The sequence below is a fragment of the Natator depressus genome, chromosome 10 (assembly GCF_965152275.1).
Source record: "Natator depressus isolate rNatDep1 chromosome 10, rNatDep2.hap1, whole genome shotgun sequence".
NCBI lineage: Eukaryota > Metazoa > Chordata > Testudines > Cheloniidae > Natator > Natator depressus.
Window position 1 is genome coordinate 33,331,725 of NC_134243.1, and position 125,714 is coordinate 33,457,438.

Sequence of the window (125,714 nt, forward strand, 5' to 3'; positions counted from 1 at the left end):
CCTCGCCCCTAAAGCTAAGATGATCCACTATGCCATGTGTGGGGAGCTATGAAGAGAGCTCTCCCCTTCTCTATGGCTCACTGGGAGGGTGTGGGTCCAAAACATCCTTCTTTTGTAACATGGGATTGCGGTATGGCAAAGGCTGAAAGCTGGGTGTTCTCATGCTTCCCTATTCCACCATCATCTCCCCGTCCAGTTTGGGCACTGCTCTATGCTTTCTGTTAGCAGCGTGAACGTTAACCAGAGCCACCTGTGTGCATCTGAGGGCAACATTTCATTTCCCTTTGGAACTCAGAGGCGCAATCTGGGATTCTGTCCTTTCGTCCCCTGGTTTTGTATAAGCATCGCTCTACTGCATGGGGCCCAATCCTGCTCCCTTTGAAGCCAATTACAAAACTCCCATTGACTTCAAGAGAAGCAAGTCCATGGTTCCAGCACCTCTGTGGACAGGCAAACAAAGCAAATATAGCCGTGGAATGTGTTTGAAAAATACTGATTTTATTAAATGGGTTGATGTACAGGACCAACAATTTTATCCAAATGCACATTATCATGAACACCTAATTGGGAATATATTACAGCATGTAATTCCTTATAATGTGTCTGTCCAGATTCCTGTTAAAAAAGAAGCACACAACAGTGGGTTTAGGGATGTTGGGTTTTTTAGCAAAATTAAAAAAAAGTCTTCAGGCTCCCTGTTTTCATTCCTGATGCATTTCCTGTAACTCAGAGACACATCACTCATGTCATGCTTTATATTTTGTTTCTAATCAAGTTAATTTTGTTTCATAGAACAGAGACAGTCAGATTGATGGTAGGAGCCTGCTTTGTAATCAGACTGGGCCAGGTAAGGTGGGCTTTGAACTACAGTCCTCCTTAGACTAACAATCACTTGCTGTGGCCATGCAAGTCATTTCAAGTGTCAAGGGGCTTGGGAAGAAAGGCCATCAGAAATGTGTCAGATTCCCAACAAAGGCTGTGGCAGCCAACCAGAGCTGAGAGTGGGCCCAGCTAGATGTGCAGTTAAACAAATGCACAAAAATATCTCTTCAACTTCTTAGGTCCATTGTTTCTTAAGGGTCACCTTATGTCAGGCCACAGGGGGGTTAAAGTTGGAGCGCCAGGAGTGCTTTTAAGAAGAGAATCCTAGTGTAAATTTTCAGTTGGGAAGGTAGTTACGATCAGTGCATGAGCCTCTATGCTGGGCTTTTGAGCCAGTACTGTGCTTGTGTCAGTTGCATGTGAAAAGGTGAACTCATCCAATTACAGGAAATTTTCTTGAGTATATGCAGAGATCTTCATTGTCAACGAATGCTTACCCAACAGGACGTCAACCAACAGGCCCAGTACCTGTAGACAACTATGCTTTACATCCTCCATCCTCCTCAATGCTGCCACCATTCCTCCGTCTATATCGTGTTGGTAACACCAGCCACACCATAATCCTCACCTACACCAACACCCAAAAGGAGAGCAGTAGCTTTATGCCCGGCAGGATGCTAGTGACCTAGAGGGAACTAGGAAGGAAGGACCTGGGTATAGTGAAAAGAGGATGGCAAGAAACGGAGGAAAGAAAAGGCAGGAGAAAGACTGAAGAAAAGGGGAAGACAAAAAGAAGATGACAGCACAGCAAAGAGAAACAAAAAGGCAAAGAACAAGCAGGAAGAATATGGCACAGAAAATTAGAAAAGTTTAACAGACTTATTTGCTTATGGTGACAATAAAACAATGTGATGGCAGAAGCAGTGGCAAAATTAGCACAGTTTTGACAGTTTCTTTTTCATTCACTCCTAAGAAAACCATGCAAACTAGGCCAAGTGACAGGAGCAGCCGGTAAGCTTAATGGAGAACAATGAGACGTGAGAAAGAGTGGGTGACCAAGACAAAGAAGGATGAGGAGGAGGAGCAATGGGGTAACATAAAAGGAAGTGAGCAAAAGAAGAATAGAAGTGAATGGAGGAAGCAGCTCCAAGGCAGTCTGAGACCTCACTATATATTGACTCACCAGCATGTCACTTTTCTTTGTGCTATTTTGGATGCCAGTTTCTCTGACGCCTCTTTTTGCCTTCATTAGCTGCCCCTGTTCCTTTCGGTGCTGTGCACAAAATCCCTCAGCATGTAACCTGCCCTCTTGCAGTACTCATCGATGTACTTGTTTCTTCTCCAGCACCCAGCCTTTGGGGACGCGTTACCCATCGGATGTGTCCTCCAGGGTGACACATTTGGATCAAGTCAAGCACCCATGAAACAATGTCCACTAGAACTCACCTGGATTGCTTTAAAAGACCATTTCTTTTAAACTCAAGGTTTCAGCAGCAAGGAAGCTGAATTCCAGACCAGTGCTAGATACGTTTGGTTCTCCTGTAGCGACAGCTCCATCTCTATTCTCACATGTGAATCAGAGAGGTGCTGCCTTTCGGACCCCATGCCAAGCTCTCAACAGGCTCTGGTCAGCACCTTCCGCTTTCGTATCTGCTCAAGTTTCTTCTTTAAAAAGCCAACATATGGCTCTCTTATTTCCTATTGTCTTTCTATCTTTGCCTTGCTTTGCATTTCATTGTATTCTTGACCCCGAGCAGATAAGGCCCATAGGCATGTTACAGTGAGTACTTCCACTCAGAAGGTTCTCTGAAGACCAGCCTCTGGTCCATTTGACAGGGAGAATAGTGAGGAAAGGCTATTTACCAGGTCTCGTACACCATTCACCGTTCAGGGCAATATCCACCTTCTTCTTCAGTTAGTGCTTAGCTCAACCACCAGCCATGCTGGGTCATTACAACCAAACAACACCTGCTTGGTGAAGAGGGCTCCCATACTTCCCCTGTGCCTTAGTTGCCATCTACAATGAACTATGTCCACAGAGAGGCTAGAACTGGTTCTGATGGCATCATTTCCTGCAACTCACAATTTTGGGTGTTGGTGTGTTGGGGCAGGTGAACAACATGGCAACGCCAACAAATAAATATGACTGCTTGGTTCAGCCCAAATAAGATAGGGCCCAGACACCTTCGACTGCCTAACCTACAGCAAAAAGTTTGGAAGAGAAAACAGGCAACAGCTGTGAAACGGCGGGTGTTCCTGTCTTCCTCCAAACTGAACAACAACACAGGGATCTGACTTGGAGAAAACATGCAACACTGGCATAAACAAGGTCAAAATGCAAATCGATTAACCCTCTGAGCCCTAACAAGGTTTGTGCTTGACTTGCCAACAACTGCATGACGCTAACGGCAAATGCATACACTAAGCTCCCTGCCTCTTCTCAGGCACAGGGACAGACCGGTGCTTTCAAAGGCTTTCTTCTGAACTTTCTTGAGTTACAGCCACTGTCTTTCAAATGTAACTCAAGTGCCATTGCTCTTTCAGCTCCAGTCCATTTCTCCTTCTGAGCCAGACTTCCAAATCCCACCTGGGATATGCATTTGGTGCTAACAATGCCATATGTTTCCAGAGATTGGACCGAATCCAGTCTAAACACAGACAGGGGGTCTTTCTTTCCCTACCCCTGGGGATAGGAGAGGGCTAATACCTGGGTGAATGCTAAAGATTCTGAGTTATAGCTCAACTGTCATCCAAACGGAGCTCACAAAGAACTGAACCTGATGGCCTACAAGTCTTGGAAAGAAAAAAAAAAACAGATTATTTATGTATCTGTGGTCCTCATGCCTATATACAGCCACCAAAAGCTGACATTTACTCTGCTGGATCTCTCTCTCCCCAGTGGTGACCCTCTCCAGTTCTCCAGGTCAAGGTGTCGGAGCCTTTCTCCAGGTTATCATTCCAGAGTCTGCGTTTCCTACTCCCTGTCTGCTTAGTGTATGCAAAGGTTGAACTTCTTGTTCCACACTCATGAACTTCAGTACCAGTGAAAAAGCAGCTAAAGCTTTAGTTCACCATTTGTTGCTTTTACTTACAGCTTAAACATTGCTTTCTATTTAAAATAACAAAGATAACGTCAGGAATTCACAGTTCTTTATTCTCTTTTCTATGCCCACCCTGCTTCCTCTGCCATTAATGTCAATGACTCAAAGTCCTCGTTGTACCGTAGCTCTTGCCAGTGTGGCACTCAAAGGGTTAATAAACCATGGCTTCTTGGACAGATAAGACATAAGCTCATTCACCAACAGGAAAACATGAATGGTTATGTTAGTACATAGCATGTTATGGTTTCCTATAGCGGTTCCTTGGGGTTTCACCACAGCCAGTTGTGTCACAGGAGAGAACACTGGGCTTCTTCCCCAAGCCAATACTCCCCAAGAGATCAGGAAGCTCATGAGTAATGGCCCTTTCGATCTTCTCCAGGTAACATCCTCCCATGTAGGAACACTGCTGAGCTAGCAGCTTGAAGCTGCTGATGGGATTGATGCCGAAGAAGTCCTTATAAGCCTCACGGTTGGGGAGATCAAACTTGCTGACATTGGTCTTTGCCAGGATAGACTTGAAGATGTAGAACTTGTCAGGGTCTTCCACAATGTCCTTGAATACCAGCTCCCCATCACTGAAGAAAGTCATTTTGTCCTTGTAGGTTTGCAGATAGCGGTCAACCAGGAGGGCGTGGATGCGAACCCGGATGGCATGTTGGCGGATGAAGGCAATCTTATTCTCCAGCCTGTTTTCAATAACCTGGTTAAGGTCTTCTAGGAGCGAGATCTCTTCTTTAAGGAACAGATCCTTGTGGGTTTCAGGGTGATATTCCGGGGGCCAGAAGGAACTGACATAGACCCTGGGAGGTTCAGTGACATTGATCAGAGGAGCCAAGCTCCAGAACAAGGCGCCATAGACTCTCATAAGCTCCTGGGTGGCGAGACTGTCCGCTTTGTTCAAGATTATTCTTATCTGAGACTCCCGGCCCTTCAGCTGACGAAACAGCATCTCCAGCTCCAGACCCACATCCAGCTTTGTAGGGTCAAAGACGACAAAGATGAGGTCGGCTCTGTCGATGAACCACTGGCACACGTCATTGAATGGGTAACCTTTGGGAAAGGAGAGAGAAAAATCAACCAGAAATGTTCAGCTCCCCACATCTAACACAGGACCAATCCATTCAGTCACCAGCATAGATACGACACAGGCCTACCATGTCTCAGACCCCTTCAGACTTAGACCTCATGCAGTGGGAAATCTCGTTTCTCAGCTACTAAAACCATCGCAGAACAGCTTGGCGCCAATGTCCACAATCAGTCTATATTCACTTAGCACTGGTGCCTTAGCTGGCATTCTCTGATAAAATCCTGGCCCCAGTAAAGTCAATGGGAGTTTTGCCATTGGGACAGGATTTCCCCCTGGATTTAAGGTAGATATTGAGAGAACGGAGGTGGGGATGCCGTGTAATTAATGCACTGATGAGCATATAGGTAAATAACAGATTTTAGTAGACAATTCAAACATTTTATTAATATGGTGGTACTGCCTTTCACCTCTGGGCCCACTCTGATGTACACACTGCTGCCTCCTAGTGGTTGGGGGTGTGTTTTGCTTCTTCTGGAATTAAATTCCTTCCAAGTCACTTCGAAACTTTCCTTTTCTCTGTAGCCTGCTGTTGATTATCTGTGCTCTGATTGTTTTCTAAGGCTATGCTTTGGCCACTCCAATGCTGCCTAATGTATCTAGTCTATGGGGTGACAAACCCCAGCAGTGCTACCCCAGTTGTGAGATACGTTATCCTGGAAGTTGTGGTGTTCCAGCATTCCATCGTGTCCTGCTCTAACACAGAGGTTTTGGCAGGGGCCTGGATCAAAGATTTAAGAATATGATAGAAAATAATTGGCAAAGTGCAGCCCATAGGCTAAATACAGCCCAAAGGCCACAAACACCCCCTTCTTGCTTAAGTCTCTGAACATTGCCCCTCCATATTAAAGAGGAAGTATGCCCTATCTGCTCTATTTTATGAATATTGGGTGTGTCCCTGAGGCCTGTGTCAGGTGGCCATTATAAACACAGGCGGGCAAAATTTTGATGCTTCTGCAATATAAAAATAAACGCCCAGCAACACCTCCTCACTGGCCCTTTGTTGTGTGTGACCTAATAAATACAGCCTCATCTGGGCCTCAGGAGACCTTGGTTCTCTTCCTGGATCAGCCACTGTCACTTTTTTCTCTCACCTGTAAAACAGGGAAAATACTACAGCGCTTTGAGATCTACTGATGAACAGCATTGTAGAAGAGCAAGGGACTGTTATTATCTCACATTTATAATGCTCCTTCTTTTCTGGTCTTTCTTACAATGAACAAAGCAGGTTACTACCTCGTTCCTGTTGCTTGCGGTTTTCAATGATGCCCGGTGTGTCTACAAAGGTGACCCGCTCTAAAAGCTTATGAGGCACCTCTATCCCGATCAGCTTCTCCAAGAAGTTCTGCCCAAACTTTTCGAGGGGAGAGAAGGAGCGTGCACTGTCAGCAGCCATCACAATGCCCTCGATGGTCTTCAGCTTTGGGCCGTGCATGATGACTGTGAACTCAGAGGTGGTGGGTTCAGCCCCTGTCCAGTAACAAGAGAAGCAGAGAAGGTGAGCTGTAAAGTCTAAGCTCTCCTGCTGGAAATGAGTCAGACTCGGTGTCTGAGACTATCTGGGGAGGATACTGCTTACTCATGAATATACAGAGGGTGATCCAAAGCAACAGGTATGGTCAGAGAGCATCTTGCAATATCATGTACCTCATGCCTTGTAGAATGTCTTGAGGAAACGTAGGGCAAGTCTACACTACAAAATTAAGTCAACCTAAGTTAGTTTGTACAGCCACCACAGTAATTAAATTGCTTTGCATGTCCACGCTACACTCCTTGTGTCAGAGGTGCGTGTCCTCACCAGGACTGTCAGTGTGGAGCATCGTGGGACTGCATCCGAAAGGCAGCAAGTGTCAATGTAAGTGACATAGTGTCTACACTGACACTGCATTGACCTAACTACATCAACCTACGGGCTACGCCTCTCGTGGAGGTGGAGTTGTTAAATTGGTGTAGGGGGTGGATTACACCGGTGGCAGCTACATTTTAGTGTAGACGCTTACAGAGTTAGGTTGACATAAGGCAGCCTATTTGACCTAAACTCTGTAGTGTAGACCAGGTTGTAGCTATTTCATGGATGCACGAGTGCAATTTTTTCCTGCAGTGGTTAATCTACACTGAGATATCACGAGTGTGAAAAGCATTATAAAGGACCAGCTCCTGCTCTGCTTTCTAGTGCCTTGATTCTCCCTATGCCCAGAGCTCAGTACAGGTTTTAATTCAGCAGTGCTACGCTCAGCGGTGTTCAGGGATAAAAGGGAGTGGGAGCTGAGAAGAGGAGATGGGAAATGTCATGCCTGTTGTTAAAGTAAATTAATTGGCTCCATGCATGGAGGGGACGGATAGAAGAAAAGGGCAAGTTCCCCTTGTTAGAAGATTGTTACTCTGCTGGCCTGGAAAGTGACCTGCAGTGCAATGCCCTATCGGGATGGAAGATCTCAGTCCTGAGCCTCTGGACTGCAGGAAGTAGGAATGCTGCTTCGGCAGATGCACAGCTTGATCCTGGGGGGTGAAGAGGAATCTCATCTGTCTTTCTCTGTACCAACTCCTCTGACTCTTACAGGGGCAGGGTTGCAAGGATTCAAGCCCTCCCTGACCAGAGTGATGGCTGTCACCTAACAGCCTGGGAGGTTGCAATGAGTAAAAAGAGAGGTTCAAAGAGCAGCTGGGGACAATGTTTACCAGCCAAGCTCTGGCTGGAATTGACTTGAGAAGTGAATGTACGAGTGACAGTGCCTGCTTGTACCCTTTGCACAGCACATTAAGCAGAAACAATGGGCGAGCCGGAGCACACATTACCTGTGTACAGCTGGTAGGGCGTGTCGTCCAGCCCTAGGAGGTAGTTTATCATGGTGGATTTGCCAACGCTCCACGGTCCCAAGAACAGCACCATTGGCTTGGACGTAATCTCCCCATCTGCAGAGAGGGGAAATAACAAAAGGAAGTGAACAAGCACTAGAATTTGAGCTCCCCGCTGTAACTAATGTCCCAGCTGAAGAGTGAACAAGAGCTGCCCTGTCCCACACAATTAGCTAAATGTTCCGAGCTCAGGGAAACTTTCCAACGTTGCTTCAGCCATTTGCAAGAGCAGGGCAAAGCGACAGAATCGCGCTGGGCCAGGGTCATGGATATGCAGGTGCACACATGCTACTTATGCTGCTAGGGTTGTGCTTAGCCTTCAGAACCCCTGGTACTGAATATGTGGAACAAAACAGTCCGGTCTGTGACTGACCCAGGTGCCCAATGTTAACTAAGTCTGAGTTGGTGCTAGACAGGCAGGAGACTCCCTCAGTCAGATCATTCATCTGTGAGATGGAAGAAATTATACGAACTTGATTGCTGCCCTCCTGACTATACCCAGAGTGGAACGAGCCTCACCCTTTGGCTGCCTGATTATGTACGGCCCTATGGCTGGACCTCTGTCCACATGGTGCAGTGGGCCACCCCACCAAATGTGCATTGCTTGTGGTGCACAATAGGGTTAAAGTCCTGATCCAACTTCAACTGAAGTCAACAGAAAGACGCCCATTGACTACAGTAGGAGCTGGGGCAGACCTCACTGAACAGTGGTTCTGTAGGAGCTTCACACCCGGATGACCACACATGTCCCAGTGGATATTGTGCTTTAGAATTCTATTAAGTGGTGATGGACAAATTCGGAGTAATTCCAGGATCTCCTAGTACCTCATATTCAAAGCACCACAAAGCCATAAGTATTTAACCGATTCCACCCTTCCTGGTCATCTTGGATTATTACATAAAAGTCCCCTCAGACTGACCCTACCCAAATTATGCAAGGTCTTGAAAGGAATGTTTTTCTACTCCATTTTGAAGACATATTTGCTTAGTGAATTTTGAGTTAGTTTTTCCAGGCATCTTTTTACAGGCAGTAGTGTTTCCCCAAAAATGTGCATGCCTCCACAAAAACATGCCCTCACACACTCCAAGCAGGCCATTGTGACTGCAATTATTTCTTTTGTGCAAGCAAATTGGCAATTTGTGTGGACACGGGCAAGTTTTTGCATGTGGAATAGACGTGCTTGCATTTTTGCAGGTTCCCCTTTTACAACTTCTTTTAGAACACAAATCAATTGGAGATTTTGCCATGATCCCCATGATATACATGGGCAAGCTGAGAGGTGCAAGGCCAGGTTCAGAGACTGGGCAGACTGGCACAACGGGGCTGGCAGCAGGGGAACATTACATGCCCCAGCTGGTAGGGACAGTAGGAAACTCATCAAGGGCCTGATCTTGCACCATTACAATCAATGGGAGTTTTGCAGTGGACTTTCATGGGATCAGGGCATAAGGGCCTGATCCTGAAGCCCCTTACTCAAGTGAGGAATACTTCAAGTGAGGCTACTCATGTAACTAGCCCTCCTGAAGTCAATGGCAAAGATTACTGAGGTGAGGTTCTGCAGGATCAAACCTGGAGCCATCTGCTGAGAAGCATGGACAACTGATATCACCAAGAGGCCACAGGGAGGAGTTGTGTTCAGCATGTCCCAGGATTCAGGCCTGATCCACCTGGCACTTAGAAAGAGACAAGCAACCCTCCCAGCTGCAGAGGACGCTGCACAAAGAGCCCATGAAGAGACACATGGAGAGTCTGGGCCTCAGGACAACCACTGTGAGGGAAAGATGTGTGGGAAACATCTCCGCACAAGCGATCAGGCACACTGCCAGTGTAACCCACTCAGTGCAGTGCCCTGTCACCCTCCAGTGGCACAGTGGCTGGGCCACAGAAACACAAAGGTTGATGAGCCTGCTACAGCCTGGTTCCTCATTGCTGTGTCTTGACTGCCAGAAGCTGGGACTGAACAACAGGAGATGGATCATTTGATGATTGCCCTGTGTTGTTCATTCCCTCTCAAGCATCTGGCACCGCCACTGTCAGAAAACGGGAGACTGGGCTAGTTGGACCATTGGCCTGGCCCAAGATGGCTGTTCTTATGTTAGTTCGGGCAGTAAAGGCTCATGTTTTGAGAGCTACCCATCCCAGGTTCGGTCCTGGCTCCTGATGAGCTGCTCAGGGGTGCAGTGTAACACTAACATTTAAAGAACTGTTTCCATGTTCTAAAACTGAAACCATTGCATACAATGGGAAAGGGCGGGAATATGCTGAAAACAGCCATGTATTTTATCGCATTTACTCTGAATAATAATTTATTATACCTATCGCTTTACACTGAGTAACTTCAATCCTATATCATATGCTGTATAATGTCATTATAGAAACAAAGTAAAATGTATAATTGGTACAAATATATATAATACAGGCAATATGTTCATCTGGAAATAATACATTATTTGTAGATAGAATAATATATTATCCATATATAAAGCAAAACATATCACCGGCAATATGGGTTATACTTTTGCACCTGGGTCTCAAAATGCTTTACAAATAAGAATGAATTAATCCCTGCAATCTCTCTGGCTCCAATTTAGGGCACCACTTACACATTTGCTTAAAATCAATGGGGTTTAGAGCTGGGCAGGAAGTGATTTTCCCATTCTAGGAAGATATTTGAGATTTAAAAAAAAACGGTTTGGATCAACAAACATTTTGCTTTAATTTCAACTATTTTTTAATTTTAAAAGTTGGGGTTTTTTACTATAATGAGCTCAAATTTTGAAACTAAAATTTGTTTCAAACCGGGAAACTAGAATTTTTGGTTTAAAAAATGTCAAAACAGGACATTTTGACAATTTCAGAACTTGCTTTTCAACATTTCTTCGAGTTGAGAATTTTGGCCAAACTTATCCTTTCCTGTTTTGATTTTGATTAATCAACATTTTCAACAAGAAAACAGTTACCAAGAAATTCCTGATCAGTGCTAGTGGGATTTAAGCAGGTGCTTCAGTACTTTCCTGGGTAGGACCCTTGTGAGGTAGGGAAGTCGTCGTCTTCTTCTAATGTTATAGATGGGGAAACTGAGGCACACAGAGGGTATGAGAATGGCACAAGGTTACCCAGAGACTCTGAAGCAGATTCAGGAAGGCAATCCAGATCAACCAGCTCCCAACCCCTGGCCTTACCCCCACTCTGAGCAGAGAATTCCTATGGCTTCAGTCTGTACAAGCTAGCTGAATATTGTATAAAATGGTGCCAATTGGGTAATATTTCAAACATACTTTGCATGGGGAAATGGTGTTTGACAGCAATGGGGAGGAGGGTCTGGGGGGGCTTTGTGTGTGCTGCCAAGAGCCACAGGGATTTCTGCCATGGTGAGAGAGGCAGCTTTACATCATATCCCTGCCAGGAGTCACGTTTTGTCTCTGGGCACCACCCCTGAATTGCCTCAGAGACTTTCCCCCTGATATTTCCTGTTTTGACCCCATCCCCCTTTCCAGTTGCTCGCCCTTTTCTGAACTCTAGAGGTGAAATCATGCCCCATTGAATTCAATGGGAGCTTTGCCCTTGATTTCAGTGGGGCCAGGATTTCACCCTACGTGGCCTTCACCCCCTTTTGCACAACCTGTGAATTAGTCATTGGTGCAACTTCAGACACTTAGCCATGGAGCTCAGATTCTTAGCACCCCCCATGCAGCATTCACCGAGGACTGTGATGTTGAGTCTAGCGGTGTTCCTTGAAGTCAGGTGGAAGGGATGCTGGTGAGCGAAATGAGGAACTCCTTTCTCTCCCTCCAGCCCTGAGGCTGAGCTCTCTGCCTGCACAGTGGTCCCAGCTCAGGGAGTGAGAGGTCAGAAATGGCATGTTGTCACCAATCATCAGGGGCAAGTTGTCAGTCTTCAGCTTTGTCCCTGGGCTTCCTTCTCCCCTTCTCTGACTTCAAACCCTCACTTCTCCCTGCATGGGAGCTCAGACAAGAGCTTTAATTTGGAGTGGCGCTTTTCTCTCCTGGGGTTGTCAACGAGGAAAGAAAACAGCTCTGGTCACAGAGAACATAAAAACGGCTATACAGTGTCAGACCAAAGATCCATCGAGCCCAGTATCCTGTCTGCCAACAGTGGCCAATGCCAAGTGCCCCAGAGGGAATGAACAGAACAGGTAATCCTCAAGTGATCCACTCCTGTCGCCCATTCCTAGCTTCTGGCAAACAGAGGCTAGGGCAGTGGTCACCAACCTGGATTGATCCTGGAGCCTCTGCCAGTCGATCGCGATCTCCAGGCTGCTAAAAGTCCAGCGACACAGCAGGTCTCAGGCAGGTTTCCTGCCTGCCCTGGCCCCACGCCACTCCCGGAAGCGGCTGGCTGCTGGCACATCTCTGCGGCCCCTTGGGGGTGTGAGGTGTCTCCGCATGCTGCCCCTGCCCCCAGCACCATCCCCGCAGCTCCCATTGGCCAGCAACCGGCCCATGGGAGCTGTGGGGGCAGTGTTTGTGGGCAGCAGATGGAGAACTGGTACCCCCATTCTCCCCAGGGGACACAGAAACATGTCAGCAGCCAGCTGCTTCCAGGAGCAGCGTGGGGCCAGGACAGGCAGGCAGCCTGCCTGAGCCCCACTGTGCCTCCGACCGGGAGCCACCCGTGGTAAGCCCCTCCTGGTTGGAGCCTCCACCTCGCCCGCCCTCCTCCCACACCCCAACTTAACTATCTTGAGCAATTTTGTATCATCTGCAAATTTTGCCACTTCACTGTTTTCTCCTTTTTCCAGATCATTTATGAATACATTGAATAGGACTGGGTCCAGTGCAGACCCCTGGGGACACCACTATTTACCTCTCTCCTTCTGAAAACTGACCATTTATTCCTACCCTTTGTTTCCTATCTTTTAACCAGTTACCAATCCATGAGAGGACCTTCCCTCTTATCCCATGACAGCTTACTTTGCTTAAGAACCTTTGGTGAGGGGCCTTGTCAAATTTGTTCTGAAAATCTAAGTACACTATATCCACTGGATCCCCCTTGTCCACATGCTTGTTGAACCCCACAAAGAATTCTAGTAGATTGGTGAGGCAGGATTTCCCTTTACAAAAACCATGTTGGCTCTTCCCGAACATCTAGGTGTCTGACAATTTTGTTTCAACAAGTTTACCCGGTACTGAAGTCAGGCTTACTGGCCTGTAATTTCTGGGATCACCTCTGGAGCCCTTTTTAAAAATTAGCATCACATTAGCTATTCTCCAGTCATTTAGTGACTGATGTGCAGACAATGCCCACGTGACAACAAGGAACCTATAAACAGCAGATCGGGGGCTCTAGCACCAACGAAGGGATCTTGTCCTTAATCCATTGCCACTGGGTTACCGGGAATCAACATTTCTTGTGCCAGGGTGCCCAGCCAGGACACGTGGGGGAGTGCTCAGCTGGCGCTCCGGACCTGCTACCACCCACCTGCAGTTAGCACAGCAGGTGCACCCTGGGCCTTCCATGGCACCAGGGGATTGCAGCTGGACAGACATTTTAGGCTTGGTTTTCAGAAGTGCTGAGTACCCGCAGCTCCATCTGAAGGCATGGGTGCCACAGAACAGCAGGCAGTAAAACTCTCCTGCCTCCCTGTCTTATCTTTCTTCACTCCCTTCTCCATGTCCTAGCTCAGCACCTTCCCCTGCTCTCTCTCGCTCACTGATCTCTTTCCCTTTCCCCTTCCTTAGGGGATGTCTACGCTGCAGCCCGGGCTGTGATTTGCAGCTCGTATAGACATTCCTGCACTCCAGCTAGCTCAGGACAAAGAACAGTGAGGACACTGCAGTGCTAGCATCAGCCTTGGCTGTAGAACATACCAGGAGAGTCAGGTGGGCTTGTGAAACCCATGCTGAAGCCCGCACGGCTGCCTTGTCACTGCTAGGTTTAGTGAGCTAGCTAGAGTACAGCTAGTGCGGGTATGTCTGCGCGAGTGGCCATTCACTCCCTGCCCGCAGTGGAGACATGAGGAAGTGAGAAAAACAGCCCGTGTCACTCAAATATTCGGCATCCTCTACTCGAATGCTGTGAAGTCCTAGAACGTGGGGATTTTTACTCTTCACTAAACACAGCTGGTAAAACAAAACAAAGAATATTTTCATTTTACAAGCCCCCCCGAGTTGGTTCTCTGCTGATCACCATGTAGAGTTCAGACCCTTGCTTGGGGTCTGGCATTTCTTCTCTCTATTGCCATGTTTTTGTTCTGTGGACCTACCAAAGCTAGAGGTTTTCACAAGATGAACAGGGTGCTAGAGCGTTGCTATTTTCTCTTCTCTTGCCAAGATTTAGCATAACTAAACCTAAAGAGTACAACAGTGGGATTCAGAGCCTCTCCAGTTACAGGTCCGATGTCAGCGAGCAAAAGAAATGAATCCTATCCAGCCAGAAGCAGGAACAGCAGGGAAGCAGACAGCAAAAGTTACCTCCTTCTTCCCAGCAAGAGCAATAAGACTTCTCAATTCAACTGAAAATCCTTTTCAAAAGTGCAGCATCACCAATCAGGAGTCTCCTGGTGTTTCATTTAGTTCTCAGTGCTGTAAATGTGTGACCCTCCAGCTAGTCTCTGTGTTGGCTTGTGCCATGGGAGCTTCAGCTCAATGGCTTAGACATTGGAGTGCTATGGTTCCCAGCAGATAACAATTCGTGGGAGGGGGCAGGGCCGGCTGGCCACAGATGACCTATATTGCATGCCTGGGTGACTCTGATTGGTGGACACTGAACTTTGGAGGCTGAGCCTTTGCCAACAAGAGGGATGTTGCATCTTATGAGAGAAAAGGTTCATTCCAGACTGAAGCAGCATTCATGAGCAACTGCACAGTACAGGCCCAGAGACCTGTTCACTGCCCTCACACCTTGCCAGGAGGCAGGACGGACCGAGGCTTAAAGGGACAAGCAGGTGCATGGTGTGATGTGTGTTGTTTTAGTACCTGTGATGTTTGCATGGAGAAGGGGGTGAAACAAGAGTGCTGCAGAAGCATCTCCAACAGCAGCATTCTATGCGATGTTCTAGGATGTGGGAAGGAGAGATCATACAAGTGGAGGGGAACATGATTGTATGATGGCAGCCAGATAGTCCAGCTCACTGCTTTCCTCACAGCCTTCCTAGCTTGGTGTCTTTCCTTACATAAGAGATCCAGGTTAACAGTTGGGGTCTTAGGCCACAGGGTCTCCCAGTCCATCTGAGATAACTGTTTAAATACACAGGCCAAGTTCTAGGATCCTCCCACATGCTCATCTGAGGTCAGAATTTGGCCCTTGGATTAGAGCCTTGAAATGGGAATTTTAAAGACGAGGCACATTAGAAGATAAGCACAGCTGTAGCGGGTTCATCTAGCCCAGTATCTTGTCTTCTGACAGTGGCCAGTGACTGAAACTTCAGGGGGAGTATATAGAACGGGGCAATTTTGAGTGATTGTCCATAGTTGTCCACTCCCAGCTTCTAGCAATTGGCGGTTTAGGGACACCCAGAGCACAGGGTTGCATCACGGATCATCTGGGCTAGTAGCCATTGATGGATCTATCCACCATGAACTCAGTTAATTATTTTTTGAACCCATATCCCCTGCCAATGAGTTCCACAGGGTGTATTGTGTGAACAAGTACTTCCTTTTGTTTGTTTTAAACCTGCTGCCTATTAAGTTAATCAGGTGACTTATAGTTCTTGTGTTATGTGAAGGGTAACTAACACTTCCCTATTCACTTTCTCCACCCCATTCATGATTTCACAGACCTCTGTCATAATCTCCCCCACTTCCCCCTTAGTCATCTCTTTTCTAAATCCAACAGTCCCCATCTTTTTAATCTCTCCTCAGCTGGAGAGATGTTCCATCCCCCTCATAATTTTTGTTTCCCTTCTCTGTACTTTTTCCAATTCTCATATTTTTTTGAAATGGGGTGACCAGAACTGCATGCAGTATTCAAGGTGTGGGCATGCCTGGGGTTTATATAGAGGGGTTACGATATTTTCTGTTTTATTATCTGTCCCTTTCCTAAGGCTTGCTAACATTCTTAGCCTCTTTTTTTTTTTTTGACTATTGCTGCACATTGAGTGGATGTTTTTAAGGGAACTATCTGCAATGACTCCACACAAATGAGGTAGGTTCACTATTTGTCACTAACCGCTCCCTTCCACAGACAGGACCAAACACCCACAATAACCCTCACCAAAGGTAACTCAGCTCTGTAGCTAGTTCATCCCTGGAGCTTGGGTGAGACCCAAATTCATGTCCTGTAAGTGTCTTCTCACCCACACAGATCATGTGGCAAGAGTCTGGCCATCTCCAGGGTAACCTCTCCCCCCTTAGCATCTCAGGATGCGTCTCCAAAGGATTTAAGCATGTGGTTATGATCCGAAAAGTGGCAAGAGGATACTGTGCCTGCTGCTGTTTCCCTCAGCCCAGGAGATGTATTCACTGAGCTTACTGGTAAAAATACAATTTTATTCCTGCCAGCCCTGCAGAGCCAATAAAGCTGTGGGATGGTAAAGTGTGGTCCATTCTGCTCTGCCCCATACATCATCAGCAGAATCAAAAGCTCACTGCCAAAAATTTCAGCTGAGAATTTGGCTTTGAACAGACATTTAGTGCTGAACTACAGCCACAAGTCTTATACTTGGGTTTGTCCAAATAGTTGTTTAAGTTGCTGCTTGAAGCTAAATAGCTCAAAGGAGACTGTAACCCCCACATGATGGCGCCTGCAGCATGGCTAGTTTGCAGCCTTCTCATCCTCAAGGCCTGTGCTGATCATGGCTCAGAATGGACCAGCAGACAGGAGAGAAGCAGAGGGTTTGAAGAGGTTCCATTGCATTCTGGTGGCTTCCTACAGCACTGAGTGCTTCTTATCCTCATTATATCAGAGCCTGTCTCTGCTGGTCTTTCCATCCCCTCCTCCTTGGCCATGAACTCAAACCCTGTCAGGATGCTGGTTTGAGGGCTGGGGAGAAGGGCTGTAGAGCTTGTCCAAAAAAAAAAAAAGCCACCCCACAGCGCCCCCCCCCCAAAAAGGGTGACTTTGGACAGAAATTCAAAATTTTTTGGCCAAAACGGACCCCCAAAAAAACCCAAAACAAACCACACACCAGTTTGGAAATGCTGCAGTGCTTCATGGGAGTTGCAGTATGGGTACCTCATGCTCCCCTTCTCCTCTACAGGCTATGTTCCTTGGTCTGATTATTTCCTTCATGATGCACCACACTCTTTCTGCTTGGGGAGGGGAGGCAGAGCATCATGGGAGTACTTTGCTGTGGTGGATCATGGGAGATGTAGTCTGGGCATGGAGATTGGCCCATAAAGGAGAATGGGGACAGGAGGTAACTGAACTACAAATCCCATGAGCCACCACGGGAGCATTTCCAAATTGAAATATTTTGGTTTTCAAGTGTTTGGTTTTTCAATGGAAAATTTAAATTTTCCATGGAAAGCAGACAATTCTCATAAAAGACTTTATAGAGAGTTAAAATAAATTTCCATCAAAAAGCAATTTGTGAGAAATTTTTGCACAGTGCTTGTTTATATTGTGAAGGGAAGCCATTTCGTCTCATTTCTCACTTGTGAAATCTCAGCCAAATCCTCTGCTGGTATAACTCTACAGCCCCATTGACTTAAACTGAGCTTAGCCAATTTACACTAGTCACAGATCTGACCCCATATTTTTAAAACAATTACTTTGAACTCTCTACCAAGTCAATAATATAAGCAAGAAGCATTCACAGTAAGGTCTTTAACTGGTCACGAGTGTATTAGTCCCATTTATTTAAAAAAAAAAAATCAATCTTTTGAAAATAAGAGAAAGTTGTTTCCAGGATAGATTATTGCTAAAATGTCTTCCTAGAAAGAGAGACATCTCCACCTTTAAAAATGATCAGCGCTGGAATTCCTGTATAGTAACTTTACAAGTTATTAAAAACAATCTGAAGAGTGTTCTGTTCTAATGTGTTCTGGTTTTGTGGGGTTAAGAGTTTGCTTAGCCAGTGGTATTGGTTCTTATTCATAGCAATAAATGATCACATATACTACATGCAAATAGAGTTGGTTGGAAAATTTCAAACAAAACGTTTTCCCATTGGAAAATATGGTTGTGTAAATTTCCCGGGGGGGGGGGGGGGGGGAGAAAAAAAAATTTTGGTGCATTTTCCATCAAGAAAAAAAAATGAAAAATGTTTCATTTCAAATGGGGTTGACATTGCTCTCATCATCATCTGCCTGAGCCACCATGATGCCTCATGGGGGGTTGTGGAGAAACCAGAACTACAACTCCATTCTCTCCTGTAGGCCCTAAACTGCATTTGACACTCTCTCCTTGTGGCTGACCTGCCACAGTGCCTAATAGAAGATGTAGCCCAGCCAGTTTTGTTCCATAAAAAGTTTTGATATTTTGACTTTGGGATAAAAACAAATATTGAAACATTGGTATTTCCTGCAGGATAGTCGTTCTGGTTTTTGATCAGCTCTGCATACAACTGCTTCATCTAGTTCTCTATTCACTTTCACTCTGGCTTTGTATTAATATTATTTAGTATTTGACTGAATCTACATATAGATACTCAATAGTTTTGAGGCCAGAATATTGATGAGGATGGCGAAAGAATCAGCAGCTTGACTCTCAGATCCCACTTGCAGAGCTGGCAACTGAGAAAAAAAAAATCTCAACATTGAGTGCATTAGATCTGGACATTAAAGAGGGACAATGAACACGGAAGGGTAGAGAATCTCTTTTCTAACCATAACTGCTTTCTGAGCTTGAAGATAAGGCCTGAGTTTCCAGTAGTGAGAAGTCTCATTAGGTGGAAGGTGAGAACAGGGTTGCCGCCCAATTTTCCAGGCTTGCTTCTGACTTTGTGGGTCCTTCTGGCCTGCAAAACTAGTTAACAAACAGCCTGAATGTCCAGGCATCATCATGACCCCACCTGACAAGGTCACCAAGTTGCTATGCAATGAAGACTGACTCTTTTGTCCAGTAGGAGCCTTTCCCAAAGATGACAGCTCTAGCTGAAATAGCAGCACCTAAAGCCATCAGAGTAATTTCATCCTTCCTACATAAATTCTCCCTGGGGTTTCAATAGACCATAATTTACTTCTTCACTTCCTGTCCTAACTAAGGAGGAGTACTTGTGGCACCTTAGACCAAATTTATTTAGGCATAAGCTTTCGTGAGCTAAAACCCACTTCATTGGATGCATGCTGTGGAAAATACAGTAGGAGATGTGTGTGTATATACACACACAGAAAATGAAAAAAAATGGGTGTTGCCATACACACTATAATGAGAGTGATCAATTAAAGTGAGCTATTATCAGCAGGAGACATGCATCTGATGAAGTGGGTTTTAGCCCACGAAAGCTTATACTCAGACAAATTTGTTAGTCTAAGGTGCCACAAGGACTCCTCGTTCTTTTTGCTGATACAGACTAACACAGCTACCACTCTGAAACGTGTCCTAAACTAATGAGTATGTTACTGTGCATTAATACACTGACATGTTCTTCTCCAGAAGTGGCCATTTAATAACAGGGCCCAAAGTGATCCATGTAGCTCTAGAGTTCATAAAGCACTTTGGAATTTTGTCAGTATGACAAGGGCCATATTTACCTCCAGTTACAGTCTCTGACCTGTGTCATGTGACAGTGGGGAGAGTTTGCATTTCCTTGCTCCCAGCTTCAGGGTCTCTGCAGACAGTCACTGCCCCCAGCTTTCAAGGGGAGCCCTGCTCATTGGGTCCAGAGTATGTTCTGCTACACCAGTCTCTCTGTCTAGCTCTTCCCTCGCTCTGGGGAGCAGCAGGACTGGCACCTTGGGGCTGGTACTGAGCACCAAGGGCAGCAGGACCCTCACTGGTTCTTCATTAACCAGGCTGTTTTGCTTCCCTTGGGTGTTTAAGGAGGCCCATCTCACTGATTGTGACTCCAGCCAGGAGGCCCCATGCACACAGTCCTTGCCTCTGTAGCCAGTGCAAGCTATGCATTCACCAGGTAATCTACCTGGCCCTGCAGGGCAACTGAGCACTATCCTGGGCTTCTCTAGCTTTGGGTGAGGGCCTGTCTCCTTAAAAGCCTCTTTACAAACTGCAGTCACCTTTGCCCCCAGTCTGAATCCGACTGTATTGCCAATGCTGAGATCAGTACCCCACAGTTGTGGCTAACACTGCTTGGCTCTCCCTTGAGCTATCACAGACCTGCCCCCAACATCCTTCCTCCTTACATTTCCTGCATGGGCTTCCAGACCCAGCAGACCTCAGCTGCCCTGTGTTCTCCTATGCTGCATCTGTAGGACCCTACCAAATTCAAGGCCATGAAAAAAAAAAAAAAAAAAACCAAACACGCATCATGGACCATGAAGTCCTGTCTCCTCCCGTGAAATCAGGTCTTGTGTGCTTTTACCCTATACGGATTTCACAGAGCAGACCGATGTTTCTCAAATTGGTGGTCCTGACCCAAAAGGGAGTTGCAGGGGGGCCACAAGGTTATTTTAGGGGTGTTGCAGTATTGCCACCCTTACTTCTGTGCTGCCTTCAGATCTGGGTGGCTGGAGAGTGGTGGCTACTGACTGAGGGTCCAGTTCTGCAGGCAGCAGCAGAGAAATAAGGAGGGGAATACCATCCCATCCCATCCTTACTTCTGCGCAGCTGCTGGCGGGGGCTCTGACTTCAGAGCTGAGATCCCAGCCAGCAGCTGCCGCTCTCTGGCTGCCCAGCTCTGAAGGCAGCGCCATTGCAAGCAGCAGCACAGAAGTAAGGGTAGCAGAACCATAACCCCCCGCAATAACCTTGCGACCACCCCACAGCTCCTGTTTGGGTCAGGCCCCCTACATTTACAACACCATGAAATTTCAGATTTAAATAGCTTAAATAATTACATTTATTATTTTTAAAATCCTATGGCCATGAAATTGACCAAAGCGGACCGTGAATTTGGTAGGGCCCTACTCATCTGCCACATTTCTGCCCAGAGAACTCCAGGCTCCTAAGAGGGATTTTAATGGGGCATCCCGGTTCTGCAGGGGATCTCCTTTACTGGTTCTTGCTCCAGCTTCCTTGCTGGGTGATTTCCATTTTCATAGGCTCACTGTGGTGCTTGCCCCTTGTGTTCCAGGGATGAAGTGATCACTCAGCAGTACCTTACTCTGGGTGTAGCCCATGTGTGGGGTAAGGCACTACGCAGCATGAATAAGGATGGTGGAGTGTGGCCCTTTGGCAACAGCATGCCCATGCCCATTACATTCCTGTTTGCATTGAAACAGTCCTCAGACACCAGTTATCTGCTTCCTCTGCAAAGGCAAATGATTTATAAAGGTTTTCAACTTTGCTTCGCACTGCAGGACTGTGCTGACCTGTGCTTCGCGGCTGGCTGTGTGATGGTTCATTGCTGTTCAGCATCCGGGGAGGTAGTCCTTCCACTCGCCACCTCCACACCTCAGCAAGCTGAAAGGCTGCACTCTGGCACTTTCTTTGCCTCTTATTTCTGTGGGCTCAGAATGCGTCCACACCTGAGGCCATGTGACAGTGGCAGCACCTCACAGAGAGGGTCACTTTCTTCTAGCCCCACTCCAGAGACTTTTCTCCAGGCAGGGAAGCCGGGCTAGTCCTACAGTCCCTCCATCCCCAGAGCAGAGGTCTGGCTAGGACCTTCTTCTGGTCCCCCCGGCTTGGCTTCTTGCTACAGATTTAAAGCAGCAGCACGCTCCCTCCTCACCCCATGCAGGGATGCTGGAGTGACACTACCAGCGGGATGGGTCAGAACTGTCTGTTCTCAACCCTGGGAAATCAGGAGTCTTCCTCCTACTTCATGTCTTCTCTTGGTCCAGAGATTTATGTGGTATGAAAACGTGCTCTCATATGCAAGCTTGCTTGCCCTACGCTGGCCTAGTCCCACCAGTCCATATCAGGCGGCATCACTGTCATCTACACATCAAGGCAGCTCCATAACTGGCTGCTTGTGCAGGGAGCAGTAGTAGGTGGGCATCTTGGTTTGGGTGTGCAGACTATGGCAATTTAAGACCTCCTCCCCAAGCCTCATCCTGATGGATACCTAGGTCCTTCCAGGCAGTCCATCCTGCTGTGGGGCTGGCTCAACCCATCGGGTCTCATCTCTGCTCACTTTGAAAACAGTTGCCTGGGTGTTTTCCATCCTGAGTACTGCTGGCTGTGTGCATATTGCCTTCCTCTCTCCTTTCCCCAGGGTGGGTGTATGACCCCTCCCCCATTTGCTTTTAGCAGTTTTGAATGTGAAGTGGTCAGTTGTTTTATTCTAATTTGATTATATAGGGCACTTGGTCTCAAAGGAGGTCAGTATAAGCTCATTTCACAGATGGGGAAACTGAGGTACAGAGAGGGGAAGTAACTTGCCCAAGGTCATCCAGCAGGCCAACAGCAGATCTGGGAAGACCCCAGGTTTCCTGAGTGCTAGTTCAGTGCCCTAACCACTAGGCCACACTGCCTCCTGAAGTATGTTTGTTTGCATTGTGGGACTTATACATACACCCATCAAAAGGGGCAGCAAGCTGAAAAATATCTTACGCTGTCATGCTGTGGAGCACACTTAGGCTGTAGTTTGGAAACAAGGTCTCAGCCTGCAACTGGGCAGTTGCCGTGTGGCAGGATTCTAAGGGTATATTAATGGGCATGCTCACCCAGAGAGGTGCCCTTGTTGCAGTGGGTTAACATGGGTGGTGCCATTTTGCTTCTAAAGTCAAAGCTCTCCTTAGAGGTTGCTTATTTCTGGAGCTCGCTCTAGCCGTTGGGTAGAGAGGTTTGTGGTTAGGTCCGTGGTGTATATGGTACATGCCAGGCCTGCCCCACAGCCGGTCTCTGTTTACAGTAGAGGAGCCGCTTGGTCTCCATTCGTTTGGGAGAAGAATTTCTTCATTCAGTGTTTGAATTCAAGAAGTGACTGTCTCCCAGACACATATTACAACCCAAGGAGTGGGGGTAACAGCACAGCTAACACAGACTGACTGTAATGGGGTGCACTCACCTTATTCAAGTGACCCCTGTCTCAGTGCATATGCCTGTTCTCTCTGTTCATGGTGGGTCCTGGTGACTCAGCCCTCCGGCTGAGTCACACACAGTCAGTATGTGAAATAAAAACAAAGCAAACGCTTTAGGGTACAAATCCAACAGGGGCCTCTCTCAGGGCCCTCTGTATCATCTCTCACAAGCTGTCCCTGCTCTGGTATAGAGTGATGCCCCAGAGCTCCCTCCCTGGGGGCAATGTCTTTGCCCTCTCAGGGCCCTTCTGGCCACAGCTCACCAGCTGGGCCACTACAGGTAAGTTCCCCTTCTGGGGTGCCTCAAAGTCCAAGCCACTTTCCCAGTGGCTGGCAGGGGGACCCAGACCCACACCCTCTACTCAAGCTCTCAGCCCAGGGACCCTATAGATAGCAGCCATGCTACATCCCTTTATCTAAGCTGCATTGCTGCTCTAATTCCCTGGGCCACTTCCCCATGTGCTCCAGCACATTCTTCACTCTCACCTCAGAGTTTTGTCCTTGTGAAGTCCCAGCAGCTAGCCCGGAGCTCCTTCTTGCTCTCCCAGGCTTCTGGCAGCACTGCCCTGTCCGAGGTCCTGCAGCTCCCTCCACCAGCCAGGCACACCATCCACTCTCCTCTAGATCTAGCAAGAAACTGATCTCACTCTGTCTAGCCCTGCAGCATTTCTTATACTAGCCTGCTGGGCCCCAATTGGCTGCTTCCCATGCAGCCACTCTAGGCAGCTTGGAGGACTTCTTTATTGCCCTTTTCTGGGGTGGGGTGTGGCATGGCTGCAAGGCCTCCAGAAGGGGACCTCCGGACTTGTCCAGCCTGTCACACTGACACTGTCATCTCTCCCAGGGGGGCCTTGCTCCCTAGGAACCACAGAATGAACTAATCTCCCACTTGGGCAATTCTGAAGGTTCGCTGCTGTGGGCAATACTGAGCTTTAAGTCTATAGTGCTTTACCACTGTCAACCCTACAACACACCAGCCATGGACAACAGGTAAATACATATCCTGAGAATTATGCAATCGTCTCCATACTGCAGGTGCGCCAAACTCATTTAACCCTTAGAGTTCTGGCCTGTTCATTCACCACCTAAATGAATCCTTAGGCTGTTATATAATTACATACATTCCATATCTATAGCTATATGCACTGTATATGCATACATACACACATTTGTGTTATATATACATAATTTATACATATGTTTATAGATCTAGATCTGTAAACATACACATTTATACAGATGTGTATGTATATATCTATATCTATATGGGCTGTATTTATAGATAGATACATGTAACTATAGGTAACTCTATCTGCATATATATACAGATATCTCCAAAGTCTCTGGAGGGTTAAATAAAATTCAATAGGAAAGCCAGAGTGTATCTGGCAGGCATGCTAGTGTAAGGGGGGGTTGAGGTGCTCAGCGCTCTGGTGCTATGATGTCATTGCGCAGTCAGGAACCAGCGACTCTGGAAGGACGGCTGCTCTTCCAACAGCAGGCCCCGTGCTTTGAGTGTGTTGCGAGGGACGGGTTTAAAGGAACGGCGGCAATTTCTTAGCATTCTGCTGGCTGATCATGTGGCTGTGTCCTTGCCAATGGCACCAACCCAGCCACCACTGCTGCTACCTGTATGGCTCTCTCAGCCGTACCTATATGGCTGACCGGCTGGGAGAGACTCAGGAACCTCCAAGCACCAGGATTTCTTGCCAACCCAACTGGGAGTGTGCGGTACTGGGTAGCCACCTCCTTACCTTTCCCTGGGGCACCATCCTAGAGGGGCCCTATTTCAATTTAACTCCCATCACCCAAATATGGTCCTCATGGGAGTGACACAGATACCCTGGCAACACCATTCTAAGCAGACTACATTAGGGCTAGAGCCAGTTCTGCCTCCTGAAGGGGCCAAGGGACGCTGTGTTCCTGGGAGGGTGCTGCTGGGCACTGGAGGGGACAATACCCACCCGTCACCATCAAAGGGGGTGGAATTGTAGCTACCGTCATGTGCACTGCTGCACCGTCAGATTTCATCCAAGCGGGCAGGCTTGCAATGTTCACTCTGCAGGCCTGTGCAGAGTGGGGGACTGCAAACATCTGACACTGACCGGGACCAGTTCTCTTGTCACACAGGCTATGCCTCTGCTACAAAGTGGTGCTGTGATTGTAGTGCGGGTAGGCTAGCTCTATCTAGCACGGGTACCAACAGCAGTGATGACGTGGTGGCCCAGGCTAGTCCTTGGGCTAGTACCTGAGTACAAACCAACTGGGGACCTTGGGTATGGAGTGGTAGTTGTTACCGATCCTAGCTAGATTGAACCCAGCACAGAAATGCCTACCCATGCTGCAGCCTCGCCTTCACTTGCAGTGACGATGTACCTGTAGACTAGTGTCCATTTTAAGATGTTTATCTAAGGATGCCATGAATGTGTGGCCTGCTGGACAAAGCCAGCCACTGCAAAATAATAAAGACACCTATGTATATAACTAGTACTGGCTAGTGCACGGGGGGCCCTGGGCATATGGCTGTAGCTAGTGCACATGGGCACTGGGCGTATGGCTGTGGTTAGTGCACGGGGGACACTGGGCGTGTGGCTCTGGCTAGTGCACTGGGGGCACTGGGCACATGGCTGTGGCTAGTGTATAGGGGGCACTGGACGTATGGCTGGGGCTAGTGCACAGGGAGCATTGGGCATATGGCTCTGGCTAGAGCAGAGGGGGCACTGGGCATACGGCTCTAGCTAGTGTATGGGGGCACTGGGCATATGGCTCTTGCTAGTGCACAGGGGCACTGGACATATGGCTGTGGCTAGTGCACGGGGTGCATAGGGCGTATGACTTTGGCTAGTGCACAAGGGCACTGGGCATATGGCTGTGGCTAGTGCACAGGGGGCATTGGGTTTAAGGCTTTGGCTAGTGCACAGGAGGCACTGGGCGTATGGCTCTGGCTAGTGCCCAGGGCACTGAGTGTATGGCTGTGGCTAGTGCATGGGGGGGCACTGGGCGTATGGCTCTGACTAGTGCCCAGGGGCCCTTAGTGTATGGGTCTGGCTAGTGCACAGGGGCACTGGGCGTATGGCTCTGACTAGTGCCCGGGGCACTGGTTGTATGCCTGTGGCTAGTGCATGCGGGGACTGGGCATGTGGCTCTGGCTAGTGCCCAGGGGGCACTGGTCAAATGGCTCTGGCTAGTGGCTATCTGGAAAGATGAAGACGGCTAGGATTTTCAGTGCCTTTGACCAATGACAGTTAAGAGGCAGTGAAGAGGTTGCCTGGCTGCTAGTAGCATGCAGGCTGCAGGCAGCAATACCAACCTGTGGCTGAGGAGCCCAGGGTACGTCCGTGGTAAGCTGTTAGCAGGGAGAGGCCAGGGGGAGAGAGAAAAGGCAACATGAGTAGAAGGAAGGAAAGGAGGTGATTGATCTGGTAGGACCCACAGAGAGAGCGAGAGAGCTGATGGTCGGTTCAGCCTTCTCCTAGGCAGAGAGCAGAACCAATGAGCAATGCAAACACTCCAGGAAGAATGACATAATGAATGACCTGCAGGAACGGAGGGCACATGCACTAAGAGAGTTATAATTACTGGGATTAGAATAAAAAACCCATTCGTTGGTCTCCGAGATTGTGGACCTGGATTGGACGCGAGGTCTTGACCAGTCTTTTGGGAGTGGCCCAAGGACAGGTTTCCTCCTTCACTGACATCCTTCTGAGATACCCTCTGTGCCCCCAGGATACTGGAATTCAGCTCCAGCAGCAGGTCCAGTGAGGGCCAGCTGGGAGCCCCATTGAATAGTAACAACTTCACACTAAGGAATTGCTTGCTCCTACAGAGCAAATGAGTCGGCTGAATTGCCTGTAACAAGCCACAGTTAGGGTCTGTTCAGCTGAACTGCAGGAACAGTCACAAACGCAACGTCCTACACCCTTTCCATCGGGCTATGGTTACCTGTTTCCCCTCCTATGATGCCAGATTGTGGAAGATACTTTGGTTAGGAGCAAGGCAGTCCCTGGTGCAGGCATGTTAGTCTGCATGTACACATACATGGTTTAGGGTTGCCAGCATGTACCGCAATTTGGTGTGACATCTCTTCAGGCCCCTGTCGTTGGACCAGGACATTCCCCAACCAGGCAGAAGTTCTTCTGAGGATGGAACCAGGAGAACAATCCCAGCATGCTAGAGAGAAAACTGGCACCCCTAACTTAGAGAGAGTGCATACGTATACCATGGACATAGACACACTCACATGCATGGAGACATCCATTGCTCTGCAGCCTGCACGCCTCTATACAGGATGTGTAAACACAGTGTCTTAGTGTACACACCAGAGAGGTGTCCAGCATGGAAAGAGAAGGCACAGCTCAGACTGACACATGAGCACACTTTAAAGAGAGGGTTTCTATCTGCAAACACATTCCAGAGAAGTTGAACACAGCCTGGATAAGGAGCCTCCAGACTTTTTAGAAAGAGACTCCAGGCCTGGCCAGTTGTAAATAAAATCTGCTATGTTGCTGATGATCAGCCAGGAGTTGCTGAGTGATCTAGGATCCTGGTGAGCTACAGCAGAGAGCACTAATAATCCTACAATACCCAAATTACCCGAGCACTGGTGCTAGGCACAGCAATGCTGCTCAGCTCTGCTACCACTGTAGATGGGCGCAAGCTGCAGCCATGTAACTGAGGGCAGAACTGGTCCCATGGATACAAAACCCTCGGAGGGCTGCTGTATAATGGAGAGGGAAAGAAGCGGATAGCTAGGAACAGAAAGAGAACTTACCATGGCATATTGGTTTGACCCTTGGAACATAACCCCTGTTTCTTGATATTCCTGTTCCACATTTTCCCTAACCTGTATGATCCATCATGAGTCCTGTCAGCCTGGGGCCCAGCCTGGGCCTGCTATTGAGCTAACGGCCACCAGGGGGGTCAGAGACAATTCCACATATCCTCCCCACCCCCTTCCAGAGAAGAGCCGTGATGGCATTCAGGACACACCTGGGACGCATTCAGACCTTCCCTGCTCAGGGATGTCACCGTCAGCTTATTAATGTGGCAGAAGGAAATGGAACCAGTCAATGCAGCCTGTACTGTCCACAGCCGCAGCAGCAGCAGCAGCTTGCCATGCAGAGAAACTCTGGCAGTGAAGCCAAAGGAAGTGGGAGGCAGGTGTGACCACTCACTCACCACTGCAGTGTGCTCACGTGGGCTGCTGAGTCACAGGGGCTCCCTGACACATGGTGCAAACTCCTTGCTGGGCTACACAGTCATCACCACCCCTCTAACTACAGATTGCTCTATTTACTCTCAGTGGGCATGCAGGGGAGATGCCTTTGCTTCAGGTATTCCAGGCAAACGTCCCCCATTCTGCCCAGTCCAGGAGCGTGGAGGTGCATGGCAGAAGGAGCATTTGGCATCAGGTGTATTGGTTTAAGTGCTGGCATTGCTGAGTCAGATGTGGGAGAGGGCCAGTGGTCTGAGAAGTGGTGGCAGGTGACAGCACTGGACCCCCAGGAGTGACTGCAAAGCAGCTACAGAATTGGCCCTTTACCATGTGCTGTAGAAAAGGCAATGGTGGAGACGCTGGTTTCCAATGGAACGGGGTGTGGCCACGGACACGTGACTCGGGAGACAGTGGTGCCAAACGGAACACCGAGATGCTGCATCTTCAGTTCCAAGCCCTCCTGAAAATGGGAAGTGTGTGCACAAGGCACCAGCTATCTGTTACGGCCCAGGCTAGCCATGGAAGAGCGCCTGAAAGTGTGGCACCGAGAACCAAGAGTGAGGTGGATAAACTGTGATCTTGACAGAGTGTGTCTGCACTGCCTGGATATCTAAAAAGCATGGGCTACACTCCCAGAGCTCTGACCCAGCATGCACTGGGGTCGGTGTAAACCCTGGGGCGGTGTCTCTGGTCATTTCAGCTGTTCTATAGTCCAGGCTAGGAACTTGGAGGGGCTGTCCCCAGGACATTACATCATCCACAAAGAAGTCCCTGAAGGGATGCCCTGATGCCAAGGTGAGCATTCGGGTTGGTTCCTGGGAAGCCATGTGGCGCCCCCCACTCTCCATGTCAATGCCTGCGGGTGCCATTGCTCCATCGCGCTAGGACTATCACACACTGGCTAATAGCCTCCGTAGGGGTCACTGCCATGGTGTTGGCATGGCTGGGGGGCAAAGGCCTCTGCAGAGACTGGTGAAAGGTGCAGGGTGAGCATTTCACTGTTCTCCTTGGCAATATCAATTCCATGGGTTCACGCACATGAGACCAGAACGCTATCCAGTGGCATAGTCTGGACAGCAACCCCACAGGATGGAAAATGGTAATGCTCCCGGGGCCAGCCCCCAATCCACTCCAGCCAGGTCAGGCCCTGGCACAGATAATGCGCATTGCGGTCAGCCAGGTGGCGGGCTCAGCACTCCCCTTGCAAGAGAGAGGAGAAGAGGCAGGGCTGGATTTCTGTGCCCACGCTTGCCGAACCCCACGCACGATGGGTCTGCATGGGGAGGGATTAGCTGTGTGTTTGGGAGGCGGGGGAGGGCGAAATCCCTGTTTGGCGAGTCTGAGGCCTAGTCTATGCCTAAAATGCAGGTTGATCTAGCTACGTGACTCAGGGCTGTGAATAATTCCATACCCTGTGTGACCCTTCCCCCCGTGCCACTGTAGATGCAGCTAGGTTGATGGAAGAATGCTTCTGTCGATGTAACTACTGCGTCTCAAGGGGGTGTAAAAATCCCCTCCGTTGCTGCACCATGTGTCTACACTACAGCGACTTAGCTGTGTAGACATTCCCTGAACAACACCCACCTTTGCTGTTCTGTGGCTCTTTTGGAATTTGTGTTAAATTCTCTGGCTTGGAAGTGAAAGCTGGATAGTGTCAATAACAAAGAGACTTGTCTATGCATAATCGAGCATGTTCCTCTAGCTGGAATTCTAACTGGAATTCCCTTTCCCGCTCCCCTGGATCCCAGCTCCAGGCGATCCCAAAGTGAGGATCATATCGCTGTCACAAGCATCCTGCAGTGCTGTGTGCCTTTCTACACCTTGGAGGAGATGGTATGATGGGATAACATGATTGTGGCAATTAATTGACCTTTAAATATTCATGGTAAATAGGCCCAATGGTCTGTGATGGGATGTTAGATGGGGTGGGATCTGAGTTACTACAGAAAATTCTTTCCTGGGTGTCTGGCTGGTGAATCTTGCCCATATGCTCAGGGTTTAGCTGATCGCCATATTTGGGGTCGGGAAGGAATTTTCCTTCAGGGCAGATTGGCAGAGGCCCTGGAGGTTTTTCGCCTTCCTCTGTAGCATGGGGCACGGGTCACTTGCTGGAGGATTCTCTGCTCCTTGAAGTCTTTAAACCACGATTTGAGGACTTCAATAGCTCAGACATAGGTGAGAGGTTTTTCACAGGAGTGGGTGGGTGAGATTCTGTGGCCTGCGTTGTGCAGGAGGTCAGACTAGATGATCATAATGGTCCCTTCTGACCTTAATATCTATGAATCTAAGGACTGGCATGCACAAGATCGCAGCACTCACAAGCACGCACATGGAAGCGAGGTGAAAAATCAGAGAACAAAGGCTGGGAATTATTAAATTTCAAGCGATCTCAGAGCAAACCGTCTGCAGTGCCCAAATATTAATCAGAGCTGAGCACAAGCACCGGCTTATGCAGCACTTGCAAAAGGAAGCAGCTTTGGAGGAGCTGAAATGGAGCCACCATGCTTCAGGGGTAGGAGTGGAGGAGGAATGGGGCATGGATGCAGGGAGTTCGTAGCATGTGATGGGTGTGTCTTTCTGCTACAGCCCACGGAGCACTGAGTATGCACTAAAGTGTTTTGTTGTTGGTCTGTTTTGCACTGGCGGTTTTGAAATATTGAAGATCCAACTGAGACTACCTCAGAGAACATAAAACGGAGACGGGTGTGTGTGTGTGTGTGTGTGTGTGTGTGCGTGGTTAAATATGGGGAGCTGAATGCTTGCCATAATCCCCTACAAGCCAGCCAGCCACCCAAACAAATAGGATGGGAGTCAGAACCTATGTGAGCCACGGACGATCCTGACCAGGAGACATGGCCCCTTTGGAGGCAGGAGCTCCGGAAGGACCTGCTGGATGACGACCCTTTTCATCACTTCGCAAAATAGAGTTATACAAAAATAATGTTGCAGATACGAGGTGTTGAGCTTGGTGTAGAGTCCTACCAGGCCAGTAAACCTGTAGCTTCTTAGGGAACCGGCATGTCTGATTGAATCTTTAAAGGCAAAATATGGATCATGGGCTAGTTAAATTGCTGGGCTATAGTAGCTCAACTGAGAACAGCTGCAATGGCAGATGTGTGTGGGATACAGAGTAATGCTGACCCAGGTGAGGGGAGGGTAGCACCAGGAGGAGGGGCAGATGTACCATAGTAATGTGGGGACCTGCAGTGTGGTGAATGGAATTTGCATCTTGAGTGGGATTGAGGGTGTGCATGAGTGGAACTGTGGGGAGCAGAGATGGGAAGGCAGGGAGGGCGTAAGCCACAGATTAGCCCCTTGCAATAAGGATAAACTCCAGGACTCTGCTATGGAGTAACCCCGCCCCCATTCCCAGAGGCTAATTATCTTTTCTGTAGCATGAGTAAAAAGCCCAGAGGGCAGGTGTAGCATGGGCAGCAGCAGGGCAAGCATCACCGGCCCACCCCGACTGATGTGCCTCACCCCAGTCTGGTATGGCCGGCTCTAGAGCAGAGAGGAGCATTTCGTCTCCGCGGTTCCATCCAGGCCCCAGTTCAGCGAGGTACACGTGTCTAACTTTGAGCACCTGAGTTTTCCTGTTGAACTGGGACCTCAGACCTTGGCTGCTCTGCCGAGGCTGCCAACAGGATTTTGTGATGTTGATACTAATGCATTAGAAACGGGGCCATGCGGCTGCCGTGTCACGCAGATTGCAAGGGCCTCATGTAATCTGCAAGCTCCTTGGAGCAGTGGCCATTCTTACCTCCTTTGGAGTGGAACAAGTGCATCATTAGGGCTTAGCAATTACTAGCGGGCCCTGGCACAACCATCGAGGGACCGACCTTTGATCACGACTGGCCTAGGCTGCATTCCCATTGCTAATGACTTGGAGCTGAAAAGCTCCATGTTCCGTCACACCCCCGAGTCATCCACTCCCTGGAAAGAGAAGTTAGGCCAAAATCTTGCACCCAGAAGAAGACCTCAGGAGAAGCAGTTCACCCATCCGTGTCTGGTACTTAACAGGATGGAGTGTTACAGAACTATTACTCCTTAGAGGCTTCAGACACCCATGAGGGAGCTCAGTAGGTTCCTAAGCCTCCTTGTGAGCCAGCTGTCTTGTGCCTTCTTGAGGGCTGGTTCTCTGGGCCTCATGCAGTCATTCACACCCGTGCGGCCTGGGCAGAAAGCACCTCCGTCGGGGTGAGTGGAGGGTTCTAATCTGGCAGCGTTTCACATGCACATCGCACAGGTGCCCCTGACTGCACACGGTGCCAGCAGTGGAGAGCCAGGCCCTTGAGGCTCCTCAGCTCGGTGCACTGACGCGCTCCGCCAGGGAAAAGGAGAAGTTTTTCCTTCTGATTGAGGTGACGTTATGCAAGGACCTAAAAAGCCAACGTGCATACACAGAATTCCCACACACTGAAACCCATTGGGATCCAGGTAACAACACGCTCTGGATCTCTTTGTCTGCTGCAAAGGAAGACTTAACATTTGAGGTCTTCCACGGATCCAGTGTCTGTACTCTGAACCTACGCAGAGCAGAACACTCTGACTGTGCCCGATGCATCCCTACTGCCCCCCAGCTTTACCTGTGATCTCATGCTGCCTGAGCTCGTTGTATCTGTAGGACTGCTCCAGGGGTTTGATGGAGGAGTGGTAGATCTTCCTCAACCGCTGCAGTGTTGCTACAGATTCAAGGGGTGATAAAATAGGAACAAATCAAACTCAAAGCTATTCCCAGATGCCTCTGGTGTCCTGACCATCTTCTTTACCTCCCTGGCTCTCTTTCATGTACGCACACAGAGGCAGTGCAGATAAACAAGCAAACAAATCTCCATTTGGCTGTTGGAATAGGAGGCCTCTCGTTGTGGGTAGAGATTTCTGGTCGGGACAGGTATTAAGAATGGGCATGAAATCTCATGATAGCAACGGACTTGAGTCAATGACCGGGGAGGTGCCCTACAATCCTATGTTCCCATCTTTAGAAAATAAAGTACCAGAGAATAAAACCCTTTGAGATGCTCTGGATTAAGCGCTGTAGTTAGAGAAGGGATGCAGATTCCAGGCCTGTCCCAGGAGCTGTTCCTGTGGCATTAACCTCTGTTCACTGGGATGTAGCTGCTGCCTGGCTGTAGCCGTTGTTCAGTTTTGATTTGTTTCTGTGGAATCGCCCATAAAAGACACAGAGGAAGCAATCCTGTGGTTCTGGCACAAACTCCACTCCCACCTCACAGATCTCCTCCTCTGCCAAGGCCCTCTCAAGCCTTAGAACTTTCGCTAATTTTCCATTCGTGATGGGAGAAATTCATTGGGTTTAAAGGGTTGGTTCAAATAAGTACCCAAAAGTTCAGGGGTGAAATCCTGGCCCCATTAATCTCTTTGGCAAAAGTCTCATTGGCATCATTATGGCCAGGATTTCACTCCAGATGCTTTCCCCAACCTTCTCCAAACCTGCACATGTATCAGTACATTGGGTAAGAAAACCCATGATTCATTACTATTTAATATTTGATACACAAATTCCTAAAGGGCCCTTCATTGTGGTGTCTGGGTGCTAGTGAGAACAGGCTTTCTCATGACATGCCCAGTACATCTTCATTTCTGCAGGCCAGAAGAGAGGCAGGAACAGCTCTTCCCGCAGTATTTTGGTGCTTCTTCATCTTGTCCCAGCGGACACTGGGGAGAGCAGCAGCAACCGATAAGTTTCAAAAATGAAAAATAAAACTTCTTTAAAAGTTGCTCAAAACTTTTTTGCTCCTCAATAAATGTTCAGGGCTGGGCTGGATTGGGTTGGCTTTGAGGGGAGCTTATGTCTGTTCTTATTTTTGTGGCTCTCCAGACTCTTATCTGAACTTCCCTCTTATGCACACCACGTGTACCTCTTAGAACTATCGGAACTATGGAAATCCAGGGGAAAGGTAAGCATTTACGAGGCAAGAAACTGAAGGAGAACGTGAAAAGTTACCAGCTTTGTAAGAAACAAGATTTAAGACAAAAAAAAAAGACATTGCCACTCGTGCTTTTTGTTTAACTACATGATTCTGTCTTTCAGAGGTGGGAGTATGGGCTCTTCTCCTCTTGCTATGCATGTGTAACAAGTCTGCACTTAGAGGCTACTGAATAAATGGCCATCTCCCATGGCCTGGCCCCAGAAGCCACAGAATCTCGCCAAATCCCAGTCTCTATGTCTGCAATAGAGTGGGTCCCCCACTGCACCCAACCACCTACTTGCTTCCTGAGTGTATTTCCTACCCCGCCCCCTTTTCGCACACCCGTTGCCACACTCCTACCTGAGTAGTCATCTGCAGGTTTAGCCTCACTCAGTTTAAGGGTGCTCTCTATATGGGAACGGTCCCTCTTGGCAGTCTCTCCAACATCTTCTGTCTCTTCTGGAGAAAAAGGAAAACAGCACGTTAGCCATGTCTGAAATCAAGACTAGGAAGAGCATGCAAACCACAGCATGACATGGTGAGTGACTCCCTGGCCACAGCGGGGGCTGAGAAGCATCTTTAACCCCCTTGCCAGGGAAGAATCTTTGAACCGCTAAGTCATTAATGGGTTTCGCTCACCACTCTGTTTTTATTGCAGACACTTCTCCCCCGCCCTCACAAAACTTTGCTGAGGCTCCCAAGAGAGGTGTCTGTTGGTGCCAATTGTGATTACGGCTTTGCAATGTGGTGATCTTTCTATTTGGTTCTGGAGAGAGACCTGCGACTGACCCACTTAGTGCTGTTGGCATGTTCCTCATAATTTGGAAAGTCACAGATTCATAGATTCCAAGGCCAAAAAGGACCATTCTGATCATCTTGTCTGTATCACAAGCGCCCATAGAACTTTCCCAGAATAACTCCCTCTGAACTACAGCACATCTTTAAAAACCATCCAATCTTGATACAAAAATGGCCAATGATGACCATGGCCCTGGGCAAACTAAGAAATAAGCGCTTGACATGAATACTATGAACGCAAAATATTCATCTGAAAGGGATGCTTGATAATAAAGAAAACCATTAAGCAATATGTTCAGCTGATCAACTTGCACATGCCAGCTTGCTGGATAGCAGTCCCTGGCCTGGCACTGATATGGGCAGAAAGATTTCAATATGTCTTCACCTGCAGCTGTTCAGACCCGAACTACAACTCTTTAATAGCAATAGTGCTAACGCCCAGTTTTAGTCTAGCTATCCCCTCTGCCTCTCCACCCAGCCATCTATCTGCAGAAGAGTTAAATGCCTCCCACTTCCACGCTTTACAAACCAAAAGTGAAAATGAAAAGTGCTGATATTGACGACGGAGGACACTGGGTGGGGCAACATGGGCCTGCTGGATGGCCCTGGCCTGCCGCTTGCCACGCCCAGGTTCAACTCCCAGCTGTGCCACAGAATCCGTGGGTGACCTCGGACAAGTCACTTCATCTCATTGGGCCTCAGTTTCCCCATCTCTCAAATGGGGACTGGGGAGAATAATCTTTCCTTTCCCCTACCGTTTGTCTGTCTTGCCATTTAGACTGTCAGCTCATTGGGAAAGGGTCTGGCCCTTGCTATGTGTTTGTACAGCACCTGACATAATGGGGGCACTGCTTTTGGTTGGAGCCTCTAGCTGCTACTGTAATAATAATAACCCTGAAGGCTACATCATCAGCCTAGGGGAGAGGGCTGTAGCACAAGACAAACTGCTTGGAACAGAATAGGGCTATATTTCTATATCTATATCTATAGCTATATATATCTCCATTTAATGTCAATATGAATATTAGTGTTCAAAGTGTATGCAGTAGGATGTATCACACAGGGGGTATGTTTGGCCTTGTAGGTATGTTGACCTCTATAGATGCATTAATGGCCCTATCCAGCTCCTATTAACGTCAGTGGCAAAGCTCCCTCTGAAAGCAGCAAGTGCAGGATTGGGCTCTAGGCTCAAGAATGGTTTGCAAACAGCTCTGAGACCAAACATATTCCCAGCCCATCCTGTTGGGAATAGGGCCATCACTGACCACATGGGCAGCTCTTGTTCTCACGCTCCTCACTAGCCTGAGAACCTGAACTGAAGCGCACACCCATCATGCAAAGAAAGGGCTTTTGGATTTGCCAAAAAAAGCCACAGAGACTCAGCTCTGGTTACATCTGGGCCCCAGCAGCCGCTCAGTAGGTCCGTATGTGACAGCGCAGCACTAAGTGAGGGGAGGGGAAGGGAGTTGGGGGGGGGAATTCTCCTCATTGTGTAAGCTAATCAGTGACAAACGCTGAATAATTTATGTGACAGATTTCATGAGTAGGTCCAAAGAAAACATGGGACAGATAATTTTTCATTCTTCACCCACAAACTCACCTGTGAGTGACGGGAGCGTGCGGTCTGTGCAATTTGGAAATTTACCAGCTTTCTGCTGGCTTTCTGGGAAAATCTAGGGCCCCGATCCTGTACTATGTAGTGTGAGAGCGGGCGGCTGTGACCATGCCAAGCGCTGCTGAAGTCAATGGGGTTCTGCCCGGGTTTGCATTCTGCCCATGAGCTGCACATTTCAGGAGCAGGACCTAGGCCTCGTTTTTTCATGATTTGGCGTTAATCTGAATGCCCAGTTCATCTACCCACCTTTCCCCTTCTAGTGCTCGGGGAAAAACAATCCCAGCACTGCTCAGAGAGCGCCTTCTGAAACAATAATGCAATCTGTGAAGAACTGGGGACTGTGTAAAGACTTATCTAAGATTTCCCTTGGAATTCACATCTTTGGAAGGGATTATCACTAAGGGGGATCATGAGTGACTCCCCAGCGAGGGCTCATGTTCTAACCTGCTATTCCCAGGATAGCTCATTCCCCTTAGTTTGATTTTGATAGCTTTGCAAACTGGTGTACGCTGGACACTTCCCCCAGTCTAGATCCAATTCTCTTGTGTTGTCTCTTAAATCGCCAGGTTGTGTGAAAGGTGTGGAGTATTTCAAAGTGTTTGTATTCCTTGGACCTGGCTCTCTGCTGTCTCATGGCCCATGTAATCATCTACGCCAGTGCAAAGCACTGGTGCATTAGGACCGGATTGCAGTGGAACGGAGTCCTGGTCCATTTGCTGCATGGAGCATGCCATTTTGTTCTGTGAGGTCACGCTGGCAGGGGCATTCTGGTAAATGTCCATTCAGGACTACCCCACTGGTACAAAGTGGTGTCAGTCACCATCACAGCAGAACGTTAGCACTCACTTTGCACTGGTATCAATGACTGCACAAAGCACAGAGCCGTGGAGAACCAGGTTCCTTTGCCTTTAGAAGCATTAGGACATGAATTCAATGCTGGTGAAAGGGGCCATGTTGGCTCCTGGACATGTCTGTCTGTTTTTATCCGCAGAACAGATCCAAGCCAACCTTTGCCCAGTTCACCCCCTGCCAATGTGCCCCAGTCCTGGAGGGACCACCTGTAGTGCTGAGAGAGGAGTTCAGTTGTCATGGCCCATGCATCTCTACTGAGGCTCCCAACAGGTGCTAACTGGGGTGGAGCTGGACAACCCATTCCTGGGAAATGGGGCAGGAACATAACACTTCATTTCATGCAGGACATGGCAGAGCTATCAGATGGCAATGGACATTGGTTACTGTTGACCTTGTACTAATTCAGCTTAATGCCCAAGGGGTGAAAGCCTTCACCTCCCATTACCAATCCCCAAGTACCAACTGCAGCGCATTTCCACCCCATATCACCAATGCCACCCCTCCTGGTTTTGGCAGGAGAGGGATTTCCGGTCTGAGCAGCTGGTTAGCACAAGCGTTAGAACAAGGGCCGTGCACTGGGTGCAATTTAATGTCTGCCAAGCTCAGCGGCGCTCTGGGTTTGATAGTGGTTCACTAACCAATGCCCTTTGCTGTTAGGCTATTACTACTTGCACGCCTAGTAACAAAAAAGTCAGACCTATTTGTCTGGGGTCAGGCACAGCACCAGCAGGAGGATGGTTGCTGCCAGGTGGGCTGTCTGTTTCTGCCACTAACTGCGCATCCACAGAAAGGCTTCCTGCTACAGTTGGGCTACTATTGTGAGAGTGATCTTTGTCCTGCTCCATGTCTCTGCGGGGTGCATTCTCCTGGTCTGCAGAATCAGACTCAGCTTCTGCTTCACTGATCTGTTCCTCTTTGACATGGCCATGGTCTTCCGTGTCACTAGCAGCCTCTCGGGCATCTGGGGCAATGATTTCTTCAGCCTCTTCCTCTGACTGTGCCAGGCCAGCCCCCTCTTCCTCTGGTGCATCACCACCATCTTCCTCTGCTGGGCCAGCCCCCTCTTCCTCTGCCTCTGCCGGATCACCACCGACTTCCTCTGCCGGGCCAGCCCCCTCTGCCTCTGCCGGGCCAGCCCCCTCTCCCTCATCACCACCCTCTTCCTCTGCCGGATCACCACCCTCTTCTTCGTCCAGGCCAGCCCCCTCTGCCTCTGCTGGGCCAGCCCCCTCTCCATCATCACCACCCTCTTCCTCTGCCAGGCCAGCCCCCTCTTCCTCTTCCTCTGCTGAGTCATCACCCTCTTCCTCTGATGAGTCATCACCCTCTTCCTCAGACTCTGCCTGGTCATCATCCTCTTCCTCTGAACTTTCTTCAGACTCCTCTGCTTCCAAGTTAGGGTTTTCTCCCACTCCCTCAGCCAAGGCAGTGCCTGGTTCCTCTCTGTCCCTTTCTGCTGGCTGGCCACCAGTGGCGGTCTCCCCCTCAGGACTGTCACCAGTTCTGTTGCCTGAATCAGGCTCCTTCTCTTTTGCAGCTAGTCCATTGCCCCCGAGAGGGTCCCCAGAGACATGACTGGTCTCTGAGCCAGAGACTTCTTTGTCTTGCTCGTTTGCATGATCCCCACCTTGCACGTGAGATTCGGCACCTTGGCTGGCATGTGGAATACGGCTCTCGTCTTCTTTAGAGCCTTCCTCCGGCTGTGTTCCCTCTTCCTCAAGAATTTCTGGCCCTGACAGAACAGGTTCAGTACTACGTCCATCTCCCTGAGCGGGCGATTCCCCGCTGGCCTGCGAGGGAGGCGTGTTCCTCTGGGAGGCCTCACTGACTTCACTTTCCTTTTCAGCAGTATCTTTGCCATTGTCAGGCCCTGAGTGGCGCTCTGCTGCTGCTACCTCCTCTCTAGCCAGAGCCTTTGTTCCACCCTGGGAAACTGGCCTCTCCTCTGCAGGCAGGCAGGTGCTCTCTTCAAAACTCCCTGCTGTGGCTGGAGGAGAGTTTTGCCTGTCCTCTTCACTCCCAGCCTCTTCCAGCCTGATATCCACCCCTGTCACATGGAGCTCCCCATCCTCCTCGCTCTCCTTTGCAGCTTCGCTCCTGCTGCCTCCAGGCTGTTCTTTGGCCAGCAGCCCTTCCGTGTCTTCCCCTGGGAGAGGAGTCCCTTCCGCTGGCTCTCCCTCTCTCGCCACAATCTCACCTCCATCAGCACTGCTGCCTGTGGCAGGGGCACATTCTGAAACCGATGAAGAAGCATTAGCAACGTTCACGTCATTGTCCTCCTCTTGGCTCTCATTGTTTGAGCCATCAACAGGGATATTTATATCAGCACCTGTCTTGGAACCACAGTCATGTGGCATTCCGCTCCTTTCCTGGGCTGCTGCCTCATTGCTGTCTGCAGGCTGGAGGAGAACAGTCTTCTCAGGAGGTACAGAGTCTGGGCAAAGTACCCCTTCATTCCCCTCTAGGCTCCGGTCTCCAGCTGATAAGTGATTCTCAACAAAGTTGGCAACATCTTCAGTGCCCCCCGAGGCAGAAACTTGCAGTTCTAAATGATTAGAACATTAGCAGTCAGTTTTATCTGAGGTTGATTCTGTTCTTCTCCTCAAAAGAGCCTACATATGCCTACACAATATGTGTGTGTGCTCACACTCACACATGCATATGTGTGTGTGATGTGGGGTAAAAGTCGGTTGCTTACTAAAACAATGCTGCATATGGAGTCCCAGCATGTTACAAAATCTCTAATTTGAGGCTATTATAAATGAATTTTAATGCTATCCCTGTTGATCCATGGGTGTCACAAACCATCCTTGGTGCCATCTTGCTTTTAATGCTCCTATCAATAAGTCGGATGCAAACAGGTGTTTGTTGGAGAGAATATCTTATATTACACGGACAGTATTTAGGAGATTACTGTCGAGTATCTCTTAGCCCCAGTAAGTCATACCAGCAATTGCTCCCTCTGGGTCTTGCCTTTTGCTAGAACCCTTCTGCCCCCTGCGCTCCACCGCAGCAGAAGCAGTTCAGAACAGATGTGAACAGTATAAAATTCTCAAGGAAACCAGCAAAGTGACCTTTTATAAATATACTGTCTGGGACTTAGCCCAGAACATTTATATTTGAAAAGCCACTTGTGTGTGGCAAATTATAAAGCGTCATGTCCACGTTCTGTTTCTTGCATAGCAATTGGAGTTTAGCTGGTGTGTTTGCTGGATCGATAATAGAGGTGAGGGCAAGAGCTGAAGGAAGGGGGATGCAAAATGTACTGGCCACAAGAAGAGCAGACCCCTGTGAATAGATTTGAGGGTGCAGCCTGACCCAGAGTCAATGTTAGAGTTCTATTTATTGTGAGTGGCCTTTCATTAGGAAAACATTTGCCACTCTTTGAAACTGACAGGACTGCAATGAATTCATTCTGCATTCCGCGAGATGTCACCTGCATTTTCCATGGGCCCCTCTCTGTAATTCAACAGATGCTGAAAATAAAGCCTTACTGGCTATAGCGTCTCTGTCCCAAACAGTTGCTACTAGTCTGAATAATCCCCTGAAAAGTCTAATGTCCACATACCAGGGACGCATTTCAAAAGGGAATAATTCCTTTGTACTCCAGCTGGCAAGCAGATGCCAAACAGAAAGTTCTATCCTCACCCAAGCCAAAGCAAGGGAAGCTTTGGGTAGCACTGTCAGGCTCTCTCAGAGAGCAACCAGAGCTTGACATAGGCCATTCCTTTAGTCTTCTCCCATGACCCTTTGATGGTCCTTCGCAGGCCATGTTCCTAAATGCTGTGTTGGAGAAAGTGTGGGAAGTGCCCCACTGCCCTCCAGCCCAGCAGTGTCCAGTCTCACCCGGCACAGTGCTTTGCACTACTTTTAACAGCAGTGCTTGGCATGCTAGCACTTTGTATCCAAGGATCTCAAAGCACTGCCTGCCCAGCCAGTCAGGCCATACACAGGGCCCAGCTCAGCCCAGCAGACCGCATCCTGCAGACACTAGCACCTGCACTTAGGGGAGCACAGTCTCTGTTCATACTACTACCACCGGAGAGAGGAGCATGGTCAAACCTAGGACCTGAACGCCCCTGGCCTTTATGATCATTCGGACCCAGATCCTGCACTGTGCGACTTGACCCTGTCAGATCAGTTTCTTTCCCCAGGCCTCCCTGGTCAGGGGCCATGCTGGAGCTTCCCCTGAGCAGTATGGATGGTTGTTTGGTGAGCGATTCCCTGTACACTGAACCCTCGTAACTGGCACTCGGAGCAGCCTGGTGCTATATTAGGAGAGCAAAGCACCTGAAAAATAACCTGTTTTTAAAAGATTCCAATCGCTGCGTTAGGTTTGGCCTGTCGTGTAAATAACAATAAGGAAGAGCCAGTCCTGCAACATTCCAGCACACGGACACGAGCAGCAGTGAGCTGGTCACATCAACGGGACAGAACAGCCGCAGAGGGTCCGTCCACACTGCAGCGGGGAGGTGCAGTTTCCAGCTCAGGTGGATGTACACACACTAGCTTGGATCGCTGTAGTATGATAAAAATAGCAGTGTAAGGTGGCATGGGCGATAGCTCAGGCTAGCTGCCCGCGTACAATCCCATCTGCATCCCTAAGTACTCAGGTGGCTAGCCTGTGCTGCCCTGGCTGTGCTGCTATTTTTAGCACGCTAGCTCGACCAAAGCTAGCCTGTGTATGTCTACCCAAACTGGGAATTACACCTCCTGCTGCAGTACAGATATATCCAAAGATGGTCAGACAGTGCGTGAGTCTGCAGGGTCCCTGCAGGAGGGGTGCAGTGGGCTAGTGCCTCTGCTGTGGCTTGCTTTGGCCACCTTCAGTGGCTCACCAAAGTCAGTCCCGTGGGGAGAGCCTCTCACTCCTGCATGGTGTTTCAATTCAGAAGTGGGAAGGCTATGAAGCGGGAGGTGGCTGAGGGGGGTCTGGTGCAGAATGCGCTCAGAGAAATGGAGATGGGAAGTGGGGAGTGGCACGGAAGAGCTCGGAAGTTGGCGAGGAGAGATGGGAGAGGACCTGCAGATGGAAGAGGTAGAGAAGAGCAGAGCTGTGAGGGGACGGCGGTGGGAGACAAGAACCAAGAGAAATAGGCAAGAGGTGGGAGGGAGTCAGAGCAGTGGGTCAGAGAAACCAAGACCAGAAGGGGCCATTTTGACCATCTAGTCTGACCTCCTGTAGAACACAGACCATAGGACTTCCCCAAAATAATTCCCAGAGCAGATCTTTTAGACAAACATGCAGTCTTGATTTTAAAATGGCCAGTGATGGAGAATCCACCATGACCCTTGGTCAGTTGTTCCAATGGTTAATGTCGCTCACTGTTAAACATTTACATCTTATTTCCAGGCTGAATTTGTCTGGTTTCAACTTCCAGCCATTGAGTCATGTTAGACCTTTCTCTGCTAGATTGAAGAACCAATCAAATATTCCCCATGTAGGTACTTACAGACTGTAATCAAGTCACCCCTTAACCTTCTCTTTGTTAGGCTAAATAGATTTAACTCCTTAAGTCTGTCACAGTAAGGGAGGTTTTCTAATCCTTTCATCATTCTTGTGGCTCTTCTCAGACCCCTCTCCAATTTATCAACATCCTTCTTGAGTTGTGGACACTAGAACTGAACCCAGTAGTCCAGCAGTGGTCACACCAGTGCCAAATACAGAGGCAAAATAAGCTCTCTGCTTTTACTCGAGATTCCCCTGTTAATGCACCCAGGATCACATCAGCCCTTTTGGCCAGTGTCGCACTTGGAGCTCATGTTTAGCTGATTATCCACCGGAACCCCCAAATCTTTTTCAGGTACTGCTTCCTAGGATAGAGTCCCCCATCCTGTAAGTATGGCCTACATTTCCCCCCCCCCCAATGTATACTTTTACATTTAGCCATATTAAAATGCACATTGTTTGCTTGACCCCAGTTTACGAAGCAATCCAGATCGCTTTATCAGTGACATGTCTTCTTCAGTATTTACCATCATTACCCCAATCCAGCCTTCTACACTCATTGCCCCAACACCGTGTTGTCGTAATCTGTATCTAACGGGTGTCATCTAAGGAATTATATGCAAACCAGTAACATGGTGGTCATTAATATTCTAGTGTGATGTATGTAAGGAGTCAGGGCAGTGGGCTGAGGTGGGAGGGAGTCGGGTCAGTGGGTGGGAGGCAGGAGGGAGGCAGGGTGTCGGGGCAAGGAGTTGAGGCAGTGGGTGGGAGGAGGGACGGTGTCGGGCTGCAGGGCAGAGGTGGGAGGGAGTTGGGGTTGCAGGGAGGAGGCAGGAGGGCAGTGGGCGGAGGTGGGAAGGAGGTGGGAGGGCATCAGGGCTTCACAGCAGTGGCGGGAGGGACTCAGGGCCATGGGCCGGAGGCACGTAGGTGGTGAGGAGGAGCAGGGCTGGGGGAGGAGATGCAACAGGGGAACAAGGAGAAGCTGAACAGCCTAGTGGTGAGAGCCAGGAGGAGGGAGGGAAGGGTCAGGCTCGTGGGGGGACCCAACTGGATGCTTTGTGGGTGGGTGAGCCATGAGGGAGCTGAGCCTGGTCACTGGGGTATGCTGCAGTGGCTGTCAGGCGGTGGGGGGAGGAGCGCGTAGAGCTGCCAGCCAGCGAGCCTGGAGTGGGGATGAGGTGAGGGAGGGGGTGGCGCTGGTCCCCAGTGGTTCAGGGGTTCAGTATTGCTGGGAATCTCATTGCTCTTTGATCTCAAAGCTCTCCTGGGGACACTGGGGCTGGAGCAAAAGAGCCAGTCGCACATGCTGAGCATGAAGTTCATAGCGCCACCGACCCAGGAGCTGGGGCCTGCTCTCCAAGAGCCCCTTCCCCTTTCACAGCAATTCCCAGACATTCCTGCCTGAAGCCCAAAGCCTCCCTCTAATGGGAACATGGGGACAGAGCGGAGATGAGCCATTGCCCTGCATTCACACAGCCAGTCAGCGGGACCTGGGAACAGCAACCTGCCACCCTGACTCCAAATCTCCTGCTCGCCACCACCTGGCTCCCAGCTATGGAGCTGGTCCTGTCCCAACACCCAAGCCTGCCGTTCAGGATTGCTCCTGCAGCATAGTCCAGTCCCCTCTAAAATGCCCTTTTCTTGACATGTATCTGACAAAGTGGGTATTCACCCACGAAAACTTATGCTCCAATACGTCTGGTAGTCTATAAGGTGCCACAGGACTCTTTGCCGCTTTTACAGATCCAGACTAACACAGCTACCCCTGTGATACTTTCCTTGGGGAGGGTGTTTCACGACCTAACAGATCTCACCCTCAGGGGATTTCTTCTGCGAGCCACCCTGACTGCTCAGTTCCACCTCATTGCTTCTAGTTATACTTGTTTGCACCACCCAAAACAGTCCCCACCCAGCCCTTGGCATTCACACCCTCTGATCATGGCACACAGTCACTGCATCCCCAGGGACCATCCGTCCTGACGCTACAGAGCAGGCTAGAAGGCTGAAAGGTAAGTTTGCCCCAGTCTGTTCCTCTCCTGAGCAGAGCCCTGACCAAACAGCGCATGTCAGGGCAGAACATCCCATGGGCAGCCATGCTGCTCGTCTTCAGTCAAGTGAGCACAGAGAGACCCCAGGGGAGAAGACTGACATGGCAGCCTGAGGGAATTGCAAGAGAACTACTCGGCAGGGTTGACCCATGTCTCAATGTGGATTCTCACCCGCTGGCCAGCGTGTCGCGTGCAGCCAGCCCTCCCAGCACATCAGCTCTGAGTATAGCCCACGGGGCACCTAAGAGAGCGCAACTTGCCCATGCAGGGGCCAGAAACGCTTGTAGGAAAGAAGGAACTACCGATAAAGCAGCCTCCACCCTCCTGCAGCTCATGCTTCTTCTGCACCAGCTGAGACGCCCCAACCCTCCTGTCCACATCAGGGAGTGTAAGCAGGCCTAAGGGAGCCTAATGCAAAGTGACACATCACCTCTAAAGGCAGGCGCTGCACAGACTGAGCATCTGGTGGGAGCTGAACATGCTGCTTCTGACCCACATGGCCCTAAATGGCCTGGAGCCAGCCTACTTGAGAGAGGCCCCAGTGCACGACACTGCTATTGAGATCAGCGCAGCTTCTTGGAGTTCCTGGCAGGGTGCTCTCCAGGACACCAGAACCTGGGAATTCACTCCCCTCTTTGGTCCAAAATAGCCTGGATCTAGCAACCTCAGCTTCAGGGTATGCTGTGAAGCTTGTCTCTTCCGCCAGGCATTTGAGGAGTGCAGCAGTGTGCGGGGATTGGGGAGGGGGAATTGGGTTGAAGGGTGCACAGTGTGTTTTCGAGATGGGCTGGGCCCTGTGAGACCTGCTGCTGTGTTTAATGCTTTGTCAGGGAACCTGGAGCCAGTGCTTGTTGATTTTAATGCTAAATAAGCCTGCAACATAAAGAACTGTAAGCCAGTAACCTGCTACAGCTGCTTGAAATGTTGGGTAGCATTGGACCAGCCCAGCCTAAAAGGTAGAGCCTAACAAATTCCTTGAACAGATCAAATCAGCCTCCATACTTTGGACTTTTCTGCTGCTGTTTCAGACGTGTACATGATTTCCCATGACCTTTGGGGTGTTATGCAAGGTTCCTGCAGCCCTCGCCATCGCCTTCTCCCTTTTCCCCCTCCATGTTCTTTAAATACATCGAGTGTAAATTGTGCTGATCTGCAGATGGGCAACTGATGATCTTTGGCAGCCAAAGAGGCCAAGATTATGGGTTTAACACCCTCTGACCTTCTTCCCAAGGCTAAAAATATGTCCAGCAACTGGATGGTGGAAGCTGAAGAAGTGGCTCCTTCAAACTCAAAAAAGAAAAGGAACTAGCTGGGAAGGCATTACCCAACCGGGCCTGTGTCTCCCCACCAAAGGCCACAATTTCAATTATAAAATGTAACCAATGTGGGACATCAGATGTGGGAAGAGTCCACCACCTCCAGGTGGACAAGGTTGGGGGAAGGAAGGGACAGCAAGGGGAACAAGTAAAAGCATTTCTCAAACATGTCCTATAAGTGCATTGTAAAATGACTCTTGGTACAGCCCAGGACTTGGAGCCCTGTGCTGTAGGTACCAGGCCGAGACAGCTGAGTGCAGTTATAGCAGTGGAAAGTTATGTAAGACAATATACCTTGCTCAGCGCGCCTTGGGGACTGGATTACAGCAGAAAGGAACGGGTGCCAGAGCACCATTATAGTTTCCACCCACGTCATTGGGCTACTCCCCAGGACCACAGCAGAGCCTGGGGCATTCCTCATCTCAGCGTAGCTTTGGGCTCCAGGTCAGGGCTCCTCTTACACAGTTACCTTCCTTTTCAAGTGTGGAGGAGGGTCAGGGCCCCGATCATTAGTATCTGTCTGTCTAATCTCTCAGCATTTATACTTCACTCATCAGCATGGTAGCTGAGCCCCATGCCACATCACAGCCACACAACAGTTAGATGGGGGTCATCTGACTTTTCCACAACCAGCACAAAAACCACTGGGTATGACCATCGCTACGGCAGACACTCCCCAGGGCACACTGGGAAATCAGAGTGGGAATTAGCTCAGAGGCTAGGCAGTAGGGGGACAGCTTTTTGTCCTCACTCCCAGGGATTGGGGGGGAGTCTCTTTCCACATTCCAAGGGCACATGGCTCGGGTCTGTCTCACCGGAGGGGGCTGGCCCAGCGGGGTGTCTCAGTGACAATGGCTGAGTGACCTGTCACCTGCGTCTAATTTCTAGAGCAGGCTGGGAATTTTCTACCTACCTATTTTTCCAGTGGGAAATGGGGTCTCTGCAAAATGGAAATTGTCCTGAGGAAAACGACAATTTTGCTGAAATTTTTTCAATATTTTGTCAGGAAAATTCTAACGTTTCAGATGGGGTCCTGTAATCGCTGTGTCTGCCTGACCTGCCGCGGTGCCTCGTGGGAGTTGCAGTTCAGGTGCCTCATACTCCTAATTTCCCCTCAGGACTCCACCTCCACTGACACACTGTTGTAATGACTCTGTGCCTCAGTTTCCCCATCCATAAAGTGGAGAGAATGATACTTCTCTATGGTAGTTTGCAGAGGGCTTTACCTCCTACAGCAACAGTCCTGTGTGGAGATTATTTCTCCTTCTCTGGTAGTCGTGGAAGAACACCGCTCTCACAACAGACCATGCCAAACACAGGATCTAGACCTTGCAGCACATAGGCCCTAAAACCTGCCGTTTATGTATTTATTTCTAATGCCAATAGCTTTAAGGCTAGAGTGGGAGTTTTCCTTCAGATCCCAGCTGCAGCTTGAAAGCACTGAGGAAGGAGGGGACACAATGGGACAGACTGGAACAGGTGGCTGGGCTGGAGAGGCACCCCTACCAACAGAAACAGAAGAACAGAGCATAGGGCAGGGGATACACAGCAGAGAAGAGACAAAGGCTTTTGTGCCCTGCTTTGCTCGGCAGCAAACCGGGTGCCCTCGCTGCGACCAGAGAGATATTCCTGTCAGCAGCAGCTGATTTAGGGATCAGCATTCCTGCAGTGCGTTGTCACTGGCACAAAATACCGGGGCGAGGAAGAAACCGTTATTTAATGTTGATAAAGGCATTCACAGAGGCAGTACTGCGGTGGCGGGGCCAAACCACACTGCTTGCTTCCTATGCCTAAGGAAAGGAAAGCTCTAGCAGGCTGTGAGCAGGGGTATGCTGCAGGGAAACTGCCTTTGCTTCCACAAAACTTCATCAACTGGGTTTAGTTTGGCAAACCCAAATCCAGGGTTGGGTCAGCGGTGAGGCCCGTTGCATTTGACCTCCCAGAGCTAGGGCGTTGGGGAGTTGGCACCAGTTTACGTCTGTCTTTAGTTAGAGGCTATTATATTTCCCAATACACACAAAGCAGCTGCAATTTGTTGTGGATTAAGGGAAGCAAACAAGAAAGAACAAAAGTCAAGTCTCCACAAGGGAGAGCAGCGTGTGTGTCTCTCCTCTGCCATCACGCACCCAGCTACACACAAAAGAGCTGCCAGCAGAGACCTTAGAAATGTAAAGGTCCAGGACAAAGAAAATTAAGTGGATGGAAAAGAGCCTTAAAATGAGTAATCTACACCTGCGTTAAGGTGACTTTCCACTGCCAACCCTCGCCTATGCTAAGAACCCTGCAATGAAAAACAGTGTCTTAATTTGGAATGAATTGCAGGCCTGTTTAATCTGCTTTCATTGACCAAAATGTCTCTCAGTCTGAGTCCCAGGGAGCTTGTGGATACGTATCAAGATACCTCTTAAACAGATGAGATCTCTGGGCTGCTCTAGTGGCACATAACATGGGTGCAGCAAGGACATTTTTACCGCCGTTTGCTTGATTTGTTAGAGCCAAGTTTAACACAAGCTGTCTGGAGCTCTTCAAAGCAAAATGAAAGTAATGCTGATGGGAAGGGACACCAGCAATTCCCCTTTTTCTGCTATTTTAGTTGCACCTGCTGGAAACAGACATCAGAGAAGGCAGACTGGCCTGAGGATCCTTTTGCAAATGTGCAAGGACCTGAACTGGTGCTTTGTGGCTAACCTTGCTTGAGCTTGTCTTCCCCTGTTTGTAACGTGGCACTGAGCCCTCTGGCACTGTATAAACAATTGATAAGAGTTTGTGCTTGTTGCTTCTGTGCTGAGAAATGTTGACAAAACTAATACCAATTTGGCTTTTGATGATAAAATAGGACGGGGTTTTCTTGTTTCAAAGCCCCTTGCTACCTCCTGAGCTCGTGTTAGAATAATAACTGCCTAATTTTCTTTCATATTAACCATTCTATGAGTAATGCAAAATCCCTCCCACCCACTCACACACCCCCACCCACACTACCCGAGGACAGTGAAACATAAAAACTGCACTTATCGTTAATCCTGAGTTTCACAGCAACCTTGCCAGGCAGTTAGAAGCGCAGGCGTGTCATTAAATATAAGGAGCAGGTTTTAAAATGGACAATTTTAGAAAGAGATAACTTCTCCTAAGGGAGTTTAGTTTTGTAAATTATTAAAATAACGGTGACTCTACCCCAAAATGGCTGGCTATATTTTGTGTCTCTTATTTATAAGGGACTGTGTGTCCTTGTCTGTGTGTTGTATATGTGGACAGTGCCTGATATATGGTGGGAGCTACTATGTTACAAACATAATCATGAAGAAATAATAGAATAGAGCTTGTGAATGATTCATAACACTGCAACCACAGGTCAGTCTAGGGGAAGTGACCACCCCCTGACCTTTGATTCCTAAACATCTCAGATGTGCTCAAGGCTCATGTAGTTTTGCCCATGAGACTACATCTGTGATATTGGGTTACTGAATGTTTAAATTGCTGGGTATGTGCAAGCTATTGCTTCTCTCTCATACACTAGCCCTGTGAGACACTCAGCAGTCTTTATTTGCAAGGAGTCCAGGCAAATTTTGAGTCTAGTTTCAAACTACTTGGAGTCACATCCCCTAGTTTCACTTTGAGTTTCAGGTTCTAAGAAATCCAGAAATTCAGGGTGAAAACTAAGCAGCACTGGAGACTCTGGCCTCATTTCATGGTGAGCAGGGGGTTGGACTAGACGAAAAATTTCTGCAAAAATATTCATTTTTCATCAAAACAAAATGTATCAAAAACTAAACATTTTCCGTTTTCACGTTTTAGAATTTTTCTCTCCCACCCCTGCTTTTGGAAGAAGGAGGAAGGGAAGAGCCACGGAATGAAGTCAAAATTTTTCTTTGCGCTTTGACAAAAAAAACAAAAAACAAAAACACAAAACCTCAAGCTGTTTAGGAAATTTTTTTTAAAATTAACATTTTCCCCCTGGATTTTTCATGGAAAAGTTTTAGTCGTTCATTTTTTCAACATTCTAATTTCTTTTTCTTCTTCTTATTATTATTAGAAGAAGAATCAGGTACAGCTCATTACTCCAAACTGGGCTCCCTTCTTAGGCCACTTACTGTGTGCCTACCTGAGACTGAGTGATCAGGGGAAGGCAATTTATATCTTACAGGTGGTTCCCAGCCTGCCTGGCTCTTAAGGGGACAGTACTTCATCAGAGAGCTCTTATTTGTTTATTATGTTGTATGGGAATGTCTCTTCCTCTCACCTTTGGGTACTTTTAATCCTAGCTCTTATAACCACATTACAGTATAATGCTACACAGTCATTGGATGTTCAGGTAGGACTTAAATATCCACAGCAGGAGCTGAGGAAGGTGAGCAATGGTCAAGCCTATGGAATAAGCCCATGCCCGGGTGGGCACCACCTCAGCCTCTCTCTTTGGAAGAGAGAGGACCTGGCCCAATGCACTCTGACTCCAGGCAAGAGGAAGGTCCCTGCACTATTCTTCTGGCACCTGTTGCAACCACCTTCCCATTGCACCTGGCTTCCCACGCTCCTGCTGATCAGCAGAGCAATCTGAAGAGCCAACTTAAATCCCACACGTCACCAGGTTTTTGATGCACCAGTCTATCCACTCTCTGGTCCCGAGGCAGTCAGCAGCTCAGAGTGGTGGAGATGCCGAATAAGCATCTCATGCTAGTGTAACCCACTGGTCAGCGTGAGCTAAAAGTCCCCCTCAGTGACCAACCCACCAAGATTATGGATGCAGCACAGCTCTTAGCCACAGAGCCTGGCCCTTTAGCTCCAGCTGTAGAAATCTATGCTTTCAGGTCTCCTGGGCCCCAGATCAAGCCCTGCTGTCAGCCAAGATGGCAGCCACCACACCGGTCTCCACTTCCCTCTCTCCCCGTCCTTCAAGGGCCCCGTCCAGCCTGCCACCTCAAGACCCACCCCAGTCCAGCTCCTCCTCCTAGACCTAGAGCCCAGCTGGAACAATGTATCTTAAATGCACCAGGAGATCATGGGTGAGAGGCTTGGGGGCAAAGGAATGGTTGGGTGCCTGTGAGCAAAGGGGAACAAACTCCCCCAGGCTGAAGAGCTGGTCAGTTTCATTCACAGGGCTCACAAGACACTTGAGAATGTTGGGGGGGGAAAAAACAAAAACAAACAAACAAACCCACAGCAGATGCAGCCAGGAGCTCCTGGCCAAGGATCCGCAGCACCCTTATGTTACACAGACTGGGTAAAGGGGTCACTTGGGTAAAAGGAAGGTGACTGCCCAATGGTGGGTGGCTGAAAGTCAAAGAGATTTAGCAAAATCTAGCTTGGCTAACAGCCTGGTTCAGTCATGCCATGGGCTGGTTTGGCATCTGCAAGGAGTTTATTCATTACCAGGTCTCCTCCCTTCAGGGTTAGCCGGAGACACGTGGCTCTATTCTAACCGAGCTCCCTACAGTTTGCTTTTGGTGCTGCTTGGGCTCTAAGCTGGAGGCCCAAACATAGCTTGCTGTGCTATGCATGCCAGCGAGGCTATGTTCCTGGCTGCAGAGTACAATCATCCAGGCTGCTGCCGGCCATCAGTCTGGCTGTTGGAAAAAGTCAGTCAAGGAGGATTAGTCTAGTGTTCCTGACCTTTCCGGAATATCGTAACTGTTCCCAGCAGTTCCTCTGGGGAGCGGGCATCATGAGCCGGCACGTGAAGATGTGAGCTGGGAGGTGGGGAGAGCAGAGAAGGTGGCGTGGAGATACATCAGTCACACCTCAGGCAGCTGCGTGCTATGCAGCATCTCGGCATTGCCACACCACTCGGAACACTGCAACTTTCCTTAGGCGGCAGCACCCCTCCAGGGCCCCCAAACGCTGTCCAGGGACAGTAGGGAAATACTAGCTGAGGCAGAAGCAAGTGCAAGGTTTGAAGGGTCCATGGCGTGGGGAACAAGGGAAGGCTATTCCAGGACAGCCAGCATAGCGAGCTAGTGAGCAGGGACAGAACAGAGGCCAGGGTTGGGAGAGGGGAAGGAAGCAGGAGGCCTGGGGAGTAGGCGGGAGCAAGCCCACAGGAGGTTGTAAAGAGGAGGGAGGTTTTGAACTGAAAGGCATGAGGAGTCAGTGAAGTTGTGTGAGCAGGGAGCGCTCTGGGGCTCTGTTTCCGAGAGCCGTGAGTGTGAAGAGCCAGCGTGTGTGCAGATGGCTAGATGTGTGCACGATGCGGGTGGCCAGGGCTGCACCATGGAACTGGCGAGCTGGTTGCATGCGCAGGTTGACACACTGGCCCCACTGAAGTCAACTGCAGTTCTGCCATTCACTTCAGGGGAGCCAGGATCTCACCCTTAGGCCTTCGCTAGGGAGAGGGGATGCTGTTTCTCACTGTTATTTCCACAAGTGATGCCTCCAGAAGCTGGTGCTCCACAGAATGACACCTCAACCACGGTAACCTCATTGCAGGAGGCCTGGTCTCTGAGTAATTGGAGGATACCCCATGTGTACAGCGCCCTTCTAAGGGTGCCCCTCAAGTTGGAGCCAGAGTGTGGGGGGCAGGGAAGGTGCACAGCACAGATCTCACCTTCACGCAGAACAAAGCCACAGCTCTGCTGGCACAGAGAGCAAGGAAGGAATCCCCCAGTGACCTTTCTAACGCTGGCAAGAATATCTGCAGCAATTACAGCTGGACATGTTGTTTCGGTGCCTGTAACCCTCCTCTGCACTGAGAGTGATAGGTGATATAAACCGCGGAACCTGTCTCTGCGAGATGAGCTGAACTCTCTGCAGCTGCATGTCTGGAATGGGAGGACGTGCAGTCTGCAGTGAACAATCCAGGACATTTGTACTGGATAAAGTGCTTCAGTCTACTTTAGCTGCCATTATGTGTCAGGGAGAGGCCAGCACTCAGATGCATGGAGACATTTGTCTAGTTTCCCTCGTGGCTTCTGCAAGCACCTCTCTAGCCTGCTGAAAAGCTAGTTGTTAATGTCTCATTCAAAATGGGCTGATATTCCTTGGCCTCAGCCAGCAATAGCCCAGTAGAGGTGATTATCAGTTGGAAGCAGTGGTGGCCACTCTCAGAGGAGGAAGAATGATGGTGCTAGGCAAAGGGCTGGCTCTCAGGCACAGGAAAAGGTGGCAGGAGATCAGGCATCTCTTTCCAGTTCTGCCACTGCCTTTCTGTGACTCCCCTGGCAATTCTTTCACCATGCCTTAGTTTCCTCCTCAGTACAATCATTACGATGCACAAAAATGAAGACGTGAGATAAACAGAAATTAAAAGGTACAATGCAAAAGTGAAATCCCTGCAAGCTGGATGGAAATATTTTACAGACACCATAACAGAGGCTCAATTTAAATGTATACCCCAAATTAAAAACCGTAGTAAGAGGATCAAAAAAGTGCCACTGGAGCTAAACAAAGTAAAAAAAGCCATTAGAGGTAAAAAGGCATCCTTTAAAAAGTGGAAGCTAAATCCTATTGCGGAAGATAGAAAGGAGCATAAACTCTGGCAAGTCAAGTGTAAAAATATAATTAGGCAGGCCAAAAAAGAATTTGAAGAACAGCTAGCCAAAGTCACAAAATAATAGCAAAATTGTTTTTAAATACATCAGAAGCAGGAAGCCTGCTAAACAACTAGTAGGGCCACTGGACGATCAAGATGCGAAAGGAGCACTCAAGGAGCCATTGTGGAGAAACTAAATGAATTATTTGCATCAGTCGTCACAGCTGAGGATGTGAGGGAGATTCCCACACCTGAGCCATTCTTTTTAATCTGAGGAACTGTCCCAGATTGAGGTGTCAATAGAGGAGGTTTCGGAACAAATTGATAAGTAAGCCTAACTTCAGTACCAGGCAAATTGGCTGAACCTACACTTCAGGTATTGAAAGAACAGAATTATCACACATAGATGAACACGATTTGTTGGGGAAGAGTCAACATGTTTTTTGTAAAGTGAAATCATGCCTCACCAATCTACTAGAATTTTTTGAGGAGGTCAACAAGCATGTGGACAAGAGTGATCCAATGAATATAGTGTACTTAGATTTTCAGAAAGCCTTTGACAAGGTCCCTCACCAAAGGCTTTTAAGCAAAGTAAGCTGTTATAGGATAAGAGGGAAGGTTCTCTCATGGATCAGGAACTGGTTAAAAAGACAGGAAACTAAGAATAGGAATCAATGGCCAGTTTTCAGAATGGAGAGAGGGAAATAGTGGTGTCCCTCAGCGGTCTGTACTGGGACCAGTGCTGTTCAGCATATTCATAAATGGACTGGAAAAGGGGTAAACAGTAAGATGGCAAAATTTGCAGACGATACAAAACTAGTTAAGTCCCAACCAGACTGCGAAGAGTTACAAGGGGATCTTGTAACTAAACTGGGTGTCTGGGCAACAAAATGGCAGGTGAAATTCAACGTTAATACATGCAAAGTAATGCGCATTAGAAAACATAATCCCAACTATACATACAAAGTGATGGGTCTAAATTAGCTGTTACCCTTCAAAAAAGACCTTGGAGTCCTTGTGGATAGTTCTCTGAAAACATTCACTCAATGTGCAGAGGCAGTTAAAAAAGCAAACAGAATGTTGGGAATCATTAAGAAAGGGATAGATAATAAGACAGCAAATATCATATTGCCTCTGCATAAATCCATGTTATGCCCACGTCTTGAATACTGTGTGCAGATGGTTGCCCCATCTCAAAAAAGATATACTGGAACTGGAAAAGGTACAGAAAAGGGCAACAAATGATTAGGATATTAGAGCAGCTTCTGGATGAGGAAAGATTAATAAGACTGGGACTTTTCAGCTTGGAAAAGAGACGACTAAGGGGGATATGATAGAAGTCTATAAAATCAGGACTGGTGTATAGAAAGTAAATAAGGAAGTGTTATTTACTCCTTCTCATAACATAAGAACTAGGGGTCACCAAATGAAATTAATATGCAGCAGGTTTAAAACAAACAAAAGGAAGTATTTTTTCCACACAACACACAATCAACCTGTGGAACTCCTTGCCAGAGGATGTTGTGAAGGCCAAGACTATAACAGGGTTTAAAAAAGAACTAGATAAATTCATGGAGGATAGGTCCATCAATGGCAATTAGCCAGGATGGGCAGAGATGATGTCCCTAGCCTCTATTTGCCAGAAGCTGGGTATGGGTGACAGGGGATGGATCACTTGATTACCTGTTCTGTTCATTCCCTCTGGGGCATCTGGCACTCACCACTCTCAGAAGACAGGATACTGGCCTAGATGGACAATTGATCTGACCCAGTATGGCCGGCCTTATGTTCTTAAGTGCTGAGAGTGTCCCTGGCTCTGTCTGAGACACACAGCCCAGACAGCACATACTGTGTAAACACAACAGAGACAGCAGATGCAGCACGCACCGGGGAGCCCAGGGGAGGCAATGGCTGTTTTTTTTAAAATGTGCATTTATCATTATAATTGTTAAACTGATAGAAATGCCTGGCTCACTCCTTGTGGGCTTCTGGGGGGGCCATGAGTCTGTAGCAAGGATTCAGAGCAAGAGAGGGCAGGTGCTCTGTGCAGCAGGCATGTTCCAGAATGGGGATTCTGAATCTAAGTGCTGGGAGGCTCAGTTCATTAATGGCTGCAAAGCGTGGTGAGAGCCTGGTGCAGAAGGCATTACGGCTACGCACAATCGCATTGGCAGTGCTGAAAAGACCAGTGTTATTACAGAGGCAGCATTCAACAGTCACGCAGTTCACACAGCGCAGGGTAAGGGAATCAACTGATGAATGTGCAAATACATTTGCTGGCTTTTCTGATCACTAGCAGGGCTGTAGATGGGGAAGAGGGGCCAAGCTGGTGGTGAGCAGGGGAGTTCACTTGTGCCCCAGTGCGGTGGGAGGCTGTCTGCCATGCTTCTGGGAGAGCACCCATCAACGCATGAGAAAGGATGGTTTCCAGAGGGAGGAGGCAGTGGAATGGTGCTGTGGGGGGAGGGGGAGAGGGATTGTCCCACTGCCCAGGGGTTCATGGCCCACCCTCCCCTGGAGCAGCCCCTCAAGAAATTCTGTTTCCACCCTCACCAGTGTTCACTGGCTGTTTTCATCCCTCTCTCCCATCTGATCCACAGGCTTTTTATACCTACGAGGGTAGCTAACCACCCTGCCCCAACACCCCATTTGGGGCAAGTGACCTGCACCCACACACTGCAGGGGAAGGTGAGAAAACCCCAGGTCACTACTAACCTAGCCTGGGGGAAAATTCCTTCCCAGCTCCACGTATGTGATCAGTTAGACCCTGAGCATATGAGCAAGAACCAGCCGGCCACGTACCTGAGAGAGAGAATGCTCAGTGCCACCGCAGAGCCCTGCCCCCACCCATCCAGTGTCCCATCTCCAGCCGTGGGCATCCCTGATGCTTCAGAGGAAGGAGATTAAAACACTCCTCCCAGAATACATTAAGGGTGGGTGGTGGGAATCCCCTCCTGACCCCTGCCAGTGGCCGGCTGAAACCCTGAAGCATGACCTTCAGGAATATAGAACATAAGCTGGAAGTGAGTGCCAGGGCTGCTGAGTCCTGCCCCCACCCCCACCATCAAAACAACCCCATCATACAACTGCATTCATCAGTTTGTCCAGATCTTTCTCAAAGCTAAGTTATTGCCCCCACAACTCCTGTTGAGAGGCCACTCCAGAACCTTGCCCCTCTGGTGGTTAGAAACCTTCTAATTTCCAGCCTGAATTTGGTCATGGCTAGTTTATATCCATTTGTTCTTGTGCCAATGCTGTCCTTCAGCTTAAATAGCTGTTCACCCTGGTATTTACCCCCTAGTGTATTTATAGAAAGCACTTGTATCCCCTCTCAGCCTTCTGTTTGCTAGACTAAACAAGCCAAGTTCTTCCAGTGTCCTCTCAGAAGACAGGCTCTCCATCCCCTGATCAGTCTAGTAGCTCTCCTCTGCACCAGTTCCAGTTTAAGTTAATCTTTCTTGCACAAATCGGTGACCAGAATTGCACATGGCATTCCAAAACCAGTCTTATCAGTGCCTGGTACAATGGCATTAATATGTCTCTATCTCTACTGGAAATGCCTTGCCTGATACATCCTAGGATTGAGTTTGCCTTTTTCCTAGCTGATCACATCAGTGGCTCGGAGTCATCCTGTGATCGACACACACATCCAAGTCTCTCTTCACCTCTGTTGCTTTCAACTGAGGATCCCTCCAGCTTGAAGCAGAAATTCTTGTTACTAGCCCCTAAGTGCCCGACCTTGCACTTTGTACTATTGATTGTCATCTCATTTCTGTCACTCCCGTCTGCAAGGCCATCCACGTCTTCCTGTGTCGTGTTCTGATCCTCCTCTGTACCGATGAGACCTCCCAACTGTGTCACCAGCAAATTTCATGAGCACACTCCCACTGTTTATAGAAAGTTCATTAACAATAATATTGAATAAGATGGGTCCCAAGACCAGTCTTTGAGGAACTCCACTAGTTACCCCTCCAGTCTGATAATTCACCTTTCAGCACAACCCATGGCCTTCTCCCCTTTCGCCAATTCTTTATCTTACCATAGCCGCTGACTTTCTAACGTACTGGGGGGGGTGCTGGACCCCTTGCTCTGTCCCAGGCCCTGCCCCCACTCCACCCCTTTGCCCAAGGCCCCACCTCTTCCCAACCCTGCCCCACCCCTGCCCTTCCCACTCTTACCCCAGCCCTTCCAACCCCATTCTGCCCCCTCCCCTGAGCGCGCCCCACTCTCTCTTCCGCCTTCCTCCCGCACCTCCTGCACATCATGGAACAGCTGAATGCAGCGGGCGGGAAGCACTGGGGGGAGGAGGAGGTGCTGATCAGTGGACCTCCTAGTGACCACTTTTCCCCCCCATGGGTGCTCCAGCCCCAGAGCACCCTCAGAGTCAGCGCCTGTGCACCTTACAATGCTTGTACTGACTGCCATCTTCTCTAATGTAACTAATACTTGCCCATGTGACACTGAATCAAATGCTTTGCTAAAGTCCAAGTACGTTAGAGCTACTGCACCTCCCTTACCTTAAAAAAAAAAAAAGCAGCTATTTTCTCCAAGAAGGAAATCAGGTTAATCTGGCACGATCCGTCTTGGTAAACCCATGCTGCATTGCATCCCCTTTACCTCTATTATTTTTTCCCTCCTTTTGTTCTAAAACCTTGCATACTACTGAGGTCAGACTAGCAGGTCAGTAATTGCCAGGATCACTTTTCCCCCACCCCCTTTCTTAAATACACCATTAGCTACTCTCCACTCATATGGTACTACCCCCCGAATAGATTGCTCTTTAAGTAGCAAGGATTGTTAATAAATCAATCTCATGTGCCAATTCTTTCAATATTCTGGGGTGGAAGTTATCCAGTCCCTGGATTTGAGCACATTAAGCACTTTAAGTTTTAAGTCCACCGCAGATGTGGTAATTTCCATTTCTAGGCGCTCATTCCCATCAGCTACACTGCCTTCATGCACATGTTCTATATTATCATCGTAACTGAAAACCAAGGCAAACTATTCATTTAGGTTTGGGGCCATACCTAGATTATCTTTAATCTTCTTCCCATCCATTGCATAGCAGCCCAACCTCATCCTTCCTTACTCTTATTATATAACTTAAGGTTTTTTATTTCCTTGGCAAGAGCTAATTCAGCCTGACTTTTAGCAAATCTCACTTTATTCATACATTTTCTAACCGCCACAATGTAGGGTGTGTTTTTTTGCTGATCACCCCCTTTTCCAACTCTCCGTCGGCTCTCTGCTTACTCCTAATAACCTTTTTGAGGCGGTTACTCACCCCGCTTGGTCTGGAATCTTTCCCTACAAGTTTTTTCCCCCCATTACTTGGGGTGCAAATTTCAGATAGATTGTACAGTTGATCTGAAGAAATTCCAAGCCTCCTCCACATTTAAGTCCTTGAGCTTTTCAGTCCAGCTGACTTTTGTTACTAATTCCCTTAATTTCCCCAAAGTCTTCCCTTTTGAAATAAAAACCATAGCTGATGACCTGGTTTTGATTATCCTTCAATTTAATTTAATCTGAATCGATTCATGTAAGCAAAATATTGTAAGCAAGACACGAGAAGTAATTCTTCTGCTTTACGCTGATTAGGCCTCAACTGGAGTATTGTGTCCAGTTCTGGGTGCTACATTTCAGGAAAGATGTGGACAAACTGGAGAAAGTCCAGAGAAGAGCAACAAAAATTATTAAAGATCTAGAAAACATGACCTATGAGGAAAGACTGAAAAAATTGGGTTTGTTTAGTGTGGAGAAGAGAAGACTGAGAGGGAACATAAGTTTTCAAGTACCTAAAAGGTTGGTACAAGGAGGAGGGAGAAAAATTGTTCTTAACCTCTAAGCAATGGTCTTAAATCGCAGCAAGGGCTGTTTAGGTTGGACATTAGGAAAAACTTCTAACTGTCAGAGTGGTAAAGCACTGGACTAAATTGCCTAGGGAGGTTATGGAATCTCCATCATTGGGGATTTTTAAGAGCAGGTTGTATAAACACCTGTCTGGTCGAGATAATATTTAGTCCTGCCTTGAGTGCAGGGGACTGGACTAGATGACCGCTTGAGGTCTCTTCCAGTTCTATGATTCTATGATCACTCGGTCCAAGGTAATTTCCTAAGACCTTGACCTATATCCTTCTGTGATATCCTCAGTTAGGGAATCCCATTGCAGCAAAGCCATCCACTGTGACCTGCACATTTCCCAGAGTCACTATCCTTGATAGCAGCAGCTCAGTGATTGTGCTGGCTACTTGGATCACAGCAGCCCCCACAGTAGATTTGCCCACTCCAAATTGATTCCCAACTGACCAGTAGCTGTCTGGCATTGCAGGCTTTCAGAGGGCTATCGCCACTCACTTGTGAGCTGTGAGGGCTACTCTCATCTTGGTATTCCAGTGCTTCAGGGCAGGGGAAAGCAAGTCACAAAGTTCCAAGAAAGTGCCCTTACGCATACGAAAGTTTCACAGCCACTGGGAATCATCCCAGACCTGCAACACTGTGCGGTCCCACCAGTCTGTGCTTGTTTCCTGGGCCCAGAATCGGCATTCCACAGCATGAGCCTGCCCCATTGCCACCAGGATGGCCAAATTGCTGGGGCCCGTGCTTTGAGAGAAGTCTGTGTCCATGTCCTCATCACTCTCGTCACCGCACTGCTGTCGCCTCCTAGCCTGCTTTTGCAGGTTCTGGTTCTGAACATACTGCAGGATAAGGCGCGAGGTGTTTACAACGCTCATAACTGCTGCGGTGATCTGAGCGGGCTCCATGCTTGCCGTGGTATGGCGTCTGCAGGAGAGCAGAGTTGCAGCGGAAGTGGTGGCTGACAACGGATGCCACGAGAATAGATATTTATAGAGAACAACGAGAGGACCTGTGAGGTGGATTCATGAGAGCAGGAGAGCAGAGCTGCAGCGGAAGCAGGAGCCCATGACAGCCAACATGGAGAAATTTGCTATCGAGACAAGAGCAGGAGAGCAGAGTTGCAGCAGAAGCGGTGGATGATGGTCATATAGAGGACCTGCAAGACCACCAGGAGAGCACAGTGGCAGTGGAAGTGGTCGTTCGATGACGATGGTTTGCAGTCCTAGTGCACCGTCTGCTGAAAGCAGTATGGCACCCGCCCGGAAAAAAGGCGCAAAACGATTGTCTGCTGTTGCTTTCACGGAGGGAGGGGCAACTGACGACATGTACCCAAAACCACCCGCGACAATGTTTTTACCCCATCAGGCATTGGGAGCTTAACCCCGAATTCCAATGGGCAGCGGAGACTGCGGGAACTGTGGGATAGCCACCCACAGTGCAACGCTCCGAAAGTTGACGCTAGCCACGGTACTGTGGACGCACTCCGCCGACTTAATGTGCTTAGTGTGGACACACACAATCAGCTGTATAAAATCGCTTCCTAAAAAATTGACTTCTATAAATTTGACCTAATTTCTTAGTGTAGACCTACCCTTAGTAAAACCAAGTCTAAAATTGCATTACCTCTTGTTGGTTCAGTGATGATTTGATGAAGAAAACTGTCATTTATCACCACCAGAAATAACTGAGCCCTACCAATACTGGTAGCATTTATTCTCCAATCTATAGCCAGGAAGTTAACGTCTCCCAATATGACACAGGTCCCAAAAGTGTGTCTCTCCCTCTAACAATATTAAAGAGATTACTGCCCATAACAGAGCCCCTAAAGCCATCCTAACAGAACCTTTTACAACCCTTCCCCAAAGCGATTTTGACCCACGTATGCTTCAATACCTGTATTCCAGCCATGAGTGCCGTTCTGTACTCCCTATAATGGCTACCCACACCAGTAGCTCCAGTTCCTCCATTTCATCGCCCAGACTCCTTGCATTAGAGTACAAGCATCTCAGTTGTTTTCCTTGGACCGTACCCAGTTTTCTAGCTTGTGGTGTTCCATTATCCCTTACTATAGCTTTCTTGAGGTGCTTTAACTGCTCCTGCTTATTGAAGCCAAGCAATACAGCTGCCTTTGAGTGCAAACAAATGAGTTTCCCACGGGTCTCTTTCCACTGGGGGTTCCTTCCTGCAAGACAAGCTGTCATTATTATTACTGAATAATGAGGCTGCCCTGCTGTCCCAAGGACATTGTGAGGCAGTTCACAAGTTCCTCAGAGCTAGGTTCATTACAGCACTAGCCGCTCGTGACAGCGCCCTTGTGGTTAGTCACTGTATTGCCTTTGCAGCTTCTGGCTAACACAAAGGTCTGGGAGTAGAGGCTGTGGGTTCTACTCCTGGCCCTGCTGCAGACTCACTGTATGACTAAGGGCAATACAGCCACTTCTTAAAGATTTGGGGTATCATCCTTTTTAGGTATTCAACTCAGTCCCTTGGGGTTGAGGTGCTAAGCCCCCAAATCCCAGTAACTCCAGTAGGAGTCTCAGTCCCTCTGCAAATCAGACCCAGCAAGACTCAGTTTGGGAATCCAAATACCACGGTACCCAATCACAGTGGCCATTTTTGAGACCACTTCACTTCGTCCTGCTTAGCTCCCATTTGCACACAGGGGCTGAGTCTTCCCTAGGGGCTGTGAGGCTCCGTTCATTCACCTTGACACCACATGAGGACAGCCAGGAGCAAAAGGGCTGGAGAAGTGCAAAGTGCCAGTACTGAGCAGAGTCACTATGGAAACAAGCTGGAACATCACGATCCCTGCCAAAGGGAACAGAACGAAGCAGACTTAAACCAGACTCCGGGAGAGGGACTGCACAGCACTACTACTGTGGGGAAACAGCCAGCTCTGCCTGGGGACACAGGGGCAGGCCTGCAGCTCCCCTCCACTGCACGGGACCCCCAGTGACACTCATACAGTCCCCACCCTTGACATACATGCAACGCCGCTCCCCCCCTCCCCCCCATGTCATCAGTGACATGCACACAGCCCTCGAAGGACACACATGGAACCCCCCATACCTCCAGTGACATGTATGCAGTGACGCTCCCCCCATGTTGTCAGTGACATGCATGCAGCCCCTCAGGCCATTAGTGACATGCACACAGCACCGCTCTCCCCCCCACACCCTCAGTGAGATGCATGCAGCGCTGCTCCCCCCCCTTCCGACACACACACCCCGCTTCCTCCTATCTCTCAGTGACACTGACATGGTTGGGTTTACTTTGAGAGGGGGCAAGGGTACGGCCTAGAGGATTCCCATCCCTTTGTTTATTTCCCCTCCATCTCAGCAACCTTCCTTTGGCACAGAGAACCAAACCCTGCTCTCCTCTCTGCTGTCAGCCTCCGTCGATTCTCTCCTTGGCAGTGCCCACTGGGTGCTGCAGGCAGAGAGATTCCTGGCTACAGTTTAGACAAACTAAAACAGTTTTGACTAGGCAAAGGTCAACAATCTTGCCTGAGCCAGGCAAAGCGTGGAGGGAACCACAGTGCGAATCTCCAGCCTCACTCCTGCCAGCCCCTGAACCTCCAGACCCCTTAATGCTCTCACAGCACCTCAGTCCTGACCTGCCAGTTCACTTGCTGACTCATTTTAGCAGAGGCTTAAGACAACCCACCACCCTAGGCAAAACTGCAGCATGCACCTCTCCCTGGCGCCCCTACAAACACCCCACACACACACCCTGGAGTGCACCAGACCGCAATGCCACCCACTCCAACTCCCTTGTGGCAGATACGCTGAGTGGAAAGAAAGCCAGTTTGAATCCTGATACATAAAATACAGTGCTCCTAACAGGAGACTGAAGTGGTCAAATGGATATTTTCATTCACTGGGTCTGCTGGAACAGATGTTGCTGAATCACTCATTTTAGTGGCCTCGGTTCATCCCATTTAAGAACCCAATATTACATAGATGATTATCAATGTTTTCTGGCACTGCTTAGCTTACTTTTAATCAACTTATGAACCATTACAAAATATGTACTCCACACACAGCAAAATGTGCACAGACACTAACAGATACATAGTTGGAATCTGTCTAGCTTGCTTGTGGGTTAACATTGATAAAACAGGTCTTAGATTCTAAGTGTTCAGACTCTATCGAATGCTTTGGAGTCGGTGCATGAACTGATCTCATTTATAACATCTGCATTCCAAATTGTACTGTAAGATGTGAACAGGTGTATTGTGAGCCTCTGTGACTGTACGAATCACCATGCAGGAGAGGGATATTAGTGTGAAGAGCTGCTCCTCTACAGACATTGTTCTGTCCCCCGAACCCCTGAAAGAGGGGACCTGCCAATACCAGATGGGCAAGGGTTGGGTCTTTCAACTGGAAACTCGCTACATCAGGATTGAGAAACTGTCAGCAAAAGAACTAAAGACCCTTACTGTTGTTCTGTTCTCCTCCCAGTGAGGATGAGTCATGAAAGTGTATCCTCCCATCAGCGGAGTTTGCAACTCAGAGCACAGGAGTGGGATAAAAACCTCAAACCAAAGGAACAAAGGATCTCTATGCTGCTCAGGGGAGGGCAAGACGGGACAAGGTGTTCTAGGCATAAGCAAAAGATCCCCAGCTAGCTAGCCTAGGTTAGCCCTAAAGGTCAAATAAAGCTTGCTGAGTATAGAAGCCTATGTTAGCGCTTGAAACCTAATACTGTAACTTATTTGTCTGTCTGTCTATTTGCTTTAACCTTGTAAATATCTCTCTAATTTCCTTTTCCTATTTAATACATTTTCATATAGTTTATTATAGGACAGGCTACAAGTGATGTCCTTGGTGTGAGACTTAAGGTGCAACTGACCTGGGGTAAGTGACTGGTTCTTTGGGATTCGGAGCAACCTGAATATCGTTTTGATTCTTGGTGGAAGGGACCATCTACAACAGAGATACGCTCACCTGGGTGGCAAGACAGACCAGAGTACCCAAGGGAACTGTCTGTGACTCTGTTTAAGGCTGTTAACGTGCCTGAGGAGTTTGCATTTGGTGCAGTTTGTTGGTGAAATCTAAGTTTAGAATGCACAACCTGTTTGGGGTTTGTGCCCTGGTTTTCAGTAGTCTGCCCTGAGGCTGGAACTCACACTCTTGCATCACTATTGGAAGCATCACAAGACCTGCCTAAATCGTTCTGGAAACTTTGTTTACTGGTTTTATCCCACCAAGCCTGGAAGGGTTGCAAGCACTTTGGAGGACAGGATTAGAAGTCAACACTATCATTAGTCTGAAATCAACAACATGAAATTCAATAAAGTCAAGTGCAAAGTACTTCACTTAGGAAGGAAAAATCAAATGCACAACTACAAAATGGGGAATCACTGGCTATGCCGGGGGTGGGCAAACTTTTTGGCCCGAGGGCCACATCGGGGTTGCAAAACTGTATGGAGAGCCAGGTAGGGAAGGCTGTGCCCCCCCAAATAGCCTGGCCCCCACCCCCTATCTGACCCCTCCCACTGCCCATCCCCTGACTGCCTCCCTCAGAACCCCTGACCCATCCAACCCCCCCCCGCTCCTTGTCCCCTGACCGCCCCCTCCTGAGACCCCCGACCCTAACTGCTGCCCCGGGACCTCACCCCCATCCAACCCCCCCCTTCCCTGTCCTCTGACTGCCCTGACCCCTATCCACACCCCCGCTCCCCGGGATGCCACGTCCTATCCAACCCCCCATCCCCTGACTGCCCCGACCCCTATCCACACTCCTGCCCCATGACAGGCCCCCCAGGACTCCCACGCTCATCCCCTGACTGCCCCTCCACCAGAACCTCCGCCCCATCCAACCGCCCTCTGCTCCCTGTTCCCTGACTGCCCCCTGGGACTCTCTGCTCCTTATCCTTACTGTGCCACTCAGAGCAGCATGTCTGGCAGCCACGCCATTTGGCCGGAGCCAGACACGCTACCGCGCTGCCCTGCAGGAGCGCGCAGCCCCGCCGCAGAGAGCGCTGCCCGCACGGCAGCATAGCTGCGGGGGAGGGGGGACAGCTGGGGAGGGGCTGGAGGCTAGCCTCCCCGGCCGGGAGCTCAAGGGCCGGGCAGTACAGTCCCACGGGCCACATCCGGCCGTAGTTTGCCCACATCTGGGCTAGTCAGTAGTACTGCTGAAAAGGATCTGGGAGTTATAATGGATCATAAATTGGATATGAGCCAACAATGTGATGCCATTGTAAAAAAGACTAAAATCATTCTGGGGCATATTAACAGGAGTGTTGTAAGTAAGACACAGGAGGTAATTGTTCAGCTGTACTTGGCACTGGTGAGGCCTCCGCTGGAGTAAGGCATCCAATTCTGGGTGCCAAGATGTGGATTAATTGGAGAGAGTCCAGAGGAGAGCAACAAAAAGAATAAAAGGTTTAGAAAACCTGACCCAAGGCCATCCTTAGGCATACGTATCTGTGTAGGGCACCCAAAAATTTGGGGCACTCTTGGGTCTTAGTGTCCACCCTCCTGCCTCTTCCTATCCCTGTTCTGAACCTTCCTGCAGGCTCCCAAAACTAGCTGCTGCAGCCTGGTGAGTCTTCCTCTGGAGGGGATCTAGTAATTTAAAAGTGAAAAAGGCTTCCAGCCTGCCAGACCTATTAACACAACTTTGAAACCGATAAAGAACCATTCAAGTGGTAATGAAGCCATTTAACAGGCATTTGCCAACCCCCAGATATATACTGTCAGTTTCTGAATTTACTGACAAAAGCAGTTGTGCATTGCTATAATATTTACTCAGAACATGTTAGTCTACAGGACCTTAGTTTAAAATTTGCTTTAAAAATCTCACGAGTGTGTTGCTGAAGATTATAAAATCACATCTCTAAAAAAATCCTTGCATAGATTTTTAGGTGCACAATGACAGGTTTCAGAGTAACAGCCATGTTAGTCTGTATTCACAAAAAGAAAAGGAGTACTTGTGGCACCTTAGAGACTAACCAGTTTATCTGAGCATAAGCTCACGAAAGCTTATGCTCAAATAAATTGGTTAGTCTCTAAGGTGCCACAAGTACTCCTTTTCTAGGTGCACAATCTGAGTATTCACCTTTAGCCTTAAATGCTTGGATCTTCAGACATAGTTTTTTAAATAAATCCTTCAAAAGACCACCCTTATCTAAAATACACATTTTAATTACTATAGTACAAAATACTTACTTCCAAAGTCTTCCTGTCCCTTCTGTCCATCCCTTTCTCCCTTCACCCCCTTGATGAAGACAGCCCTTAAAGGGACAACACCCCTTTCCTTTCAGATAGCTGGACAAACGAGTTTCCCTTTCTTTACTTCTGACTATTTGATGAACTAGTTTTAAGAGAACCCTCCAGCAAAATCATTACCTTAGTAAGATATAAAATCTTTTGTTATGCCTAAAATCTTTGGAAACATTTTAAACATTTTAAAGTTGGTGAAATTTCATAAACATTGCTATGGAGATCACACAAAGTAAATTAGTGTTCCCTTTTTCTAAAAGCAATAATCATTGTTATGAACATGAAACCTCTGACTGATTTTAAAATAATGTCTTTATTTCAGTGAGTTAAATATGTAGTAATCTAGAATGAATACTTTATGAAGGCTTAAGAGTACATTTAAAATATAAAATCAGCTTAGAAATACTGATTAAGAAAATGTAAAACAGAGAAGAGCTGCATCATGTATTCCATAATATTTAAAGTTGTATTCAGCAGGACAGCTGACTTGCCCTTCGTACAAAGTTTTTGCAACTAAATCTCTGACAAACTTCAGGGTATATCAGAAAACCCGTGATTGACATTTTTTATTCCCAAATGTAGTGCTTTTAATTAGGTACCCTCTGCATGTCCAATCTTCACCAACTGGCATGCGGTGGAAAACATGCTCCATTTTCTTAAGGCCTTGTCTACACTGCCACTTTGCAGTGCTGCAACTTTCTCGCTCAGGGGTGTAAAAAAACACCCCCCGGAGCACTGCAAGTTTCAGTGCTATAAAGTGGCAGTGTAGACAGTGCACCAGCGCTGGTAGCCGTACTCCCAGCATTGGTAGTGGGGTTGGGTTTTTTTGGTTTTTGTTTTTTAAATAGTGCTGGGAGAGCTGTCTCCCAGCGCGGGTGCCGGGACCACACAGCCACGTTAAAGCACTGCCGTGGCAGTGTTTTAACATTGTTAGTGAAGACATACCCTTAGAAAGAAATTGCAAAAGAATGTTTTCTTCAAATGTCATTTGCTTAATTTGGCTTCAGGGATTTGGCTGGAAGGGGGCAAGCAGGGAGGGGGAGGGAAGAGAGGAGGGAGATAGTGGGGAGAGGGCGGGGCCTGAGCAGAGTTGGGTGGAGCAGGAGTGGAGTATGGGTGGGGTCACAGGCAGAAAAGGTGGGCTGGGGAGCTAGCCTCCCCAAGCGGCAGCTTCACCCACCGCCCATGACAGCAGGTAAGGGCGGGTCGGCTCCTGCACAGCCAGCGTGCGCTGCAGTCTCCTTAGGCAGGGGCCGTATTCACAGAGCCGAATGCGCTGGCGCTGGGCATTCTGCTTGAGGGAGAGAGTACGGGGGTTTCTGTGGGGAACTGTGACTCTCCGCTGCCTTGAGGTGGGCTGGGAGTCTCGGTATCCTTTGCTGCCTACCCCCTCCCCTCCATGGGCTGCGAGCCTGGGCTACCATCAGGCATAGGGGCACCAGTTTAATAATACTGCATAGGGCCCCATAAATCCTAGGGACAACCTGACCTATGAGGAAAGACTGAAAAAGCTGGGACCGTTTAGTCTTGAGAAAAGACGACTCGGGGGGAACCGAATAACAGTCTTCAAATATATTAAGGACTGTTACAAAGAGGATGGTGATCAATTGTTCTGTGTGTCCACTGACGGTAAGATAAGACCCAATGGGCTTAATCTGCAGCAAGGGAGATTTAGGTTAAATATTAGGGAAAACTTTCTAACTCTAAGGGTAGATGAGCTGTGGAACAAGCCTGTAAAGGAGGTTGTGGAATTCCTGTTACTGGAAGTTTTTTAGAACAGGTTGGACGGTTTAGGTTTAGGTTTACTTAGTCCTGCCTCACTGCAGGGAGCTGGACTTGATGACCCCAGAAGGTCCCTTCCAACCCTATCTTGCTGAGATCCTATGACTGAGCAAGAAAAACTAAATAAAATCATAGCAGCTTCAACATGCAGATGCCAGTTGTTTCATTTCACTTCCAAAAGGGGGAATACAGTCTACATGAGAAATTTCTGTTGCTATTCTTATATATGGAAAGTTCAAACATCTCTTTAATAATTTACTGTCTTTATTTTTATCTTCCTGACAGTTTTACAGCTTCCATTTTCTTAAAAGGGTTTGTCTACTTTGTCTCCATAGCAATAAACGTCCATCTTATTCTTATTTCATTATTTACTGTCTAGAGCACTGACTGTGTGGGACTGCTTTGCAGACAAATAGGAGGTCCCTGATCTGAAAAGCTTATCCACTGACCCGACATCCACTACTGATTTCAGTGGGAGTTTGGGATGTACCAGAGAAGCATGTTCAGGCCACTGATCCAGAGTGTTGAAGACAAAACCACAATCTCTTGGCAAGTTTGCACCACCCTGAGCCGATGGTGGTGGCCAACAACAGAAATTATAGTTTCTCTGTAACTATATGTAAATTCTGACATTGCCTGTGTAGTGTGATGGGGCTCCAATCACCACGCTGGCAACTCCTGTTGGTCATCTTGGGGCTTAGCTCTGCAGGCCGGTATACCCACTCCCAGTGGTGCCTCGCCCCCCATCACTTCTGCTCCAGGACCACATTACTCCAAAGAACGTGGCATTCTCTACACAACACAGCCCTCCGGCCTTGCCACAATCTGCACTCCCCGTTTCCAGAGGCCAGTGCTGCAGTCCAGTTGTCCAGCCACTTCCTAAGTGGCAACTGTAACCAATTGTTCAGCCACTTCCCCAGTGCCCCAGCACCCTCTTTGCCCTTGCCTCAGCCTGCAAATCCCAGCAGCCAGCCAGGAGCTCTTCTCTATCTCCCCCCGTCCCTGCTAGCAGCAGTGCTCTGACCAGGATGCTAGTTTCCTTCTGCCTGCCAGCCACCCAGTCCTTCCTCCTTGAGCTCCAGGGTATAACTGACCCTGTTCTGCCCTGTGGCTCCTCTTATATGGGCCTACTGGACCCTGATTGGCTGTTCCTTGCAGCCCCTCTCCTATTGGCTGCTTCCTGCGCAGCCTCCCCTAGGGCCCTATTAGCCCCTTGCATGCCAGTGTGGGGCGAACACCTCATCACAGTCAGTTCCTTCAGGCTGATGCAAATATTAATAGAGACAGAGGAATCATAATAAGCAATGCATGAATTAAAAGATAATAACAATCCATACTAGCTTTGCTGTACGCTCGCTATCCACATAGTATCGCAGCAGCTACCTGCACACTGCATTAAAATAGCACCTTTTATCCATGATTTTCAGCGCAATTGGGATTTTCAGCGCAATAGGGCAGGGAGGTCTTACTATCTCCGTTTTACAGCTAGAGAAACGGAGGCAAAGATGGGCTGAGGCTGACATATTCAAAAGTGTCCACACAGCAGGGGTGCCTTGTTTTTTGGAAACAGCTCAGGCCTGCTTTTGAAAGAGGCTGAACACGGGCAGCTCCTGTGGATGTCAGTTAGCGTCATGAGTGTTCAGCCCTTCTGAGAGTCAGACAAGAGGTGATCCAAGCCGAACTGAGGGCCCCCCTCTGAAATTAGTGCCCATTTGGGACATATTTGCCAAAACAGCTTGCTCAAGGTCACACAGTGAGTCAAGTGGGAGAGCAGAACTTGATTGACCCAACTACTGAATCAGTCACTAGGCCATAATGTACCTCACTTACTCAAATACCTTCAAGAGTGCCTCAGTTTTTACTTTTACTATACGATATCTTCCCAGAACCACTCCCCCCACCCTCACCCGCCTGACCCTCCCGGAGTCCCGGCCTCCCCAACCTCCAGCAGCCTGAGCCTCCTGGAGTCCCTGCCTCCCCCCGCCTCCACCAGCCTGACCCTCCCGGAGTCCCGGCCTCCCCAACCTCCAGCAGCCTGACCCTCCCGGAGTCCCTGCCTCCCCCCGCCTCCAGCAGCCTGACCCTCCCGGAGTCCCTGCCTCCCCCCGCCTCCACCAGCCTGACCCTCCCGGAGTCCCTGCCTCCCCCCGCCTCCACCAGCCTGACCCTCCCGGAGTCCCTGCCTCCCCCCGCCTCCACCAGCCTGACCCTCCCGGAGTCCCTGCCTCCCCCCGCCTCTCCCTGCCTCCACCAGCCTGACTCCCCGGAGCCCCTGCCTCCACCGGCCTGACCCTCCCGGAGTCCCTGCCTCCACCGGCCTGACCCCCAGGAACCCCTGCCTCCCCCTGCCTCCACCGGCCTGACTCTCCCGGAGTCCCTGACTCCCCCCGCCTCCACCAGCCTGACCCCCCCAGAGCCCCTGCCTCCACCAGCCTGACCCTCCCGGAGTTCCTACCTCCCCCGGCCTCCACCAGCCTGATCCTCCCGGAGTCCCTGTCTCCCTCCCTCCTTGCCTTCTCTTCCCTGCTGGCAAGCCCAAGACCTTGGGTGATGTGTCTGTCCTGCTGCCCAGACCCAGCGGGTCCCTGGCACCAAGAGGGCTCCAGGAAGAGGTGCTGCCCAGCATGCTGCAGGTGGCACAAGGCAGGCTGGGACCCACAGCCTGGCCGGCACCAGGGTCCCACTCTGCATCATGCATCATTCCAGTCAGGCCACAGCAGCACTCTCCTTCCCATCCATAAACAGAATCTTCCTACTTCACCAAAATCAACAGGATTCTCCCCACTGGTGCCTAGAACAATCCCTGAATTTTGGGGAGTGACTGGACGCTGTCTTCTAAAGTTATCACATTACAAGCAGAGATGTTCCAGCTAAGCTGAATGTTAGGTCTTACTTCACTTGACCAATTACCCCTGTTTTACACCTAGAGAAATCAAGGCACACCAAGAAGTAACTTACCCATGAGTCACTCATGGAGCTGAAGCTAGGACCCCGGAATCCACTTTTGGCTCTAGCCACTAGCCCTAACTCCTTGCCTACCACAGTGAGGTGTTAGTGTAGCCCACCGGCTCTGTGTCTGTCACAGCCTGCCTCGAGTAATCAATCCCCTAGAGGATAATAGCCTACAGCTGCTGATCAGCTTACTCCTTTAGCTCACACAATGGAGTCTGTGGTGCGGCTCTGAGGGGGCTGGGATCAAACTCTATTGACAACCCGGGGGAGTCATTACAGCAGTTTTGTGCACTAACCACACAAGCCCAAGCTTGTCACTGCCAGAAAAGCTTATGTTAGAAGAGTGAAATCCTCTCTCTGTTCTGAAACAAGCAACCTTTCCACAAGCAAAAGGGCTTCAGGCTGAGCAGAGGCTACTCACACAGCAGATGGTGCAGGAGGAGCTGAAGTCACCTTGGGGCTTTTGGATCTGAGGCATCCACTCTTTCTTAGTTCCTTTTTTAAATGATGTACCTGAATATAACAAACGGAGCAAGGAGGAATGTGGGAACGAACCAATCCATGTCTGGTTCTGATGCAGAGTCATGGTACGCTTCACAAACTAGAGCAGCAGCGTTGTCTAGTGGACCGAGCACAAGACGACCAGGTTTCTAGTCCCAGCTCTGGGGCAAGACCTGTCTCTGTTTCTCCTGTAGCTCTCTGGAGCAGAGGTTGTCTCTCCCTGTCTCTGTGCAGGGGAGCTGCCAGCTGTTACAGTCACGTCAATAATCATCAGTTCCAAACAGGGCGGTGACGGCACCCACAATTTCACCAGCTGAAACCTTCTTCCGCTGCTCAGACTGGCCCCTGAACCTTGACTTGCAATGCCAGGAACCTCCCACAGTGTTCGGAGATGTACACTGGACCCTTGCTGGTTTCCAGGTGGAATTAAAGGTGCTGGTTTTGATCTATAATGCTCTACATGATCTGGGATCCACCTATTTGTGAGTCTATTGGTGCTTCTTGGAACATCTGATCTGCACTCAGTTACAAGGGAAATGTCCCCACGTCATAAAATACACCTGCGGAGCCTTGCCCAGACAGGCAGAGCTGGACATATCCAGGCCCTGAAGAACAAGGCGTTTTGAGAACAGTGGATTCACTGGAGGATCCTGTCTGCCTCCAGAACAGGGATGTAAGCTTCCCCTGAGAGCAAGGACCTGTGATCTCCGCATTTCCTCACCCTCCCTCCCTGGGCTGCTGCAGGCATGGAGTTAGCACACACTGCGCAAGGGGCTGCAGGCACCATAGCCGGGTGCCCATTGGACTTGGTCATTGTGAATGGTGTCATTTGCAGGGCCAAAGAAAAGTAACATGGGGAAGTTTATGCGCAGGGAGTGGGGAGAAAAAGGGAGCTGAGGAAACTGCTCCCCTGGGAGCCATTTCTCCAGCCATGTTCAGCGGCAGAGGTGGCTGCCTTGCCCAGCGGCTGGCCTTTCCTGGGCTGATCTGCTCGCTCCTGAGTCAGAGCTAGACCCCCCTCTCCGCCAGCATTCCCTGGTATCTGATTCCAAAGGTCTGTGGCCTGTGGTGTGAAGTAGACCAGCCTGAGCTCCCCAGCTCTCCTTTTTAACCCTCCTGCATTCAGCAGCGCAGCAAATCCCGCTCTCCATGAGCAGGAACAGGTGTCATTGAAGTCAAAGGGAGTCACACCTGTGTAGTTGGTAGCAGACTTCTGCACATGGACTTTTTATTCCTGTAAGTGGATGCCATGACGGCGCAGGAAGGGAAGGACATCCTTGGGGTTAGGGCCCTGGACTGAGACTCAGGAGATCTGTGTGCAGTGCCTGCTTCTGCCAGAGACTCCCAAGTCCCCATGACAATACCCACCGGGTGCTGCAGGCAGAGGAGCCGGAGCAGTAGCGTGGTGATATCAGAGGTAACCCAGCTAATCATTACTGCCTGCAAGACCCCTAACCTTAAACCCTAACCCCGCTGCCTGCCATGGTCATCTCTCCCCTTGACAGTGTCCACTTGGTCTCCGCCTGCTGCACCAAATGGGCCCTGTTCAGATGAACTAGAACAGTTTTGATTGGGCAAAGGTAAATGATCTTGCCTCAGCCAGGCATAGCATGAAAGGAGCCACAGTGCAAATCTCCAGCTTCTGTCCTACTGAGCCACTATAGCGCCTCATCTGAAACAGTCCCTGCTCTTCCAGCCCTGAACCTCGAGACTCCCAACTCACTTCTCCTGACCGGCAGTTTCATCAGCTGACTCATTTCAACCAGTGGGACTGATGTATGCAAATGCACTGGAGGAAGGGAGTGATAACTCGCTGAGTTACCTCTGATGTCACAATGCTCTTCTGCCTGCAGCACCAAGAGGGCACTGTATTTTTCTGTTGTTCTTTCCGTTGTCACCCCGATCAATAAGGTTCTTCCCCTGGATGCCTAGAACATTCCCTGAAATTCTGGGATTCATCAGACATGGTCTTCAAAAGTTACCGTGCCGCAGACAGAGGACCAGAGAAATGCCATCAAGGTGCATGTCAGATTTCATTATTGGCTGAGCAAAGTGAGGTGGGCCTGAAGGGAACCCAAGGCTAGAACCAGATACCACTTGTGCCATGAATCTCCATTGGACAAGTTACCGGTGACAAAGTGGGGGAAAAGAGTGAACAAATAAGGTGCCAAGGTGTTTGGTGACAGGTCCTGAGCTAGTGATGCAGTCCTTCCTCTCCAGAGCATCGGGGTAGGCAGGCTGTGGGGGACTATGGGACAGCAACCAGGAGTCCCAGTTGAAAATGTGCACCTTTGGTGTTGGGCTGGCTGGCTGGCCCATCTCTTTTTCCATGACAGTGACTAGTTTATCTAAACCCTTCCGTGAACACAAACTTTTCCCCTCTGCGGCAATCTGACAGGCTGTGGGTCAGAGCCAAAGTCCACTGAAGCCAATGGGGGCCTCCCAGGCAGCAGAAGGAAGGGCTTCAGTGAGGAGAGGCATTGCATTGAAGAGAAAGACCCAGTCAAGGCATTTCCATCACTCTAACAGAGCGATCCCACCTTCCTCCCTGTTTCTAACCACTGCCGAGGAGCTGGGTGCTGAGGAAAACAAACCATTGTGCTTGGTTTCTAGATGCACGGACTGCAGTGACGCTGATGCACTAGGGAGGGGTTGTTATATGGCATCACCGTAAAGCGTTCAGGCCAGATCCCCATTAGCATTTCCAGCACCTCTGAAGCTGGGATGGAGCCACTGCTGCTCATTCATGCCCCAGTGCACCTGCCGTTCTCACGATGGCAGCAGCTGCTCTAAGAGAACTACAGCCCTCTAGTGGAGTCCCTACACCAGCCCTGGGACAGCTGCTCCCACCTAACACAACCCTCCACTCCCTACAGGCAAGAGGGGACCCACCCACCCCAAACAGAGCCCCTTCTCCAACCAAGTGCCCAGCCCACCTCCAGACAGGACCCCCTTCCACCCAGACAAGCACTCCACAGCCAGAGACCGAAGGATGGTTCACATTGGGAAGAGGAGCTTCCGTGAGACACTGGGAACGGAGACCCATAGTGGATTGAGAGGGGTGAGGGTGAAGGATTGATGGGTCGGGGAAGAATAGGGAACTGATTGGGGGAGGCAGAGTATATCACTATCAGTGTCATTAATACAATTATGGCTGCACAGTGAGTAACTGCAACTTCCCCAGTGCAGCACCTGATGGGGTACACCCACCCCCTCAGACCAAATGCCCTGCTGGGGGCTTTGCTTAATGTTTCCTCTGCACAGCATGCCAGAGCTATGTAGAAACATGAGCAGTCCAATGAGGTACTGATAGCTTGTGCTTGTTGGGGGGTAGCCAGAGCCACAGTGCTGGGTCCCCCTCACCTGACTTCCATGCTGCTGAAAGGTGCCAGAGTGAGAGATCTTGCATGCCAATGCCTGCAGACTATCACCAAGACTGGCACATTGGCTGATTACCACCAAGACTACGCCCCCGTGGCACACCTCAGTGCTGGGTGGGAAGGGCAAGCTTCAGCCAGGAGCGGGGCCTCCAGTGGTTTCTTTGGCCTTTCTGCTGAGACTGTCAGGGAAGGGGCCACTTAAGGTCTGGATTTGAACACTAGCTGGTCTGGATTTGAACCAGTTACATGGGCACAAAAAGCTCTGTAGCACAACAGCCCTTGAGCTGTCCAGCTCTAGGTCACAGCTGTTTCACACCATAAAAACCTTCTTGGTGTATCTTGCAATGAGATGTGATGAAGAAAATGCAGTGGGAAGGAGGCACTTCCCAAGCTGCCGGCAATGCCTCCTCTGCCCTGCTAAAGAGTGACACTGAGATTTTTGCTTAGGAAGCCTGGCCCCACTGAAGCTAGTGGGAGTTTTTGTGTTGATGTCAATGGCGCCAGGCTTTCACCCACAGCCTGCAGTTCACTGCAAAGTGGAGTTTGTTGTTCTCTGCTCAGTGAAGAGTTATTTTCTTCCTCCCTTAGACACTGTCATGCTCCTGTATCAGATATGGACTGTCTACAGAGCATACTTCTGAGCAAGATACACACCAGATGTGTTCATCATAAGATCCTTTAAAGCTCTGCCAGGTACGGCTCAAGTTAACTTTTATTTTAAACTATGTTATACACCTAGTGGCTAAATAGGATAATACAGTTTAGCATCCATTACATCTCCCCATTTAAGTTCTACATTCCTACCATCTATAAAATATACACTATCACACAACCTTTGAAGTTCAGTACATATCAGTGTTCATTGCCTCTGAATCATACTGGTTTTCTAATTACACGACCCAAAACACGTTAACAACTTGGTCATCTGACTGTCCATTAGTCACAACATCTGGCTGTGGTCAGTCTAGAATTCTTGATTATTGTTATTCTCCTCACTGTTCTGCATCCACCATCTGTAGAGTTTGCTCTGTTGGTTGTTCTTCCTGAGGAATGTCAACGGTTGAACTCCCCACTGTCGGTCTCAATCACATATGATCTGGGCACTGAATTCTTTTTCTTTGTGACAGCTGGAGTTGTCCATCCTTTTTCTCCCTCCGAGTTGACATGAACATGGTTACCAGGTTCTGGACCTGGCAGTTCTCTAACTGAGTGACATCTGTTGTAAAAAAAGTATTCATAAGCTCTTTCAGCCTTTTTATCCGATTTGGCTACTCTTTGTTTCTGGCCACTTTGAAGATAGAACTATGGTTCCAACTCTGGAAGACAGCTCAGATTCTTTTCCAATCAGGAGCTGTGCTGAACTATATGCAATAGCTGCTATTGGTATGCTGTAACTCAGAAGAGCAAGGAATGAATCCTCTTGCTGTAGGATTTTCTTGGTTGTCTGTATAGGTCTCTTTGCCTCTCCATTTGCTTGTGAGTAATGTGGGCTGCTAGTAATGTGATCAAAATCAGATTTCATTCAGAATGACTTAAATTCTGCTGCAGTAAATTATGATCTGTAGTCCATCACTAGTTATTCTGAAATACCAAAGTGAGCAAAAGTGCATTTCAGTTTCTTGATAACACTGTGACATGTTGTCTTTCAAATACATGATTGCTATACACCTGGAAAAATAATCCACTACAAACAGGTAATGATGTCCTCAGAATTTGCATAAATCTGCAGCTAGTCTCTTCCATCGTCTGGTAGAGATGTTTGCACACTGTATGGTTCAACACTGTCTCTTTAAGTTGCTTTGTAGTGGAGCTCCTTTCAAAAGTCCAGAAACATCAAATCCTCTGTTAAATTCGTCCACCTTTCTCACTAGGCCCATCATAGCTGCCACACTGCAAATGAGAAGGCTACTGGCCTGTGGTCCTCCGATCACATACAAAGACAAAAGCTGTGCATTCAGAGTGTAAGTTGTTTCTGAGGTGAATGGGCCCATATAGATCTGAATGCCTCAAGGGCTAGACAGAGCTGTATCAGGTGACTTCAGCTCTGGGAGAGGTTTAAGGTGATTGTAAATCCCATCTGAAATGACTGTGACATTACCTCCTGAGTCAATTTTAAAGTCAGTCTTGCCATGAATGTTCAATTTCACTCTCCAGGCAGGTTCTGTGTTGTCACAAGTGATAGATCCCAGAAATAATGGTTCTTGATTGTCTGTGATATAAGTGAACTCCCTGAATGCTTTGGTGCAGCAATCAGCTGCAAAATGTCCACATTTTGTGCATTTATTACACTTTTTTCCCCTCTGGCTGGTCATGCATTATCTTTTGGGATATGACTTTTTCCACACGACGTGCATGTAGGCTGGAATTTGTCCCTCTTAGCCTCAGGGGTCTTATGATAATGATTTTTAACAGACATGCTAAGTCTATTTACTGCTTCTAAGCTAGTGTCTTGGTTTTCAAGTTGCTCTTAGTTTTGCTGTCTCACCAGAATAGCAGTGTGTAGGCTTAAATCTGTTTTTAATTGTAGCTGCTGTGAAAGGTATTTATCTGTCAACCCAATGTCTGATATTTTCATGTTTTGCAGTTTCAAAATCCCAGTTTTCAGCCCATGCATGCAGAGCTCTTATAAAAACGTTCAATATTTTCCCCTAGTTCTTGAATTCCCGATGGAAACATGATCTTTCATAAGTCACATTTCTGAGATATAAAGTTATACATCAAACATAGCCAGAACCCTTTCATAATCATCTTTCTGACTGTCTTCAACAAAGTCAAAGGATTTAAAGATGTGCTCTGCTTGCTTCCCCATAGCATAAAATTAAAGAAGATACCCATATATCTCCAGTTTCTTGGTGGACCTTGTTTTGCTCTTTGAAATCTTTCAAAATACTGTTTCCAGTCTGTCCATTGTGAAGGTTTGTCAAAGCGGAAGTGCTCTGGGGCATTGAAGAGCAACAAGTTGAGATCTTGCAACCTTTATCTCTTTTTCCTTCCATCTGCAACCTTTGTTGTTGTTTTCCTGCTGTTTCTGTTCTCCTTTGGCACTATTTTACGTCTGACACCATGTCATGCTCCTGTATCAGATATAGGCTGGCTACAGAGCTATTTCTGAGCAAGATACACACCAGATGTGTTCCTCATAAAATTCTTTAATGCATTGCCAGGTATTGCTGTTAGCTTAAATAAAGGTATTTTATACACAGTGACTGAACAGTGTAATACAGTTTAGCATTCCATTACAGACACCAATATGAGAGAACATCCATGCTCTAAACACTATTCTTAGGGGGCAGAATAAAAGCAGAGCTCCATCTCCCATGGAGCAGGAATATCTCGTACAAGGAGGTTACACTTCAGAAATTGAGTCTTACTAGATTGGAGTTTATTCTTGTAATTTAATACAATTTTAGCTTAGCTACCAAAATGTCATACATGTGTTTGCCTGAATATTACCACCCTGGAGTCAGGGCATCAGATTCTTGAAAGCAAGGTCACCTTGGAGGTCAAATAGAAGACCTTGTGACAGAACTACAGGAAATTATCTTTCTAGCGGCAGACAGCCAGACCTGCTGCTCTCAATAGTTCAGAGGAGTTCAACTCCAATCATTCATTCAGAGCACTTACTTACAAGGCACTACTAAAGCAGAGCCAGTCAGAAAATGGGATTTCCCCCACCCTCACAGAATATTTCATTGAAAATGGAAAAAATATATTTTTGTTGAAATGTTCAGCACAGAATATTGAGTTTTCACTGAAAACCCAAAACTCTTTGAGACAAAAACTGAAAAAATTGGGGTTTTCAGACAAGGAAAAAAATCAAAAAGTTTCAAAGGATGCAGAAACTTTCTGAGAAAGTTTTCATTCAGTCTAGAACCCAATTTTCCATCAAAAAAGGAGTTTTGATGGAAATTTTTCATCTACTGCTAAGATACCTCCCAAAGACTTATTCAGCACTTTATAAAATCCACATAGAAAGATGCAGTTGGCCACTAATGAAATGCAGCTATCTCTGCAGTGAAAAACTGGGAACTACGTTCCAGCCTAATAGGGTATTACAAACATCATAGACGCTGCACCTTAGTGAAAGTTCTTCCTGTGGTTAAATATATGGCTGGAGTGGATGACAGGTGTGCATCAGCTGGATTGTCATATGGAAGATCTGGCTCCCAATCCAACTAAGATACAGTGTTATGTGAATTGGACTTGGAGACTTGGCAAACTGTGCTTGGTAGAAAAAGGGGGCTGCAAATCAGCGGTAAGGTGCATTGGCAGAGCTGTGGGAGCTCGGAACTGATATAGGAGGGGGAGCTGCTGATCACGCCTGAAATGCACTGGCTGAGAATGGAGTAGGACGGTGGTACAATGATGCACAGGGCAGACTGGGTATGGGCCGGAGTTGTGGGAGGTTCCATTTCAATGAATATGCTCCCATGGTGACTAAAGCAGGCGGTTACAAACACAGATCCATTTTTGAAGGAAAGATCAGGTGGAAGGTGTTGAGCTGGTGGGAACTTTATCTCATGCTGAGCGGACCAGGGGGAAATAGAACAAAACAAAAATTCCTATAGCCATGTCTTCACTAGACACGCTGCAGCTGCACTACTGTACGCTTCAGTGTAGACACTCACTACAGCGAGGCAAGGGGTTCTCCTGTTGCTAGAGTTAATCCGCAAGAGCTGGGAGCTAGGTCGATGGAAGAATTCTAGTGCTGTCTATTCCAGGGGTTATATCAGTTTAACAACGTCACTCAAGGGCGTGAATTTTTCACATCCCTGAGTGACGTAGCTGGGTCTATCCAGCTATTTTTAGTGTAGACCTGGCCTCAGGTGCATTTGCCTCTCCATTCTCAGCATCGCTTTGGGGAGGGGTGCCAGCTCCCTTCCCTTGTTCCTCTAAGATTAATGTAGGAAAGCACATGAAAAATCAGAGTCCATTCTTATTAAACTCTACTCTCCATGAGCCTCGACAGCAGGGCAATCAGTGAACAACAGGGATGCAGCAAGCCTCAGGAGAGGTACCATCTGCCTCCTGCTGCTGCTGCACTGCTCCTTTCTAGCTAATCCATCTTTATAGCTCAACAACATCTGCAAAGATCCTATCACCACAGTACCCTGGTGCTGTACCATCAGGTTCCGAGCTCTCTCTGCCCACTCCCCTGCGGAGGTGAGCCATGATGCACAAGGCTGAAGGCAGAGAGAGCAAAGCTTCCAGGGCTGGAGGGGTCCAAGATAAGGTCTCATCAGACGCACTGGGAATTAACAGATTCCAGCTTAAATAAACCACCCACTCCTCTGAACTGTCAGTGGCAGTGACGCCCTGCACAGTGATCAGAATGACAAACTTCCTCTCCAGAGCCAGAGCTCTACAAAAGGCCTGTACTCCACACCCAGTGCTCCCCAAACTGTGGGACTTCCCCACTAGGGGAGCACGGAGGAATGTTTGGGGTGGGGGGTGGGAGAAAACTCGGCAGGGTCTGGGCCAATCCCCACAGAGGGGTGGGGAGGGAGCACCACCCAGCTCTGCTCCGCCCCCAACTCAGCTCCGCCCACAGCCGCAGCTCCACTCTGCCCCCTGCTCTGCCCCCAGTCCAGCTCTGCCCTCATTCCCCGTCTGCCCCCAAGACAGCTCTGCCTCTAGCCCCAGCTCCACCCCCAGCTCCACCTTCAGCCTTGGCTGCGCAGTAATTGAGGGAGCCACAGATTCCATTACGGGTAAGGGGCAAGTGTGACAGGAGAAATTTGGGCACCACTCTCCTGGCCTAACTGCCGGAGCAGTGAGAGCTCGGGGATTTGGAGTCACAGACATACCAAGAATTCATGGAAAGCGTTCACTAACAGTGTCTGCGTGAGATCGGATGGGGAGGGAGCTCCCTCGGGCTGGGGTCCTGGAGCCTCTGCCGGGGTCAGATAGGGAGCGGCTCCCTCACGCTGGGGGCAGTCATCTGCACTAGTACCCATTGGGAGAGGGCTCTGCCAGTCTGCAAACATGGCTTGAATTTGAGGAGGAGCATGTGCTGTCTCAGGGCTTTCCTGAACTCTCTGCTGTCCGGGCCCCAGTTTGGAGGCGGATCAGGTGTTCAAGAGCATTCCTTCTCATCGGAATTTAAGATGCTTTCTCCAGTTATACAAGTGTCAAGCTTAAGCCCTTTTGATTGACGGTGCCAAGTGACACAGCTGGGAGCTGCCCTCCAGCCAGCCGAGCCCCAGTGACCCATTCATCGTGCTCAAGGGGGGCTGCAGTTGGCCCTGACACACCCACAGGCGCCAGCAGCAAGTAAGGGGTTAAAATAAGGGGTGTAGAAGCAGAGAGCCTATGTGTGTGCGCCCCCTTGCTGTCGTTTCCTGCCCTGTCTGGGGGAGGGGCCAGCGGACTGGAAGGTGTGAATGATTTAACACTGGGCCTATCTCCCCAAAATAGCTCTCCATGCAGGCGTGAGGTTTGGGCGGTGACAGCTCCATTTCGTGGCCTTGCTCAAGGCCAGTTACACCCTCCCCCCCATGCATAGCGTGGATCCCAGCTGGCAGCCCTGGTTTCCGAATGGAGCCGGGAAACTTGGTGGCTAGGGCAAGTTCAGCACTTCAGATCCAGCCGCCCACCCTGCTGCTGATGCAGTCGCTGGGGCTCTCCTCAAGCAGGGGCTTTCCCTGACTGACAAGCAAACCCGTTCTCCTCTGTGGGGTCAGCGGGGTGTCCTACAGGCCCCGAGCTGAGCTTGAGGGCAAAGCCCAATCGGCTCCCTGCACTAGGGGTTGTCCCACAGCTGAAGTAGTGAGCACAGATGGCCCAGCTCCCCGCTGCCCTTGCTGCAGGGCTCAGCTGGCGGAAGCAAGCACAGGGGACAGTTCAGCGACGAGGTGCAGGCAGAGCATTCCAGGCAGGTGTAGAGAGAAGCTGGGGCAGACTGTGGGGGAGGGAGCCAGGGTCTGGTTGGGGGCAGGAAAGCCTGAAGCACCCAGGGGAGAGGCAGGGCTGGATCAGCCTCCACCCTCCAGGGCTTAAGCTTGACACATTCTGCCCTGGCTTCCCATTCGCCTCCCCCAGCCTGCTCCCCCCTGCAGCCCCTCGCCCCCAGTCAGCCACTGCTGCTGCCTCCCGCTGCCTGGCTGGGCACCAGCAGGGGGAGCTGTGAGAGCGGAGGCTGGCAGCCTCCCTGCATTCACCGCATTTCCCTACTCCGCCCCTACAGCCCAGCTAGGGCTGGGGGTGTCCTTGCTCCCAGAAGCCCCGAAGATGAGACTGAGCCACCCCACAGGAGCCCATGTGCCACATTTGCCCTGCTGGGTGCACGGAGGCAGCCCCACTGCAGCCGCCGCACTCTAGGAGGGGCTCCTCCTCCCCTCCAGGCCCTGAAGCCAGTAGGCCCACTCAGTATGGCCATTAATATTCCCAGGCCCTTAATATTCCCCCCCCGCCTCTCACCGTAGGAGTCGGTGCCCCAGCTAGAGTGCCTGCAGCTAGCTGTGTGGGAGCGAGCTGCCGACCCCCAGCCCAGAGGTGGTTGCACTGGGAGGATGCTGTCGGCACACGGAATATTTTCCACACGGCAGCAGGCAGACAGGAACCGCTGCCTCTTGAATCTTGGTTTCTTGTTTCTCTGGTGTGAAAGACAAGTGCAAAGTACTTCACTTAGGAAAGAAAAATCAAAGGCACAGCTACAAAATGGGGAATCACTCGACACTGGCTAGGTGGTAGCACTGCTGAAAAGGATCTCATGGTTATAGTGGATCATAAACTGACTATGAATCAGCAGTGTGATACAGATGCAAAAGGCCAATAGCAATTTGGGGTGTATTAATAGGAGTGTTGTATGTAAGACGCAGGAGGGAATTATCCTGCTCTGTTCACCACTGGTGAGGCCTCAGCTGGATACTGTGTACAGTTCTGGGCACCACACTTTAGGAAAGATGTGGACAGATTGGAGACAGTCCAGAGGAGAGCAACAAACATTATCAAAAGTTGAAAACCTGACCTCTGAGGAAACATTAAAAAAGAATGAGCATGTTTATTCTTGAGAAAAAAAAGACTGAGGAGGGGGATGTGACAGGGCGGCACTCACCTCTTGAGCGCCTCCTAGCGGCTGGGTGTGGTGCTGCAGGCTTTTTCCTGCTCCTGGCACCTCCTATAGCAATAGTTCTCAAACTTTTGTACCGGTGACCCTTTTCACATGGCAAGCCTCTGAGTGCAACCCCCCCCTTATAAATTAAAACCACTTTTTTATATATTTAACACCATTATAAATGCTGTCAGCCCTATCTTGGGCCCTTTAAAGTCAGCCCTTTGCTCAGGCTTCTAAACAAGCCTTGTCCCTTTCTCAGGGCTTAGGCCACTTCACCAGTGGGCATGGGGAACCCAGCCCATCAGCTACACCAGACACCAACCCAGGGACCCTACACTCAGCAGCCATGCACTGCTCACTGCAATCCTCTGCTGCTACCTTCCTGAGCCTCTTACCAGCCGGTCCCTTTATCTTCCCCTTACCTTAGGGTTACAATTCTCTGGTCTCCTTTCTCCCAGTTTAAGTAAACACAGACAGACAGACAGACAGGCAGGCAGGCAGGCAGGCAGGCAGGCAGGCAGGCAGGCAGGCAGGTGCCCCCTTCCTCGCCCCTCTGGTCCCAGCCATGGAGTGATCTGCACAGACCCTGCAGTTCCTTTTATCTGAGCCTACTAGGCTCTGATTGGCTGCTTCCCCAAGGCCTCTCTAAGGCAGGCCTGGAGGACGTACCTCCACTGTTCCTTCCTGAGCCGGGGTGTGGTAGGACTGCAGGGCCTTCAACAGCGGGCCTCAGAAAGCGAGGTGCACTGTCACCGGGGACCACACAACCATCCACAAATATGTTAAGGGCTGTTATAAAGAAGGCAGTGATCAATTGTTCTCCATGTCCTCTAAAGGTAGGACAAGATGTAATGGGCTTAATCTGCACCAAGGGAGGTTTAGGTTAGATGTTATGAAAAACTTTCTAACCATAGGGGGAGTTAAGCTCTGGAACAGACTTCCAAGGGACGTTGTAGAATCCCCATCACAGGAGGTTTCTAAAACCAAGTTGGACAAACACCTGTCAGAGATGGTCCAGGTTTAGTTGGCCCCGCCCTAGCCCAAGGGGCTCGACTTGATGCCCTCCGAAGGTCCCTTCCAGCCCTACCTTGCTATGATTCTGTGAATTATTGGCTAGCACAGCAGTACCATCAGCTTCACACATGGACCCTGCACTAAGGCAAGGCCTCCCACCTATCTAACAAATACCCCTCTAGTCCAGTAGATCTCTAATTTATGGCACTCGCCCTTTCTGCAGCACTCCCTTCTCAGTCAGCAGGCCTGCAGACTTTAGTCCTTCACATGCAGTGGCTCTCAGCAGTGTGTCCTGGGCTACTGGTGAACCACTGTCTTCACACCGGAGCCCCCTGCACTCCTATGTTGCACCACACTACGGTTCTGAGAAAAGCCAGTTCTCAGTCTCAGCTCAGCACATGGCCGGGAGCTGCAGAGAATCACAGCAGAGAGGAGGGAGGTCAGGAGACATGCTACCTGCAATCCACTTCTCCTCATCTTTCAATGGCGTATCTACCACAGAAAATGATTTCACTTCTGAGGGAAAGGGAGCATGACAGGTGAAAGCTGTTTGGAAGCTCGCCCATCACTAGTGCCTGTCAGGGATAAGGGCTAGGGGTCAGTTCAGCACCACCCACCACCTCCTACTGGGTGTGCTGGAAATGGCCCACCTTGATTTTCATGCACGTTGTAAGGAGAGTGGTCACTTTGGATAGGCTATTACCAGCAGGAGAGTGAGTTTGTGTGTGTGGCTTTTGGAGGGGGGGCGAGGGGGGTGAGAGAACCTGGATTTCTGCAGGAAATGGCACACCTTGATTATCATATACATTGTGAAGAGAGTGGTCACTTTGGATGGGCTATTACCAGCAAGAGAGTGAGTTTGTGGGGGGGCGGAGGGTGAGAAAACCTGGATTTGTGCTGGAAATGGCCCATCTTGATTATCACTTTAGATAAGCTATTACCAGCAGGAGAGTGGGGTGGGAGAAGGTATTGTTTCATGGTGTCTATGTATATAATAATGTCTTCTCCAATTTCCACAGTATGCATCCGATGAAGTGAGCTGTAGCTCACGAAAGCTCATGCTCAAATAAATTGATTAGTCTCTAAGGTGCCACAAGTACTCCTTTTCTTTTTTCTGACAGAAGTAACTAGGAGCAAACTGGTTTTGAAAAGCCGAAGCTTGGGGCCCTGTGCTCATTTTCTGTGCCTGTGTCACAGAGCCAGCCGCATTGACACTTGTACATTACACTTCTGCCTCCGGGTACAAACTACTGTCCTAACGTCGGGTTTCAGCTGGTGGGGAACCTTGCAACTCTCTCCTCCTGCCTCGGTGACACAGCTGTCATCATTTTCCATTGGAGGTTTGGAAGAGGCTGGCTGCACTGTGTGAATTAATTAATTAATTTGTGTGCTCATGGCACTAAAAACAGTCATGATTTCAGAGTGACTTTCCAGCAAGCCAGTCCACACCTTAAACAAGCAGAATACCAATGCTGAAACACTGTCAATCCTGTCTGTGCCATAGGCTGGGAAGGGAGTGCATAGGTGTGACCAGGATAGCAGCAAGCCCTGCTTTTTAGCACAGGCATTCTGTTTGCCCTACTTCACCCTGTCACCTCTCAGTGCAAAAGCACACAAGCTACAATCAGATGCTCCAAAGTTTGTTATTTCTCTCTTCAGACCTGTCCTCATCAGCCTTTGAAGCATCTGAAGCTTTCAAATTCAGCCATTTTTGAATCATCTAAGCATAAAAAAGTGTCTGGACAATGTAATGGGTGGGCATGAGGGAGTGGGGGTGGGAAATGTGCTGTCACTCTTACCTGCCCAAAATGGCTGAGCAAACAGCCACCAAAAACGTCACCTTTCTGCTAACAATGAGCTGGTGATATTTTAGCCCAAAGGGTTGTTTTTCTGCAGCACCAGAAACTATGAGAACTTAGCTCCAATGTAGAAATGGCACTTCAGTAACACCCCTCATGCCACAGGGCCCGTAAGACAGTCCACCCAACATTACCAAACATGTCTGTTTGAAACACCCCCACCCTCCTGTTCAGCAGGTAGGTATAGACTGGGGGAAGGCAGGGGAGGGGGGAGCCGAGCAAGCTATGCCTTTGTGGAGCTGCTTGAAGCCCACCAAGATGCCAAGCCACCTACTTTGGTCTCTGAATGGCTGGTCAGTAGGGGACCTGGCCCCTTTTCTGAAGGCCCCATACCCAGCTCCTGCCAAGACAGACCCTTCTTCCCACCAGGAACTGACTTCCCTGGTGGATATTCCAGTAGGTTCCACAAGAGTCATTGCCATAGAGGTCAAGGCCAGAAGAGACCACCAGATCCTCTAGTCTGACCTGCTGCGTAGCACGGGCCACCCCCACCACCCAGTGTGAGTGGATTTGTGACCTGGCTCATAGGGTTGCAGTGCCACTCACTCAAGTTTGGCTGGGTGGAGTTGAAACACTTAATGATCTTGACTGCAATTTCAGCTGGAGTTTCCATTAGGGCCTTGCTGTGCTCCCCCCCCCCACTGGCTCCCCACTAGCATGCCATGGCTGAGTCGTGCCACCCCTTCTATGCACCGACAGCCTAGAAAAGCCATGGTTCTCCGTTCACCTGCCAGCATGGTGCAGCAGAGACAGCAGGCAGCACCCCACCCATCTGATCAGTTCTGTTAGAGAGGGACAGCCCCACCAGTGAGCGAGTATGTAGGTCCTTGACTTCTCTGCTGCTGGAATAGCTAATGAGAGGCCCCTGGTGAGATGGAGACCTGTACGTTAGGAGCTGGACTCACAATGACTCTGTTTGCATTCTGGCCTGGCCTCTCCTCCACCCACCCTCCAGCTCTTCAGGCCATATCATTCCTACGTCTACAGCACAAGCACAGACCACATTAGGCACAAAAGATCCAGAAAAGCTGAGAGAGATGGCCTCACACCCAAGGAGATCCCAAGAACCGAGCCCAGCAGCACCTGTGATCACAGCCACAGACCGGCCCGGCCCATATATGGGTTTGCATACTGTAGCGTTACTGTGTGATGTAATCTCACACCTGTTGGTCTATCCCAAGGAGATAAAATTGCAGCAGCTGCTGCACAATGATATCAGATCTGAACACATGATTCTTAGGGATTATTAGCTGATGAATTTCATGTGTAGGGGGAATAGGAGAGAGGGGGGTTCTTTCCTGTTTGGGAACTGTGAACGAGCGCCTTACAATTTTCCAGCATCCATTTCCTCTGGAATCCTCCCCCCCCCCCCACACACACACACCCTGGGTGAATAATTCTTGCTCCGTTGGTTGTGAGCAGCTCTTTTGCGAGTACTCCAGCATTCAACATTTGATTTCATTTTGATTGCACCGCTAGGTCACATGGTATTATTTCCCTATCCTGATTGGATGAGGAGCATAACCCTTGGAATCAGGCGTCTGGCACAAATACTCCCATTTACACCTTTGAAAGTTGATCTCTGGGAATATTCTCTAAAAGTCACTGTTGCTCTGAGTTTTCTTGCCTGTGAGCCCATTCATTGAAAGTCAGCATTAGAGGGATGCACAGCAGCTCCAATATGAAAGTATTTTCTCAGCTCTAATATGGGGTGTTTCAGCATAAGGTTTGGATACCAGTGGAGCCATGGTTTTCAACCTTTTTTCATTTGCGGACCCCTAAACAATTTCAAATGGAGGTGGGGAATCTGTGGAGCCCCAGGGGTCTGTGGACCACAGATTGAAAACCACTGCAGTACAGTAACCCACTCAAAAATGGTGCGGCTCTGTCCCCCTCTAGTGGCAAGGCCATATAGAGAAGTCTATGAGTCTGCTCCTGCCTCTGAACTAATGTACCTGGTACTTCAGCTCAAACAAAAGACATTCAGGTGTTAGATCCACTTAATTCATCACAGATGACCCATCCAGGGGTTCTGCTGGATTCCCACTAGGTTTTCCAACAAATCTCTACAGGTACCCAGTTCAGACTGTAACATGCATCAGCCAATATTTTACATGGTGTAATGTAAAATGTGACTTATTTTCTATAAATGTCTTCAGTCTTATCAATCAACAATCAATCTGTATCACTGAAGAATCAGACAACTGATTCTAATTTTAAAACACTAATAGTCTGCTGCTGCCCACACCCAGGCAATCTTGTTGGCATTAATGGGGCTGCAGGGGTGTATCTGAGAGAAGAATTGACTCTCAGGATTCTTAGTTTGACATCTGTCACAACGACATGGCATGTAATTGCAGTTTAATCAGAGACTCACAGGCAGAAGAAAAGACCATTTTGGTCAAACCTGAATTGTACAGAATTCGCTCTCTTGCTTGCTAACACCTTATTCAGTCTGCTCTTAAACACTACCAGTGAAAGTATCTCAACCCTTCTGCTTTGAGAGCAAAGCTGATGATAAAATAATAATAAAATAATAATAATAATAATAATAATAAAATTAAAAAATGAAAAACAAAGTTGACATTTTGACATTCTTTCCATTTTGCAGGATTCGAACATGACCCATTTTTCCTGTTTGTTTGTTTTCGGTTTTTTTGCAAAATCTTTTAAGTTGAATGTTTCATCAAAAAGGTTCTCAAAATGGAGACTGAAATTTTTCTGTTACTGACAAGTCCGTTTTTGGAAAATGAAAACTTGTAATAAATTCAATGAAAATTCAGTGAAAAAATAGCACCATTTTTATTTTTTTTTTTATTTTTTTTTTGGAAAATCAGTGGAGATTTTTGAAAAAACCAACCAACCACACATGCAAACATTTTTGACCAAAAAAAAGCATTTTTCACAAACTCCCCTACACCTCTTTATATAAACAAATTGTTACCATCTCTATTTGCTGTCTGGGTCTTGCTATTAAATACCCTATTCCTGGTTTCTACCCTAGTTGTATCCTTCCTTAGAGTCAAGTCATAGCTTCTTATGCTGCCATTGGTCAAGTATGAACAATTCTCTTCTTTCATTTATACTGTTACCTCAATGGTGTTTATTTTTAATCATAAATTATGTTGTTCCTTAAATGCTTCATTACATGGTAGGAATCACAGGGAATAATCTTCCCCGGAAGCCAAAATACATAAAAAATATACAGTCGGTGATGTGATAGCAAAGAGAATATGTTTCTACTATAAGCCGTCAAATAAAACCTGGAGAATTAGACAAAATCCCATAAACTAAAATTAGAAAAAGAAAGAAAACAGGAAAAACGTAGTGTGAAAGACACCCCATTAATACAGGCTGAAAAGTGACTTGTGGAGTGCCTCTCTGATGGCGAAAGCACCATGAAGACACCTACATAACCTCTCTGTTACTAAGCCCATCATGAACTCCTAACTGGACATGACCTGAACATAGGTTCATAGATTCAAAGGCCAGAAGGGACCATTTTGTTCATCTAGTGTGACCTCCTGTAGAACATGGAACAGGTAATGTCCCCAAAATAATTCCTAGAGCAGATCTTTTAGAAAAACATCCAGTCTTCATTTTAAAATTGTCACTGATGGAGAATCCACCCCCGTCCCTTGGTAACTTGTTCCAATAGTTCGTGGTGGATTCTGTTCTTACTTCCAACCCAACAGTGTAAATCAGGAGAAGCTGCACGGCACTCAGCAGGTCACACCACTGCCAGTGAGGCCAAAGGCAGAGCCAGAGATCTTTTGCAACAAGTTATGTAAATGGCCCCACAGCATAATTCTCAGGTTCTGCTGCAATATCTAAGCCCTTGCAGGTATTTTTATAGACTGTAACCCTGTGTCCCTGGAGCCTTCTCCTTTCCAGACTATATTTTTAGCTGCCTTGCTCATTCCTCCTCATACATCTGATCTTCCATTCCTGCAGGACACCAGCTTTTGGGTGGAGGTCATGTGAGAATACACTGTCTCCTGGGATGTTGGCGGTTTTCTCTTGCTGCCAGGGGATGCGTGTTTCTTTAAATCTGTAGTAGGAACCTGATGGGGCTGGAGAGGGTTTGAGGCAGTAGCTCTGCAGAGGGGGTTCAGGAATGATTCCGTTTCCTGTAGTCCATTAAAGTTCCTTGTTAGATAAGCTATTACCAGCAGGAGAGTGGGGTGGGAGGAGGTATTGTTTCATGGTGTCTGTGTATATAATGTCTTCTGCAATTTCCACAGTATGCATCCGATGAAGTGAGCTGTAGCTCACGAAAGCTCATGCTCAAATAAATTGGTTAGTCTCTAAGGTGCCACAAGTACTCCTTTTCTTTTTGCTAGAAGAAAGTGGCTCTCTCTTGTGATTCATTACCACTGTCACATGACACAGAGCAACACCAGCACAAAAGAGCAGCAGAGAAATAGTCAGGGAAGAGGGAAAAACTATCCTGTAGCTCCACAAAGGCACTGGCTGGAGCTGGCCTTATTTTATCCAAGCCCATCCAAGCCCCCCAGCAAGAGATGCTGCCCTGGTCTAGTCCCTGGCATCACAATGGCTCAGTCCTGTATATGCTACATATACCTGGGAATCCTAAGAACAATGCATAGCCATGGAAAACCAGCGGTGGCCCCTGATGAAAACTCTTTTCACTGCAGAACAAGGCACAATTTCCAGCTGTGATACTGAGGCGCACATATAAGGGATGATACAATCTATAGTGACAGGACTGCAAAAGGCATTGATCTGATTATGGGCATTGACTGGTATGGGAAGGGTTTGCAGACAGTGCACAAGGCGCCTTATGCAGCGTCTCTGTGACTTCCCCATGGTATTCCTGCCACACACGCAGCTAGAGTGATGGGAGGGGCAACCAGCAAGAAACTCAGAGTTGGACAGGTGCATGCTGCACAGCAGGGGGTGTATGTGTGTGTGCATGGGGGAGGGGGGTGTTGCATTTATTTAAAAGGGGAAAACTGAATTGCTTTTTAAAAATGGGCAAGGCAGATTATTTGAGGACCCACATGTACAGAAGAAATTAACTCCTCCCTTGTGTACAGTCACTAACACAGAGCGAGAAGTGCCACTCCTGTTTGAGGGGTTGGTGGCCTCAGCAGTAGCTGCCGGAGAAACCAGCTGTCTTTCTAGATACTTGTGTGACTCAGTGAGGGGAGCATCTGAGTGTCTCCGAAGTACATAAAAATAGAAATAATAATCTCTCCATTTCCTTCCCAGCCCATCGGAGAAACCCTTCCCTGCATCTGTCGCTGCTAGGAGGAAGGGGAGGAGCAAAACACACATCCCTGACCTCAAGTCTTGGTAGGGCTTTCCCATCCCTCTGTAAAGGCTATGGACCAGGCGGCATGGGCTGTGACATCATAATGATGAAACCAGTAGGATTCCATTATGCAAATGATTCCAGTGGGACTGACCATGTGTGTTGCGCGGCACATAAGCTCGGGATGGGAAATGGGCAAGTGAGAGGAGGCAGGTAGCTGGTGCGGTGGCAGCAAAGCAGCAGTGGCTAAGGAGGGGAGCTAGGGACTGAGCTGAGCAGACTTGGCAGAGTGGAGGGAGGGTGTGGGGAGAGACAGGGCCATGGCCATCACGAGCTGATTTGTGCAGGCCGCAGCAGGGGATGGGTTCCAGGCGTCCCCGTGTTGGAGTGTGAGGGAGGGTTGCCACCCAGCAGTCTGAGCGGAGGAAGTGGCACATGCAGGGTGGTACCTACACATGCAGTGTGTGGCGGAGTGAGGTACACAGGACAGCTGGGCTCGGGGACAGCTCTGAGGTTACGGACCAGAGAAGCAGGTGGGAGGTCAGAGCTGAGAAGGGATCCAGGATGTGTCTGACAGTTCCCAGTCAGCTCCCTGCCAGCCCCCTTGGAGTGCCACTTGTGCCCTCTCCACCCGTGGATTGTGAGGCAATGGAATGCTGTGCTCTGCGCGTCCCACCATGACATGGTCCCAGTTTCTCTCTGAGCACCCATGCTGAGAATTTGGGGGACTCCTGCCATTCTAGCCTGGGCACTGGTGGGCCCTGCCAGCGACAGTGTCACATGGCCTGGGCATGCCCAAGCAGGTGCTGATGGCACCATGTCCAGGCTGAACTAGCACCGGCGCTGCCAGAGCTGCACCAAATCCCACCCATATGGTCCATATAGAGGTGGCCTCTGGAAGGACCTTGACTGTCCAAATGCTCCTCACCACTCCAGAGTGCAATGCAGCCAAGCTGATGTGGTTCAGGACACCAGAAGCCCATGCAGGGCTCCACCCCTCCTGAGCATCAATGGGCACAGGGGAGGGGCTGATGGATGCCCCAGGACATGGTTCCATGGGCCATTCTCCTCGCCCCAGCCCCGAGGCTGCAGTAGCAGCTACCGAACTGTTCCACAGCCAAAGAGGGCCGAGTCCTCTCCTGGCCCTCCCGGAGCCAAGCCCATCCACATTCATGCTCAGCTTGGGAATAACCTTCGGCGCCCAGGGCACACTGGAGGGAGAGCCAGGATCTGTCAGCCCCTCTCCCTTCTTGTTCTTGTGAATGATAAAGGATGTCCTTAAAAGGATAAAACTCCCTCTGCTAGTCCCCTGTGTGACAATGCGAGAAGACAGCAGCTGGGCATGGCCATGGTGGGAGAGGCTGGGGAAGCGGAGGGGGAGGAGGGGCGGGAGGGCTGTGGGGAGCTTGGCGTCCAGTTACAAGGCTGTTTCCATACTTAGCCACCTTGCAGCCGCCTGGGATACGCAGCCCCAGCCAGTGTAGCAAAGGGAGACCAAATTAACTCAAGGGCAAGCAAGGGTAATACTGCCCCACGCTTCTGACAGCACCCCAAAGGAGAGAAGCCTGCAGGAAGCAGCCACATACAGCCCAGTAATCCTTGGAGCTGGGTCCCATGGCGGCATGGGGTCACTGCCCTATGCATGGGGGAGAGAGTGGGGGGCCGAGGGGAGGCCCTGAGGAAGTGACTCAGAATGCTGAACTGCATCTACATTTTGCCTGGCACATCTGCAACATCAGGGCAAGGGAACGGAGAGGAACCCCACCACCACCACCACCACGCCCCACTACAAAATCCAGCCCAGCCTCCCCCAGTGCAGCACACACAAAAGATCAGGCATCGGCTAGCTGCCGTGCTCCTGCGCTGCCTCCCACGGCTGGGACATCCACGGAGTCCCCGACTCTGGAGTGACTCCAGCACAAGGGCAGGCCCAACATAGTGCCCAGCCGCAGCGCAGAAATAACCCACCCGCTGCATCAAAGTCTGCCCTTTGCATGCGACGTGGACAAAGAAAAGGAACACACCCCCCACACGCCTGCCTGCTGCAGGATAGCCTCGCTGCATCGTGGCGGCTGCCCCCAAAAGGCATGGGGGGGCTGCCCGGGTCAGTTCAAGCCAAGATACCCCCCGGGGGCCTCCGAGCTCGACGGCTCCCCACAGGGTTCTACTCATGCCCGATAGCCGTGCCCAGTGCTTTCGAAGCAACCGCCCCAGCCTTGTGTGGCTTGCACACTCCGACCACGGGCTGGGGGTACAGTCACTGCCCTGGAGCCGGGGACAGGCCAGACAATCCCTCTGTTGTACCCACACAGAATGGGGGAGCTGGCAGAGTGGGGCATGGCTAAGGCAAGGGAAGGGCCCCGGAACTGCAGCACACACAGTGCACAACCCCCGACAGTGTCCGGGGGGCCCCGGCCCCCTAGGCAGTGGGGAGCAGAGCCGGGCCTTACCTGCAGCCCCGAGGAGCAGGAGAGACGCCACACAGCAGCACAGCAGCCTCAGTCCCTCCATGGTGGCTGCCAGGAGCTCTCTGCTGCTCGGCACCTCTATTTATACAGCAGCTGGGAGAAGGGGACAGGCCACAGTCACTAGGGCAACTGGGCGGCAGCACAGCCCTGCACAGACAGAGTCTGCCTGACGTGCCCCCTCCCTAGTGTGGGTCTCGGGCCCTGCCCCCCTCCCCCGCCCCATGAGTGTGCTGGAGGATTTTCACGGGGTTACACTCAGCTCTAACTGTCACAAACACCATGAAACAGGGGCTCCTGGTGGTGACAGCACAACTGCAGAGAGAGGGTTATGGGGCTGGGGGGCTGGGGATACTAGTCTCTTCCATACAGCTCCTTATACCATGCCCATCACCGTAATATCTGAGCTCCTTCAGCAGTGCATAAAACAGGGGGGTGGCGCGTCCCCAGGGTGAGAGCACGGCTGGGGGGGCTGCGGGCTGGGGCGTCCCTGGGCAAGAGCACGGCCAGGGGGGCTGCAGGGCTGGGCGTCCCCGAGGCTGAGAGCACGGCCGGGGGGGCTGTGGGGCGGGGTGTCCCCGGTGCGAGAGCACGGCTGGGGGGCTGCGGGGCGGGGCGTCCCCGGGGCTGAGAGCACGGCCAGGGGGTGTAGTGCATTAGCAATCATTCCGCCCCCTCTGCTTCAGTGGGAGGCCACTCCGCCCCACTATGTCACTGAGGCACCAAGCAGTCTCACGGTACATCTACAGTACGAAATTATTTCGAAATTATTCTATTCGAATTTTCGGAAGCTATTTTATACATTCAATCTTCTGAGTCCCCACTAAAGCGCGTGAATTCGGCGGAGTGCGTCCACAGTACCAAGGCTAGTATCAAATGTCAGAGCAGTGCACTGTGGGTAGCTATCCCACAGTTCCTGCTGTCCCCGCCGCCCATTGGAATTCTGGGTTAAGCTCCCAGTGCATGATGGGGCAAAAACATTTTGCGGGTGTTTCTGGGTGTGTGTCATCAGAAAGCTACGGCAAACAATCATTTTGCGCCTTTTTGGCATGCAGACACCATACTGCTTTCAGCAGACGGTGCACCGCTGCTCTCCTGCTACTATGAATCCACCTCTCATTTCCTCGCATCTTCCTACATAATCTCTACTATCTACTCTTCCTCTTCCTCATCGAACGCTTCTGTTGCCAACACTGCTCGGCCCTCATGAACCGAACAGCACAGCTTCCGCCGCCAACTCTGCTCTCCCGCTATTGCCACCCTTCGAGCTTCTCCATGTTGTCTGTCCTGGGCTCCCACCTCCGTGAAAGCCACAGAAGACAACCATTTTCCGCTGTTGTTCGGCTACCGTGAACCGAACAGCCCAGCTTCCGCTGCCACCCTGCTCTCCTATGTTTCGCGCCCTTTTTCCAGGATTACCCATGCAGGCGCCATAGCCATGGAGCCTAATCAGATCTCCACTGCAGTTCTGACCATTGTAAATACCTCGCACATTATCCAGCAGCATGTGCAGTACCTGCAAAACCAGGCGAGGAAGCGACGACAGTGCGATTACTATACTGATGAGGACATGGACACAGATGGCACGGCATGTGGCGATTGGGAGATCATGGTGGTCTTGGGCCAGGTTCATGCCATGGAACGCCGATTCTGGGCCCAGGAAACAAGCACAGACTGGTGGGACCGCATAGTGTTGCGGGTATGGGATGACTCCCAGTGGCTGAGAAACTTTAGTATGTGTAGAGCCACTTTCATGGAACTTTGTGACTTGCTGTCCCCTGCCCTGAAGCGCAAAGACACCAAAAGGAGAGCAGCCCTCACAATTGAGAAGCGAGTGGCTATAGCCCTGTGGAAGCTGGCAACGCCTGACAGCTACCCGTCAGTCGGGAATCAGTTTGGAGTGGGCAAATCTACTGTGGGGGCTGCTGTGCTGCAAGTAGCCAACGCAATCATTGACCAGCTGCTATCAAGGGTAGTGACTTTGGGAAATGTGCAGACCATTGTGGATGGCTTTAATGCGATGGGGTTCCCTAATTCCGGCGGGGTGATAGACGGAACGCATATCCCTATCTTGGCCCCGGAACACCGGGGCAGCCAGTACATAAACTGAAAGGGGTACTTTTCCATGGTGCTGCAAGCACTGGTGGATCACAAGGGACGTTTCACTGACATCAATGTGGGATGGCCGGGAAAGGTGCATGATGCTCGCATCTTCAGGAACTCTGGTCTGTTTGAACAGCTGCAGGAAGGAACTTACTTCCCAGACCAGAAAATTACTGTTGGGGATGTTGAAATGCCTATAGTTATCCTCAGGGACCCAGCCTACCCCTTAATGCCATGGCTCATGAAGCCATACACAGGCACCTGGACAGTAGTAAGGAGCAGTTCAACTATAGGCTGAGCAAGTGCAGAATGGTGGTAGAATGTGCATTTGGACATTTGAAAGCGTGCTGGCGCAGTTTACTGACTCGGTTAGATCTCAGCACAACCAATACTCCCATTGTTATTGCTGCTTGTTGTGTGCTCCACAATATCTGTGAGAGTAACAGGGGGAGACGTTTATGGCAGGGTGGGAGGTTGAGGCAACTCACCTGGCGGCCAGTTTCGCACAGCCAGACAACAGGGCGATTAGAAGAGTGCAGCAGGGCGTGCTGCACATCAGAGAAGCTTTGAAAACCAGTTTCATGACTGGCCAGGGTACGGTGTGACAGTTGTGTTTGTTTCTCTTAAAGTTCGCCCCCTATATATAGATGAAAGAAAATAAAGTCACAATTGTTTTAAAAACGTTCTTTATAATTTGTTGCACAAAACATTGAGAGAAATCAGAAGCCAAACGGCGGAGCAGGGGTATTGGGTTAGGGAGGTGGAGGAGGAGGGAAGGACAAGTCCAGAAACCAAATCAAAATTTAGGATATGCCAGCTTTCTGCTGCTTGTGCAATCCTCTGGGGTTGACTGTGTGGGTCCCCGTAGCCTCCCCCCGCCCGTGTTCTTGGGCGTCTGGGTGAGGAGGCTATGGAACTTGGGGAGGAGGGAGGGCGGTTATTCAGGGGCTGCCGCGGCAGTCAGTGGTCTTGCTGCCTTTCCCGCATTAGATCCACCATACAGCGGAGCAGGTCAGTTTGCTCCCCCATGAGCTTGACCATGCATCCTGCCTGCTCTCATCGCGCACGTCCCTCTTCTCTTTGTATTCATGGAACGCTTTACGCGACGCCGCAATTATTTGCCTCCACACATTCAACTGGGCCCTATCAGTGTGGGAGGACTGCATGAGCTCGGCAAACATGTCGTTCCGAGTTCGTTTTTTCCACCTTCTAATCTGGACCAGCCTCTGGGATGGAGTAGACAGGGGCCGCGTTGAAACATTTGCACCTGCTGCGGGAAGAGAAAAAGGGAGGGTTGTATTTTAAAAGATACATTTTAGAGAACAAAGGGAAAATTCTCAGTGAAACAGGCAATTCATAGTACACAGCACATGTTCTTTCTGTACAAGGTCTCATTTTGCCTCTTATACTGAAGTGCCTGCCACTTTGCTGTGAGTAAGCCATCACATGCAGCCAGGCAACAGAATTCAGCTTGCAGGCAGCCTGCGGGCTCTCTGGGATGATCGCTTCACACAACACCCTCCCCACCGCCCCCATACACACACACCGCGGGGCTCCAATGAGGCTCTGAGCAAGGATGAGCCCTTTAAACTAAACGCGAACAGCCCAGTACGGCTGGGTTTCCAGCCACCCCACACCGCGTGGCTTCGATCAAGCTCTCACTCACCAGAAGTGTCTTCTCCAGGGTCATGGTCCCGGAGCATGCTTTGGGAGTCGGGGGAGGCTATTGGCTCCAGCGTTAAGAATAGTTCCTGGCTAGGGGGGAAAACAAATTCCCCACTTGCAACCTGTGCACTGTCCTCCTCCTCCTCTTCGTCCTCCAAAAACTCATCCTCCTCGCTCCATGCTACTCCCCCCTTGCAGGTGTCCACGGAGAGTGGTGGGGTAGTGGTGTCGTTACCCCCCATAATTGCATGCAGCTCACGGTAGAAGTGGCATGTATGGGGCTGTGACCCAGAGCACCCATTCGTCTCCCTGGCTTTTTGGTATGCTTGCCTGAGCTCCTTGATTTTTGTATGACACTGCTCTGTGTCCCTGGAGTAGCCTCTTTCAGTCATGGCCCTGGAGACTTTAGTGTACGTATTTGCATTTCTTTTTTTGGAACGTAGTTCTGCCATAACAGATTCGTCTCCCCAACATGCAATGAGATCCAGTATCTCCCATTCGGACCATGCTGGAGCTTGTCTGCGAATCCGGGACTGTGTGGTCTCTTGTGATGGTGAACTCTGCATGGTCGCCTGTGATGGTGGACTGTGCTGATGGTCACCTGTGCTGATGGTGACCAAACAGGAAATTCAAAAGTTCCCGGGGCTTTTACTGCCTACCTGGCTAGTGCATCGGAGTTCAGAGTGTTGTCCAGAGCGGTCACAAGGGAGCATTCTGGGATAGCTCCCAGAGGCCAATATCGTTGAATTGCGTCCATAGTACCTGTAACCCAGACCTGTGATCTCGATTTTAGCGCTACTCCACTTGCCGAGGTGGAGTACAGAAATCTGAGTAAAGATCCCTTTAAATCGAAAAAACTGGTTTGGTCGTGTGGACGGAATCAGTTTTATTTCGAGGTAACTCGGCTAATTCCGAAATAACCACGTACTGTAGACCAGGCCTTAGGGAATTAATGCCAGATATCCAGTCCCCTTTAGCAGATCTCCAGTCCCACAGCAGTCTGGTGAGCTCTGGCCCTGTGGCAGGCCGGAGCCCCACAGCCGGTGAACACGTGCCATTCAGTCTACGTTGGGGAGGCTGCCACCACAGGGGTGGAGTTGGCAGCAGGGGGACCAAAGTCTGGTTTCCCTGGACTGCTTCTTACCACCATCTGGCCAAGGGGTTCCATAGTCCAAGGGTCCTCTGTCTCATCACGGTATTGGGCTGCCGGCAATCCTAGTCGCTCCGCTCCACTCTTGGCTTTTTCTGGGGTCAGGGTGCTCCACAGCTCGGTGCAGAGCCTAGGGTCGGCAGCAGGTCTGGAACATCCATCTCCTTCCCTAGCTCAGGCTCAACTGGGCCAGAGGCCCAACTCTTATACTTCCCGTCCTGTCCCTTAGCTTCCAGCAGGTGGGGTGGGCTTGGCCTGGCTCCGTCCACCATAGAGCTGAGTGGTCCCTCCCACTATGGCTCAGTGGGAGGCCCCTCCACCTCACTACAAGGGGCTATAGGGCAGGGGGCAGTGTGTTACTGGGGTCAGCACACAGCAGGGGGAATTATAGGTTGGGGGGGTGGGGTGTTACTGAGGTGGTAGTACAGCAGGAGGTTATAGGGCAGGGGGCGGGATGTTACTGGGGTAAGAGCACAGCCGTGGAGCTATAGGGTGGGATTGATGAGATCACAGTATGTGGGGTGAAGTAACAGCTGAAGCTGCTGACATCGCCAGAAGAGGGGGAGGTTTGTCAAGGGGACGGTGTGTGTGGATCTCAGGGAGGGAGCTCTGGGAATGGTGACTGGGGGTCTCACGAACAGGTGGCTGGAGGGTCAGCCAGGAGGTCTGGCTGGCATTGCCTGGAGAGCAGGATGACTGAGGAAGGATTGTAAAGCTGTGAGGATGGAGGCTGAAGAGAGCTCAGCTTGGTGTCCCCAACCTCAGGAGCTCCCGCACATCGTCAGATCATGGTGGGCTTGGGAGGGGAGAGATTTCTCAGTGTCTCCCAAAGGCATCCCAGCAGCAGGAGATGACATCAGACAGACAGGTCACTGCAACAGTACGAAGGTATATCTGTAAATAATTACGAAGCTCAAGGCAGACTGACAGACGGGGAAGATGTTTTGATGCATAAAACTAGTTCTTTAATACTTCCAGTTCCATGTAAAATTAAATTTGTTCTTAGTGTAATAAATAAAATAAATTATTTTCATTAACTGTAAGACTAAGCCTGATATGTACCACTAAGTTATTTAGATACTGGAACATTCCCTGGGGTACAATCTGGACTGATGGACATTTGTCCCCTGAATTGTCCAACTTAGGGTGCCTTCTACACTGCTTTGCTGTGAGAGCAACCACTCCTGGTCTGCTCAGACACAGCCTCTAGCATTTAAATTATTCCCAGCTTTATGTGTGAGTGCTTAGCCAGCCACCCATGAATTGTATTGCAGGGCCACACCAGCAAACTCCCAGCCCCGGACTTGTCCCCAGAAATGTGTGTCTTGTTCTGCCAAGCTCTCTCCTGGACAATACAAATTCATAGTAAGTCTGTCATTTTATTAATAGAAGATTATATGCACAAACCCTGCTATCTCAAATGGGAGTTCCCAAACACACTGGTTTAGATAAAACAATAAAAATCAGATTATTAAAGATAAATTTTAAGTGATTACAAGTAATGAGGCATAAAAGTCAAAATTGGTTACAAAGAAATAAAAGGTAAAATGCAAACTAATACCTAACTTAACAAGCTACGTGAACTGAAAGCAAAAGGGTCTCTCTCACCACATATTCGCCTGCAGACTGGCTGGATCTTTCAGCCAGGATCTCTTCCCAGTCTAAAGATGCTTCCTTTGTCTTTCAAGAGTTGTCAGTGCCATGAGTAGAGATGAAGGGAGAGATGATTTGTGTCCTCTGTTCCTCATTTTTATACCTTTTCCTGCTCTTTGAGAATCATTTCCAGCTGGGGTTCAGGAGACAGCAAGTCTGTGAGACAGGAACTTCCAGCTGTTTCTTTGCCAACATGTAACTTTCTTCCTCACACTGTTGTTCCTGCCAAAGGATGCTTAATCAGGTGTTAGTCCATTTGATTATGCTGACTTTGGCTGAGGTGCTGTCTAGCCTTTTATTTCTGGGGAACTGGTTTGAAACTGTTTCCCTAGACTTGGAACATGTCTTACACAGTAGAATTTTATAATGTCACATATGATGTTGCCACACATATTTTACCAGGACAATGATGTTCAGCAGATTATGCGTTTTCAAATGAGTTTTCAAATCACAAGGCATACTTCGTACAAAAATAATCATAGTCTTGTAAACAGGGTGAACATAAGGATACAGGCTGTTACACACACCTGACTGCCGCTTTTCAAAGTGACGCCACATAATAATTACCACAACCAAGAGTGTACTCAGTGTACTTGCTATTTTCACCTGCTGGATTCCCTCTCCTCCTGGTGATATGGAAACAAAGTTCTTTGTTAATCTCAGTCCTAGATGTAGTCAGAAATTTGTCATCAAAACTGTTTCTTATTGAAAAACAGTTTTCATCACAATGTTTTGGAAAACATGTGGCTTTGGATGAAATTTCATTTGGGGGGAAAAGAAACCAAACCATTTTGACATTTTCAGAACAGAATGTTTTTGATTTTTTTGTTTCAAAATAACTTTTTGAAAACAAATCTCTTTTTTTACATATATAAACTTTTTTTAACCACCAAAATTGGAACAGAATGTTTTGATTGTATTGAAATGAAATGTTTTGACTCACAATAGGTTTTTTTTTTCTTTTTGGAATTTTGTTTTGGGAGACATTTTTGACTTTTTTTTTTTCTGTTTTGGTTCCATTTCAGCATGGGGGGAAAAAATCAAAATTGTGGAATTTCCCATCAACTGAAAAATCCTGTTCCTGCTCAGCTCTAATCAATACATTTGTAAAGGGTGATATTCTACAACTGATGACTTTGTGACACTGAAAATAAACTAGCACAAAGAATCTCCAGACAGATCCTGGAGCACAAGGACCACAGCCAGTGTGTACAAAATGATTAGCACCAACCCAATCTGAAGGTCAAAGATGCTTTCAAGAGCACCTAGGAGGTGCTGGAAGAGGAGTGTGAAGTAAACAGGGCTCAAGTACTACCCAGTTTTAAAAGGAAGGGCTTGTCAACATTACAGAGCCTTTGCTGGAATAGTGATGCCCGCAAAGCCCCCAGTGGAGACACAGGGTATGCCCGCGAAAGAAGTTCCACTGGCACAGCACACCATCTGCCCAAATGACAATAAATATGCTGATAAAAGGACTAGGTGGATGATTAATTGAAAATGCCCAGCCACCTCCAAGTATAAAAGCACAGTGGATCAAAGGAGATAAAATTGTTGCAAATGATGGGATTCTGTACAAAGGACATGGTATCTAATGGATGATCCCATGATTTGGGCACTAACCTTGGCCTCAGGAGATCTGGGTTCAAATCCCCACTCTGTGTGCCCCTGGACAAGTTCCTTGGCCTCTCTGGTCCTGAGTTTCCCATCTGTAAAATGGGGATAACAGCACTGCCCTGCATTAGCGGGGTATGTAAGGATAAATGTATGTAAAGACGGTGAGGTACTCAGATGGGAACCAGATAAGAACCTTACACATGATAATTACTCACAGAATGGACTGAGGTAGCCGTATTGGTCCCAGGGTATGAGAGACAAGGTGTGGGAGGTCATCTCTTTTATTGGACCAACTTCTATTGGTGAAAGAGAAGATTTAGCGCTCCACAGAGCTCTTCTTCAGGTCTTCTTCCTGGGCAAATGCAAGAAACCAAACAAAGCATCATCCCCAGAGGACTTGCCATCTATAACCTTCTGACCACTACATGCAACTCCAAGGCAGAACTGAAGAAGGGCTCTGCAGAGCTCAGAAGCTTGTCTCTTTCACCAGCAAAAAATATTCTCTCACCCACTTTGTCTCTGTCCCAGAATCAGCAATGCTAAGCTTAACCTAGAGCCCATCTGACTATTCGGAAGTGTAAGAACAGCCCTGCAATGTTCTCCTCTTGTCAGGCCTGAGAGTTGCCGTTGAAGATAAGGTATCCAAGAGTGGACTCTATCATCTACACAGGAAGCAGACTGCAAAGCAGCACTAGGAATCTCACGAAGTTCCTGAGCGTGCTTGGGCCTAGACTGACACTGGTCTATTTGAATTAAACAGGAACGATCGCCTCTTCCTAGTGCACTATTGCTCACAGTTTTTTGAAATTTAGCTGTTACTGAGTAGCAACATAATGGCACTTTGTAGATCACTGTCCGATCGGCTGGATGGGTTAATACAGTTAGTCACATGTGGCTCATTTCAGCAATGCCTTTGACACTTCAGTGCAAGCACCCCGCGTCATGCCCTGACTATGTACTCCTGTGGGTCAGCAAGCGGAGCAGTGCAAACGGCAAAGAGCTCGGTTTTAAGCATGTGATCCATGCGCAGCACTGTTACGGTATTTCCAGCTCTTGTGATTTGATCACAAGGACTCTGGAGCCTGTCTCACGATGAGGCAAGAAGCTCCAGCCCTTCCTGAAATTCAGCCCTGCTGAAGGCTGGCAGAGTCTCTGCCCTCCGCTTGCTGCTCTCACAAGATCGGGGGCTAGGACAGGGAGAGCAAAGAGCCCAGCAGCCCTCCATGGCTCCACACCTTCCTCCCTCCTCCCCTCCTGTGAGAAACATGGACAGGACAGTGCCTGGGCAGCTTCTCCTCCTCCCTCCAGCACCCCACCTGGGAAGTGGCAGAGGGGGTGACGAGCCCCTGGAGCTGGCCCCCCAGGCTGGCAGAGGTAGATGAGAGTGGACCCAGCTGCAACCCCCCGGCCTAGGGGAATGGGGTGAAGAACCCCATGAGGAGGAGAGGTAAGGCTGGGGGGGATGAACTGGAGGGTAGTGTTGATGGAGGGGATGAACTGATGGTTGGATCTTAGGGGTGTTGCTAAGCTTGGGGAAGGGGAGAAGCCCCAGAGGCTGCTGGAGGGAAGCATGATTAAAATAAAAATTAATTTTTTTAGCTGTTTGGATAATTAATTATGAGATTAAAATACCCATCTTCATTTATGATGACTACTGGATGATGTAGATATTTATGTAGTTATCAAAAGTATACAGAGAAAAATGAATTATTTTAAATCATTTATGGACGGAACTGATTATTTTAAAAAAGGAATATTTAGGGGTTATATAATATATTTAGTGCACTGATATACAGAAAGCTCTGAAAGGCGGTGGATGTAGCAAAGATCGTTTTGCACATCAAGATCCTTGCATGGCACAGAAACCTTTACTGAAAAATATTGGAAAACTTGATACACAGAGACAGTGCTTTGTGTTTTTCAGCAGTTCACTTACACTTTATAGGCCTTGTATAGTATATTTTAAAATATGGTGGAAAAACCTAATCATGCATTTGGACTTTGTCATACTAGTGAGCTCCCCACTGAGTACTTGTGTTATATCTGTGTATAAGAACATAACCCACATACTCCCCGATCTCCCACCAGCACCAATTTCTACCCTCCACCCCTTATCTGCATCTTTGAAGAGATATTTTTGAGGGTCCATCCATCCCAAAATTAACACACATACACACACAGGAGTAGAGGGAAGTTAAAAAGTCAAAAAGACAGACTAAAACACATAGGCTGATGATGCTTTTTAAATCTCATGATTCGTGGGGATCAGTCTTATGATTTTTTAGGAGGAGACATGATTTTTGGTCTCTTGAAGGTGGAAGATTGTAACACACCGCACAGGGCTTGCTGGGCTCACAGCACAAGCCACCTATTGTTAACAACTGACACACTTCTTCAGCCAGAGCCAATTAATCCTGCACTGCTATAGGCTGGGGACCGATTGGCTAGGCAGCAGTTCTGCAGAAAAGGACCTGGGGATTACAGTGGACGAGAAGCTGGATATGAGTCAGCAGTGCGCCCTTGTTGCCAAGAAGGCCAATGGCATATTGGGATGCATTAGTGGGAGCAGTGCCAGCAGATCGAGGGAAGTGATTATTCCCCTCTATTCGGCACTGGTGAGGCCACATCTGGAGTACTGTGTTCAGTTTTGGGCCCCCCACCACAGAAGGGATGTGGACAAATTGGAGAGAGTCCAGCGGAGGGCAACAAAAATAATTAGGGGGCTGGGGCACGACTTATGAGGAGAGGCTGAGGGAACTGGGGTTATTTAGTCTGCAGAAGAGAAGAGTGAGGGGGGATTTGATAGCAGCCTTCAACTACCTGAAGGGGCGTTCCAAAGAGGATGGAGCTAGGCTGTTCTCAGTGGTGGCAGATGACAGAAGAAGGAGCAATGGTCTCAAGTAGCAGTGGGGGAGGTCTAGGTTGGGCAATAGGAAACACTATTTCACTAGGAGGGTGGTGAAGCACTGGAATGGGTTACCTAGGGAGATGGTGGAATCTCCATCCTTAGAGGTTTTTAAGGCCCAGCTTAACAAAGCCCTGGCTGGGATAATTTAGTTGGTGTTGGTCCTGCTTGGAGCAGGGGATTGGACTACATGACCTCCTGAGGTCTCTTCCAACCCTAATCTTCTATGATTCTATGAGGTGTATGCAGGAAACGAGACCAGAAGAAGCAGTGTAAGTGACCCCATTGCTACAGGGAGTCTGCCAGTGCTGTGCACACCAATCCCCTAGATGGCATGCCATGAGCTAACAGGAAAGTGCTGTCTGAATTAGGCTCTCCAGGCTTCCCGTGAACGCTCCCAAAGTCTGAGTGACAGAGGAGTCTTTACTAGGGCTGCCAGAAACTGACAGGTGCAAATCCCCTGGGAATGATGACCTGTAGGTTGTGTCCCAACCACTAGGGGCAGCCTGGGAGAGGTAACCACCCCCCTGGGCTCCTGCGCTCACCCTGCTGATGAGCCTGCCAGTTCCCTGCCTGGCTTCAGTCCCAGTTCCAAGGCTGCTGAAGGCTCAATGTACTGCCCTTTCAGAGTGCCACAGGCCTAGCTGGCTCAGATTCCCACGTAACCTAGGGCTGCTGGCTGGCAATGTGCATCGCCTTCGGGCGCCTGCCATGTGCATTTCTGTGGGGTGGGGAATGAGTTCATACTACCTCTGTTGGCCAGCCTATCACATCTGCACCTCCCCCCAAACTCACTCAGCACACCAGGGCTGAGGAATTTCCTACACAAACACAGAGCGAGATTTAGTCCCCACCACCCACTTTCCAAGTGGCAGTCATTGCGGTGTTTGGCCTGGGCACATTTGGAAGCCCTTCCTTCCCCTCCCACTACCGCTGCACCGCAGCGTCTCGGGCACACAGTCAGTGTGGATCCAGACCTGTGGATCAGGTTCTACCCTAAAGCTGGAAATGAAGCCTGGAGATCTGGGCCTGCAGTGCATATGTGACTGCACCTCTTCGTACCCACATGGAGCTTAAGAACGCTTCGCAAACCAGGCTCTAAATGGTCTCTTCCAGCTACCACCAGCCCCTGTTTGGATATAGAGCTCCGTAAGCACAATGCGTGCTTCCCACCACTGGACATCACTGTGGAGCCATGCACAAGACATTTTCAAACCGTGGTGTCCATTTGCAGACACAACTTTGTACATGTGGAGATTCATGCCACAATTCAAGCAGTATCAGCCACACCCAGGGATGACAGGATCTACTATATGATTCTGCAGGGGGCTGGTAGATAGGCACAAAACCCACTGCTGGCATGCATTATTATTAGGGCTGTCAATTAATCGCAGTTAACTCAAACGATTAACTACAGCACTTGACCCAAGGTTTAAGAATCTGAAGTGCCGTCCAAAGTCTGAGAGGGACGAGGTGTGGAGTAGGCTTTCAGAAGACTTAAAACAGCAACAATCAGATACAGAAACTACAGAACCCGAACCACCAAAAAAGAAAATCAACCTTCTGCTGGTGGCATCTGACTCAGATGATGAAAATGAATATGTCAGTCCACTCTGCTTTGGATCGTTATCGAGCAGAATCCGTCATCAGCATGGATGCATGTCCCCTTGAATGGTGGTTGAAGCATGAAGGGACATATGAATCTTTAGTGCATCTGGCACGTAAATATCTTGCAGCACTGACTACAACAGTGCCCTGCGAATGCCTGTTCTCACTTTCAGGTGACATTGTAAACAAGAAGTGGGCAGCATTATCTCCTGCAAAATGTAATCAAACTTGTTTGTCTGAATGATTGGCTGAAGTAGGACTGAGTGGACATGCAGCCTATAAAATTTTACATTGTTTTATATTTGAATGCAGTATTTTTTTACATAATTCTACATTTGTAAGTTCAACTTTCATGATAGAGATTGCACTACAGTACTTGTATTAGGTGAACTGAAAAATACTATTTCTTTTGTTTTTTTACCGTGTAAATACTTGTGATCAAAAATAAATATAAAGTGAGCATTGTACACTTTGTATTCTCTGTTGTAATTGAAATCAATATATTTGAAAATGTAGAAAACATCCAAAAATATTTAAATAAATGTTATTCTATTATTGTTTAACAGCCCTAATTATTATTGTTACTCGTATTGTGGTAGCGCCTAGGTGGCCCAGTCCTGGCCCAGGACCTCAATGTGCTAGGTGCTGTACAAACACAGAACAAAGAGTCAGGCCCTGCCCCAGAGAGCTAACAAGCAAGGCACGGTCACTGGCAGAGCTGGCGTGCACAAGTGACGGTGCTCGCAAGTGCAAAGCCTGGCTGAGGCCCTCTGAGGCGTGGAGCAGAGCACAAGTGCAGGCATTGGACACTAATGACGGAGGAGGCCACCTAAGAATGGAGATAGAAGTGTTGAGAGCAGGAGCAGTGGAAGGTCCCTAAAAGTAGGGGAGACACCAATGCCCAAACTGTGGCCCCACCTCCTGACCCACCCCTTCAGCTGATGCCCCACCCCCACCCCGCCCCTTCTCCCCAAGCCCCTGCCCTCACACTGCCTCTTCTGCTGAGGCCCCGTCCCCGTGCTGCCTCTTCCCCCAAGACCCTGCCCCCCACTCGCTCCTCTCCCCCCGTCACTCTCCCTTACAGCTGGTCGAAAGGGGGAGGGGGCACAGCCCTCTGGTCTCCCCTGTTCTGTTCTCAGCAGCTCCACGGAGTGCTCTGCAAGAAGCAAGTGAGAAGGAAAGTAAGATGACAGGGCCTCTGTCTCTCCGGAGCGTCACTGCTGCGTTAGTACCTTGGTCGTCCCCGTTCGTCTCTATTTCACCTAGCGTGTTCGTTGGCGTGATGGTGCCCCGGAGCAAGCACGGGCGCTGAAGCACGGAACACTAACGAGGCAGGCCTGGGGGCGGCAGCTTTGCTCGGCTGTATCGTGCTCAGCCCTCGGTGCAGGAGACCGGGTGGGCCAGTCGCCAGAGCAGGCAGCCAGAAGCCAAACCTCCCACGTGCTGTTTCTGGCACAGCCACTCGCTCCTTAGTTTGCGAAATGAGTGTCCTGGAGCCGTGTGGGGGCACCTCATCATTTGTCTGGAAAGCACCAGGAGACCCTCGAGTGATGACGAGCACTGTGGAAAGGCAATGTGTGATCCCATCACAAGGGCAGACCCACCAGCGGCAGCAAAGACAGTGACCCTCGCTCCACCTGGGCTACCTTCCTGCAGCTGCGGTTGGTGTGCGAGAGAGGAGGTAAACACAGCCCCACCTTGTCCTTATGTCTGCCCCCCCGCCCACAGCAGTGTTAACAACAGTGGAGCTATAGTTCCACCCCCCAAAACCCTGATGCTAATGGGGCAGATTTCCCATCATACACCTGGGCATACCCCTGGCCTGCTCCCAAGGCACCAGACTGACCTTAGCTTTGACCTGCCAGGGCTGCCCCAGCCTGGTGGTCGCTGGGTGGCAGACAGTGGGCATTAATGATACTGCCGGGGAGCCAGAGGATGGGGCAGAGCTCACTGCTCTCCCCACTTTGCCAGCTGTGGCCACCAAGAGGCGGCCCAGGATGTGAAGGGATTTCTCCTCTGCAGCTCTCAGCCCCTACAGCAAAGAGGCCGCATGGGCAGGCGTGTGCCAGGGCAGGCGTGTGCTTGCTCAACAGCCAGGAGGCATCCATCCCTCCCCCCACCAACGCTCCTCAGGGGCCTACTGAGGCAGCGTGCAGGGGGGCCGGGTGCAGAGGAAGTGTCTGGAATACTCCACTGGCTGGGAACAGCGCTTACGCTGAGCGGCTCCCCCTTGCGCCGCCGACACATTCCTTTCTGAGACATGAATCAGCCAGTCTTCGCAAGGGAGAGACGTGGCCGCTGGACAGATCCTACAGGAAACGTGGGCAGAGTAGAGGGCGGGTTTACTCATCTTCCAGCAACCCAGGCCAGGCCCATTCCCTCCCCCCCACACACACACACACACTGTAAATGGGTCCTTTACAGAGCAGGGGAGGGTAATGGGGCTGCAGGGCTAATGCAATGGCTGTCACCCAGCCCCAGGCTCCATATGGACTGCCCCCCACGCGGGCGTGCCCCCTTTAAGAAACTGCACATCTCACTCCCAGCCAGGGCCGTCCTTACCCATACACAAACTATGCAGCTTCATTGGGCACCTGGAAATTTGGGGCACCAAATTGCCCCAAATTTCCTGGTGCCCTACGCAGCTGCCTGATGCTCCAGCAGCCAGCCTGATCCCCCGGCTGGCTGAGCCGGCCAGGAAAGCTGCCCCCCGCCTCTGCTCCACCCCCGCCCCGCCTCTTCCCACCCCTGCTCCACCCCAGCCCTGCCCCCATTCCACTCCTTCCCCTGAGCAACATCTTGGGGGACTGCAACAGGGGTCGGGCGTGCCCTGCACACAGCAGGCGGCAGGAAGTGGAGCAACCTGGCCCCAACCTGCTCTGCTCCGCTCCTCTGGCTTCGTGCCCCTGAAACCTGCTCGTGCCCCCCTCTCCTCCCCGAGGCCTGGGGATGCCCTCCGCCCCCCCAGGGAGAGGGCTGCGTAGGGCACCACAGTGTCTAGGGATGGCCCTGCTCCAGGCATAGCTGTCCTGTGAGAGTTGTGGGATCAGAAGGGCGGTTCGTGGAAACCGTGAGTCACCAATGGCTCCCTCAAGCCTCGACCACACCCAGACTGGCAGCCATTCAATGCAAGGGGGAAATGGGACCCGAGGAGTTAAACTCAGCACCTTTGTGCACAGACACCCTTTAATATCGGTTCAGCTTGCCTGAAACCTGCAGGGATGGCTGTCCACCACCACCAGAGGCCCCACAGGGCGGTTCATGTCACTTTAATGAGATCAGCTTTTAAACAGATTTAAGCTAACGAGTTTACTGGCAACTAATTAACAAGTTAAATCCTTTAGTGTTGACAAACCCTAGGTGAGGATTCCTTGCCTGCAGCCAGCCCTACATCCTCGCACTGGGCTCTCAGAATCCATTGCTTTCTGCCCTGTGCCTCCCCACCTGGCCCTTCTCAGTTCACCCTCTGCCACCTCCTGTCCTGTCGCCACACGGCCACCCTGCTCTGCCAGTCATCCCAGATGTTGCCGTGTGCTCCTGTGCTTTTCCCCCAAGCGCCTTGGCGCTATCTCCCATGGTGCTGCATCCAAGCTGGGCCGGGCTCCCTGTACAATGTACCCCACACAAACTCAAGAGGGTTAATGTGGACCCGAGAGGCCAAATACGCTACCCAGCTGTCCCTGGAGAGCAGGCCAAGCTTAGAGATGAAGCCAAGCTGGGTGCTGACTATACACGGAGGAAGTGGAGAGCAGAAGGGGGCTGCAGGGAGGAGAGGAAGGAACTTTGGAGTTCCTCTCTGGGGCTAGAGAGAGACCAGGAGGAAGCCCAGGGGAGAGTTGGCCCTGGGAACCTCCCCTGAATAGAGGGGCCAGGGGAAACAGGGAGCAGCCACCAGAGTGGAGCAGACTGGAATGGGGAGCCCTGACAGAAGAGCAGAAACTGGACCGTCAGGGAGAGCACCCTGGGAGGCGTTCAGTCAGGAACAGAGCAGGGGAAAGTGAGAGGGACAGAAGGTCGAGCCCCAGGAGGGCAGCAATGAGTTTGTAGTTTATGGCTTGGGAGTTTGGTGGGGGATTGCAGGGGAGGGTCCAGAGAGTCCCAACCCTGGAGGAAGGGTGAACCTAGAGCAGTGGTGGGGGAGAGGTGGAATAGGAAGAAATCCAGAGAGGCAGCAGCAAGGCTGCTTGTTGTAGGGTCCCTGGACTGGAACCCAGTGTAGCGGGAGGGCCTGCATTCCCTACCCCCACTGGAGAAGGTGGTGCGAAGCCCCACTGACATACAGGGATAAGAGAGACCAGGTGGGGGAGGTAATATCTTTTATTGGCTGACTGCTGTTAGGGAGAGAGACAAGCTGTCGAGCTACACAGACCTCTGTTTCAGGGCTGGGAAAGGCTCTCAGTGTCAAAGCTAAATACAAGGTGGAACCCGTTCTTTAGCATAAGTAGTTAACGCATGTTTCAAGGGACCATTCAAGGTGAAGTCGCCTGTTAACACCATTGCAGTCATGGGGGAAAAGGACAAAAAAAAAGGGGGGGGGAGGGATAAGGACATTCAAAGCCCTGGGCCAAAATCACACAAGGACCACGGGGCCCAGTGTCAGGGCCAAAGACCAATTGTAAGGGCATTGGACTATTTATTCTGTTACCCCAGAAGGAGTGGATTTAAACATGGCCTAGCTGGAGGGCCACGTTACCAGAAGAGCGATCACCACAGGGCAACCATTGGCAAGGGGCACCCGGTGGGGAAACAACCTGTTCTGCCACGCCCAGCTGCTAGGGGCGCAACAGCAGCAAGTGTGCTCCTTCCAACCACCTTATCCTCTGTGAAGCCTGCTGTGAAGGGGGCCCACTCACCTCTCGTGAGCGCCTCCTGTCTGGTGTGTGTGAACCTGCACTCTCTCTTGCTCTGCTCACGGTGCCTCCTCTCGGCAGTTCCCCTTGTCAGGCAGGTCTTGTGGCTCAGGCCTCCAGCTAGTCTCATGCATGAAGGAACACAACCCCTTCTGGAGTAATAGGTGCAACAGGGCCTACCCCAGTGCCCTTGTTCCTGTCTTTAGTCCCGTCTCTGGGCTCCATTTTCAGCCCCTCCTGGGCTAACTTTAACTCTTTCCCTGCCCTGTTATGGAGCAGTGTCCCCAGGGCTTCTTCGTTGGAGTCTTTGTCCTTAGCGGGTCTCACTGACCACTACTATGGGTCCCAACCCAGGGACCCTTCAAATAGCAGCCACCTGCTGCTTCCTGTAATAGTTGCTTCTGCTGTTCCCTGGGCCACTTCCCACATAGCCCCTTCCTCTTTACCCTTCCCTCAGGGCTGACAGAACGTCAATGTCACCAGTACCCGTCTTCTGGCTCTCCCTTGCGCTCCAACAAGGAGCAGTTTCCTTGCTCATCTGGTCCCCACCAGCAACTGATCTGCTCAGCTCCTGCAGCTCCTTTTAACTGGGCCTGCTGGGCTTTGATTGGTTGCTTCCCTGCAGCCTTTCTAGGCAGGCCTGGACGACCCACCTTTACTGCTCCTTTTCTGGGGCGGAGTATAGTAGGACCATGAGGCCTCCAGCAGGGGCCCGCCACACCCTCCTTCAGTCTCACCTTAGCTTCAGAACTCTGCCAGCTGGGAACTGCCAGGCAGGTGATTGGCTGAGGTTACTGCTGCTGATAAGCACATGTATGAACTGCGCACACAGCTAGTCCATGCCAAACACGCTCAGGGGATCACTCCCTACCCCAATGGCTTGACTGACCCACCCGCCGCTTCTCAACGTTAAGAGCTCAAGTCTCTAGGGCACGGACTGGCTCTTCTGGTGAGTCCATGCAGCACCAACCAAAATGGGGCCCAGTCCTCGTTGAGGCCAGCAGGTGCTAAAAATAACACCACCCCTGAGATTTAATCAGTGATATGATGCCTGTTCCCAGAACAGCCTCCCTCTCCCACTCTTGTAGCTGTGTTGGCTCTGCAAGGTGGCTGGGAGGAACAACTTGCCTTTGCCAGCAAAGCTAGCAGACTGGACTCAAAGAACCAGGGAGGAATTGTTCTGAGGAAGAAAAGGTCCCTTTTACATTTGCTTTACAACCCTACTTTACAGATCCCACTGGCAGTCACTCACCACGTTGACAACTAAATGGTAATAGAGCGTGGTTGGGGTATTTGCCACACAGTGAATAAGGCGAGGTAATGAACACAGCATTATTAACCTCCAACTCATGCGACAGGCCTCAAAAATCATGACATTGACTTAAAAATAATGCGATTTTAAAGAGAAGTAAAGGTGGGTTCTTCTGGTTGGCCTGCTGGTTTTTGAGTCTTTAGGGTTCAGTTTTAGACTTTTAATCTTTGCTCTTTCAAACCAGGGTGCTAGAAACGTCCTTTTTTTAAAGCAAATTGAGATGCTTACATAATCACCTGACTCTGGGAGCTGGGGGTTTAAGGGAAAACACCAACTATCATGGGAGTTGACAACACTGTATAGAACAGAAGGTACAGCCATATGCATGTGTCCCCATTTTCAATGCACGCACAATTTCACAACAGAACAATGGGTGCTTTCCATTTCCTTTGTTCGTAATCAACAAGGGGGTTAAAAAATGAGTGAATTTTGTGCTGATGAAATGGAGGAAAGTGACAGCGCCGGAGTCCAAGGCCTCTGCTTATTCACAGATCAGGTACAGCGGGCAGAGCGACAAGGTGAGCTCCCCAATGTACCGAACTCCTGCCCTCTCTACAGGAGAGGGGAATTCATTGTCCATTGCCTGGTGGCCTCTTAGTCCCTCTGCTGAGACTTCCGACAATTAGTCCAATAGTAATAGTGGCGCTTAATGTCAATATGTGTCCTCTAGGGCCTCGACCGAGACCATCAGCACCTTTTACCTGGGCCACCCAACAGCCATCAGATGGGAGGCCTTTTGATTGCTGCTAACCTAGGCTGGACTTGAACTGGTGCCAGAAGTAAAAAGCCACAGCTGGCCCCTGAATAAACCAGTGCTCTCTAGCATCATCCCATGGACTTTGAGCTGCAGGTTAGAAATGTAACATTAACATCATTATTATTTACTAATAAAATCATCATTTCAAGCTCATTTCTATTATATCTTTCCATGGTACTTATCTGGCTCCTGTCAAAACGGTACCTGAATGCTTCAACCCTCGAACACCTCATTGCACAGATGGGGACTGACGCACAGACAGGCTACCTGACTTGCCCCGGGTCTCACAGACAGTCTGTGGCAGAGGAGAGAACTGAACCCGAGCCTCTCAAGTTATAGGCTAACCACTAGGCCATCCTACCTCTTTCATCCCAACCTGTCTAAACTACCTCTTTTAGCTATTCCAAAGGTTAATTTCACCACAGTCATGGGCGGCAGGTATCAAAGGCCAGGGCAGGCCGCGCCCATATTCCCCCTGGAGGCTCCGTCTTCCCTCCCCCTCTATCCTAAAGCCGGGCTGGCGGGGGCTCAGCTTCAGCTGGCAGACTGGAGCTCGGGCCCACCAGTGACCATGGGTGGCCCTTGTGTTGTCCAGAGGTGTTGGGCCAGTGGCGTAGTCCGGTCCTGGGTTTGGGGGGGCCAGCTGGCAAAGCTGGGTGCTGGGACCCAGCCAATACTTGTGTGGGGGCGGCCAGTGTGGCCGAGCACTGGGACCGGCCCAGGGCTTGGGGGGGCTGGCCAGCACAGCTGGGGCAGGAAGGCCAGGGTTCCTCCAGCTGTGGAGGAGGGAGGGCCTCAGGGCTCTGGCATGGGGGGTGGGGCCTCAGGTGGAAGGGGCAGGGCCGGCGGGCTAGCCTCCCCAGTGGGGGGTTCACCCACTGCCCAAATACTGCAAATGCTTCAGGTATAATAATGACTGGCAAAATTTACTTCTACATTGCCATGGAGCTAATGTGGTGAATTCATTCATCATGGGCTGCTGAATACAGGAAACAAATCCCACATCTGCCCTTTGACCTGTCAGAGGTCAGCCTCCTTTTGTACTGGATTCAGGCAGTTATGGTGCCCACCAGAGGCACACAATAGTGACATCTGGCCCACTCACACATTACCAGCCATTGCCTATGGACCTCATTTTGACCTCGGAACTTTCAGACATCATCGATAGGTCTCCATCCATCCTCATCAGCTTTTAACCCTTCCATGGAAGATTTAGGATCTCGCACCAGAGGCCATTTGGAGCTACTGTCTTGAAATTCAGTCACTCGGTCGTTATGGGCCACTGATTGAAATCAAAATGTGACATATGGCATTTTGCTGGTAAGCCACCAGACAGGCATCAGCAGTGGTGACAATGTGTGTTGGGCGTCTGAGGTCACCACTTCTAGTCACTGGATTTTAGCCAAGAAAAGCGCCAAAGGCCCATCCTCCCAAAGGGTGGAGGGTTGTCAGCTCGGAGCTAGATCACTTTACAACCACCCGCATTCAGGAACTGCTTCACCCAGCTCTGAAAAGCAGCCACCTCTGGGGTGGAATATAGCAGCTATTTAAAAACACAGAGCAATCCTACACAACAGTTCATATCAGGATGCATCTCACCTCACTTTCTGACCTTCGTATAGAAATAAATCAGCAGGGGAAATTTAGGGATGCGGAATGTAAAAATGCTGACTGGAATTAGACTAGCACAGCAGAGCTAAGACCTACCAAGGGATCTATAATGGTCATACCTGGATAGGACTTTTCCTTTACGTCCCATATGAAAAAATCACAGCTCTGGCAGCATAATGTCTTGGCAGCATGCTGGGGCTTTAGTTCAGCGTTAACTCAGAAGGAAGAGGATTTCCCTCTGAAATCATCAGTGCTACCTCTTCCAGCATTACACAATCTGTGGTATTTATTTATTCATACAACATCTGTGGTCCAAAGAGTTGGGTTTCTCTGGAGGCTTTCCAGTTAAGCCTGGCCTAGGCCCTGCTTGGGAGCTCAGCCAAGATTCCATCAGAAAGCAGGATGCCTGCGGCATAACTCTGATGGTACCTGTGTCCCTTGTCAACACTTATGCTGGGGAATGTCACGTTTCAGGATAATGGCCCTCACACACACAGTTCCGTTGTCTCCTGGAGAACGTTCTCACACATTGCCTGTTGCAATGTCACTTCACGGCTCAGAATGATTGTTCCTGTAAGTAACTGCGCAAAATGATCCCTCAATAGCTCTGCGAACAGCTTGTGAAGGAACAAAACAACCAGCCCCCAGAAGTGCTAGGTCTGGCCCGGTGCTGAGGGAGGCTAAAATGAAACCTGTGACTTCGGCTACTACCTCCAGGATTGAAGTTCTGATGGGCTCAGAGACCTAAAGCAGGCACCAGGCTAGCAGGACAGCAATACTCTTGCTAATTGTTTGGGGAGACTCCCTGAGCCAGAAGCAGTGGTGACCATGGGACCTCATGACTGATGAAATAATTTATAACTAAGGCAGATTCTCACCTGGCTTGGGCAGCTAGGTGATCAGGGTGTGAAAAGTCTGCTGTGACTAGACAGCCCCTTTTGTCACAAGAGAGCCAGATAACTGCATGGAGGTAAGGCCCAGGGCCTGATGCTCTAGGTTAAGGAGCTCTCTTCTCCCTTCTGTTGGAAGAAAGGCCACAGAGCTACTTTACCTGCATAAGCTGTTTACCCAGAACTCCAGATGGACAGACACTATGGATCAAGTACAGCTACAGAGGAGGGTGGCCACTCGCGTGTTCCTGGAATACTGGTCATTCCAGTACTTCTGGGAATGGCATGGGCCCATCCACAGTGGTATGGCCTCCCACCCACAGTGCATGTGAGGTCACGCTGTACAGGGGGCAGTCACACCAGCAGGGGCGGAGCGGTGCACTCTCCATTAGGGTGTCCCCCCCCGACATCAGACAAAACCACAGCTGGTTTTGTCTCAGTATCAGATGGGGGACAAACCTTACAAGAGCAGGCCTGTCCAGTTTCAAACCAAATGAGTGACCTGCCTACTACAGAGAGAGCTTCAGTTGCCTACATTTTCTACCAAGAATTCCTCCAGTGACACTTTGGGAGTCATCAGAACTGGACACAAACTCAGAATCGGTAGGATAGTGGAAATGAAACGTGAGGGCAGCTGGTTCCTGCCTTGCATCAAGGAAAGACTCTGTTTGAAAGTCTTGTGTGCTTTTGGCTTGCTACCACTGAGGACTCTTGAATGGGAGATGAAACAAAGGAAAGGATGCTCTTCAATGGGGACAAAGAAGGATCTTTTCTGAAGCTGCAGAGGACAGCAGGAGAACAGAACGAATGTCCTACCCAGCCAGTAATGAAGAAGCAATCACTGTAGATGGATTACATGGTGGAGCCCATGACAGGACAAAGCAGCATTTCCCAAGGGGCTGGAGACAGGCGTGTCCAAGTGACTTCAGAAGTCTGGCATCTCACCACCCCATGAGTGGGGCTTAGCCCTTGGAGAAGTGAGAAGTGATGTAGAGGGACATTTGCCTACTGATTGTTCACACCTGTGGGTGGGGAACTGAGTTACCGAAAGTTATCATGGGGGAAGGGGTGTTTACTTATAGTTCATACTGCTGTATTTTGGCTATTTTCTCAAGCTGATGCTGTGCTCCCGTCTTCCCTAATACATTGTCTTTGTTTCAGACACAAAGGCACTCAAAAAGGTATTTAATGATTCTAGAAATTCTGCATGGAGGCTCAAGCCAGTGTGTTCGTTAGTTTTAAGAGGGATTGGTAGGTATTGAACCCAGCCCTTGTTGCTGCCGCCAACACCAGGCAGAAGAGTTAAAATTAGAGTGAGTCAGAAAAATGCTGGTTGAAACAGTTTTTCATTGGAATTTGCCAATTTGTTGAAATCCGAACAAGCTGCAGAATTGGTCAGATTGCGACGAAGGTCCTCTGGAAACTCAGCAGGTTTCTGATGGAGGCCTGCCTGCCCAGCAGGTCTGGGATTCTGCCTGGGATCGTGCCAGCTTGTCTGGCTGACGACTCTGACCTCTTGGTAGTCTGCCTGGAAGGTTGTTGGGTAGCCCAGGTTTCCAGGGTTCATGGCTATGGGGCAACCCATCAGGCAGACTGCATCAGAGTCAAGCTCCATCCCTTTTCATGGAGAATTTTGCAATTTGTGTTTTTTGTTCCAGAGCAGAACAAAACCATTTCAAGATAGCGAACTCCTCCACAAGCTGGCATTCCCTTTCCCCGACCAGCTCCCGTTACAATGCCAAGGATTAGTTAATAGATCAGGTGCCAGGAGAAGGTGCCACATCTCCACCTGCTCTACAGAAACAATTGTGCTTTCACTGCCTGTTGTGAAACGTGGCGAGGACCCTGCTATGTCAGAAATAAAATGTTTTTGATTTCCCATGCAGACATGGTAAGGAAGCCCATTTACCCAGCCCCCTGCCCTTTCCTCTGCTGCACTCACCCTGCCCAGGGCCTGATGCTGCATTGGAAGATAGAAGGATCTGGGGATCACATGAACACTGGGGATGGGCAGCAGAGCGGGGCGCTTTCCACCCTGACAGTGCGCTCTGGTTCCAGTGCAGGGCCAGCGATCATTTAGGGTGTCTGCTGTGATATGAATTCACTGGGTCCCAGGCCAGTTCCTACTGAGCAGGGGCCAGATCACAAAAACCACCATCAGTACCGGGAGCCTCAGCACAGGGCCAAAGAGGGACAGGCCAGAGCCAGAAGTGGGACTGCAGAGCAGGTGTGGGAAAACTCAGCAGGGGGGCCAGGATCTGGGGGACAAAGGGGAGGGTATATGGGGCTGAGCCGGGGCAGGGTCTTCAGGGCCCATCGTGGTTCAGTGAGAGATTCACCATGTGCCCTGAACTGGGCCGTGATTCAGCCCTGAGGCATCAGTCCAGTGTTTTCTATTCGCTGCTGGGCCTTTTTAAAAGCATTTTTTGGCACGGAGGGGGCAGGCGGGACGGGGACATCAGCCTGGGGAGAACTGAGAAGCTTTTCTGGCCCTTGAGATTTGAAACATTTTCTGATGGCAGCTGCCTCTGCTCCTTCTCCTCCTCCGGCAGGCTCCCCACTCGCTGAGTCAGCACCGGTTCCTGTCAGTCACCTACGGAAAGGGCCGATTCAGCACAGCCAAGGTAGGGGGGCGGGGGGGAGAACGGGACACAGCCAGCAAGACCCAGTGCCAAGGCCTGGCATGAAAACAGATGGGTGAGGCAGAGGAGGGAGAATGAACCAGGGCAGGGATTAGGGCCAGGGAGGGGAGCAGGAGACGGGACGGGGCGAGAAGAAGAGGAGGAGGAGAGAGAAGGTGAAAGCTGCTACATTTCAGCTCCTCCAGGCCCTGCCCCATCATGCTGCACATGGGGAGGGGAACCCCCTGCTGGAAGCTTGGCCTGTAAGGGTTAATGCAGCCCCCCCACCCCCGCTTCACATGGAAGGGGAAGTCCAAGGTGCCTGCTAAAAGAGACTCTTCTATTTGGAGCGTGAGGCTCCCAGTGCAGTAAAAATAGCCCTGAGGTCCTGCCGCCAGCGGCACCATGGCTCCCCCTTCCCACCCCAGGCCTCCCCACGCCGCTCGCCAGCCATGCCCCGGGCACAGCTCCAGCTAGAACTCACAGGGGACAGCGGTCACAGGGCGGTGGGGGGGGCTCCCCAGCCTATGCTAACATGCAGGAAGGCTGGAGCCAATGCAGTCACCCCACGGGGTGCGCTGGGCCCAGAATCTTAACATGCACTAGGAACCCGATGTGCAACGGAAATCAGCCCCCACAGAGACCCATGGAGACCCCTGTCCCCCGCCCCCCCAAACAAAGCAATGGAGCATTCCCCCCTCCCCACCAGAGCCACCAAGGAAACATCCCCCCTCCCCTACTCCCCAAGACAGCAATGGAGAATCCCCTCCCATGCTCCTCTCCCTCCCCCTCACCCCGTCCATAGGGCACATGCCGCTGGGTGCTGAGTGCTAAGGAAAACCTGGTCCTAAATATAGCCGTGAGCCCTGCCTGCTCCCTTGCTGAACACCCAACTCCCCTCGGAGAGGCCGTGAGAACCCCACGCACTAAGGCCCCCAACACTCCCCTCGCAGCACTATGCCCATACAAATGGGGCTCAGCGGCTCCAGCTTCCCTGCAGCACCTTCCAGCCGAGGATCTCATGCTACCTTAGGCCTGTTTTCAGAAGCAAAACACGGGGTTTCACCACTTTCCTCTCTCGCCTGCCGCAGCAAAGCAAAAATCCTGGGCATTTACAGAGTCGGGGGTGAGGAGGTGTCTGAAAATGGCTGGCAGAATACAGCAGTGAGCCCTAAAGATCCCTGGCCACCCCCCCCAACCTGTGTGCACGCACCAGAAACTTAGCCCCAGGAGCGCAAGGGGTCGGAGAGCCCTGACGAGTGCTAAAGGTTGCCTCCGTTCACCCCAGGGTCACAGGGCTTCCCAGGGCCGGCCAGCACCACAGCTCCCCACTCCCCCAGACTGACAGGGAGCCTGTGTTAATTGTGACAAATATTTCAGCTATCTCCCTGCAGAGCCAGTCCCAGCCCCACCATTCACCTCCCATTCAAACACAAACTTTGCCAACAGCAGCACAGTGATAGCAGAGCATGGGTGGCCTGAGGACGCTCTGGGGCTCTAGCATGCGGTTGGGTCCCCTGCCGGGCTGTCAGTTCACCTTCCTGTGCCTCAGTTTTCCCGTCTGTGAAATGGAGCTAACCCCCTCCCAGGGAGCTGTGAGGTGACAAGGTGCCCTGCACAAACAGAAATCTGGCCAACAAGGAGGCAGGTTCCCGAATGCTACCAGTACAGCCCAGTAGCTCCTTCACCAATGGTAGAGGTTCCTCGTGGGCTGCTGCCCCTCAGCCCAGCAGGCAGGAGAGACGTTATGCCCACTCAGAGCTCCCAGGGGTGCCAGGCAGCACAACAGCTAGAAGACACTAGCCCTTGGCTCCTTCAGGCCCCTCTGCAGACCCCGGCCTCTGTCCTCCAAGCTCCTCTCCAGAATCCCAGGGGAGAGAGATGGGGGAGGGGTGAGGGGGCATTACAGTGAGCATGGAGGGAGCAAAGAGCAATGGGAGCACAGGCAGGAGGAGGGCAGAGACGTGAGGACGGGGCAGAGGACAAAGTGAGGCAAAGCCTGGGAAATAGCAGAGTGCCCAGCGAGGGAAATGGAGGGGTCAGACAAAGGGGCGGGGGGAGGCCATGGCCACTGGGGATGGGCCTGCAAGCAGGGCAGAGAATGCAGCCATGGGCCAGTTGAGGACACACCAGGCTCAGCATTGCCAGCCTTGAGAGACCAGAAATTTTGAGCTAGACCCCAAAAATCATGGGATATTTTTAAAAAGCTGTTTTGTGGTTTTGGAGGCTACCCTTCACTGTCTGAACACCCCTGACCACCCCATGCCCAGTAATTAATTCTGCCCCCAGCCCCCTCAGGGAGGGGGTGAGGGCTCTGGGGGGGGAGTTTGGGTGTGAGAGGGGCTCAGAGCTGGGGCAGAGGGATAAGGTGTGTGGGGGGGTGAGGGCTCTGGCTGAGAGTGCAGGCTCTGGGGTGGGACCAAAGATGAGGGGCTTGGGGTGCAGGATGGGGCTCCGGGCTGGGGCTGAGGAGTTTGGAGTGTGGAAGAGGGCTCACGGCTGGGGCAGGGCTGTGGGAGGGGATGAGAGGTGTGGGCTCTGGCCAGGTGGCACTTACCTCGGGAGGTTCCCAGAAGCAACCAGCATGTCCGGCTCCTAGTCTCAGGGCCAGCCAGGTGGCTCTGTGCACTGCCCCTGCGATTCCCAGTCAATGGGAGCTGGGGAGTTGGAGCTTGGGGTGGGGTCAGCATGCAGAGACCCCCCTGGCCACCCCTGCGCCTAGGAGCCAGACATGCCGGTCACTTCCAGGAGCCACGCAGAGCCAGGGCAGGTAGGGAGCTTGCTTTAGCCCCACTGTGCCGCCGACTGGACTTTTGGCGTATTAAAATCTCCTGGAGTACTTTCAATAGCCACTAGGTGATCAATGCCAATTCTGGGAGCACAGAATTCTCTCTCCAGGAGAGCCCGAGAGAGTCTGGCCAGTCCCATTTGCCTGCCAGAGCTGCGCCGGGCAGCAGATTGGAACAACGCGCACCCTCATCTAGCAGCTGTGGCCCTTGCTCACAAGCACAAGGTCTGTCATCAGCAAACCCACATTCCTGGTGATCTGACATCAGACGAAGCGACTCCCCTCGCTGTGTCACCGAGATCTGGCTAGACGGCTCAGCCAACGCAGTATGGACCGGGCCGACATTGCTGGCTGCTCAGGGCCACGTGGACCACGAGGGAGGCAAGAGCAAGTGAAACAAAAGAGAGGAAGCAGAGTTAGAGTCATTCATGCTCCCTTCCGTCCTTGGAATAGAAAAGACCCCCATCCTGCAGCCAAATCCTTGAAACCACCCATATGATGTTTGGATCTAGAGACCACAGAACATCAGGCTCAGCCAAGTGTCCCAGCCTCTCTGAAGTTCTGCAGACTTCAGAGATGAATAAATTGAGCTGCTCTGACAACAAGGTGCCTCTGATTCTCGAGCTTTGGAGGCAGCAATGGCTGTGCAGGAGACTTCAACAAACTAGTCTGGCATGAAAACCATGAAATTCTGCCTCCAGACTCACACACACAGGTGGCCACAGACTGGACCGGCTATTCAGCCCAGGACTGGACATCAAGAACACAGCAAACATCTGGCCCATCCATCACCTCTTTGAAGCGGATATGGCAGTTTTCCCAGCTCCCCACTTAGTGGATGAGTTCACTCCAACTAGTTTGGACTAGTTTATTTGCCTTCAAACGTCCAGAATGCCCTACTCAAAATAAGGCCCCAGCTATAGGACCAGAGCTCAGATGACCTAGTAGAGCCAGACCACCCCCTAGTGGCCACAGCCATCAACACCTTAAACCCAAATCACCTCCCTGCACACTGACTGCACAGCTGACCTTTCTGCACCAATTAACTCAATCAGATGTAGCATGAGATCTCTAGGCATAAATAGAAGGGTCCAACTCCGGGGCATAAGTTCAGTAGGAACTGAAGAGAAGCAGTCAAATGCAAAGGAGGTCCATTCAATGACATCACATAATGGCAGACAACTAAAAAGTGATACATTTTATAAGTGCTCATATACAAATGCTAGAAGTCTAAATATTAAGATGGGTGTCTGATGGGTTGGATCACAGAAACCCCCTTGGGGCTGCCAACTGATGTGCCAAGACTTCTTCTGCCCCTGCTTTCCCTGCCAGCTTGGGACTCCAGAACCCTGCCTGGATGTGCCAGACATGCTTACCGGCCACAAACACAGACCCAGGTCTGAACCACGTCCCACAAACTGCAGGCTTACCTGAAAGCAGCTTAAGAAGTGTTCCTGTCTTTAACACTCAGATGCCCAATTCCCAATTGGGTCCAAACCCCAAATAAATCCGTTTTACCCTGTATAAAGCTTATACAGCTTTTTCTCTCCCCCTCCCCCCCCAGGTATTAGTGCATACTCTGGGTTAATTAGTAAGTAAAAAGCGATTTTATTAAATACAGAAAGTAAGATTTAAGTGGTTCCAAGTAGTAACAGAAAGAACAAAGTGAATGACCAAGTAAAATAAAATAAAATAAAACACACAAGTCTAAGCCTAATACAGTAACAAAATTGAATACAGATAAAATCTCACCCTCAGAGATGTTTCACTAAGTTTCTTTCACAGACTGGATGCCTTCCTAGTCTGGGCACAATCCTTTCCCCTGGTTAAGCCTTGTTCCAGCTCAGGTGGTAACTAGGGGATTTCTCATGACTGCAGCCCCCTTTGTTCTGTTCCACCCCCTTATATGGCTTTGGTACAAGGCAGGAATCCTTTGTCTCTCTGAATCCCCACCCCCACTTCTAAATGGAAAAGCCCCAGGTTTAAGATGGATTTCAGTACCAGGTGACATGGTCACATGTCCTGTGAGACCCCCAAGCCTCCATTCCTCCCAGCCTGACTCACAGGAAGGCCTGGCTGCAAACAGAGCCATCCACAGTCAATTGTCCTGGCTGATGGGAGTCATCAAGATTCCAAACCACTATTAATGGCCCAGACTTTGCATAATTACAATAGGCCCTCAGAGTTCTATTTCATATTTCTAGTTTCAGATACAAGAATGATACAGTCATACAAATAGGATGACCACACTCAGTAGATTATAAACTTTGTAATGATCATAGAATATCATAGAATATCAGGGTTGGAAGGGACCTCAGGAGGTCATCTAGTCCAACCCCCTGCTCAAAGCAGGACCGATCCCCAACTAAATCATCCCAGCCAGGGCTTTGTCAAGCCTCACCTTAAAAACTTCTGGGGAAGGAGATTCCACCACCTCCCTAGGTAACGCATTCCAGTGTTTCACCACCCTCATAGTGAAAAAGTTTTTCCTAATATCCAACCTAAATCTCCCCCACTGCAACTTGACACCATTACTCCTTGTTCTGTTATCTGCTACCACTGAGAACAGTCTAGAGCCATCCTCTTTGGAACCCCCTTTCAGGTAGTTGAAAGCAGCTAACAAATTCCCCCTCATTCTTCTCTTCTGAAGACTAAACACCCCCAGTTCCCTCAGCCTCTCCTCATAAGTCATGTGTTCCAGTCCCCTAATCATTTTTGTTGCCCTCCGCTGAACTCTTTCCAATTTTTTCACATCCTTCTTGTAGTGTGGGGCCCAAAACTGGACACAGTACTCCAGATGAGGCCTCACCAATGTCGAATAGAGGGGAACGATCACGTCCCTCGATCTGCTGGTAATGCCCCTACTTATACATCCCAAAATGCCATTGGCCTTCTTGGCAACAAGGGCACACTGTTGACTCATATCCAACTTCTCGTCCACTGTAACCCCTAGGTCCTTTTCTGCAGAACTGCTGCCGAGCCATTCGGTCCCTAGTCTGTAGCGGTGCATTGGATTCTTCCGTCCTAAGTGCAGGACTCTGCACTTGTCCTTGTTGAACCTCATCAGATTTCTTTTGGCCCAATCCTCCAATTTGTCTAGGGCCCTCTGTATCCTATCCCTACCCTCCAGCATATCTACCACTCCTCCCAGTTTAGTGTCATCTGCAAACTTGCTGAGGGTGCAATCCACACCATCCTCCAGATCATTTATGAATCTATTGAACAAAACCGGCCCCAGGACCGACCCCTGGGGCACTCCACTTGATACCGGCTGCCAACTAGACATGGAGCCATTGATCACTACCTGTTGAGCCCGACAATCTAGCCAGCTTTCTATCCACCTTATAGTCCATTCATCCAGCCCATACTTCTTTAACTTGCTGTCAAGAATACTGTGGGAGACCGTGTCAAAAGTTTTGCTAAAGTCAAGGAACAACACGTCCACTGCTTTCCCCTCATCCACAGAGCCAGTTATCTCGTCATAGAAGGCAATTAGATTAGTCAGGCATGACTTGCCCTTGGTGAATCCATGCTGACTGTTCCTGATCACTTTCCTCTCCTCTAAGTGCTTCAGATTTGATTCCTTGAGGACCTGCTCCATGATTTTTCCAGGGACTGAGGTGAGCCTGATGATACCTTACAAGAAACCTTTTGCATGAAGCATACCCCAGTTACATCATATCCACACTCATTAGCATATTTTCATAAAATCATATAGAGTGCAATGTCACAGGGTGAACTTAAGTGCCTGGTATTAAATGAGGATATGGATATAACAGATATCACAGAAACTTGGTGGAACGATGATAATGAAAAGGCCATGATAATACTAGGGTACAAAAGATATAGGAATGGCAGGGTAGGTCATGCTGGTGGGCGAGTGGCACTATATGTGGAAGAAAGCATAGAGTCAAATATAGTAAGAATCTTAAATGAATCAATCTGTACCATAGAATCGCTATGGATAGAAATTCCATGCTTGAATAATAAGTGTATAGCGATAGGAATATACTACTGACCGCCTGACCAGGATGGTGATGGCAATTGTGAAATGCTCTGGGAGATTAAGGAGGCTATACAAATAGAAAACTCAGTAATAATGGGGGATTTCAGCTATCCCTATATTGACTGGGTACATGTCACCTCAGGACGGGATGCTGAAATAAAGTTTCTAGACACCGTTAATGACTGCTTCTTGGAGCAGCTAGTCTTGGAACCCACAAGGGGAAAGGCACTTCTTGATTTAGTGTTAAATGGAGCACAGGATCTGGTCCAA

The 125,714-nt window shown here is 49.7% G+C and overlaps 1 protein-coding gene across 3 annotated transcripts; it reads right to left on the minus strand.

The window, feature by feature from the left end:
• Positions 1-1,541: 1,541 nt before the first annotated feature.
• Positions 1,542-94,029, minus strand: SRL (sarcalumenin). 3 transcript variants are annotated; one of them, XM_074965693.1, is made up of 7 exons: positions 93,897-94,029; positions 34,357-34,455; positions 32,656-32,751; positions 26,165-26,200; positions 7,804-7,920; positions 6,244-6,477; positions 1,542-4,973 (listed from the first exon to the last, which is right to left on the minus strand). In XM_074965693.1, the coding sequence occupies exons 1-7, from the start codon at positions 93,955-93,957 to the stop codon at positions 4,162-4,164; spliced, it is 1,455 nt and encodes a 484-aa protein (XP_074821794.1). In that variant the 5' UTR covers positions 93,958-94,029; the 3' UTR covers positions 1,542-4,161. The 3 variants fall into 3 exon arrangements, with proteins under 3 accessions (XP_074821794.1, XP_074821796.1, XP_074821795.1); XM_074965695.1 differs by lacking the exon at positions 26,165-26,200 and adding an exon at positions 38,586-39,806 and having other exon boundaries at positions 93,897-94,025; XM_074965694.1 differs by lacking the exon at positions 26,165-26,200.
• Between the last annotated feature and the right edge of the window lie 31,685 nt (positions 94,030-125,714).

Excerpts from the sequence above, each read along its gene's own strand:
- SRL (XM_074965695.1), bottom strand. The coding sequence starts at position 93,957 with ATGGAGGGACTGAGGCTGCTGTGCTGCTGTGTGGCGTCTCTCCTGCTC. Across the intron at positions 39,807-93,896 it reads CCTGCTCCTCGGGGCTGCAG|AACTGCAAGTTTCTGCCTCG; the intron begins GTAAGGCCCGGC and ends CTAATCATTTAG. Across the intron at positions 6,478-7,803 it reads GCCCTACCAGCTGTACACAG|GGGCTGAACCCACCACCTCT; the intron begins GTAATGTGTGCT and ends GTTACTGGACAG.